We start from the raw sequence: 144179 nt of genomic DNA, 5'->3' as shown, positions 1-144179 counted from the left end.
AGAATCTATCTGTGAAACTTCTTTGTGATGTGTGGATTCAGCTCACAGAGATAAACCTTTCTTTTTATTCAGCAGGTTGGAAACACTTTGTTAGGCGGATAAGCAAAAGGGACATAGGGAACCCATTGAGTCCTATGGTGAAAAACTGAATATCTCCAGATAAAATCTGCCAAGAAACTATCTGTGAAACTGCATTGTGATATGTGGATTCAGCTCACACATTTAAACCTTTATTTTGATTCAGCAGGTTGGAAACAATCTTTTTGTAGAATCTGTGAAGGGACATTTGGGGGCCAATTAAGGCTTATGGGAAAAAACAGATTATCTGCAGATAAAAACTAGAAAGAAACTATCTGTGAAAATGCTTTGTGATGTGTGGATTCATCTCACATGGTTAAACCTTCCTTTTCATTAAGCATTTTAGAAACATTCTTTTTGAAGTATATGCGAAGGGATATTTGAGAGCCCATTGACGCCCATGCAATAAAATTGAATATCCCCAGATAAAAAATGGAAAGAAGCTATCGGTGAAACTGCTTTGTGATGGGTGGGTTCATTTCACAAAGTTAAACTTTCTTTTGATTCACAAGGTTGGAAGTACACCATTTGGAGTATCTGTGAAGGGAGATATGGGAGTCAATTTAGGCCTAATGGGAAAAGCCAAATATCCGCAAATAAAAACTAGAAAGAAGCTATTTGTGAGACTGTTTTGTGATGTGGGGACTCATCTTACAGAGATAAACCTTTCCTTCATTTAAGCAAATTTGAAACACTCTTTTTGTATAATCTGCTAAGGGAATTTTCGGGGCCCATTGGGTCCTATAAGAAAAAACCATATATCCCAGATAAAAACTACAAAAAAAGTTATCTATGAAACTGCTTTGTGATGTTTGTATTCACCTCACAAAGTTAAACTTTTCTTTTGATTCATCAGGCTGGAAACTGTCTTTTAGGAGAATCCGTGAGGGGAAAACTCCATGACGGACAGATCCGCGAAAGGACATTCGGGAACACATCAGGCCTATGGTGAAAAAGGAAATATCTTGAGATAAAAACTGGAAAGAAGTTTTCAGAGAAACTGCTTTGTGATGTGTGCATTCCACTCAGGGAGTTATACCTCTTTTCTCATAAGGCAGTGTTTGAACACTGTTCCTGTAAAACCGAGAAGGTGTTATTTTGAAGCACATTGAAGGCTATGACAAAAAGTGAAATATCTTCAAATAAAACCCAGAAAGAAGCATTCCAAGAAACTGCTCTCTGTTTTGTACATTCATTTTGTGGAGTTAAAGCTTACTCTACATGGTCCAGTTTGGAAACTCTGTCTTTGAGGAATCTGCGAAGGGATATTAAATGCCACCTGGAGGCCTGTGGTGAGCAAGGAAACGTGTTCTGATGAAAACTGGAGAGAAGCTTTCTGAGCAACTGCTTTGTGACATGTGTATTCATCTCATACAGTTAAACTGTTCTTTGAATTGAGCAGTTTGAAATCACTGTTTTTGTGGAATCTGAGTAAGGATATTTGGGAACGCTCTTTAGAATATGGAGAAAGAAATATCCTCAGATAGAAACCTTAAGGAAGCTTTCTGTGAAACTGCTATGTGTCGTGTGAATTCCTCTCGCTGAGTTAAGATTCTCTTTTCATTGAGCAGTTTTCTAACACTGTTTATGTTTAGCGTGCGAAGGGATATTCAGGAACGCTTTGAGGCTTACGGTGGAAAAGTAAGTATGTTCAGATAGAAACTGGAAGTGAAGCTTTCCAAGGAACTGCTTTGTGACGTGTGCATTCCACTGACAGTGTTATACCTCTTTTCTCAAACAGCATTGGTGAAACCCTTTTGGAGAAAACGGTACAAAGTGATATTCAGGAGGACATTGACACCAATGGTGAAAAGAGAAATAGCTTCAAACAAAAGCTGTAAAGAAGCTTTCTGTGAAACTGCTCTGTGATATGTGTATTCATCTCACATATATAAAGCTTTCTTTACATTACACAGCTTGGAAACTCTGTCATGGACGGATCCACAAAGGAAAATTCAGGAGCACATTCAAGACTAGGGTGAAAAACGAAATATCTTCAGATAAAAACTGGAAAGAAGCTCTCTGTGAATTTTCTTCTTGCTATGTTTATTCATCACACAATGATAAAGCTTTCTTTACATTACACAGCTTGCAAACTCCGTCATGGATGGATCAGCAAAAGGATATTGAGGATCACATCCAGGCCTATGGTTAAAAAGGAAATATTGCCAGATAAAAACTGGAGAGAAGCTTTCTGAGAAACTACTTTGTGATGTGTGCATTCCACTCAGGGAGTTGTACCTTATTTCTCATAAGGCAGTGTTTGAACACAGTTCCTGTAAAATCGAAAAAGGGATATTTCAGAGCACATTGAAGACTATGCCAAAAAGTGAAATATCCTCAAGTAAAACCCAGAAAGAAACATTTCAAGAAATTGCTCTCTGATATGTGAATTCATTTCACCGAGTTAAAGCTTACTTTACATTTCCCAGTTTGGAAACTCTGTCTTTGAGGAATCTGCGAAGGGACATGAAGTGGCAACCGGAGGCCTGTGGTGACTAAGGAAATGTCTTCCATTGAAAACTGGAGAGAAGCTTTCTGAGCAACTCCTTTGTGATGTGTGTATTAATCTCATAGAATTAAATCATTCTTTGGATTGAGCAGTTTGAAATCACTGTTTCTGTGGAACCTCAGAAAGGACACTTGGAAACGCTCCCTAAAATATCCTGAAAAAGAATTACCCTCAGACAGAAACCAGAAGGAAGCTTTCTGTGAAACTTCCCTGTGTCGCTTGAATTCCACTTGCACATTAAGCTTCTCTTTTCATTGAGCAGTATTATAACACTGTTTTTGTTTAGTCTGCGAAAGGATATTCGGGACTGCTTTGAGGTTTATGGTAAAAACGGAAATATCTTCAGATAGAAGTTGGAGAGTTGCTTTCTGAACAGCTGCTTTGTGACGTGTGCATTCCACTCACAGTGTTACACCTTTCATTTCATAGAGGATTGGGGAATTCCTTTTTGAGAAAAAGCTACCAAAGGACATTCGGGAGGATATGGACGGCTATGGTGAAAAAGGAAATATCCTCAGACAAAAACTGGAAAGAAGATTTCTGTGAAACTGCTTTGTGATAGATATGTTTATTCAACTCACATAGATAAAACTTCCTTTATATTATGCAATTTGGAAACTCCGTCACGGACGGATCTGTGAAGTGACATTTAGGAGCACTTTCAGACCTACGGTGAAAAAGGAGATATCTTCAGATAAAAACTGGACAGAAGTTTTCTGAGAAACTGCTTTGTGACGTGTGCATTCCACTTAGGGAGTTATACCTCTTTCTCATAAGGCAATGTTTGAAAACTTTTCATGTAAAACCGAGAAAGTGATATTTTGGAGTGCATTGAAGACTATGGCAAAAAACGAAACATCCTCAAATAAAACCAGAAAGAAGCGTTCCAAGAAACTGCTCACTGATATGTGTATTCATTTCACAGAGTTAAAGCTTACTCTACATTGCCTAGTTTGGAAACTCTGTCTTTGAGGAATCTGCGAAGGGATATTAAGTGGGGCCCGGAGGCCTGTGGTGAGCAGGGAAATGTCTTCCAATGAAAATTGGAGAGAAGCTTTCTGAGTAACTGCTTTGTGATGTGTGTATTCATCTCATAGAGTTAAATCATTCTTTGGGTTGAGCAGTTTGAAATCACTGTTTCTGTGGAATCAAAGGAAGGACTTTTGGGAACAGTCATTAGAATATGGAGAAATTCTCAGATAAAAACCAGAGGAATCTTTCCATGAAACTGCTATATGTTGAGTGAATTCAACTCGCAAAGTGAAGCTTCTCTTTGCATTGAACAGTATTCTAACACTCTTTGTTTGGTCTGTGAAAGGATATTTGGGAACGCTTTGGGGCTTTTGGTGAAAATGGAAATACCTTCAGATAGAAACTGGATAGAAGCTTTCCAAGGAGTTGCTTTGTGACGTGTGCATTCCATGCACAGAGTTATACCTTTTTTTTCATAGAGGATTGGGGAATCCCTCTTGGAGAAAAAGCTACCAACGGACATTCGGGAGTATATGGACGGCTATGGAGAAAAAGGAAATATCCTCAGACAATAACTGGAAAGAAAATTATTGTGATACTGCTTTGTAAAGATATGTTTATTCATCTCACATAGGTAAAACTTACTTTATATTACACAGTTGCAAAACTCCAATATGAACGGATTCATGAAGGGACATTCGGGAGCACCTTCAGGCCTACGGTGTAAAAGTAAATATGTTCAGATAAAAACTGGAGACAAGCTTTCTGAGAAACTGCTTTTTGATGTGTGCATTCCCCTCAGGGAGTTTTATCTCTTTTCTCATAAGGCAGTGTTTTAATACTGTTTCTGTAAAACTGAAAAAAGTGATATTTTGGATTTCATTGAAGACTGTGACGAAAAATCAAATATCTTCAGAAAAAACCCAGAAACAAGTGTTCCGAGAAACTGCTCTCTCATTTGTGCATTCTTTTCACAGAGTTAAAGGTTTCTCTATGTTGCCCGGTGTGGAAACTCTGTCTTTGAGGTATCTGCGAAGGGATATTAAGTGGCGCCCGGAGGCCTGTGGTGACCAAGGAAATCTCTTTCGTTGAAAACTGGAAGGAAGCTTTCTGAGCAACCTCTTTGGGATGTGTGTATTCATCTCACAGAGTTAAATTATTCCTTGTATAGAGCTGTTTGAAATCACTGTTTCTGTGGAACCTGAGAAAGGATATTTCAGGACGCTCTTAAAAATACATTGAAAAATAAATACCCTCAGACAAAAACCAGAAGGAAGCTTTCTGTGAAACTACTCTGTGTTGTGTGAATTTCACACACACAATTAAACTTCTTTTTTCTTTGAGCAGTATTCTAACACTGTGTTTAGTCTGTGAAGGGATATTCGGGAGCGCTTTGAGACTTACTGTGAAAAAGAAAATATGTTCAGATAGAAACTGGAGAGAAACTTTCCGAGGAACTTCTTTATGACATGTGCATTCCACTCACAGTGTTTTACATGTCTTCTCATACAGCATCGGGGAAACACTGTTAGAGAAAAAGGTACCCAGGGATATCTGGGAGCATATTGAAGCCTAAGGTGAAAGGGAAATAGCCTCAGACAAAAACTGAAAAGAAGCTTTCTGTGAAACTGCTCTGTGATATGTGTATTCATCTCACATAGATAAAGCTTTCTTTGCATTATGCAGCTTGGAAACTCTGTCATGGACGGATCCGCGAAGGGACATTCAGGAGCACATTCAGGACTATAGTGAAAAAGGAAACACTTTCTGATGAAAACTGGAGAGAAGCATTCTGTGAATCTGCTTTTTGCTACGTTTATTCATCTCACATAGATAAAGCTTTCTTTACGTTAGGCAGCTCAGAAACTCCGTCATGGATGGATCCGCAAAGGGACATTCGGGAGCATATTCAGGAATACGGCGAAAAAGGAATTATCTTCAGATAAAAACCTGAGAGAAGCTTTCTGAGAAATTGCTTTGTGATGTCTGCATTCCACTCAGGGAGTTATACCTCTTTTCTCATAAGACAGTGTTTGAACAATGTTCCTGTAAAACCGAAAAAGTGATATTTCAGAATGCACTGACGACTATGGCGAAAAGTGTAATATCCTCAAATAAAACCCAGATAAAAGTGTTCCAAGAAACTGTTCTCTGATATGTGAATTCATTTCAGAGAGTAAAAGTTTACTCTACATTGCCCAGTTTGGAAACTCTGTTTTTGACTAATCTGCGAAGGGATATTAAGAGGCGCCCGGAGGCCTGTGGTGAGCAAGGAAATGTCTTCCGATGAAAACTGGAGAGAAGCTTTCTATGCAACTGCTTTGTGATGTGTGTATTTATCTCATAGAGTTAAATCATTCCTTGGACTGAGCAGCTTGAAATCAGTGTTTCTGTGGAACCTGAGAAAGGACATTTGGGAACATTCTTGAGTATATACTGATAAAGGAATACCCTCAGATAAAAACCAGAAGGAAGCATTCTGTGAAACTGCTCTGTGTCATGTGAATTTCTCTCACTCAGTTAAGCTTCTCTTTTCATTGAGCAGTATTTTAACACTGTTTTTGTTTTGTCTGCCAAGGGATATTCGGGAGCACTTTGAGGCTTATGGTGAAAACGGAAATATCTTTAGATAGAAATGGTGGAGAAGCTTTCTGAGGAGCTGCTTTGTGATGTGTGCATTCCACTCACCGAGTTATACCTTTCTTCTCATAGAGAATCGGGGTAACCCATTTGGAGAAAAATCTAACAAGGGACATTCGGGAGCATATGGACGATTATGTTGAGAAAGGAAATATCCTCAGACAAAAACTGGAAAGAAGATTTCTGTGAAACTGCTCCGTGATATGTGTATTCATCTCACAGAGATAAAGCATTCTGTACATTACGCAGCTTGGAAAATCTGTCATGGACGGATCCGCAAAGGGACATTCAGGAGCATTTTCAGAACTATGGTGATTAAGGAAATATCTCAGATAAATCTGGAAAGAAACTTTCGGTGAATCTTTTTGCTATGTTTTTTCATCTCACATAGATAAGGCTTTCTTTACGTTACGTAGATTGAAAACTTCGTCATTGATGGATACACGGAAGGACTTTCGGGGGCACATTCAGGCCTATGGTGAAAAAGGAAATATCTTCAGATAAAAACTGGGGAGAAGCTTTTTGAGAAACTGCTTTGTGATGTGAACCTCCAACCAGTGAGTTATACCTCTTTCCTCATAAGGCAGTGTTTGAACACTGTTCCTGTAAAACCGAAGAAGTGATATTACAGAGCGCATTGAAGAATATGGCAAAAAGGGAAATATCCTCGAATAAAACCCAGAAAGAAGCGTTCCAAGAAACTGCTCTCTGATATATGCATTCATTTCACAGAGTTAAAGCTGATTCTACGTTGCCCAGTTTAGAAACTCTGTCTTTGAGGAATCTGCGAAGGGATATTAAGTGGCGCCCAGAGGCCTGTGGTGAGCAAGGAAATGTCTTCTGATGAAAATGGGAGAGAAGGTTTCTGAGCAACTGCTTTGTGATGTGTGTATTCACCCCATAGAGTTAAACCATTCTTTGGATTGAGCAATTTGAAATCACTGTTTCTGTGGAACCTAGGAAAGGACATTTGGGAATGCTCTTTAGAATATGCTGAAAAAGATATACACTCAGATAAAAACCAGAGGGAAGCTTTCTGTGAAACTGTTGTGTGTCATGTGAATTAAAATCGCACTGTTAAGCTTCCCTTTTCATTGAGCGTTTTCTAACACTGTTTATGTTTAACGTGCGAAGGGATACTCTGGAGCGCTTTGAAGCTTATGGTGAAAAAGAAAATAAGTTCAGATAGAAACTGGAAATGAAGCTTTCTGAGGAACTGCTTTGTTATGTGTGCATTTCACTCACAGAGTTATACCTTTCTTCTCACAGAGGATTGGGGAATCACTTTTGGAGAAAAAGCTACCAAGGGACATGCGGGAGTATATGGACATCTATGGTGAAAAAGGAAATATCCTCAGACAAAAACTGGAAAGAAGCTTTCTCTGAAACTGCTTTGTGATAGATATGTTTATTCATCTCACATAGATAAAACTTCCTTTATACTATGTAGTTTGGAAACTCTATCATGGACGGATCTGCAAATGGACATTTGGCAGCACATTCAGGACTATGGTGAAAAAGGAAATATCTTCAGATAAAAATTGGAAAGAAGCTTTCTGTGAGTCTGCTTTTTTCTATGTTTATTCATCTCACAAGGATAAAGCTTTCTTTACATTTCAGGTTGGAAACTCTGTCATAGATGGATCTGGGAAGGAATATTCGGGAGCAAATTCAGGACTATGGTGAAAAAAGAAATATCTTGAGATAAAAACTGGAGAGAAGCTTTCTGAGAAACTACTTTGTGATGTGTGCATTCCACTCAGGGAGCTATACCTCTTTTCTCATAAGGCAGTGTTGAACAATGTTCCTGTAAAATGAAAAAGTGATTTCGGAGTGCTTTGAAGACTATGGCGAAAAGTGAACTATTCTCAAATAAAACCAAGAAAGAAGCATTCCAACAAACTGCTCTCTGATATGTCCATTCATTCAAATAGTAAAAGCTTACTCTACATTGCGCAGTTTGGAAGCTCTGTCTTTGAGAAATCTGCGAAGGGATATTAAGTTGCGCCCAAAGGCCTATGGTGAGCAAGGAAATGTCTTCCGGTGGAAACTGGAGAGAAGATTTCTGAGCAACTGATTTGTGAAGTGTGTTTTCAACTCAGAGGTAAATCATTATTTGGATTGAGCAGTTTGATATCTCTGTTTCTGTGGAATCTGAGGAAGGATATTTGAGAACACTCTTTAGAATATGGAAAAAGAAATATCCTCAGATAAAAACCAGAAGGAAGTTTTCTGTGAAACAGTAATGTGTCGCGTGAATTCCTATTGCTCAGTTAAGCTTCTCTTTTCATTGAGCAGTTTTCTAACACTGTTTATGTTTAGTGTGCAAAGGAATATTGGGGAGTGCTTTGAGGCTTACATGAAAAAGGAAATATGTTCAGATAGAAACTGGACAGAACCTTTCTGAGGAACTGCCCTGTGATGTGTGCATTCCACTCAGTGTTATACCTCACTTCTCATACAGGAATGGGGAAACCCTTTTGGAGAAAAAGGTACCAAGGGATATCCAGTAGCATTTTGATGCCTATGGTGAAAAGTGAAATAGCCTCAGACAAACTTTGGAAAGAAGCTTTCTGTGAAACTGTTCTGTTCTATGTGTATTCATCTCACATTGATAAAGCTTTCTGTACATTATGCAGCTTGGAAACTCTGTCATGGATGGATCTGTGAAGGGACATTCAGGAGCACATTCTGGACTATGGTGAAAAAGGAAATATCTTCAGAAAAAAACTGGAAAAAAGCTTTCTGTGAAACTGCTCAGTGATGTGTATTCATTTCACATAGATAAAGCTTCCCTTACATTACTCAGCTTGGAAATTCTGTGATGGTTGGATCCGTGAAGGGACATTCGGGAGCACATTCAGTACTATGGTGAAAAAGGAAATATCTTCACATGAAAAGTGGAGAGAAGCTTTCCGAGAAACTGCTTTGGTATGTGTGCATTCCACTCAGAGAGTTATACCTCTTTTCTCATAAGGCAGTGTTTGAACAGTGTTCCTGTAAAATCGAAAAAGTGATAAAAGTGATAGTTGGGAGCGCTTTGAAGACTATGGCGAAAAGTGAACTATCCTCAAATAAAACCCAGAAAGAAGCATTGCAAAATACTTCTGTACGATATGTGCATTCACTTCACAGAGTTAAAGTTTATTCTACTTTGCCCAGTTTGGAAATTCTGTCTCAGAGGAATCTGTAAAGGGATATTAAGTGGAGACCGGAGGCCAGGGGTGAGCAAGGAAATGTCTTCCAATGAAAACTGGAGAAATCTTTATGAGCAACTGCATTGTGATGTGTGCATTCATCTCATAGAGTTCAATCATTTTTTGGATTGAGCAGTTTGAAATCACTGTTTCTGTGGAACCTGAAGAAGGACATTTGGGAACGCTCTTTAGAATATGGAGAATGAAATATCCTCAGATAAAAATCAGAAGGAAGCTTTCTGTGAAACTGCTGTGTGTCCTGTGAATTTCTCTTGCTCAGTTAAGCTTCTCTTTTCATTGAGCAGTTTTCTAACGCTGTTTATGCTTAGTATGCCAAGGGATATTCGGGAGCGCTTTGAGACTTACAGTGAAAAAGGTAATATGTTCAGATAGAACCTGGAGAGAAGCTTTCCAAGGAACTGCTTTGTGATGTGTGCATTCCACTCACAGTGTTATACCTCACTTCTCATACAGCATCAGGGAAACCCCTTTGGAGAAAAAGATACCAAGGGATATTCGGGAGCACATTCAGTACTATGATGAAAAGGGAAATAGCCTCAGACAAAAACTGGAAAGAACCTTTCTGTGAACCTGTTCTGTGATATGTGTTTTCATCTCATATAGGTAGAGCTTCCTTTGTATTACGCAGCTAGCAAACTCTGTCATGGATGGATTTGCGAAGGGACATTCGGGAGCACATTCAGAACTATGGTGAAAAAGGAAATATCTTCAGATAAAAAGTGGAAAGAAACTTTCTATGAATCTGCTTTTTGCTATGTTTATTCATTTCACATAGATAAAGTTTCTTTACATTACGCAGTTTGGAAACTCCATCATGGATAGATCCGCGATGCGATATTCGGGATGACATTCAGGCCTATGATGAAAAAGGAAATATCTTCAGATAAAAACTGTAGAGAAGCTTTCTGAGAAACTGCTTTGTGATGTGTGTATTACACTCAGGGAGTTATACCTCTTTTCTCCTAAGGCAGTGTTTGAACGCTGTTCCTGTAAAACCGACAAAGTGATATTTTGGAGCGCATTGATGACTATGGCGAAAAGTGAAATGTCTTCAAATAAAACTTAGAAAAAACCATTCCAAGAAACTACTCTCTGTTATGTGCATTCATTTCACAGAGCTAAAGCTTACTCTACATTTCCCGTTTTGGAAACTCTGTCTTTAAGGAATCTGCAAAGGGATATTAAGTGGCGCCCGCAGGCCTGTGGTGAGCAAGGAAATGTCTTCCATTGAAAACTGGAGAGAAGCTTTCTGAGCAACTGTTTTCTGATGTCTGTATTCATCTCATAGAGTTAAATCATTCTTTGGATTGAGCAGTTTGAAATCAATGTTTCTGTGGAATCTGAGAAAGGACATTTGGGAACGCTCTTTAGAGTATGCTAAAAAAGAAATACCTTCAAATAAAAACCAGTAGGAAGCTTTCAGTGAAACTGCTCTGTAGCGTGCTCCACTTACATAGTTCAGCTTCTCTTTTCATTGATCAGTATTCTAACACTGTTTGTATTTAGCGTGCGAAGGGATATTCTGGAGTGCTTTGAGGCTTACGGTGAAAATAGAAATATCCTCAGATAAATGCTGGAGATATGCTGTCCAAGGAACGGCTTTGTGACACGTGAATTCCACTCAAAGAGTTATACTTTTCTACTCATAGAGTACTGAGGAATCCCTTTTGGAGAAAAAGGTACCAAGGGACATTCGGGAGTATATGGACAGCTAAGGTGAAAAAGGAAATATCCTCAGAGAAAAATTGGAAAGAAGATTTCTGTGAAACTGCTTTATGATGCATATATTTATTCATCTCACGTATATAAAGATTTCTTTATATGACGCAGTTTGGAAACTGCATCATGGACGGATCCATGAAGGGACATTCGGGAGCACATTCAGGCCTATGGTGAAAAAGGAAATATCTTGAGGTAAAAACTGGAGATAAACTTTCTGAAAAACTGCTTTGTGATGTGTGCATTCCACTCAGGGAGTTGTACCTCTTTTCTCATAAGGCAGTGTTTGAACACTGTTCCTGTAAAACCCAAAAGGTGATATTTCAGAGCGCATTGGAGACTATGGTGAAAAGTGAAATATCCTCAAATATACCCCAGAAAGAAAGGTTCCAAGAAACTGCTCTACATATGTGCATTCATTTCACAGAGTTAAAGTTTTCTCTATGTTTTCTAGTGTTGAAACTTTGTCTTTGAGGAATCTGTGAAGGGATATTAAGTGGCGCCCGGAGGCCTGTGGTGAGCAAGGAAATGTCTTCCGATGAATAATGGAGAGAAACTTTCTGAGCAACTACTTTGTGATGTGTGTATTCACTTCAAAGAGTCAAACCACTTTTTGGATTGAGCAGTTTGAAATCACTGTTTCTGTGGAATCTGAGGAGGGACATTTGGGAATGCTCTTTGGAATATGGAGAAAGAAATATCCTCAGAGAAAAACCAGAAGGAAGCTTTCTGTGAAACTGCTATGTTTCATATGAATTCCTCTCGCTCACTTAAGCTTCTCTTTTCACTGAGTAGTTCTCTAACACTGTTTATGTTTAGCGTGAGAACACATATTCAAGAGTGCTTTGAGGCTTAGGGAGAAAAAGGAAATATGTTCAGATAGAAAGTGGAGAGGAGCCCCCGAGGAACTGCTTTGTGACGTGTTCATTCCACTCACAGTGTTATACCTCTCTTCTCATACACCATCTGGGAAACCCTTTTGCAGAAAAAGGGACCAAGGCATATCCAGGAGCATATTGACGCCTATGATGAAAAGACAAATAAACTCAGAGAAAAACTGGAAAGAAGCATTCTATGAAACTATTCTGTGATATGTGTTTTCATCTCACATAGATAAAGCTTTCTTTACATTGCACAGCTTGGAAACTTTGTCATGGACGGATCCGCGAAGGAAAATTCGGGAGCACATTCAGGACTATGGTGAAAAAGGAAATATCTTCTGATAAAAACTGGAAAGAAGCCTTCATTGAGTCTGCTTTTTGCTATGTGTATTATTCTCACATAGGTAAAGCTTTCTTTACATTATACAGCCTGGGAACTCCGTCATGGACGGATTCACAAAGGAACATTCGGGAGCACATTCAGGACTATGGTGAAAAGGGACATCTCCAGATAAAAACTGAAGAGAAGCTTTCTGAGAAACTGCTTTGTGATGTCTGCATTCCACTCAGAGAGTTTTACCTCTTTCCTCATAAGGCAGTGTTTGAACACTGTTCCTGTAAAACCAAAAAAGTGATATTTCATACCGCACTGAAGACTATGGAGAAAAGTGAAATATCCTCAAATAACACCCAGAAAGATGCGTTCCAAGAAACTGCTCTCTGATATGTGCATTCTTTTCACAGAGTTAAAGCTTACTCTACATTGCCCAGTGTGAAAACTTTGTCTTTGAGGAATCTGCATACAGATATTAAGTGGCACCTGGAGGCCTGTGGTGAGCAAGAAAATGTATTCTGTTGAAAATCTGAGAGAAGATTTCTGAGCAACTGCTTTGTGATGTGTGTATTCATCTCTTAGAGTTACATCATTCTTTGTATTGAGAAGTTTGAAAACACTGTTTCTTTGGAACCTGAGAAAGGATATTTGAGAATGCTCTTTAGAATATGCTGAAAGGAAATACCCTTAGATGAAAACCAGAAGAAAACATTCTGTAAAACTGCTCTGTGTCATGTGAATTCTGCTCACACAGCTCAGCTTCTCCTTTCTTTGAGCAGTATTCTAACACAATTTTTGTTTAGTCTGTGAAGGTATATTCGAGAGTGCTTTGAGGCTTATGGTGAAAATATCTTCAGATAGAAAATGGAGAGAAGCTTTCCGAGGAGCTGATTTGTAACACGTGCATTCCTCTCCCAGTGTTATACCTTTCTTCTCATGGAGGATTGTGGAATCACTTTTCGAGAAAAAGCTACCAAAGGACATTCATCATACGGAAGGATATGTTGAAAAAGGAAATATCCTCAGAAAAAATCTAGAAAGAAGCTTTCTGTGAAACTGTTCTGTGATAGATATGCTCATTCATCTCACATAGATAAAGCTTTCTTTATATTACGAAGCTTGGAAACTCTGTCGTGGAAAGATCCACGAAGGGACATTCGGGAGCACATTCAGGTCTATGGTGAAAAAGGAAACATCTTCAGATGTAAACTGGAAATAAGTTTTCTATGATTCTGCTTTTTGCTATGTTTATTCATCTCACGTAGATAAAGCTTTCTTTACATTACACAGGGTGGAAACTCCGTCATGGACCGATCCGTGAAGGGACATTCGGGAGCAAATTCAGGACTATGGGGAAAAAGGAAATATCTTCAGGTAAAAACCAGAGAGAAGCTTTCTGAGAAACTGCTTTGTGATATGTGCATCCCACTCAGGGAGTTATAACTCTTTTCTCATAAGACAGTGTTTGAACACTGTTCCTGTAAAACCAAAAAAGTGATACTTCCTAGCGCATTGAAGACTACGATGAAAAGCGAAATATCCTGAAATAAAACCCATAAAGAGGCGTTCCAAGAAACTGCTCTCTGATATGTACGTTCATTTCACAGAGTTAAAGCTTACTCTGCATTGCCCAGTTTGGAAACTCTGGCTTTGAGGAACCTGTGAGGGGACATTAAGTAGCGCCTGGTGGCCTGTGGTGAGCAAGGAAATAACACATTGAAAACTGGAGAGAAGCTTTCTGAGCAACTGCTTTGTGATGTGTACAATCCACTCAGGGGTTATACCTCTTTTCTCACAAGGCAGTGTTTGAACAGTGTTTGTGTAAAACTGAAAAAGCGATATTTCTGAGCGTGTTGAAGACTATGGCGAAAAGTGAAATATCCTCAAATAAAACACAGAAAGAAGAGTTCCAAGAAACTGCTTTCTGATATGTGCATTCAGTTCACAGAGGTAAAGTTACTCTACATTTGCTGTTTGGAAATCTGCAAAAGGGTATTAAGTGGCGCCCAGAGGCCTGTGGTGGGCGAGGAAACATCTTCCGATGAAAACTGGAGAGAAGCTTTATGAGCAACTGCTTTGTGACGTGTGTATTCATCTCATAGAGTTAAACCATCCTTTAGATTGAGCAGATTGAAATCACTGTCTGTGGAATCTGAGGAAGGACCTTTGGGAACGCTCTTTAGAATACTGAGAAAGAAATAACATCAGATAAAAACCAGAAGGAAGCTTTCTGTGAAACTGCTGAGTGTGAATTCCTCTCACTCAGTTAAGCTTCTCTTTTCATTGAGCAGTTTTCCAACACTGTTTATGCTTAACGTGCAAAGGGATGTTCAGGAGCACTTTGAGGTTTACAGTGAAAAAGGAAATATGTTCAGATAGAAACTGGAAGTGAAGCTTTCCTAGGAAATGCTTTGTGGCATGTGCATTCAATTGACATTGTTATACCTCTCTTCTCATACAGCATGGGTGAAGCCCTTTTGGAGAAAATGCTACCAAGGGATATTTTGGAGAATATTGACGCCAAAGGAGAAAATGAAATAGCCTCATACAAAAACTGGAAAAAAGCTTTGTGTGAAACTGTTTCGTGCTATATGTATTCATCTCACATATATAAAGCTTTCTTTTAATTACACAGCTTGGAAACTCCATCAAGGACAGATCCGTGAAAAGATATTCGGGATCACATTCAGTCATATGGTTAAAAAGGAAGTATTGTCAGATAAAAACTGGAAAGAAGCTTTCTGAGAAACTGCTTGATGATGTGTGCATTCCACTCAGGGAGTTATACCTCTTTTCTCATAAAGCAGTGTTTGAACACTGTTCCTGTAAAACCGAAAAAGTGATATTTAGGATCACATTGAAGACTATGGTGAAAGGGAAATATTCTCAAATAAAACTCATAAAGAAGCGTTCCAAGAAACTGCTTTCTGTTTTCTGCATTCGTTTCACAGAGTTAAAGCTTACTCCGCATGGCCCAGTTTGGAAACTCTGTCTTTAAGGAATCTGCATAGGGATATTAAGTGGCGCCCAGAGGCCTGTGGTGAGCCAGGAAATGTCTTATGATGAAAACTGGAGAGAAGTTTTCTGAGCAAGTGCTTTGTGATGTATGTATTCATCTCTTAGAGTTAAATCATTCTTTTGATTGAGCAGTTTGAAATCAATGTTTCTGTGGAACCTGAGAAAGGACATTTGGGAACGCTCTTTAGAATATGCTGAAAAAGAAATAGCCTCAGATAAAAACCAGAAGGAAGCTTTCTGTGAAACTGCTCTGTGTCGTGTGAATTCAACTTGAACAGTTAAGCTTCTCTTTTCTTTGAGCAGTATTCTAACACTGTTTTTGTTTAGTCTGCAAAGGAACATTCGGGAGCGCATTGAGGCTTATGGTGAAATCGAAAACACCTTCAGATAGAAACTGGAGAGAAGCTTTCTGAGGAGTTGCTTTGTGACGTGTGCATTCCACTCACAGAGTTATACCTTTTTTTCCATAGAGGATTGGGGAATCCCTTTTGGAAGAAAAGCTACCAGGGGACATTCGGGAGTATATGGACAGCTATGGTGAAAAGGAAATATCCTCAGAAAAAAATTGGAAAGTTCTCTGTGAAACTGCTCTGTGATATGTGTATTCAATCCGCATAGATAAAGCTTTCTTTACATTACACCACTTGCAAACTATCATGAAGGGATATAAGTGCGCCTGGAAGCCTGTGGTGAGCAAGTAAATGTCTTCTGATGAAAACTGGAGAAATGCTTTCTGAGCAACTGCTTTGCGATGTGTGTATTCATCTCATAGAGTTGAATCATTCTTTGGATTGAGCAGCTTGAAATCACTCTTTCTGTGAGTTCTGAGGAAGGACATTTGGGAACGATCTTTAGAATATGTAGAAAGAAATATCCTCAGATAAAAACCAGAAGGAACACTTTCTGTGAAACTGCTATGTGTCATGTCAATTCCTCTCACTCAGTTGAGCTTCTCTTTTCATTGAGAAGTTCTCTAACACTGTTTATGTTTAGCGTGAGAAGGGATATTCAAGAGTGCTTTGAGGCTTATGGTGAAAAAGGAAATATGTTTAGATAGAAACTGGAGAGAAGGTTTCCAAGGAACTGCTTTGTGACGTGTGCATTCCACTCACAGTGTTATACTTCTCCTCTCATACTGCATTGGGGGAACCCTTTAGGATTAAAAGGTACCAAGGGATATTCGGGGGCATATTGATGCCTATGGTGAAAAGGGAAATAGCCTCAAACAAAAACTGGAAAGAAGCTTTCTGTGAAACTGCTCTGTGATATGTGTATTCATCTCACATAGAAAAGGCTTTCTTTACATTACACAGCTTGGAAACTCTGTCATGGACGGATCCGTGAAGGGACATTTGGGAGCACATTCAGTACTATGGTGAAAAAAGAAATATCTTCAGATAAAAACTAGAAAGAAGAATCTGCTTTTTGCTATGTTTATTCATCTCACAAGGATATAGCTTTCTTTACATTTCAGGTTGGAAACTCTGTCATAGATGGATCCAGGAAGGGACTTTCGGGAGCAAATTCAGGACTATGGTGAGAAAGGAAATATCTTCAGATAAAAACTGGAGAGAAGGTTTCTGAGAAACTGCTTTATGATGTGTACATTCCACTCAGGGAGTTTTACCTCTTTCCTCAAAAGGCAGGGTTTGAACACAGTTCCTGTAAAACCGAAAAATTGATATTTCCGAGCGCTTTGAGGACTATGGTGAAAAGTGAACTATCCTCAAATAAAACCAAGAAAGAAGTGTTCCAGGAAACTGCTCTCTGATATGTGCATTCACTTCACAGAGTTAAAGCTTACTCTACATTGCCCAGTTTGGAAACTCTGTCTCTGAGGAATCTGCGAAGGGATATTATGTTGCACCTGAAGGCCTGTGGTGAGCAAGGAAATGTCTTCTGTTGAAAACCGGAGAGAAGGTTTCTGAGCAACTGCTTTGTGAAGTGTGTATTCATCTAATAGAGTTAAACCATTCTTTGGATTGAGCAGTTTGATATCACTGTTTCTGTGGAATCTGAGGAAGGATATTTGGGAATGCTCTTTAGAATATGGAGAAGAAATATCCTCAGCTAAAAACCAGAAGGAAGCTTTCTGTGAAACAGCTATGTGTCGTGTGAATTCCTCTCGCTCAGTCATGCTTCTCTTTTCATTGAGCAGTTTTCTAACACTGTTTATGTTTAGTGTGTGAAGGAATATTTAGGAACACTTTGAGGCTTACGGTGAAAAAGGAAATATGTTCAGATAGATACTGTAGAGAAGCTTTGCAAGGAACTGCTTTGTGACGTGTGCATTCCACTCACAGTGTTATACCTCTCTTCTCATACAGGATTGGGGAAACCCTTTTGGAGAAAAAGGTACAAAAGGATACTCGGGAGCATATTGACGCCTATGGTGAAAAGGGAAATAGCCTCAGACAAAACCTGGAAAGAAGCTTTCTGTGAAAGTGGTCTGTGCTATGTGTATTCATCTCACATAGATAAAGCTTTCTTTACATTACGCAGCTTTAAAACTCTGTCATGGAGGGATCCGTGAAGGGACATTCGGGAGCACACTCAGGACTATGGTGAAAAAGGAAATATCTTCAGACAAAAACTGCAAAGAAGCTTTCTGTGAAACTGCTCTGTGATATGTATATTCATATAACATAGATAAAGCTTACTTTACATTACACAGCCTGTAAACACTGTCATGTACGGTTCCGCAAAGGGATATTAGGGATCACATTTAGGCCTATGATGAAAAAGTAAATATCTTCAGATAAAACTTGAGGGAAGCTTTCTGAGACAGTGCTTTGTAATGTGTGCCTTCCACTCAGGGAGTTATGCCTCTTTTTTCGTAAGGCAGTGTTTGAACACTCTTCCTGTAAAACTGAAAAAGCGATATTTCAGAGCGCATTGAAGAGTATGGCAAAAAGTGAGATGTCCTCAAATAAATCCCAGAAAGAAGCATTCCAAGAAACTGCTCTCTGATATGTGCATTTATTTCATAGAGTGAACCTTACTCTACTTTGCCCAGTTTGGAAACTCTGTCTTTGAGGAATCTGTGAAGGAATATTTAGTGCCGCCCGGAGGCCTTTTGTGAGCAAGGAAATGACTTCCAATGAAAACTGGAGAGAAGCTTTCTAAGTAACTGCTTTGTGATGTGTGAATTCATATCATAGAGTTAAACCATTCCTTGGATTGAGCAGTTTGAAATCACTGTTTCTGTGGAATCTGAGGAAGGACATTTGGGAACGATCTTTAGAATATGGAGAAAGAAATATCCTCAGATAAAAACCAGAAGGAAGCTTTAAATGAAACTGCTATGTGTCATGTGAATTCCTGTCACTCAGGTAAGCTTCTCTTTTCATTGAGCAGTTTTCTAACACTGTTTACGTTAATCTGCGAAGTGATATTCAGGAGCACTTTGAGGCTTACAGTGAAAAAGGAAATATGTTCAGATAGAAACTGGAGAGATGCCTTCCGAGGAACTGCTTTATGCTGTGTGCATTCCACTCACAGTATTATACCTCTCTTCTCACAGAGCATCAGGGAAACTCTTTTGGAGAAAAAGGTACCAAGGAATATTTGGGAGCACATTGACGCCTATGATGAAAAGTGAAATAGCCTCAGACAACAACTGGAAAGAAGCTTTCTGTGAAACTGCTCTGTGATATGTGTATTCATCTCATATAGATAAAGCTTTCTTTACATTACACAGCTTGGAAACTATGTCAGGGACGGATCCATGATGGGACATTCAGGAGCACATTCAGGACTTTGGTGAAAAAGGAATTATCTTCAGATAAAAACTGGAAATTAGTTTTGTGTGAATCTGTTTTTGTTATGTTTATTCTTCTCACTTAGATGAAGCTTTCTTTATATTACGCAGCTTGGAAACTCTGTCATGGACGGATCCACGAAGGGCATTCGGGAGCACAAGCAGGACTATGGTGAAAAGGGAAATATCTTCAGATAAAAACTGGAAAGAAGTTTATGGGAATCGGCTTTTGCTATGTTTATTCATCTCACATTGATAAAGCTTTCTTTACATTACACAGCCTGGAAACTCTGTCATGGATGGATCCGCAAAGGGATATTCAGGATCACATTCAGGCCTATGGTAAAAAAGGAAATATCTTCAGATAAAAACTGGAGAGAAGCTTCCTGAGAAACTGGTTTGTGATGTGTGCATTTTACTCAGGGAGTTATGCCTCTTTTCTCATAAGGCAGTGTTTGAACACTGTTCCTGTAAAACTGGAAAATTGATATTTCGGAGCACATTGAAGACTATGGCAAAAAGTGAAATATTCTCAAATAAAACCCAGAAAGAAGCATTCCAAGAAGCTGCTCTCTGATATGTGCATATATGCATTCATTTCACAGAGTTAAAACATACTTTATGTTGCCCAGTTTGGAAACTCTGTCCCTGAGGAATCTGCGAATGGTTATTAAGTGGCACCCAGATACATGAGGTGAGCAAGGAAATGTCTTCCGATGAAAACTGGAGAGAAGCTTTCTGAGCAAATTCTTTGTGATGTATGTATTCATCTCATATAGGTAAACCATTCTTTGGATTGAGTAGTTTGAAATCACTGTCCTGTGGAATCTGAGGAAGCACATTTGGGAACGCTCTTTAGAATATGGAGAAAAAAATAACATCAGATAAAAACCAGAAGGAAGCTTTCTGTGAAACTGCTATGTGTCGTGTGAATTCCTCTCACTCAGTTAAACTTCTCTTTTCATTGAACTGTTTTCTAACACTGTTTCTGTTTAACGTGTGAAGGGATATTCAGGAACACTTTGAGGCTTATGGTGTAAAAGGAAATATGTTCAGATAGAAACTGGAGAGAAGCTTTCCGAGGAACTGATTTGTGATGTGTGCATTCCACTCACAGTGTTTCACCTCTCTTCGCATACAGCATCGGGGAAACCCTTTTGGATAAAAAGCTATCAAAGGACATCGGGGGCATATTAACACCTATGGTTAAAAGTGAAGTAGCCTCAGACAAAAAGTGGAAAGATGCTTTCTAAGAAACTGTTCTATGATATGTGTATTCATCTCACAGAGATAAAGCTTTTGTACATTACACAGCTTGGAAACTCTGTCATGGATGGATCCGTGAATGGACATTAGGGAGCACATTCAGGACTATGGTGAAAAAGGAAATATCTTCAGATAAAACCGGAAGGAAACTTTCTGTGAATCTGTTTTTTGCTATGTTTATTCATCTCACATAGATAAAGCTTTCTTTACATTACGTAGATTGGAAACTCTGTCATGGATGTATCCGTGAGGTGATATGCGGTATCACATTCAAGCCTATTTTGAAAAAGAAAATATCTTCAGATAAAAACTGAAGAGAAGCTTTCTGAGAAACTGCTTTGTGATGTGTGCATTGCACTCAGGGAGTTATACCTCTTTTCTGATAAGGCAGTGTTAGAACACTGTTCCTGTAAAACCAAAAAAGTGATATTTCGGAGCGCATTGAAAACTATGGCAAAAATTGAATTATCCTGAAAGAAATTCAGAAGGAAGCGTTCCAAGAAACTGCTTTCTGATATGTGCATTCACCTCACAGAGATAAAGATTACTCTACATTGCCCAATTTGGAAACTCTGTCTTTGAGGAATATGTGAAGGGATATTAAGCGGCGCCCGGAGGCCTGTGGTGAACAAAGAAATGTCTCGATGAAAACTGGAGAGTAGCATTCTGAGCAACCGCTTTGTGATTTGTGTGTTCATCTCATAGAGTCAAATCATTCTTTGGATTAAGCAGTTTGAAATCATTGTTTCTCTGTAATCTGAGAGAGGATATTTGGGAACGCTCTTTAGAATATGCTAAAAAAGAAATACCCTCTGATAAAAGCCAGAAGAAAGCTTTCTGTGAAACTGCTCTATGTCATGTGAATTCCACTCACACAGTTCAGCTTCTCTTTTCATTGAGAGTATTGCAACACTGTTTATATTTAGCGTGCAAAGGGATATTCGGGAGCGTTATGAGGCTTACAATGAAAATGGAAATATCAGACGAGATCGGGTTTGATCATGGGGGGCTGAGGTGGGAGGGATTGCATTGGGAGTTATACCTGATGTAAATGACGAGTTGATGGGTGCTGACGAGTTCATGGGTGCAGCACGCCAACGTGGCACAAGTTTACATATGTAACAAATCTGCACGTTATGCACACGTACCCTAGAACTTAAAGTATAATAATAATAATAATAATAAAAAGAAAATGGAAATATCTTCAGATAAAAACTGGAGATATGCTTTCCGAGGAACTACTTTGTGACGTGTGCATTCCACTCACAGTGTTATACATTTCTTTTCATAGAGTACTGGGGAATCCCTTTTGGAGGAAAAGCTACCAAGGGACATTCGGGAGTATATGGACGGCTATCATGAAAAAGAAAATATCCTCAGAGAAATATTTGAAAGAAGATTTCTGTGAAATGGCTTTGTGATAGATATATTTATTCATCTCACATAGATAAAACTTTCTTTATAGTACACAGTTTGTAACCTACGTCATGGACGGATCCGCGAAGGGACATTCGGGAGCACTTACAGGCCTATGGTGAAAAAGAAAATATCTTCAGATAGAAACTGGAGAGAAGCTTTCTCAGAAACTGCTTTGTGATGTGTGCATTCCACTCAGGGAGTTGTGCCTCTTTTCTCATAAGGCAGTGTTTGAACGTCGTTCCTGTAAAGCTGAAAATGTGAAATTTCAGAGTGCATTGAAAACGATGGTGAGAAGTGAAATATCCTCAAATATAACACAGAAAGAAGCGTTCCAAGAAACTGCTCTCTATATGTGCATTCATTTCACAGAGTTAAAGCTTTCTCTATGTTGTCCAGTGTGGAAACTCTGTCCTTGAGGAATCTGCGAAGGGATATTAAGTGGTGCCCAGAGGCCTGTGGTGAGCAAGGAAATGCCTTCCGATGTAAACTGGACAGAAACTTTTTGAGCAACTGCTTTGTGATGTCTGTATTCATCTCATAGAGTTAAAGCCCTTTATGGATTGAGCAGTTTGAAATCACTGTTTCTGTGGAATCTGAGGGGGGACATTTGGGAATGCTCTTTAGAATATACTAAAAAAGTGATACCCTCAGAAAAAAACCAGAAGGATGCTTTCTTTGAAACTGCTCTGTGTCATGTGAATTCCACTCACACAGTTCAGCCTCACCTTTCATTGAACAGCATTCTAACACTGTTTTTGTTTTGTCTGCGAAGGGGTATTCCGGAGCGCTTTGAGGATTATGGTGAAAACGGAAATATCTTCAGATAGAAACTGTAGAGAATCCTTCTGAGGAGAAGCTTTGTGACATGTGCATTCCACTCACAGAGTTTCACCTTTCTCCTCATGGAGGGCTGGGGAATCCTTTTTGGAGAAAAAGCTACCAAGGGACATTTGGGAATATATGGATGGCTATGGGGAAAAAAGAAATATCATCAGACAAAAATTGGAAAGAAGCTTTCTGTGAAACTGCTTTGTGATAGATATGATTATTCATCTCACATAAATAAAACTTTCTTTATATTACTTAATTTGGAAACTCTGTCATGGAAGGATCTGCAAAAGGACTTTTGGGAGCAAATTCAGGCCTATGGTGAAAAAGGGTGTATCTTCAGATGAAAACTGGAGAGAAGGTTTCTGAGAAACTGCTTTATGATGTGGGCATTCCACTCAGGGAGTTTTACCTCTTTTCTCATAAGGCAGTGTTTGAACACTGTTCCTGCAAAATCAAAAAGTGCTATTTCGGAGCACATTGAAGTCTCTGGCGAAAAGTCAAATATCCTCAAATAAAACGCAGAAAGAAGTGTTCCAAGAAACTGCTTTCTGATAGGTGCATTCATTTCACAGAGATAAAGCTTACTCTACATTGCCCAGTTTGGAAACTCTGTCTTTGAGGAATTTAGGAAGGGATATTAAGTGGCGCCCAGAGGCCTGTGGTGAGCAAAGAAATTTCTTTGGATGAAAACTGGAGAGAAGCTTTCTGAGCAACTGCTTTGTGATGTGTGTATTCATATCATAGAGTTAAACCATTCTTTGGAATGAGCAGTTTGAAATCACTGTTTCTGTGGAATCTGAGGAAGGACTTTTGGGAACACTCTTCAGAATATGGAATAAGAAATATCCTCAGATAAAAACCAAAATGAACCTTTCTGAGAAACTGCTATGTGTCACGTGAATTCCACTCATTCAGTTGAGCTTCTCTTTTCATTGAGCAGTTTTCTAACACTGTTTATGCTTACCATGGGAAGGGATATTTGGGAGCCCTTTGAGGTTTATGGTGAAAAAGGAAATATGTTCAGATAGAAACTGGATGTGAAGTTTTCCGAGGAACTGCTTTATGACATGTGCATTCCACTGACAGTGTTATACCTCTCTTCTCATACAGCATTGGTGAAACTCTTTCGGAGAAAACGCTACCAAGGGATATTCAGGAGAATATTGATGCCAATGGTGAAAAGGGAAACAGCCTCAGACAAAAACTGGAAAAAAACTGTGTGAAACTGCTCTGTGCTATATGTATTCATCTCACATATGTAAAGTTTTCTTTCAATTACACAGCTTGGAAATTCCTTTCAAGGACGGATCCACAAAGGGATATTCGGGATCACATGCAGTCATATGGTTAAAAAGGAAATATCGTCAGATGAAAACTGGAGAGAAGGTTTCTGAGAAACTGTTTGCTGATGTGTGCATTCCACTCAGGGAGTTATACCTCTTTTCTCATAAGGCAGTGTTTAAACACTGTTCCTGTAAAACTGAAAAAGTGATATTTAGGATTGCATTGAAGACCATGGCAAAAAGGGAAATATCCTCAAATAAAACCCAGAAAGAAGCGTTCCAAGAAACTGCTCTGTGTTTTGTGTATTCGTTTCACAGAGTTAAGTTTACTGTACATGGCCCAATTTGGAAACTCTTGTCTTTGAGGAATCTGCAAGGGGATATTAATTGCCGCCCAGAGGCCTGTGGTGAGGAAGGAAATGTCTTCCGATGAAAACCGGAGAGAAGTTTTCTGAGCAAGTGCTTTGTGATGTGTGTATTCATCTCACGGAGTTAAACTATTCTTTGGATTGAGCAGTTTGAAATGACTGCTTCTTTGGAATCTGAGGAAAGACATTTGGGAATGCTCTTTAGAATATGCAGAAAGAAATATCCTCAGATAAAAACCAGAAGAAAGTTTTTTGTCAAACTGCTATGTGTCCTGTGAATTCCTCTCACTCAGTTAAGCTTCTCTTTACATTGAGCAATTTTCTAACACTGTTTATGTTTAGCATGTGAAGGGATATTTGGGAGCGCTTTGAGGCTTACGGTGAAAAAGGAAATATGTTCAGATAGAAACTGGAGAGAAGCTTTCGGATTAACTGCTTTGTGACGTGTGCATTCCACTCACGGTGTCATACCTCTCTCCTTATACAGCGTTGGGGAAACCGTTTTGGAGAAAAAGGTTCCAAGGGATATTCGTGAGCATATTCAGGATTATTTTGGAAAGGGACATTTTGAAAAGGATTATTTTGAAAAGGATTATTTTGAAAAGGATTATTTTGGAAAGAGCCTCAGACAAAAACTGGAAAGAAGATTTCTGTGGAACTGCTCTGTGCTATGTCTACTCATTTCACATAGGTAAATCTTTCTTTACATTATGAAGCTTGGAAACTCTGTCATGGACGGATGCATGATAGGACATTTGGGAGCACATTCAGTACTATAGTGAAAAAGGAAATATCTTCAGATAAAAACTGGAAAGAAGTTTCTATGAATGTGCTTTTTGCTATGTTTATTCATCTGACCTAGATAAAGCTTTCTTTACATTACGCAGCTTGGAAACTATATCATTAGCGGATCCACTATGCAGCTTGGAAACTATGTCATGGATGGATCCACAAAGGGACATTCAGGACCACATTCAGGACTCTGGTGAAAAAGGAAATATCTTCAGATAAAAACTGGAGAGAATAGTGCTGCAATAAACATACGAGTGCATGTGTCTTTATAGCAGCATAATTTATAATCCTTTGGATATATACCCAGTAATGGGATGGCTGGGTCATATGGTACATCTAGTTCTAGATCCTTGAGGAATCGCCATACTGTTTTCCATAATGGTTGAACTAGTTTACAATCCCACCAACAGTGTAAAAGTGTTCCTATTTCTCCACATCCTCCAAAGACTTGGAATCAACCCAAATGTCCATCAGTGACAGATTGGATTAAGAAAATGTGGCACATATACACCATGGAATACTATGCAGCCATCAAAAAGGATGAGTTTGTGTCCTTTGTAGGGACATGGATGCAGCTGGAAACCATCATTCTTAGCAATCTATCACAAGAACAGAAAACCAAACACCGCATGTTCTCACTCATAGGTGGGAACTGAACAATGAGATCACTTGGACTCAGGAAGGGGAACATCACACACAGGGGCCTGTCATGGGGAGGGGGGAGGGATTGCATTGGGAGTTATACCTGATGTAAATGACAAGTTGATGGGTGCAGCACACTAACATGGCACAAGTATACATATGTAACAAACCTGCACGTTATGCACATGTACCCTACAACTTAAAGTATAATAATAATAAATAAATTAAAAAAAAAAACTGGAGAGAAGCTTTACGAGGAGCTGCTTTGCGACATACGCATTCCACTCACAGAGTTATACCTTTCTTCTCATAGAGGATTATGGAATCCCTTTTGGAGAAAAAGCTACCAAGGGACATTTGGGAGTATATGGACGGTTATGGTGAAAAAGGAAATATCCTCATACAAAAACTAGAAAGAAGCTTTTTGTGAAACTGCTTTGTGATAGATATGTTTACTCATCTCACATAGATAAAACTTTCTATATATTATGCAGTTTGGAAACTCTGTCAGGGACGGATTCCCTAAGGGACATTTGGGAGCACATTCAGGCCTATGGTGAAAAAGGAAATATATTCAGATAAATACCAGAGAGAAGCTTTCTGAGAAACTGCTTTATGATGTGGGCATTCCACTCAGGGGATTATACTTCTTTTCTCATTAGGCAGTGTTTGAACACTGTTCCTGTAAAACCGAAAATGTGATACTTTGGAGAGCATTTATGTCTATGGCGAAAAGTGAAATATCCTCAAATAAAACCCAGAAAGAAGTGTTCCAAGAAACTGCTCTCTGATATGTGCATTCTTTTCACAGAGTTAAAGCTTACTCTACATTGCCCAGTGTGAATACTCTGTCTTTGAGGAATCTGCATAGGGATATTAAGTGGCACCCAGAGGCCTTTACTGAACAAGGTTATGTCTTCCGTTGAAAACTGGAGAGGAAATTTCTGAGCAACTGCTTTGTGATGTGTGATGTGTGTAACTCTTAGAGTTACATCATTCTTTGGATTGAGCAGTTTGAAATCACTGTTTCTTTGGAACATTAGAAAGGATATTTGAGAATGCTCTTTAGAATATGCTGAAAAGAAATACCCTCAGATGAAAACCAGAAGGGAGCTTTTTGTAAAACTGCTCTGTGTCATGTGAATTCCACTCACACAGTTCAACTTTTCTTTTCTTTTTTCTTTTTTTTTTTTTTTGAGATGGAGTCTTGCTCATTGCCCAGGCTGGAGTGCAGTGGCACCATCTCGGCTCACTGCAAGCTCCACCTCCTGGGTTCACGCCATTCTCCTGTCTCAGCCTCCCGAGTAGCTGGGACTACAGGCGCCCACCACCACGCCTGGCTAATTTTTTGTATTTTTAGCAGAGACGGGGTTTCACCGTGTTAGCCAGGATGGTCTCGATCTCCTGACCTCGTGATCCGCCCGCCTCGGCCTCCCAAAGTGCTGGGATTACAGGCGTGAGCCACCGCGCCCGGCCTCAACTTTTCTTTTCTTTGAGCAGTATTCTAACACCGTTTTTGTTTACTCTGCGAAGGGATCTTTGAGAGTGTTTTGAGGCTTATGGTGAAAATGGAAATAACTTCAGATAGAAAATGGAGAGAAGCTTTCTGAGGATCTGATTTGTGACGGGTGAATTCCACTCACAGAGTTATACTTTTCTTCTCATGGAGGATTGTGGAATCCCTTTTCGAGAAAAAGCTACCAAAGGACATTCATCATATGGACGGCTATGTTGAAAAAGGAAATATTTTCAGAAAATATCTAGAATTACGCTTTCTGTGAAACTGCTTTGTGATAGATATGTTCATTCATCTCACATAGATAAAGCTTTCTTTACGTTACGAAGCTTGGAAACATTGTCATCCAGAGATCCGTGAAGGGACATTCGGGAGCACATTCAGGACTATGGTGAAAAAGGAAACATCTTCAGATGTAAACTGGAAAGAAGCATTCTGTGAATCTACTTTTTGCTATGTTTATTCATCTCACATAGATAAAGTTTTCTTTACATTACACAGGTTGGAAACTCCGTCATGGATGGATCCACGAAGGGACATTTGGGAGCACATTCAGGACTATGGTGAAAAAGGAAATATCTTCAGATAAAAACCAGAGAGAATCTTTCTGAGAAATTGTTTTGTGTTATGTGCTTTCCACTCAGGGAGTTTTAACTCTTTTCTCATAAGGCAGTGTTTGAACACTGTCCTGTAAAATCAAAAAAGTGATATTTCGGAGCTCATTGAAGACTATGGCAAAAAGCGAAATATCCTGAAATAAAACCCAGAAAGAAGCGTTCCAAGAAACTGCTATCTGATATGTGCATTCATTTCACAGAGTTAAAGCTTACTCTACATTGCCCAGTTTGGAAACTCTGTCTTTGAGGAATCTGAAAGGGGCTATTAAGTGGTGCCCGGAGGCCTGTGGTGAGCAAGCAAATAATGTGTTGAAAACTGGAGAGTAGCTTTCTGAGCAACTGCTTTCTGATGTGTGCATTTCATTCATAGGTTATATCTCTTAACTCACAAGGCATGGTTGGAAGATTGTTCCTGTAAAACCGAAAAAGCGACATTTCTGAGCACATTGAAGACTATGGCGAAAAGTGAAATATCCTCAAATATACCACAGAAAGAAGCATTCCAAGAAACTGCTCTCTGATATGTGCATTTAGTTCACAGAGGTAAAGCTAACTCTACATTGCCCTGTTTGGAAATCTGTGAAGGGATATTAAGTGGCTCCCAGAGGTCTGTGTGGAGCAAGGAAACGTCTTCCGATGAAAACTGGAGAGAAGCTTTCTGAGCAACTGCTTTGTGACATGTGTATTCATCTCATAGAGTTAAACCATCCTTTAGATTGAGCAGTTTGAAATCAATGTTTCTGTGGAATCTGAGGAAGGACCTTTGGGAACGCTCTTTAGAATATGGAGAATGAAATATCATCAGATAAAAACCAGAAGGAAGCTTTCTGTGAAACTGCTATGGGTTGTGTGAATTCCTCTCACTCAGTTAAGCTTTTCTTTTCATTGAGCAGTTTTCTAACACTGTTTATGCTTACCGTGCAAAGGGATATTCAGGAGCGCTTTGAGGTTTACGGTGAAAAAGGAAATATGTTCAGATAGAAACTGGAAGTGAAGCTTTCCTAGGAACTGCTTTGTGACTTGTGCATTCCACTGACAGTTTTATACCTCTCTTCTCATATACAATTGGTGAAACCCTTTCGGAGAAAACGCTACCAAGGGATATTCAGGAGAATATTGACGCCAGTGCTGAAAAGGGAAATAGCCTCAGACAAAAACTGGAAAAAATATTTCTGTGACACTGTTCTGTGCTATATATATTCATCTCACATCGATAAAGGTTTCTTTACCTTAGCCAGCTTGAAATCTTTGTCATGGATGGATCCATGAAGGGATATTCGAGATCCCATTCAGTCATATGGTTAAAAAGGAAATATCATCAGATAAAAACTGGAGAGAAGTTTTCCGAGAAAAAGCTTTGTGATTTGTGCATTCCACTCAGGTAGTTATACATCTTTTATCATAAGGCAGTCTTTGAACACTGTTCCTGTAAAACCGAAAAAGTGATATTTAGGATCGCATTGAAGACTATGGCGAAAAGGGAAATATCCTCAAATAAAACCCAGAAAGAAGTGTTCCAAGAAACTGTTTTCTGTTTTGTGCATTTGTTTCACAGAGCTAAAGCTTACACTGCATGGCCCAGTTTGGAAACTTTGTCTTTGAGGAATCTGCAAAGGGATATTAAGTGCCGCCTGGAGGTCTGTGGTGAGCAAGGAAATGTCTTCCAATGAAAACTGGAGAGAAGTTTTCTGAGCAAGTGCTTTGTGATGTGTGTATTCATCTCATACAGTTAAATCATTCTTTGTATTGAGCAGTTTGAAATCACTGTCTCTGTGGAATCTAAGAAAGGACATTTGAGAACGCTCTTTAGAATATGCTGAAAAAGAAATATCCTCAGATAAAAACCAGAAGGAAGTTTTCTGTGAAACTGCTATGTCGTGTGAATTCAACTCGCACAGTTAAGCTTCTCTTTTCATTGAGCAGTATTCTAACACTGTTTTTGTTTAGTGTGTGAAGGGATATTCGGGAGTGCTTTCCGAGGAGCTGCCTTGTGACGTGTGCATTGCACTCACAGAGTTATACCTTTTTTTCCTCCCTTTTAGAGAAAAAGCTCCCAAAAGACATTTGGGAGTATAGGGAAGGCTATGGGAAAAAGGAAATATCCTCGTACAAAAACTGGAAAGAAGCTTTGCCTGAAGCTGCTTTGTGAGAGATATATTTATTAATATCACATAGATAAAACTTTCTTTATATTACACAGTTTGGAAACTCCGTCATAGACGGATCCATGAAGGGAAATTCAGATAAAACCAGGAGATAAGCTTTCTCTGAAACTGCTTTGTGATAGGTATGATTATTAAACACACATAAGTAAAACTCTTTTAGTTACGCATTTTGTAAACTCCGTCATGGCTGATTCGTGAAGGGACATTCTGGAGCACCTTGAGGCCTATGGTGAAAAAGGAAATATCTTCAGATAAAAATTGGAGAGAAATTTTCTGAGAAACTGCTTTGTGATGTGTGCATTTCACTCAGGGAGTTATAACTCTTTTGTTATAAGGCAGTGTTTGAACACTGTTACTGCAAAATCGAAAAAGTGATATTTTAGAGTGCATTAAAGACAATGGTGAAAAGTGAAATATCCTCAAATAAAACCCAGAAAGAAGTATTCCAAGAAACTACTCTCTGTTATGTGCATTCATTTCACAGGGTTAAAGGTTACTCTACGTTTCGCAGTTTGGAAAATCTGTCTTTGAGGAATATCCGACGGAATATTATGTGGCGCTCAGAGGCCTGTGGTGAGCTGGGAAATGTCTTCCGTTGAAAACTTTAGAGAATCTTTCTGAGCAACTGCTTTGTATTCATTTCATAGAGTTAAATCATTCTTTGGATTGAGCAGTTTGAAATCACTGTTTCTGTGGAACCGGAGAAAGGACATTTGGGAACGCTCTTTAGAATATGCTGTAATGAAATCCTCAGACAAAAATTGGAAAGGAGCTTTCTGTGAGACTGCTGTGTGCTATGTGTACTCATCTCACATAGATAAAGCTTTCTTTACATTACGCAGCTTGGAAATCTGTCGTGGACGGATTCGCGGAGGGACATTCAGGAGCACATTCAGGACTACTGTGTAAAAGGAAATGTCTTCAAAATATAACTAGAAAGAAGTTTCTGTAAATCTGTTTTTTGCTATGTTTATTCATCTCACATATATAAAGCTTTCTTTACATTACACAGCTTGGAAACTCCGTCATGAATGGAACCACGAAGGGATATTCAGGATCACATTCAGGCCTATGGTGAAAAAGGAAATATCTTCAGATAAAAACTGGAGAGAAGCTTTCTGAGAAACTACTTTGTGATAGATACGTTTATTCATGTCACATAGATAAAACTTTTTTATATTACGCAGTTTGGAAACTCTGTCATGAACAGATCCGCGAAGAGACTTTCGGGAGCACATTTAGGCCTATGGTGAAAAAGGAATTATCTTCAGATAAAATTGGAGAGAAGCTTTCTGAGGAATTGCTTTGTGATGTGTGCATTCCACTCAGGGAGTCATACCTCTTTTCTCTTGAGGCAGTGTTTGAACACTGTTCCTGTAAAACTGAAAAAGTGATATTTCGGAGTGCATTGAAGACTATGGCGAAAAGTGAAATATCCTCAAATAAAACCCAGAAAGAAGCGTTCCAAGACACTGCTCTCTGATATGTGCATTCATTTCACAGAGTTAAAGCATACTCTATGTTGCCCATTTTGGAAACTCTGTCTTTGAGGAATCTGCGAGGGGATATTAAGTGGCACCCGGAGGCCTGTGGTGAGCAAGGAAGGAAATAACGCATTGAAAACTGGATAGAAGCTTTCTGAGCAACTGCTTTGTGATGTGTGCATTCCACTCAGGGGTTACATCTCTTTGCTCACAAGGCAGTATTTGAACACTGTTCTCATAAAACCGAAAATGTGATAATTCTGAGCGCATTGAATACTATGGCGAAAAGTGAAATATCCTCCAATAAAACCCAGAAAGAAGCGTTCCAAGAAACTGCTCACTGATATGTGCATTCATTTTACAGAGTTAAAGCTTACTCTACATTGCCCAGTTGGGAAACTCTGTCTTTGAGGAATCCGTGAAGGGATATTAAGTGATGCCCGGGCCTGTGGTGAGCAAGAAAATGTCTTCCATTGAAAACTGGAGGGAAGCTATCTGAGCAACTGCTTTGTGATGTGTGTATTCATCTCATGGAGTTTAAACATTCTTTGGATTGAGCAGTGTGAAACCACTGTTTCTGTGGAATCTGAGAAAGGATATTTAAAAACAATATTTATGCTAAAAAAGACATAACCTCTGATAAAAACCAGAAGGAAGCTTTCTGTGAAACTGCTATGATTCATCTCACTCAGTTAATCTTCTCCTTTCATTGAGCAGTTTTCTAACACTGTTTATGTTTAGCATGTGAAGGGATTATCAGAATTGCTTTGAGGTTTACCATGAAAAAGGAAATATGTTCAGTTAGAAACTGGAGAGAAGCTTTCCGAGGAGCTCTTTGTGATGTGTGCATTCCACTCACAGAGTTATACCTCTCTTCTCATACAGCATTGGGGAAACCCTTTTGTAGAAAAAGTCACCAAGGTATATTCTGGAGCATATTGACGCCTATGGTGAAAAGGGAAATAGCCTCAGACAAAAAATGAAAATAAGGTTTCTGTGAAACTGCTCTGTGATATGTGTATTCATCTCACATAGATAAAGCTTTCTTTACATTACGCAGCTTGGAAACTCCCTTGTGGACCCATCCGCAAAGGGACATTCGGGAGTACGTTCAGGACTATGATGAAAAATAAAATATCTTCAGATAAAAACTGGAAAGAAGCTTTCTGTGAGTCTGCGTTTTGCTAATTTTATTCATCTCATGTAAATAAAGGTTTTCTTACATTACGCAGCTTGGAAACTGTCATGGACGGATCCGTGAAGGGATATTCAGGAGCACATTCAGGATTATGGTGAAAATGGAAATATCTTCAGATAAAAACTGGAGAGAAGCTTTCTGATAAACTGCTCTGTGATGTGTGCATTCCACTCAGGGGGTTGTACTTCTTTTCTCAAAAGGCAGTGTTTGAACACTGTTACAGTAAAACCGAAAAAGTGGTATTTCGGAGTGCATTGGAGACTATGGCAAAAAGTGAACTATCCTCAAATAAAATCAGAAAGCAGCATTCAAAGAAACTGCTCTCTGATATGTGCATTCATTTCACACAGTTAAAGCATGCTCTGCATTGCCCAGTTTGGAAACTCTGTCTTTGAGGAATCTGCAAATTGATATGAAGTACCGCCAGGAAGCCTGTGGTGAGCAAGTAAATGTCTTCCGTTGAAAACTGGAGAGAACCTTTCTGACCAACTGCTTTGTTACTGTGTATTCTTCTCATAGAGTTAAATCATTCTTTGGTTTGAGGAGTTTGAAATCACTGTTTCTGTGGAATCTGAGGAAGGACATTTGGGGACGCTCTTTAGAATATGGAGAAAGAAACATCCTCAGATAAAAATCAAAAGAAAGTTTTCTGTGAAACTGCTATGTGTTGTGTGAATTCCTGTTGCTCAGTTAAGCTTCACTTTTCATTGAGCCGTTTTCTAACACTGTTTATGTTTAGCATGCGAAGGGAGATTCTGGAGTGCTTTGAGGCCTATGGTGAAAATGGAAATATATTTAGAAAAAAACTGGAGAGAAGCTTTCCGAGGAATTGCTTTGTGATGAGTGCATTCCACTCACAGTGTTATACCTCTCTTCTCATACAGCACTGGGGAAAGCCTTTTGGAGAAAAAGGTACCAAGGGATATACCGAGGCATATTGCCACCAATAGTGAAAAGGGAAATAGCCTTAGACAAAAACTGTAAAGAAGCTTTCTGTGAAACTGTTCTGTGATATGTGTATTCATCTTACAAAGAAAAACTTTCTTTACATTACGCAGCTTGGAAACTCTGTCATGGACGGATTCGCAAAGGGACATTTGGTAGCACATTCAGGACTATGGTGACAAAGGAAATTTCTTCAGATCAAAACTAGAAAGAAGCTTTCCATGAATCTGGTTTTTGCTATGTTTATTCATTTCACATAGAGAAAGCTTTCTTTACATTATGCAACTTGGAAACTCCGTCACGGACGGATCCGCAAAGGGATATTCTTGATGACTTTCAGGCCTATGGTGAAAAAGGAAACATCGTCAGATAAAAACTGGAGAGAAGCTTTCTGATAAACTGCTTTGTGATGTATGCATTCCACTCAGGGAGTTATACCTCTTTTCTCATAAAGCAGAGTTTCAACACTGTTCCTGTAAAACTGAACAAATGATATTTTAGAGCTCATTGAAGACTAAGGTGAAAAGTTAAATATCCTCAAATAAAACCCAGAAATGTGCGTTCCAAGAAACTGCTCTCTGACATGTGCATTCATTTCACAGAGTTAAAACTTACTCTACAATGTCCAGTTTGGAAACTCTGTCTTTGAGGAATCTGCGACGGGATATTAAGTAGTGCCCAGAGGCCTGTGGTGAGCAAGGAAATGTCTTCCTTTGAAAACTTGAGAGAAACTTTCTGAGCAACTGCTTTGTGATGTGTGTATTCATCTCATAGAGTTAAATCATTCTTTGGATTAAGCAGTTTGAAATCACTGTTTCTGTGGAACCTGTGAAAAGACACTTGGGAACGCTCTTTAGAATATGCAGTAAAAGATTTCCTCAGACAAACACTGAAAAGAAGTTTTCTGTGAATCTACTTTTACTACGTTTATTCATCTTATGTAGATAAAGCTTTCTTTACATTACGCAGCCTGGAAACTCCGTCATGGACGAATCCGTGAATGGATATTCGGTATCATAATCAGGCCTATGGTGAAAAAGGAAATATCCTTAGATAAAAACTGAAGAGAAGCTTTCTGAGGAACTGGTATGTGATGTGTGCATTCCACTAAGGGAGTTATGCCTCTTATCTCATAAGGCAGTGTTTGAACACTGTTCCTGTAAAACCAAAAATATGATTTTCGAAGTGCATTGAAGATTATCGCAAAAAGTGAAATATCCTCTAATAAAACCCAGAAAGAAGCATTCCAAGAAACTGCTCTCTGATATGTGCATTCGTTTCACAGAGTTAAAGCATGCTCTATGTTGCCCAGTTTGGAAACTCTGTCTTTGTGGAATCTGCGAAGGGATATTAAGTGGCACCCAGAGGTCTGTGGTGAGCAAGAAAATGTCTTCCATTGAAACCTGGAAAGAAGCTTTCTGAGCAACTGCTTTGTGATGTGTGTATACATCTTATGGAGTTAAATCATTCTTTGAATTGAGCAGTTTGAAATCAATATTTCTGTGGAACCTGAGAAAGGACAATTGGGAACGCTCTTTAGAATATGCTGAAAAATAAATACCCTCAGATAAAAACCAGAAATAAGCTTTCTGTGAAACTGCTCTGGATCTTGTGAATTTCACTCATACAGTTATGCCTCTCTTTTCATTGCGCAGTATTGTACACTGTTTATGTTTAGCGTGCAAAGGGATATTTGGGAGCGCTTTCAGGACTATGGTGAAAAAGGAAATATTTTCAGATGAACACTGGAAAGAAGCTTTCTGGGAAACTACTCTGTGCTATGTGTATTCATCTCACATAGATAAAGCTTTCTTTACATTACGCAGCTTGGAAACTCTGTCATGGACTGATCCACGAAGAGACCTTCGGGAGCACATTCAGGTCTATGGTGAAAAATAAAGTATCTTCAGATAAAAACCGGAGAGAAGCTTTCTGAGCATCTGCTTTGAGATGTGTCTATTCATCTCATACAGTTAAATCATTCTTTGGATTGAGTAGTTTAAAATCACTGCTTCTGTGAAATCTGAGAAAGGACATTGGGGAACGCTCTTCAGATTATGCTGAAAAAGAAATGCCCTCAGATAAAAACCAGAAGGTAGCTTTCTGTGAAACTGCTCTGTGTCATGTGAATTCCACTCACACAGTTCACCTTCTCTTTTCATTGAGCAGTATTCTAACAATCTTTTTGTTTAGTCTGCGAACGGATATTCAGGAGCACTTTGAGGCTTATGGTGAAAATGGAAATAGCTTCAGATAGAAACTGGAGAGCAGCTTTCTCAGGAACTGTTTTATGATGTGTGCATTCCACTCACAGAGTTATACCTTTCTTCTCATAGAGGATTGGGGAATCCCTTTTGGAGAAGAAGCTACCAAGGGACATTCGGGAGTATAGGGACAGCTATGGTGAAAAAGGAAATATCCCCAGAGAAAAACTGGAAAGAAGCATTCTGTGAAACTGCTCTGTAATATGTGTATTCATCTCACATAGATAAAGCTTTGTTTACATTACACGGCTTGGAAACTCTTTCACGGACGGATCAGCAAAGAGACATTCAGGAGCACATTGAGGACTATGGGGAAAAAGGAAATATCTTCACATAAAAATTGGAAAGAAGCTTTCTGTGAATCTGCTTCTTGCTACGTCTATTCATCTCACATAGATAAAGCTTTCTTTACATTTCGCAGCTTGGAAACTCAGTCATAGACAGATCCATGAAAGGACATTCAGGAGCATATTCAAGATTATGGTGAAAATGGAAATATCTTCATATAGAAACCAGGGAGAAGCTTTCTGAGAAACTGCTTTGTGATGTGTGCATTCCACTCAGGGAGTTACACTTCTTTTCTCATAAGGTAGTGTTTGAACACTGCTCCTGTAAAACCGAAGAAGTGATATTTCGGAGCCCATTGAAGACTATGGTGAAAAGTGAAATATCCTCAAATAAAACCCAGAAGCAAGCGTTCCAAGAAACTTCTCTCTGATATGTGCATTCATTTCACAGAGTTAAAGCTTACTCTACGTTGCCCAGTTTGGAAATTCTGTCTTTGAGGAATCTGTGAAGGGATATTAAGTGAAACCTGGAAGCCTGTGTTGAGCAAGGAAATGTCTTCCGTTGAAAACTGGAGAGAAGCTTACTGAACAATTGCTTTGTGCCTTATGTATTATTCTCATAGAGTTAAATCATTCTTTGGATTGAGTAGTTTGAAATCACTATTTCTTTGGAAACTGAGAAAGGACATTTGGGAATGCTCTTTAGAATATGCTGAAAAAGAAATACCCTCAGATAGAAACCTGAAGGAAGCTTTCTGTGAAACTGCTCTGTGTCACGTGAATTCCACTCGCAACGTTAAGCTTCTCTTTTCATTGAGCAGTCTTCTAACACTGTTTATATTTAGCGTGTGAAGGGATATTCGGGAGCGCTTTGTGGCTTATGGAGAAAACGGAAATATCTTCAGATAGAAACTGGAGGGAAGCTTTCCGAGTACCTGATTTGTGACATGTGCATTGCAATCACAGAGCTATACCTTTCTTCTCATAGAAAATTGGGGAATCTTTTTTAGAGAAAAAGTTACCAAGGAACAATCGGCAGTATATGGATGGCTATGGTGAAAAAGCAAATATCCTCAGACAAAACCTGGAAAGAAGCTTTCTATGAAACTGGTTTGTGATACATATGTTTATTCATCTCACATAGATAAAACTTTCTTTATATTACACAGTTTGTAAACTCCATCACGGACGGATCCACGAAGGGACATTCAGAAGCACATTCAGGCCTATGGTGAAAAAGGAAATATCTTCAGATAAAAACCGGAGAGAAGCTTTCCGAGAAACTGCTTTGTGATGTGTGCATTCCACTCAGGTAGTTATACCTCTTCTCTAGTAAGGCCGTGTTTGAACACTCTTCTTGTAAAACCCACAAAGTGATATTTCAGATCGCATTGAAAACTATGGCAAAAAGTGAAATATCATCAAATAAAACCCAGAAAGAAGCGTTCCAAGAAACTGCTCTCGATATGTGCATTCATTTCATAGAGTTAAAGCTTACTGTACATTGCCCAGTTTGGAAAACCTGTCTTGAGGAATCTGCAAAGGGATATTAAGTGGCACTCCGAGGCCTGTGGTGATCAAGGGAATGTCTTCCGATGAAAACTAGAGAGAAGGTTTCTGAGCAACTGCTTTGTGATGTGTGTATTCATCTCACAGAGTTAAACCATTCCTTGTATTGAGCAATTTGAAATCACTGTTTCTGTGGAATCTGAGGAAGGACATTTGGGAACACTCTTTAGAATATTTAGAAAGAAATATCCTCAGACAAAAAACAGAAGGAAACTTACTGTGAAACTGCTATGTGTCGTGTGAATTCCTCCCACTCAGTTAAGCTTGTCTTTTCATTGAGCAGTTTTCTAACACTGTTTATGTTTAGCGCGCGAAGGGATAACTAGGAACACTTTGAGGCTTATGGTGAAAAAGGAAATATGTTTACATAGAAAATGGAGAGAAGCGTTTCCAGGAACTCCTTTGTGAGGTGTGCATTCCACTCACAGTCTGATACCTATCTTCTCATACATCATCAGGGAAATCCTTTTGGAGAAAATGGTACCAAGGGATATTCAGGAACATATTGATGTCTATGTTGAAAAGGGAAATAGCCTCAGAGAAAAACTGGAAAGAGGCTTTCTGTGAAACTGTTTTGTGCTATGTGTATTCATCTCACATAGGTAAAGCTTTCTTTACATTACACAGCTTGGAAACTCTCTCATGGATGGATCAGCGAAGGGACATTCGGGAGTACATTCAGGACTATGTTGAAAAAGGAAACATCTTCAGATGAAAACTGGAAAGAAGCTTTCTGTGATTCTGCTTTTTGCTATGTTTATTCATCTCACATAGATAAAGCTTTCTTTACATTACGCAACTTAGAAACTCCATCATGGACGGATCCGCGACGGGACACTCTGGAACACATTCAGGATTATGGTGAAAAAGGAAATATCTTCAGATAAAAACCGGAGAGAAGCTTTCTGAGAAACTGCTTTGTGATGTGTGCATTCCACTCAGGAAGTTATACCTCTTTTCTCATAGGCTGTTTTGAAGACTGTTCCTGTAAAACCGAAAAATTGATATTTCAGACCACATTGAAGACTATAGCGAAAAGTGAAATATCCTCAAATAAAACCCAGAAAGAAGCGTTCCAAGAAACTGCTCTCTGATATGTGCATTCATTTCACAGAGATAAACCTTACTCTGCGTTGCCCAGTTTTGACACTCTATCTTTGAGAAATCTGCGAAGGGATATTAAGTGGCGCCAGAGGCCTGTGTTGAGCAAGGAAAAGTCCTTCTTTGAAAACTGGAGATAAGCTTTCTGAGCAACTGCTTTGTGATGTGTGTATTCATCTCATAGAGTTAAATCATTCTTTGGATTGAGCAGTTTGAAATCACTGTTTCTGTGGAAACTAAGAAAGGACATTTGGGAACGCTCTTTAGAATATGCTGAAAAATATATACCCTCAGATAAAAATCAGAAGGAAGCTTTCTGTGAAACTGCCCTGTGTTGTGTAAATTCCACTAGCACAGTTAAGCTTCTCTTTTCATTGAGCAGTATTCTAACACTACTTTTGTGTAGAGTACGAAGGTATATTTGGGAGCCCTTTAAGGCTTATGTTGAAAACGGAAATAACTTGAGATAGAAACTGGAGAGAAGCTTTCAGAGGAGCTGCTTTGTGACGTGTGCATTCCATTCACAGAGTTATACAATTCGTCTTATAGAGGATTGGGGAATTCCTTTTGGAGGAAAAGCTACCAAGGGCCATTTGGGTGTATACAGATGACTATGGTGAAAAAGGGAATATCCTCTGACAAAAACTGGAAAGAAGCTTTCTGTGAAAGTGCTTTGTGATAGATATGTTTTTTCATCTCACATAGGTAAAATTTTTTTTATATTACGGAGGTTGGAATCTCTGTCATGGAAAAATCCGTGAAGGGACATTCGGGAGTACATTCAGGCCTATGGTGAAAAAGGAAACATCTTCAGATAAAAACTGGAGAGAAGCTTTCTGAGAAACTTCTTTGTGATGCGTGCATTCCACTCAGGGAGTTATACCTGCTTTCTCATAAGGCAATCTTTGAACACTGTTACTGTAAAAGCGAAAGGGTGATATTTTGGAGGGCATTGAAGACTGTGGCAAAAAGTGGAATGTGCTCAAATAAAACCCAGAGAGAAGCATTCCAGGAAACTGCTCTCTGACATGTGCTCTCATTTCACAGAGATAAAGCTTACTCTGCATTGCTCAGTTTGGAAACTCTGTCTTTGTGGAATCTGTGAAGGGATATTAAGTGACACCTGGAGGCCTGTAGTGAGCAAGGAAACATCTTCGATGAAAACTGGAGAGAAACTTTCTGAGCAACTCCTTTGTGATGTGTGTATTCATCTCATAGAGTTAAAGCATTCTTTGGATTGAGCAGTTTGAAATCACTGTTTCTGTGGAATCTGAGGAATGACATTTGAGAACGCTCTTTAGAATATGGAGAAAGAAATATCTTCAGGTAAAAACCAGAAGGAAGCTTTCTGTGAAACTGGTCTGTGTCATCCTAATTTCTCTTGCTCAGTTAAGCTTCTCTTTTCATTGAGTAATTTTCTAACCCTGGTTATATTTAGCGTGTGAAGGGATATTCGGGAGTGCTTTGAGGCTCACAGTAAAAAAGCAAATATGCTCAGATAGAAAATGGAGAGAAGCATTCCGAGGAACTGCTTTATGACGTGTGCATTCCACTCACAGAGTTATACCTTTCTTCTCATAGAGGATGGGGGAATCCCTTTTGGAGAAAAAGTTACTAAGGGACATTTGGGAGTATATGGATGGCTATGATGAGAAAGGAAATGTCCTCAGCCAAAAACTGGAAAGAAGCTTTTGGTGAAACTGCTTTGTGATAGATATGTTTATTCATCTCACATACATAAAATTTTCTTTATATTACGCAGCTTGGAACTCTGTCATGGACGGATCTGCGAAGAGACATTCGGGAGCACACTCAGGCTTATGGTGAAAAAGGAAATAGCTTCAGATAAAAAATGGAGAGAAGCCTTCTGAGAAACTGCTTTGTGATGTGTGCATTCCACTCAGGGAGTTGTACCTCTTTTCTCATAAGGCAGTGTTTGAACACTGCCCCTGTAAAACCGAAAAAGTGATATTTCAGAGTGCATTGAAGACTGAGGCAAAAAGTGAAATATCCTCAAATAAAACCAAGAAAGAAGCGTTCCAAGAAACTGCTCTCTGATATGTGCATTCATTTCACAGAGTTAAAGCTTACATTATGTTACCCAGTTTGGAAACTCTGTCTTTCAGGAACCTGCGAAGGGATAGTAAGTGGCGCGCAGAGGCCTGTGAGCAAGGAAATGTCTTCCGTTGAAAACTGGAGAGAAGATTTCTGAGCAACTGTTTTGTGATGTGTGTATTCATCTCGTAGAGTTAAACCATTCCTTGGATTGAGCAGATTGAAATCGCTGCTTCTGTGGAATCTGAGGGAGGACATTTGGGAACACTCTTTAGAATATGGAGAAAGAAATATCCTCAGATAAAAACCAGAAAAAAGGTTTCTGTGAAACTGCTATGTGTCCTGTGAATTTCTCTTGCTCAGTTAAGCTTCTCTTTTCATTGAGCAGTGTTCTAACACTGTTTATGTTTAGCTTGCAAAGGAATATTCAGCAGCGCTTTGAGGCTTATAGTGAAAAAGGAACTATGTTCAGATAGAAACTGGAGAGAAGCTTTCCGAGGAACTGCTTTCTGACGTGTGCATTCCACTCACAGTGTTATACCTCTCTTCTCACATAGCTTCGGGAAAGCCATTTTGGAGAAAACGGTACCAAAGGATATTCGGGAACATATTGATGCCTATGGTGAAAAGGGAAATAGCCTCAGACAAAAACTGGAAAGAAGCTTTCTGTGAAACTACTCTGTGATATGTGTATTCATCTCACATAGATAAAGCTTTCTTTACATTACACAGCTTGGAATCTCTGTCATGGACGGATCTGCAAAGGGACATTCGGGAACAGATTCAGGATTATGGTGAAAGAGGAAATATCTTCAGATTAAAACCTGAAACAAGCTTTCTGTGAATGTGCTTTTTGCTATGTTTATTCAACTCACATAGATAAAGCTTTCTTTGCATTACGCAGCTTAGAAACTCCATCATGGACGGATCCACGAAGCGATATTCAGGATCAAATTCAGGCCTACGGTGAAAAAGGAAATATGTTCAGATAAAAACTGGAGAGAAGCTTTCTGAAAAACTGCTTTGTGATGTGTGCATTCCACTCAGGGATTATGCTTCTTTTCTCATTAGACAGTGTTTGAACACTCTTATTGTAAAACTGAAAAAATGATATTTCAGAGTGCATTGAAGACTATGGCAAAAGTGAAATATCCTCAAAAATAACTCAGAAAGAAGCATTCCAAGAAACTCCTCTCTGACATGTGCATCCATTTCACAGAGTAAAAGCATGCTCTACGTTGTCCAGTTGGGAAACTCTGTCTTTGAGGAATCTGCGAAGGGATATTAAGTGGCACCCAGAGACCTGTGGTGAGCAAGGAAATATCTTCTGATGAAAACTGGAGAGAAGCTTTTAAAGAACTGCTTTGTGAAGTGTGTATTCATCTCATGGAGTTAAATCCTTCTTTGAATTGAGCAGTTTGAAATCACTGTTTCTGTGGAACGTGACAAAGTATATTTGGGAATGCTCTTTAGAATATGCTGAAGAAGAAATATCCTCAAACAAAAACCAGAAGGAAGGTTTTGGTGAAACTGCCCTGTGTCCTGTGAGTTCCAGTCACACAGCTAAACTTCTCTTTTCATTGAACAGTAGTCTAACATTGTTTATGTTTAGCATATGAAGGGATATTCGGGTGCGCTTTGAGGCTTACGGTGAAAAAGATAATATGTTCAGATAGAAACTGCAGAGAAGCTTTCTGAGGAGCTGCTTTTTGATGTGTGCATTCCACTCACAGAGTTATACAGTTCTTATCATAGGGGATTGGGGAACCCCTTCTGGAGAAAAAGCTACCAAGGAACATTTGGGTGTATATGCACGGCTATGGAGAAAAAGGAAATATCCTTAGACCAAAAACTGGAAAGAAGCTTTTTGTGAAACTGCTCTGTGCTATGTGTATTCATCCCATATAGATAAAGTTTTCTTTACATTACTCAGCTTGGAAACTCTGTCATGGACGGATCTGCAACGGGATATTTGGGAGCACATTCGGGACTATGGTGGAAAAGGAAACATCTTCAGATAAAAACTGGGAAGAAGCTTTCTGTGAATCTGCTTTTTGCTATGTTTATTCATCTCAGATAGCTAAAGCTTTCTTTACATTACACACCTTGGAAGCTGTGTCGTGGACAGATCCATGAAGGAACATTCGAGAGCACATTCAGGACGATGGCGAAAATGAAAATATCTTCATATAAGAACTGGAGAGAAGCTCTCTGAGAAACTGCTTTGTGATGCGTGCATTCCACTCAGGGAGTTATACCTTTTTTCTCATAGAGGATTGGGGAATCCCTTTTGGAGAAAAAGCTACCAGTGGACATTCACCATATGGAGGGCTACGGTGAAAACGGAAATATCCTCAGGCAAAAACTGGAAAGAAGCTTTCTGTGAAAATGCTTTGTGATAGATATGTTTATTCATCTCAGATAGATAAAACTTTCTTTATATTATGCAGTTTGGAAACTGCGTCATGGACGGATCCGCGATAGGGATATTTGGGATCACATTGAGGCCTATGGTGAAAGGGAAATATCTTCATATAAAAACTGGAAAGAAGCTTTCTCTGAATCTGCTTTTTGCTATGTTTCTTCATCTCACATTGATAAAACTTTCTTTATATTACGCAGCTTGGAAACTCCGTCATGGACGGATCCACGAAGGGATATTCAGGATCATATTCTGGCCTATTGCGAAAAAGGAAATATCTTCAGATAAAAACTGGAGAGAGGCTTTCTGAGAAACAGCTTGGTGATGTTTACATTCCACTCAAGGAATTGTACCTCTTTTGTCATAAGGCAGTGTTTGAAAACTGTTCCTATAAAACCAAGAAAGTGATATTTCTGAGTGCATAGAAGACTATGGCAAAAAGTGAAATATGCTCGAACAAAGAAGGAAGCTTTCCAAGAAACTGTTCTCTGATATGTGCATTCATTTCACAGAGGTACAGCTTACTCTACATTGCCCGGTTTGTAAACTCTGTCTTTGAAGAATTTGCGAAGGGATATAAAGTGGCGCTCGGAGGCCTGTGGTGAGCAAAGAAATGTCTTCTGATGAAACCTGGAGAGAATATTTCTGAGCACCCGCTTTGGGATGTGTGTATTCATCTCATAGAGTTAAACCATTATTTGGATTGAGCAGTTTGAAATCACTCTTTCTGTGGAATCTGAAGAAGGACATTTGGGAATGCTCTTTAGAATATGGAGAAAGTAATATCCTCAGATAAAAAGAAAAGGAAATTTTCTGTGAACTGCTATGTGTCATGTGAACTCCTCTTGCTCAGTTGAGCTTCTCATTACATTTAGCAGTTTTCTAATACTGCTTATGTTTAGCGTGCACAGGGATATTCGGGAGTTCTCTGAGGATTACAGTGAAATAGGGAATAAGTTCAGATAGAAACTGGGGAGAAGCTTTCCGAGGAACTGCTTTGTGACGTGTGAATTCCACTCACTGTGGAATTATACCTTTCTTCTCATACGGCACTGGGGAAACCCTTTTGAAGAAAAAGGTACCAAGGGATATTCGGGGGCATATTGACACCTATGTTGTCCAGTGTGGAATCTCTGTCTTTGAGGAATCTGCGAAAGGATATTAAGTGGCGCACGGCGGTCTGTGGTGAGAAGGAAATGTCTTCTGATGAAAACTGGAGAGAAACCTTCTGAGTATCTGCTTTGTGATGTGTGTATTCATCTCATAGAGTTAAACCATTCTTTGGATTGAGCAGTTTGAAATCACTGTTTCTAGGGAATCAGAGGAAGGACATTTTGGAACGCCTTTTAGAATATGGAGAAAAAAATATCCTCAGATATAAACCAGATGGAAGTTTTCTGTGAAACTGCTATATGTCATGTGAATTCCTCTTGCTCTGTTAAGCTTCTGTTTTCATTGGGCAGTTTTCTAACACTGTTTATGTTTAGCATGTGAAGGAATATTCGGGCGCTTTGAGGTTTACTGTGAAAAAGGAAACTTGTTCCGATAGAAACTGGAGAGAAGCTTTCCGATTAACTGCTTTGTGACGTGTGCATTCCACTCACAGTGTTACACCTCTCTTCTCACACAGCATCTGGGAAACCTTTTTGGAGAAAATGATACCAAGGGATATTCGGGAGCATATTGATACATATGGTGAAAAGGCAAATTGCCTGAGACAAAAACTGGAAAGAAACTTTCTGTGAAACTGCTTTGAGATATGTGTTTTCATGTCAGATAGATAATTCTTTCTTTAAATTACGCAGCATGGAAACTCTGTCATAGACGGATCCACGAAGGGACATTCGGGAGCACAATCAGGCCTATGGTGAAAAAGGAAATATCTTCAGATAAAAACTGGAAAGTATCTTTCTGTGATTCTGCTTTTTGCTATGTTTATTCAACTCACGTAGATAAAGTTTTCTTTGCATTATGCAGCTTGGAAACTCCTTTAAGTATGGATATGGGAAGGAATATTCGTGAGCACATTCAAGACTATGGTGAAAAGGATATAGTTTCAGATAAAAACTGGAGAGAAGCTTTCTGAGAAACTGCTTTGTGATGTGTGCATTCCACTCATGGAGTTATACCTCTTTTCTCACAAGGCAGTGTTTGAGCACTGTTCCTGTAAAACCAAAAAAGTGATATTTTGGAGCACATTGAAGCCTATGGAGAAAAGTGAAATACCCTCAAATAAAACCCAGAAAGAAGCGTTCCAAGAAACTGCTTTCTGACATGTGCATTCATTTCACAGAGTTAAAGCTCACTCTACATTGCCCAGTTTGGAATCTCTGTCTTTGTGGAATCTGTGAATGTATATTAAGTGAGACCTGGAGGCCTGCGGTGAGCAAGGAAATGTCTTCCGATGAAAACTGGATAGAAGCTTTCTGAGCAATTGCTTTGTGATGTGTGTATTCATCTCATAGAGTTAAAGCATTCTTTGGATTGAGCAGTTTGAAATCACTGTTTCTGTGGAATCTGAGGAATGACATTTGGGAACGCTCTTTAGAATACAGAGAAAGAAATATCCTCAGGTGAAAACCAGAAGAAAGCTTTCTGTGAATCTGGTCTGTTTCATCTTAATTCCTCTTGCTCAGTTAAGCATCTCTTTTCATTGAGCAGTATTCTAACCATGGTTATGTTTAGCATGTGAAGGGATATTCGGGAGTGCTGTGAGGCTTATGGTAAAAGAGGAAATATGTTCAGATAGAAAATGGAGAGAAGTTTTCCAAGAAACTGCTTTGTCACGTGTTCATTCCACTCACAGAGTTTTACCTTTCTTCTCATAGAGGATGGGGTAATCCCTTTTGGAGAAAAAGTTACCAAGGGACATTCAGTAGTATATGGACGGCTATGATGGGAAAGGATATGCCCTGAACCAATAACTGGAAAGAAGCTTTTGGTGAAACTGCTTTGTGATAGATATGTTTATTCATCTCACATAGATAAAACTTTCTTTATATTCACAGCTTGGAAACTCTGTCTTGGACGGATCCGCAAAGGGACATTCGGGAGCACATTCAGGCCTATGGTGAAAAAAGAAATATCTTCAGATAAAAAATGGAGAGAAGCCTTCTGAGAAACCACTTTGTGATGTGTACATTCCACTCAGGGAGTTATTCCTCTCTTCTCATGAGGCAGTGTTTGATCACTATTCTTGTAAAACTAAAAAAGTGATATTTTGGAGCCCATTGAAGACTATGGTGAGAAGTGAAATATTCTCAAATAAAACCCGGTAAGAATCGTTCCAAGAAAGTTCTCTCTGATACGAGCATTCATTTCATAGAGTTAAATCTTACTCTATGTTGCCCATTTTGGAAACTCTGTCTTTCAGGAATCTGCGAAGGGATATTAAGTGGCACCCGGAGGCCTGTGATGAGCAAGGAAATAACTTCTAATGAAAATTGGAGAGAAGCCTTCTAAGCAACTGCTTTGTGATGTGTGTATTCATCTCATAGAGGTAAACCATTCCTTGGATTGAGCAGATTGAATTCGCTGTTTCTGTGGAATCTGAGGAAGGACATTTGGGAAAACACTTTAGAACATGGGGAAAGAAATATCCTCAGATAAAAACCAGAAAAAAACTTTCTGTGAAACTGCTATGTGTCGTGTGAATTTCTTTCACTCAGTTAAGCTTCTCTTTTCATTGAGCAGTGTTCTAACACTGTTTATATTTAGCTTGCGAAGCAATATTCGGAACGCTTTGAGGCTTACAGTGAAAAAGGAAATATGTTCAGATAGAAAGTGGAGAGAAGTTTTCTAAGCAACTGCTTTGTGATGTGTGTATTCATCTCATAGAGTTAAACCATTCCTTGGATTGAGCAGATTGAATATCCTGCTTCTGTGGAATCTGAGGAAGGATATTTGGGAAAGCACTTTAGAATATGGAGAAAGAAACATCCTCAGATAAAAAACAGAAGGAAGCTTTCTGTGAAACTCCTATGTGTCATGTTAATTTCTTTCACTCAGTTAAGCTTCTCTTTTCATTGAGCAGTTTTCTAACACTGTTTATGTTTAGCTTGCAAAGCAATATTCGGAACGCTTTGACGCTTACGGTGAAAAAGGAAATATGTTCAGATAGAAACTGGAGAGAAGCTTTCCGAGGAACTGCTTTGTGACGTGTACATTCCACTCACAGTGTTATATCTCTCTTCTCACGTAGCGTTGGGGAAACCCTTTTGGAGAAAATGGTACCAAGGGATTTTCGGGAGCATATTGATGCCTATGGTGAAAAGGGAAATAGCCTCCTACAAAAACTGGAAAGAAGCTTTCTGTAAAACTGCTCTGTGATATGTGTATTCATCTCACATTGATAAAGCTTTCTTTACATTACACAGCTTGGAAACTCTGTCATGGATGGATCCACGAAGGGACATTCAGGAGCACATTCAGGACTATGGTGAAAAAGGAAATGGCCTCAGACAAAAACTGGAAAGAAGCTTTCTGTGAATCTGCTTTTTGCTATGTTTATTCATCTCACATAGATAAAGCTTTCTTTACATTACAGCCTGGAAAATCTCTAACGGACGGATCTGCGAAGGGATATTCAGGATCACATTCAGGCCTATGGTGAAAAAGGAAATATCTTCAGATAAAAACTGGAGAAAAGCTTTCTGAGAAACTGCTTTGTGATGTGTGCATTCCACTCAGGGATTATGCTTCTTTTCTCATAAGGCAGTGTTTGGACACTGTTACTGTAAAACTGAAAAAAATGATATTTCGGAGCGCATTGAAGACTATGGCGAAAGTGAAATATCCTCAAATAAAACTCAGAAAGAAGCATTCCAAGAAACTGCTTTCTCATATTTGTATTCATTTCACAGAGTAAAAGCATACCCTACGTTGCCCAGTTTGGAAACTCTGTCTTTGAGGAATCTTCACAGGGATATTAAGTGCCGCCCAGAGGCCTGTGGTGAGCAAGGAAATGTCTTCTGATGAAAACTGGAGAGAAGATTTTGAGGAACTGCTTTGTGATGTGTGTATTCTTCACATGGATTTAAATCCTTCTTTGAATTGAGCAGTTTGAAATCACTGTTTCTGTGGAATGTGACAAAGTACATTTGGGAACGCTCTTTAGAATATGCTGAAGAAGAAATACCCTCATATAAAAACCAGATGGAAGCTTTCAGTGAAACTGCTCTGTGTCATGTGTTTTCCACTCGTCCAGTTCACCTTCTCTTTTCATTGAGCAGTTTTCTAACACTGTTTATGTTTAGCGTGTGAAGGGATATTCGGGAACGCTCTGAGGCTTATGGTGAAAATGAAAATATGTTGAGATAGAAACTGGTGGCAAGCTTTCCGAGGAACTGCTTTGGGACGTGTGCATTCCACTCAAAATGTTATACCTCCCTTCTCATACAGCATCAGGGAAACCATTTGGAGAAAAACGTACTAAGGTATATTCGGGGGCATATTGACGTCTATGGTGAATAGGGAAATGGCCTCAGACAAAAACTGGAAAGAAGCTTTCTGTGAAACTGCTGTGTGCTATGTGTATTCATCTCACATAGATAAATGTTTCTTTACATAATGCAGCTTGATAGCTCTGTCTGGATGGATCCAGGAAGGGACATTCTGGAACAAATTTAGTCCTATGGTGAAAAACAAAATATCTTCAGATAAAAACCGGAGAGAAGCTTTCTGAGAAACTGCTTTGTGATGTGTCCATTCCTCACAGAGAGTTATACCTCTTTTCTAATAAGGCAGTGTTTGAACACTGTTCCTGTAAAACCAAAAAAGTGATATTTCGGAGTGCATTGAAGACTATGGCGAATAGTGAAATATCCTCAAGTAAAACCCAGTAAGAAGGATTCAAAGAAATAGCTCTCTGATATGTGCATTCATTTCACAGAGTTAAAGCTTACTCTACATTGCCCAGTTTGGAATCTCTGTCTTTGAGGAATCTGTGAAGGGATATTAAGTGGCTCCTGGAGGCCTGTGTTGAACAGGGAAACGTCTTCCCTTGAAAGCTAGAGAGAAGTTTTCTGAGCAACTGCTTTCTGATGTGTGTATTCATCTCATAGAGTTAAATCATTCTTTCCATTGAGCCTGTTTCTATAGAAACTGAGAAAGGACATTTGGGAACACTCTTTAGAATATGCTGAAAAAGAAATACCCTCAGATAAAAACCAGAAGGAAGCTTTCTGTGAAACTGCTCTCTGTTGTGTGAATTCCACTCGCACAGTTCAGCTTCTCTTTTCATTGAACCGCTTTCTAACACTCTTTTTGTTTAGTCTGTGAAGGGATATTCGGGAGCACTTTGAGGCTTATGGTGAAAATGGAAATATCTTTAGATAGAAATTGAAGACAAGCTTTCCAAGGAGTTGCTTTGTGATGTGTGCATTCTGCTCAGAGAGTAAAAACTTTCTTCTCACACAGCATCGGGAAACCCTTTTGGACAAAAAGCTACCAAGAGACATTCGGGAGAATATGGATGGCTATATTGAAAGAGGAAATATCCTCAGACGAAACTGGAAAGAAGTTTTCTGTGAAACTGCTTTGTGATGGACTTGATTATTCATCTCATATAGATAAAACTTTCTGTATGTTACGCAGTTTGTAACTTCGTTATGGTCGGATCCATGAAGGGGCATTCAGGAGCACATTCAGGACTATGGTGAAAAAGGAAATATCTTCAGATAAAACTAGAGAGAAGCTTTCTGAGAAACTGCTTTGTGATGTATGTATTCCACTCAGTGAGTTATACCTCTTTTCTCGGAAGGCAGTGTTTGAACACTGTTCCTGTAAAACCGAAAAAGTGGTATTTCGGGGTGCATTGAAGACTATGGGGAAAAGCCAAATATCCACAAATAAAACCCAGAAAGAAGCATTCCAAGAAACTGCTCTCTGATACATGAATTCATTTCACAGAGTTAAAGCTTACTCTACATTGCCCAGTTTGGAAACTCTTTCTTTGAGGAATCTGTTAAGGGATATTAAGTGGTGCCTGGAGGACTGTGGTGAGCAAAGAAATGTCTTCCGATGAAAACTGGAGAGAAGCTTTCTGAGCAACTGCTTTGTGATGTTTGTATTCATCTCATAGAGGTTCTTTGGATTGAGTGATTTGAAATCATTGTTTCTGTGGATTCCGAGGAAGGACATTTGGGAACGCTCTTTAGAACATGGAGAAAGAAATATCCTCAGATATAATCCAGAAGGAAGCTTTCTGTGAAACTGTTATGTGTCGTCTGAATTCAACTCGCACAGTTAAGCTTCTCTTTTCATTAAGCAGTTTTCTAACACTGTTTACTTTTAGTGTACGAAGGGATATTTGGGAGTGCTTTGAGGCTTAGGGTGAAAAAGGAAATATGTTCAGATAGAAACTGGAGAGAAGATTTCTGAGGAAACTGCTTTGTGACGGGTGCATTTCATTCACAGTGTTATACCTTTCTTCTAATACAGTATCGGAGAAACCCTTTGGAAAAAACAGTACCAAGGGATATTTGGGAGAATATTGATGCCTATGGTGAAAAGGGATATAGCCTCTGACAAAAACTGGAAAGAAGCTTTCTGTGAAACTGCTCTGTGATATGTGTATTCATCTCACATGGCTAAAACTTTCTTTACATTATGCAGCTTCAGAATTCTGTCATGCAGAGATCCGCGAAGGGACATTCGGGAGCACATTCAGGACTATGGTGAAAAAGGAAATATCTTCAGATAAAAACTGGAAAGAAGCTTTCTGTGAATCTGCTTTTTGCTATGTTTATTCATCTCACATAGATAAAGTTTTCTTCATTTTACGCATCTTGGAAACTCCGTCATGGACGGATCGCGAATGGATATTCGGGATCACAATTAGTCCTATGGTTATAAAGGAAATATCATCAGATACAAATTGGAGAGAAGCTTTCTGAGAAACTGCTTTGTGATGTGTGCATTCCACTCAGGGAGTTATACCTCTTTTCTCATAAGGCAGTGTTTGATCACTCTTCCTGTAAACTTCCTGTAAAACTGAAAAAGTGATATTTCAGAGCACATTGAAGACTATGGCGAAAAGAGAAATATCCGCAAATAAAATCCAGAAAGGAGGGTTCCAAGAAACTGCACTCTGATATGTGCATTCATTTCACAGAGTTAAAGCTTCCTCTACGTTGCCAGTGTGGAAACTCTGTCTTTGAGCAATCTGCGAAGGGATAGTAAGTGGTGCCTGAAGGCCTGTGGTGAGCAAGGAAATGCCTTCCTTTGAAAACTGGAGAGAAGCTTTCTGAGCAACTGTTTTGTGATGTTTGTATCCATGTCATAGAGTTAAATTATTCCTTGCATAGAGCAGTGAAATCAGTTTTTCTGTTAAACCTGGGAAAGGACGTTTGGGAATGCTCTGTAGAATATGCTGAAGAAGAAATACCCTCAGATAAAAACCAGAAGGAAGCTTTCCGTGAAACTGCTGTGTGTCATGTGAATTCCACTCGCACAGTTATGCTTCACTTTTCACTAAGCAGTATTCTAACACTGTTTTTGTTTAGACTGTGAAGGGATATTCGTTAGCACTTTGAGGCTTATGAAGAAAACGGAAATATCTTCAGATAGAAACTGGAGAGAAGCTTTCCGAGTACCTGCTTTGTGACGTGTGCATTCCACTCACAGAGTCATACCTTTCTTCTCATAGAGGATTGGAAAATCCCTTCTCGAGGAAAAGCTACCAAGGGACATTCGGGAGTCTATGGATGGCTATGGTGAAAAAGGAAATATATTCAGACAAAAACTGGAAAGAAGCTTTCTGTTAAATTGCTTTGTGATAGATATGCTTATTCATCTCATGAAAAGTGGCATTACGGAGTGCATTGGAGACTATGGCGAAAAGTGAACTATCCTCAAATAAAACCCAGAAGGAAGTGTTCCAAGAAACTGTACTCTGATATGTCCATTCATTTCACAGAGTTAAAGCATACTCTATATTGCCCAGTGTGGAAACTGTCTTTGAGGTAACTGCGAAGGGATATAAAGTGGCATCCAGAGGCCCGTGGTTAGCGAGGAAATGTCTTCTGTTGAAAAATGGACAGAAGATTTCTGAGCAACTGCTTTGTGATGTGTGTATTAATGTCATAGAGTTAAACCACCCTTTGGATTGTGCAGTTTGAAATCACTGTTTCTGGGGAATCTGAGGAAGAACATTTGGGAATGCTCTTCAGAATATGTAGAAAGAAATGTTCTCAGATATAAACCAGAAGGAAGACTTCTGTGAAACTGCTATGTGTCGTGTGAATTCCTCTCGCTCAGTTAAGCATCTCTTTCCATTAAGCAGTTTTCTAACACTGTTTATGTTTAGTGTGCGAAGGGATATTCGGAAGCGCTTTGAGGCTTATGGTGAAAAAGGAAATATGTTCAGATAGAAACTGGAGAGAAACTTTCAGAGGAACTGCTTTGTGACGTGTGCATTCCTCTCACAGTGTTATACCTCTCTTCTCATACAGCACTGGGGAAACCCTTTTGGAGAAAACATACCAAGGGATATCCGGGAGCATATTGACACCTATGGTGAAAAGGGAAATAGCCTCAGACAAAAACTGGAAAGAGCTTTCTGTGAAACTGCTCTCTGATATGTGGATTCATCTCACATAGATAAAGCCTTCTTTACATTACGGAGCTTGGAAACTCTGACATGGACAGATCCACAAAGGGACATTCGAGAGCACATTCAGGACTATAGTGAAAAATAAAATATCTTCAGATGGAAGCCGGAGAGAAGCTTTGTGAGAAACTGCTTTGTGATGTGTGCATTCCACTCAGGGAGTTATTCCTCTTTTCTCACATGGCAGTGCTTGAACACTGTTCCTGTAAAAGCCAAAAGGTGATAATTTGGAGTGCATTGAAGACTATGGCGAAAAGTGAATTATTCTCAAATAAAACCCAGAAAGAAGCATTCCAAGAAACTGTTCTCTGATATGTGCATTCATTTAACAGAGTTAAAGCTTACTCTACGTTGCTCAGTTTGGAAACTCTGCCTTTGAGGAATCTGCGAAGGGATATTAAGTGGCCCCTGGAGGCCTGTGGTGAGCAAGGAAATGTCTTCCGATGAAAACTGGAAAGAAGCTTGCTGAGCAACTGCTTTGTGATATGTGTATTCATCTCCTAGACTTAAATCATCCTTTGGTTTGAGAAGTTTGAAATCAGTGTTTCTGTGGAACCTGAGAGAGGACATTTGGGAACGCTCTTTAGAATATGCTGAAAAAGAAATACCCTCAAATTAAAACCAGAAGGAAGCTTTCTGTGAAACTGCTCTGTGTCATGTGAATTCCACTTGCACAGTTCAGCTTCTCATTTCATTGAGCAGTATTCTAACACTGTTTTTGTTTAATCTGTGAAGGAATATTCGGGAGCACTTTGAGGCGTATGGTGAAAACAGAAATATCTTCAGATAGAAACTGGAGAGGAGTTTTCCGAGGAGTTGCTTTGTGATGTGTGCATTACACTCACAGAGTTATGCCTTTCTTCTCGTGGAGTACTGGGGAATCTCTTTTGAAGAAAATGCTACCAAGGAATATTCACCATATGGATGGCTATGGTGGAAAAAGAAATATCCTCAGACAAATGCTGGAAAGACGTTTTCTCTGAAACTGGTTTGTGATACATATGTTTATTCATCTCACATAGATAAAACTTTCTTTATATTATGCAGTTTGGAAACTCCTTCATGGACGGATCCACTAAGGGACATTCAGAAGCACATTCAGGATTATGGTGAAAATGGAAATATCTTCAGATAAATCCTGGAGAGAAACTTTCTGAGAAACTACTTTCTTATGTGTGCATTCCACTCAGGGAGTTATACCTTTTTTCTCATAAGACAGTGTTTGAACACTGTTACTGTAAAACCGAAAAAGAGATATTTCGTAGCGCTTTGAAGACTATGGTGAAAAGTAAACTATTCTCAAGTAAAACCCAGAAAGAAGCTTTCCAAGAAACTGCTGTCTGATATGTGCTTTCATTTCACATAGTTAAGCTTACTCTATGTTGCCCATTACTCTGTCTTTGAGTAATCTGTGAAATGATATTAAGTGGCGCCCGACTGTCTGTGGTTAACAAGGAAATGTCTTCTGATGAAAACTGCAGAGAAGCTTTCTGGGTAATTGCTTTGTAATGTGTGTATTCACCTCATAGAGTTAAACCATTCTTTGGATTGAGCAGTTTGAAATCACTGTTTCTGTGGAATCTGAGGAAGGACATTTGGGAACACTCTTTAGAATATGGAGAAATAAATATCCTCAGATAAAAACCAGAAGAAAGCTTTCTGTGAAACTGCTATGTGTCTTCTGAATTCCTCTTGCTCAGTTAAGCTTGTCTTTTCATTGAGCAGTTTTCTAACACTGTTTATGTTTAACATTCGAAGGGATATTCGGGAGCACTTTGAGGCTTACAGTGGGAAAGGAAATATGTTCAGATAGAAACTGGAGAGAAGGTTTCCGAGGAACTGCTTTGTGACGTGTGCATTCCACTCACAGTGTTATACCTCTCTTAGCATTGGGTAAACCCTTTTGGATAAAAAGGTACCAAGGGATATCAGGGAGCATATTGACGCCTATGGTGAAAAGTGAAATAACCTCAGACAAGAACTGGAAAGAAGCTTTCTGTGAAACTGTTATGCGCTATGTGTTTTCTTCTCACATAGATAAAGCTTTCCTTATATTACGCAGCTTGGAAACTCTGTCATGAATGGATCTGCGAAGGGATATTTGGGAGTACATTCAGGACTATGGTGGAAAAGGAAATATTTTCAGATAAAAACTGGAAAGAGGCTTTCTGTGAGTCTGCTTTTTGCTATGCTTATTCATCTCACATAGATAAAGCTTACTTTACATTATGCAGCTTGGAAACTCGGTCACGGATGAATCTACAAATGGACATTTGGGAGCACATTCACATGGAAATACCTTCAGATAAAAACTGGAGAGAAGCTTTCCAACAAACTGTTTTGTGATGTGTGCATTCCACTCATGGAGTTATACCTCTTTTCTCATAAGGCAGTGTTTGAACACTGTTACTGTAAAACTGAAAAAGGGATATTTCGGAGCACATTGAAGAATTAGGTGAAAAGTGAAATATCCTCAAATAAAACGCAGAAAGAAGTGTTCCAAGAAACTGCTCTCTGATATGTGCATTCATTTCAAAGAGTTAAAGCTTACTCCACATTGCCCAGTTTGGAAACTCTGTCTTTGTGGAATCTGCGAAGGGATATTAAGTGGCACCCGGAGGCCTCTGGTGAGCAAGGAAACGATTTCCGATGAAAACTGAACAGAAGATTTCGGAACAACTGCTTTGTTATGTGTGTATTCATCTCATAAATTTAAACCATTCTTCGGTTGAATGGTTTGAAATCACTGCTTCTGTGGAATCTGAGGAAGGACATTTGGGAACGTTCTTTAGAATATAGAAAAAGAAATATCCTCAGAAAAAAACCGGAAGGAAGCTATCTGTGAAACTACTCTGTGTCACGTAAATTCCACTCACACAGTTAAGCTTCTCTTTTCATTGAGAAGTATTCTAACACTGTTTTTGTTTAGTCTATGAGGGGATATTCGGGGGCACTTTGAGGCTGATGGTGAAAATGACAATATCTTCTGATAGAAACTGGAGAGAAGTTTTCCGAGGAGCTGCTTTGTTACTTGTTTATTCCACTCACAGAGTTATACCTTTCTTCTTATAGAGGATTGGGCAATCCCTCTTGGAGTAAAAGCTACCAAGGGAAATTCAGTAGTATATGGACGGCTATGGTGAAAAAGTAAATATCCTCAGACAAAAATTGGAAAGAAGCTTTCTGTGAAACTGCTTTGTGATATATTATTCATCTCACATAGATAAAACTTTCCTTATATAACGAATTTCCAGTGTTTATCTAAGGATATTTCCTTTGGCAACAAATATTTCAATGCGATCCAAAATATATCGTCACAAATGCATCGGAAAGAGTGGTAACAGACTGCTCCATGAAGCAAAATTTTAACTCTGTGAGATGAATTCGCTTATCATAATAAGTTTCCCAGAAAGCTTCTTTCTAGTTTTTATCTGAGGATATTTCCTTTTACACTATGGGCCTCAATGCATTCCCAAATATCACTTTACGGATTCCATGAAAATTGTGTTAGCAAACTGCTTCAAGAAAGTAGAAGTTTACTTCTGTGAGATGAATTCACACATCACAAAGAAGTTTCTCAGAAAGCTTATTTCTAGTTTTTATCTGAGTATATTTACTTATTCAACATAGTCCTCAATGTGCTCCAATATATCCATGAAGCAGTTTGGTAACACCGTTTTCGTGGAATCTGCCAAGTTGTATTTGGGAGCGTATTGAGGCCTACGGTGAAAAAGGAAATATCCTCTGATAGAAACTGGTAAGAGCTTTCTGAGAAACTACCTTGTGATGTGTGAATTCAACTCACCGAGTTAAATCTTTCTCTTCATGGAGCAGTTTGCTACCACAGTTTTCCTGGAATCTGTAAAGTGATATTTGGAAACACATTGAGGTCTATGGTGAAACACGAAATATCCTCAGATAAAAACTAGAAAGACGCTTCCTGAGAAACTGCTTTATGATGTTTGCATTCATCTCACAGAGTTAAAATGTCACTTCATGGGCCAGTCTGTTATCACTGTTTTTGGGAAATCTGAGAAGGGATGTTTTGGATGGCATTGAAGGCTACAATGACAAAGGAAATATCCTCAAATAAAAACGAGAAAGAAGCTTTCTGAGAAACTTCATTGTGAGATGTGAATTCATCTCACAGAGTAACACCTTTCTCTCAATGAAGCAGTTTGTTATCTCTATTGTTGTGGAATCTGCAAAGTAATATTTGGGAGCGCATTGAGGGCCATGGTGAAAAAGGAAACACCTTAGAAAAAAACTATAAAGAAGATTTCTGAGAAAATGCTTTATGATGTGTGAATGCATCTCACAGAGTTAAAATGTCACTTCATGGGGCAGTCTTCTACCACTGTTTTTGGGGAATCTGAGAAGGGATATTTTGGATTGCATTGAAGTGTACAATGACAAAGGAAATGTCCTCAAATAAAAACGAGAAAGAAGCTTTCTGAGAAACTTCTTTGTGACGTGTGAATTCATCTCACAGAGTTACATATTTCTCTTCATAAAGCAGTGTGCTAACACTGGTTTTGTGGAATCTGCAAAGTGATATTGGGAGGGCTTTGAGGCCTATGGTGAAAAAAGGAAATATCCTCAGCTAAAAACCAGAAAGAAGCTTTCTAAGAAACTGCTTTTTGATGTGCGAATTCTTCTCACAGATTTATGTTTTCGTTTTCTGGAGCAGTCTGTTAACACTGTTTCTGGGCAATTTGTGAGGCGATATTTTGGGTACATTGAAATCTCTGTTGACAAAGGAAATATCCTCAGATAAAAGCTAGAAAGAAGCTTTCTGAGAAACTTATTCGTGACGTGTGAATTCATCTCACAGAGTAACACCTTTCTCTCAATGAGGCAGTTTGCTAACAGTTTACGTGGAATCCATAAAGTGATATTTGGGAATGTATTGAGGCCTATGGTGAAAAAGGAAATATCCTTAGATAAAACTAGAAAGAAACTTTCTGAGAAACTTCTTTGTGACGTGTGAATTCATCTCACAGAGTTACACCTATGTCTCAATGAAGCAGTTTGCTAACATGTTTTTGTGGAATCTGCAAAGTGATATTTGGGAGCGCATTGAGGGCTATGATGAAAAGAAAATATCCTCAGATAAAAACTAGAAAGACGCTTTCTGAAAAACTGCTTTCTGACATCTGAATTCATTTCATGGAGTTACACTTTCGTTTCATGAAGCAGTCTCTTACCACCGTCTTTGAGGAATCTGAAAGTGATATTTGGGATCGCACTGAAGCCTACGCTGACTAAGGAAGTATCTTCAAATATAAACGAGAAAGAAGCATTTTGAGAAACTGCATTGTGATGTGTGACTGCAACTCAGAGCTACACCTTTCTTTTCATTGATCAGTTTGCTAACACTGTGTTTTTGAAATCTACAATGCAATATTTCTTAGCGCAATGAAGCTTATGGTGACAAAGGAAATCTCCTCAGAAAAAACGAGTAAGAACCTTTCTGAGAAACTGCTTTGTGATGTCACAATGCATCTCTTAGAGTTACACCTGTGTTTCGAGGAGCCGTTTGCTAGCACTGTTATTGTGGAATCTGAAAAGTGATAATTTGGATCGCTATGAAGACTCTATGGATTAAGGAAATATCCTCCGACAAAAACCAGAATGAAGCTTTCTGAGAAACTGGTTTGAGATGTGTGAATTCATTTCACAGTGACACCACTCTTTTATGGAGGAGTTTGCTAGCACTGATTTTATGGAATCTCAGAAGTGATATCTTGGATATCATTGAATCCAAGAGTGGAAAAGGAAATATCCTCAGACAAAAACTGCAGAGAAGCCTTCTGAGAAACTGCTTTGTTGTAGGTGAATTCAGCTCACAGATTTACAGTCCTGTTTTCATTGAGAAGCTTGCTAACAGTGTTTTCACAGAATCTGCAATGAGACACACGGGGGCGCATTGACACCAGAAATAAACTCAGATGAAAAAGAAAGAAGCTCTCTGAGAAACTGTTTTCTGATATGTGAATTCAACTCACAGAGATACACCTGTCTTTCGTGGAGCTGTTTGATAGCCCTGTTTTTGTGGAATCTGTGAACTGATATTTCGGATCGCTTTGAAGACTCTATGACCAAAGGAAATATCTTCAGACAAAAACCAGAAAGGAACTTTCTGAGAAATTGTTTTATGATGTGTGAATTCATCTCACAGAGTTACACCTCTCTTTCTTGGAGGAGTTTGATAGCACTTTTTCTGTGGAATCTCAGAGGTGATATTTTGGATAACATTGAGTCCCATGGTGAAAAATGAAATATCCTCAGATAAAACCTAGAGATAAGTCTTCTCAGAGACTTCTTTGTGGTGTGTGAATTCATCTCACAGAGATACACCTTTGTCTTCATGAAGCAGTCTGCTAACACGGTTTTTGTGGAATTCGCATAGTGATATTTAAGAGTGCATTGAGTTCTATGGTGAAAAGGGAAATATTCTCAGATAAAAACTGGAAAGAAGTGTTCTGAGAAACTGCATTGTGATGTATGAATGCAAGTCACAGAGTTACACATTTCTTTTCATTGATCAGCTTGCTAACACTATTTTCTTGAAATCTGCAATAGGATATTTCTCAGCGCCATGAAGCTTACGGTGACAAAGGAAATATCCTCAGATAAAAACGAGAAAGAAGCTTTCTGAGAAACTGCTTTGTGGTGTGCGTATTCAACTCGCAGAGTTACGCCATTCACTCCATGAAGCAGTTTGCTAACACCGCTTTTGTGGAATTAGCCAAGTTGTATTTGGTAGCACATTGAGTCCTATGGTGAAAAAGTAAATACCTCAGATAAAAACTAGAAAGAAGCTTTCTGAGAAACTACTTTGTGATGTGTGAATTCATCTCACTGAGTTACACCTTTCTCTCAATGAGGCAGTTTGCTAACACAGTTTTCCTGCTACCACTGTTTTTGGGGAATCTGAGAAGGCATATATTGGATCGCATTGAAGCCTATGATGACAAAGGAAATATCCTCAAATAAAAATGAGAAAGAAGCTTTCTGAGAAACTTCTTTGTGACGTGTGAATTCATCACATAGAGTTACACATTTCTCTTCATGAAGTAGTTTGCTAACACTGCTTTCCTGGAATTTGAAAAGTAATATTTGTGAGCGCATTGAGGGCTATGGTGAAAAAGGATATATCCTCATATGAAAACTTTAAAGAAGCGTTCTGAGAAACTGCATTGTGATGCGTGAATGCAACTCACAGATTTACACTACTCTTTTCATTGATCAGTTTGCCAACAGTGTTTTCTTAAAATCTGCAATGGGATATTTCTTAGCGCCATGAAGCTTACGGTGACAAAGGAAATATCATCCGATAAAAACGAGAAAGAAGATTTCTGAGAATCCGCTTTGTGATGTGTGAATTCATCTCGCAGAGTTACACATGTATTTTGTGGAACCGTTTCCTAGCACTCTTTTTGTGGAATCTGAGAAGTGATATTCTGAATCGCTATGATGACTCCTCGGATGAAGGAAATATCCTCAGATGAAAACTGGAAAGAAGCTTTCTGAGAAACTTCTTTGTGATGTGTGACTTCATCTCACAGAGTTACATCTTACTATTCAGGAAACAGTTTGTTAACACGGTTTTCGTGGAATCTGAAAAGTGATACTTGGGAGCGCTTTGAGGGCTATGGTGAAAAAGGATATATCCTCATATGAAAACGTTAAAGAAGCGTTCTGAGAAACTGCATTGTGATGTGTGAATGCAACTCACAGAGTTACAGTGTTCTATTCAATGGTCGTTTGCTGACACTGTTTTCTTGAAATCTACAATGGGATATTTCTTAGCGCCATGAAGCTTATGGGGACAAAGGAAATATCCTCCGATAAAAACTAGACAGAAGCTTTCTGAGAAACTTCTTTCTGATGTGTCAATTCATCTCAGAGAGTTATACCTTAGTCTTCATGGAACAGTTTACTAACACTGTTTTCGTGGAAACTGCAACGTGATATTTGGGAGCACATTGAGGTCTGTGGTGAAAAAGGAAATATCCTCAGATGAAAACTGGAAAGAAGCGTTCTGAGAAACTGCATTGTGATGTGTGAATGCAACTCACAGACTTACACTGTTCTTTTCATTGATCAGTTTGCCAACAGTGTTTTCTTGAAATCTGCAATGGGATATTTCTTAGCACCATGAAGCTTATGGTGAAAAAGGAAATGTCCTCCGATAAAAATGAGAAAGAAGCTTTCTGAGAATCTGCTTTGTGATGTGTGAATTCATTTCACAGAGTTACACATGTAATTTGTGAAACCGTTTGCTAGCACTCTTTCTGTGGCATCTGAGAAGTCATATTTTGGATCGGTATGATGACTCCTAGAATGAAGGAAATATCCTCAGATGAAAACAGGAAAGAAGCTTTCTGAGAAACTCTTTTATGATATGTGACTTGGTCTCACAGAGTTACACCTTTCTCTTCATGAAGCAGTTTGCTAACACTGTTTTCATGGAATCTGAAAAGTGATATTTGGGAGCGCATTGAGGGCTATGGTGAAAGAGGATATATCCTCTTATGAAAACTTTAAAGAAGTGTTCTGAGAAACTGCATTGTGGTGTGTGAATGCAACTCACAGAGTTACAGTGTTCTACTAACTGATCAGTTTGCTACCACTGTTTTATTGATATCTACAATGGGATATTTCTTAGTGCCATGAAGCTTATGGTTGCAGAGGAAATATACTTTTTTCCTAACTTTCATTTGAGGATGCTTCCTTTGTCTTCTTAGGCTTCAATGTGATAAAAAAAGAAATCCCTTTTCAGATTCCTCCAAAAAGAGTGATAACAGACTGCTCCAGGAAAAGAAAGTGTAACTCTGTGAGACGAATTCACACATTAGAGAACAGTTTCTCAGAAAACTTTTTTCTAGTTTTCATCTGAGTATATTTTCTTTTTCACCATACGCCTCAGTGCACGCCCAAATATCACTTTGAAGATTACAGGAACACAGTGTTTGCAAACTCCTTCATTAAGAGAAAGGTGTAATTCTGTGAGGTGAATTCACACATTACATAGAAGTTTCTCAGAAAGATTCTTTATAGTTTTTACTTGAGGATATTTCCTTTCTCCACGTAAGCTTCAATGTAATAAACAAAATAATTTCTCATGTTCCACAAAAGCAGTGGTAACAGACTGCTCCAGGAAAAGAAAGTGTAACTCTGTCAGACGAATTCACACATCACAGGACTGTTTCTCAGAAACCTTCCTTCTAGTTTTCATTTGAGGATATTTCCTTTTTCACCATATGCCTCAGTGCACTCCCAAATATCACTTTACAGATTACAGGAACATAGTGTTGGCAAACTCCTTCATGAAGAGAAAGGTGTAATTCTGTGAGGTAAATTCACACATAATAAAGATGATTCTCAGAAAGCTTCTTTCTCATTTTTACTTGAGGATATTTCCTTTGTCAGCATAGGCTTCAATGCAATTTGAAATATCATTTCTGTGATTCCCCTAAAACACTGGTAACAGACTGCTCCATGAAACGAATATTTAACTCTGTGAAATGAATTCACACATCAGAAATCAGTTTCTCAGAAAGCTTCTTTCAGGTTTTCATCTGTGGATATTTCCTTTTTTACCTTATGCTTCTATGCGCTCCCAAATATCCTTTTGCCTATTCCACGAAAACAGTGGTAGCAAACTGTTTCATGAAAAGGAAGGTGTATTTCATTAGGATGAATTCACACATCACAGAGAAGTTTCCCAGAAAGTTTTCTTCTAACTTTAATTTGAGGATACTTCCTTTCTCTTCTTAGGCTTCGATGCGATAAAAATGTCCCTTTTCAGATTCCCCAAAAAGAGTGGTAACGGACTGCTCCAGAAAAAGAATTTGTAACTCTTTGAGATGAATTCACACGAAAGAGAACAGTTTCACAGAAACCTTCTTTCCAGTTTTTATCCAAGGATATTTCCTTTTTCACCATAAGCCTCAGAGCACTCCTAAATATCACTTTGCCAAATACAGGAACACAGAGCTAGCAACCTACTTCAGGAAGACAAAGGTGTAATTCTGTGAGATGAATTCACACATCATAAAGAAGTTTTTCAGAGAGCTTCTTTCTAGTTTTTATTTGAGGATATGTCCTTTCCTTTATCCGCGTAGGCTTCAATGCAATAAAATTTTCACTTCTCAGGTTCCATAAAAACAGTGGTAACAGGCTGCTCCATGGAAAAGAAAGTGTAACTCTGTGAGACGAATTCACACATCAGTGAACAGTTTCTCAGAAAACCTCTGTCTAGTTTTCATCTGAAGATATTTCCTTTTTCACCATATAGCTCGGTGCACTCCCAAATATCACTTTGCTGATTACAGGAACACAGTGTTAGCAAACTCCTACATGAAGAAAAAGGTGTAATTTTGTGTGGTGAATTCACACATCACAAAGAGGTTTCTCAGAAAACTTCATTCTAGTTTTTATTTGAGGATATTTCTTTGTCTGAGTAGGCTTCAATGTGACAAAAATATCACTTCTCCGGTTACCCAAAAACAGTGGTAACAGACGGCTCCAGGAAAAGAAAGTGTAATTCTTTGAGATGAATTCACACAACAGAGAACAGTTTCTCAGAAACCTTCTTTCTAGTTTTCATCTGAGGAGATTTCCTTTTTTATCTTATGCCCATGTGCGCTCCCTAATATCCTTTTGCAGATTCCACGAAAACAATGCTAGCAAACTCTTTCAAGAAGAGGAAGGTGTATTTCATTGGGATGAATTCACACATCACAGAGAAGTTTACCAGAAAGTTTTTTTCTAATTTTCATTTGAGGATACTTCCTTTGTCTTCCTAGGCTTCAAAATGCCAAAAAAGGTATCCCTTTTCAGATTTCCCAAAAAGAGTGGTTTCAGACTGCTCCAGGAAAAGAATGTGTAACTCTGTGAGACGAATACACACGACAGAGAACAGTTTCATGGAAATATTCTTTATCGTTTTCATCCGAGGATATTTCCTTTTTCACCATAAGCCTCAGAGCACTCCCAAATATCACTTTGCCGAATACAGGAACACAATGTTAGTAAACTCCTTCATGAAGAGAAAGGTGTAATTCTGTGAGGTGAATTCACACATCACAAAGAAGTTTCTCAGAAAGCTTCTTTCTAGTTTTTACTTGAGGATATGTCATTTGTCCGTGTAGGTTTCAATGCGATAAAGATATCACTTCTCAGGTTTCCCAAAAAGAGTGATAACATACTGCTCCAGGAAAAGAAAGTGTAACACTGTGAGACGAATTCACACATCAGAGAACAGTTTCTCAGAAACCTTTCTACATTTCATCTGACGATATTTGCTTTTTCACCATATACCTCAGTGCACTATCAAATATCACTTTGTAGATTACATGAACACAGTCATAGCAATCTCCTTCATGAAGAGAAAGGTGTAATTCTGTGAGGTGAATTCACACATCACAAAGAAGTTTCTCAGAAACTTCTTTCTAGTTTTTATTTGAGGATATATCCTTTTCCGCGTAGGCTTCAATGCGATAAAATATCACTTCTCAGGTTCGCCAAAAACAGTGGTAACAGACAGCTACAGGAAAAGAAAGTGTAACTCTGTGAGACGTATTCACACATCAGAGAACAGTTTCTCAGAAAGCATCTTTCTGCTTTTCATCTGAAGATATTACCTTTTTCTCCATATGCCTCAGGGCACTCCCAAATATCACTTTGCAGATTACACGAAGACAGTGTTAGCAAACTCCTTCATGAAGAGAAAGGTGTAACTCTGTAAGATGAATTCACACATCACACAGAAGTTTCTCAGAAAGCTTCTTTCTAGTTTTTATTTGAGTATATATCCTTTGTCTGCGTAGGCTTCAATGTGATAAAAAATATCACTTCTCATGTTTCCCAAAAACAGTGGTAACAGACTGCTGCATGAAAAGAAAATGTAACTCGGTGAGACGAATTCACACATCAGTGAACAGTTTCTCAGAAACTTTCTTTCTAGTTTTCATCTGAGGATATTTGGTTTTCACCACATGCCTCAGTGCACTCCCAAATATCACTTTGCAGATTACAGGAACACAGTGTTAGCAAACTCTTTCATGAAAAGAAAGGTGTAATTTTGTGGTCTGAATTCACACATCACAAAGAAGTTTCTCAGAAAGCTTCTTTCTCATTTTTATTTGAGGATATTTCCGTGGTCCCCATTGGCTTCAATGCGATCAAAGTATCACTTCTCAGGTTCCCCAAAAACAGTGGTAACAGACTGCTCCAGGAAAAGAAAGTGTAACTGTGAAACGAATATACACATCACAGAACAGTTTCTCACAAAACTTCTTTCTACTTTATATCTGAGGATATTTCCTTTTTCACCATATGCCTCAGTGCACTATCAAATATCACTTTGCAGATTACACGAACACAGTGTTAGCAAACTCCGTCATGAAGAGAAAGGTTTAATTCGGTGAGGTGAATTCACACATCACAAAGAAGTTTCATAGTAAGCTTCTTTCTAGTTTTTATTTGAGGATATTTCCTTTGTTAAAGTAGGCTTCAAAGTGATAAAAATTATCATTTCTCAGGTTCCCCAAAAACAGTGGTAACAGACTGCTCCATGAAAAGAAAGTGCACTATGTGAGATGAACTCACACATCAGAGAACTGTTTCTCAGAAACCTTTGTCTACTTTTGATCTGAGGATATTTCCTTTTTCACTATATGCCTCAGTGCCTTCCCAAATATCACTATGCAGATTACACGAACAGAGTGTTAGCAAATTCGTTCATAAAGATAAAGGTGTAATTCTGTGAGGTGAATTCACACATCACAAAGAAGTTTCTCAGAAAGGTTCCATTTCGTTTTTATTGGAGAATATTTCCTTTGTCCCCATAGGGTTCAATGCGATATAAATATCACTTCTCAGATTCCCCAAAAACAGTGGTAACAGACTGCTCCAGGGAAAGAAAATGTAACTCTGTGAAGCGAAATCACACATCAGAGAAAAGTTTCTTGGAAACCTTCTTTCTACTTTTCATCTGAGGATATTTCCTTTTTCACCATACGCCTCAGTGCACTCCAAAATATCACTTTGCAGATTACACGAACACAGTGTTAGCAAACTCCTTCATGAAGAGAAAGCTGAAATTCTGTGAGGTGAATTCACACATCACAAAGAAGTTTCTCAAGAAGCTTATTTCTAGTTTTTATTTGAAGATATTTCCTTTTTTCAAGTAGCCTTCAATGTGATAAAAACTATCACTTCTCGGATTTCCCAATAACAGTGGTAACAGACTGCTCAATGAAAAGAAAGTGTAACTCTTTGAGACGAATTCAGACTTCAGAGACTAAGTTCTCCAAAACCATCTTTCTACTCTTCATCTGAGGATACTTCCTTTTTCACCTTATGAGTCAGTGCACTCCCAAATATCACTTTGTAGATTACAGGAACACAGTGTTAGGAAACTCCTTCATGAAGAGAAAGGTTTAATTCTGTGAGGTGAATTCACACATCAGAAAGAAGTTTCTCAGAAACCTTCTTTCTCATTGTTATTTGAGAATATGTCCTTTGTCCACGTAGGTTTCAAAGCGATAAAATTGTCACTTCTCAGATTCCCCAAAAACAGTGGTAACAAACTGCTCCAGGAAAAGAAAGTACAACTCTGTGAGACTAATTCACACATCAGAGAACAGTTTCTCAGAAACCTTCTTTATAGTTATCATCTGAGGATATTTTCCATTTCAACACATGCCTCAGCGCACTCCCAAATATCATTTTTCAGATTACAGGAACACAGTGTTAGCAAAATACTTCATGAAGACAAAGGTGTAATTCTGTGAGGTGAATTCACAATCACAAAGAGGTTTCTCAGAAAGTTTCTTTCTTGTTTTATTTGAGGATGTTTCCTTTGTTCCAGTAGGCTTCAATGTGATAAAAAATATCACTTCTCAGATTCCCTACAAACAGTGGTGACAGTCTCTTCCAGGAATAGAAAGAGTAACTCTGTGAGACGAATTCACACATCAGAGAACAGTTTCTCCGAAACCTTCTGTCTAGGTTTCATCTGAGGATATTTCCTTTTTCACCATATGCCTCAGAACACTCCCAAATATCACTTTACAGATTACAGGAACACAGTGTTAACAAACTCCTTCTTGAAGAGAAACGTGTAATTTTGTGAGGTGAATTCACACATCACAAAGAAGTTTCTCAGAAGTCTTCTTTCCAGTTTTATTTGAGGATATTTCCTTTGTCTGCGTCAGCTTCAATGTGATAAAAAATATCACTTCTCAGATTCCCCAAAAACAGTAGTAACAGACTGCTACATGAAAAGAAAGTGTAACTCTGTGAGACGAATTCACACATTAGAGAACAGTTTCTCACAAACATTCTTTCCAGTTTTCATTTGAGGATATTTCCTTTTTCACCATATGTCTCAGTGCACTCCAAAAGAAAACTTTGCAGATTACAGTAAGACAATATTAGCAAACTCCTTCATGAAGAGAAACGTGTAATTCTATGAGGTGAATTCACACATAATAAAGATGTTTCTCAGAAACCTTCTCTCTCATTTTTATTTTAGGATATTTCTTTTATCAGCATAGGCTTCAATGCAATCCAAAATATCATTTCTGAGATTCCGAAAAACACTGGTAAGAGACTGCTCCATGAAAGGAATATTTAATTCTGTGAGATGAATTCACACTTCAGAAATCAGTTTCTCAGAAAGTTTCTTTCTGTTTTTCATCTGAGGATATTTCCCTTTTTATCTTAAGCCTCTATGCGCTCCCAAATATCCTTTTGCAGATTCCACCAAAACAGTGGTAGCAAACTGTTTAAAAAAGAGGAAGTTGTATTTCACTGGGATGAATTAACATATAACAGAGAAGTTTCCCAGAAAGCTTTTTTCTAACTTTCATTTGAGGATACTTTCTTTGTCTTCTTAGGCTTCAATGCGATAAAAAATATCCCTTTTCACATTCTCTAAAAAGAGTGGTAATAGACTGCTCCAGGAAAAGAAAGTGTAACTCAACTGGATCCTTTCCTTACTCCTTATACGAAAATTAATTCAAGATGGATTAGAGACTTAAATGTTAGACCTAATACCATAAAAACCCTAGAGGAAAACCTAGGTAGTACCATTCAGGACATAGGCATGAGCAAAGACTTCATGTCTAAAACACCAAAAGCAATGGCAGCAAAAGCCAACATTGACAAATGGGATCTAATTAAACTAAAGAGCTTCTGCACAGCAAAAGAAACTACCATCAGAGTGAACAGGCAACCTACAGAATGGGAGAAAATTTTTGCAATCTACTCATCTGACAAAGGGCTAATATCCAGAACCTACAAAGAACTCAAACAAATGTACAAGAAAAAAACAAACAACCCCATCAAAAAGTGGGCAAAGGATATGAACAGACATTTCTCAAAAGAAGATATTCATACAGCCAACAGACACATGAAAAAATGCTCATCATCACTGGCCATCAGAGAAATACAAATCAAAACCACAATGAGATACCATCTCACACCAGTTAGAATGGCGATCATTCAAAAGTCAAGAAACAACAGGTGCTGGAGAGGATGTGGAGAAATAGGAACACTTTTACACTGTTGGTGGGATTGAAAACTAGTTCAACCATTATGGAAAACAGTATGGCGATTCCTCAAGGATCTAGAACTAGATGTACCATATGACCCAGCCATCCCATTACTGGGTATATAACCAAAGGATTATAAATTATGCTGCCATAAAGACACATGCACACGTATGTTTATTGCGGCACTATTCACAATAGCAAAGACTTGGAATCAACCCAAATGTCCATCAGTGACAGATTGGATTAAGAAAATGTGGCACATATACACCATGGAATACTATGCAGTCATAAAAAAGGATGAGTTCGTGTCCTTTGTAGGGACATGGATGCAGCTGGAAACCATCATTCTTAGCAAACTATCACAAGAACAGAAAACCAAACACCGCATGTTCTCACTCATAGGTGGGAACTGAACAACGAGATCACTTGGACTCGGGAAGGGGAACATCACACACCGGGGCCTATCATGGGGAGGGGGGAGGGGGGAGGGATTGCATTGGGAGTTATACCTGATGTAAATGACGAGTTGATGGGTGCAGCACACCAACATGGCACAAGTATACATATGTAACAAACCTGCACTTTATGCACATGTACCCTACAACTTAAAGTATAATAATAATAAATAAATTTTTAAAAAAAGAAAGTGTAACTCTGTCAGACGCATTCACACATCAGAGAATAGTTTCTCAGAAACCTTCTTTCTACTCTTCATTTGAGGATATTTCCTTTTTCATCATATGCCACAGTGCACTCCCAAATATCACATTGCAGATTACAGGAACACATTGTTAGCAAACTCCTTCATGAAGAGAAAGGTTTGATTCTGTGAGGTGAATTCACACATCACAAAGAAGTTTCTCAGAAAGCTTCTTTCTCGTTTTTATTTGAGGATATTTACTTTGTCCACGTAGGTTTCAAAGCGATAAAATTATCACTTCTCAGGTCCCCCAAAAACAGTGGTAACAGACTGCTCTTTGAAACGAATGTTGAATTTTGTGAGATGACTTCACACATCAGAAATCAGTTTCTCAGAAATCTTCTTTCTGGTTTTCATCTGAGGATATTTCCTTTTTTACCTTATGCAACTATGCGCTCCCAAATATTCTTTTGCAGATTCCACGAAAACAGTGGTAACAAACTGTTTCATGAAGGGGATGGTATATTCATTGGGATGAATTCACAGATCGCAGAGAAGCCTCTTAGAAAGCTTTTCTCTAACTTTCATTTGAGGATACTTCCTTTGTCTTCTTAGGCTTCAATGCGATAAAAATATCCCTTTTCAGATTTCCCAAAATAAGGGGTAACAGACTGCTCCAGGAAATGAAAGTGTAACTCTGTAAGACGAATTCACACATCAGGCAACACTTTCTCAGAAACGTTCTTTCTACTTTTCTTCTGAGGATATTTCCTTTTTCACCATATGCCTCAGTTCACTACAAAATATCACTTTGCAGGTTACAGGAACACAGTGTTAACCAACTGCTTCATAAAGAGAAAGGTGTATTCTGGGAGGTGAAATCACACATATCAAAGAAGTTTCTCTGAAAGCTTCTTTCTAGTTTTTCTTTGAGGATATTTCCTTTGTCTGCGGAGGCTTCAATGCGATAAAAATATCACTTCTCAGGTTCCCCACAAACAGTGGTAACAGACTGATCCAGGAAAAGAAAGTGTAAAAGTGTAACTATGTGAGACGAATTCAAACATCAGAGAACAGTTTCTCAGAAACCTTCTTTCCAGTTTTCGTTGGGATGAACACACACATCACAGAGATGTTTCCCAGAAAGCTTTTTTGTAACTTTCAATTGAGGATACTTTCTTTGTCTTCTTATGCTTCAATGTGATAAAAAAAAAAAAAATCCCTTTTCAGATTCCCCACAAAGAGTGGTGACAATCTGCTCCAAGAAAAGAAAGTGTAACTCCGTGAGACGAATTCACACATCAGAGAACAGCTTCTCAGAAACCTTCTTTCTAGTTTTCATCTGAAGATATTTCCTTTTTCACCATACAACTCAGTGCACTCCAAAATATTACTTTGCAGATTACAGAAACACAGTGTTAGCAAACTTCTTCATGAAGAGAAGGGTGTAATTCTGTGAGGTGAATTCACACATCACAAAGAAGTTTCTCAGAAACCTTCTTTCTAGTTTTTATTTGAGAATATGTCCCTTGTCCGCATTGGCTTCAATGTGATAAAAAAATATCACTTCTCAGGTTCCCCAAAAACAGTGGTAAAAGACTGCCCCAACGAAAGAAAGTGTAACTCTGTGAGTCGAATTTGCACATCAGAGAACAGTTTTTCAGAAACCTTCTTTCTAGTTTTCATTTGAGGATATTTCCTTTTTCACCATATGCCTCAGTGCACTCCCAAATATCACTTTGCAGATTACAGGATCACAGTGTTAGCAGACTTTTTCTTGAAGAGAAATGTGTTATCCTGTGAGTTGAATTCACACATCACAAAGAAGTTTGTCAGAGAGCTTCTTTTTCGTTTTTATTTGAGGATATTTCCTTTGTTCAAGTAGGCTTCAATGCGATAAAAAAATCACTCTTCAGATTCCATAAAAACAGTGGTAACAGACTGCCTCAGGTAAAGAAACTGTAACTCTGCGAGACGAATTCACACATCAGAGAACAGTTTCTCAGAAACCTTCTTTCCAGTTTTCATTTCAAGATATTTCCTTTTTCAACATATGCCTCAGTGCACTGCAAAATATCACTTTACCGATTAGAGGATCACAGCGTTAGCAAACTCCTTCATGAAGAGAAAGGTGTAATTCTGTGAGGTGAATTCACACATAATAAAGATATTTCTCAGAAAGCTTCTTTCTCGTTTTTATTTGAGAATATTTACTTTGTCCACGTAGGTTTCAAAGCGATAAAATTATCACTTCTCAGGTCCCCCAAAAACAGTGGTAACAGACTGCTCTTTGAAACGAATGTTTACTTTGTGAGACGACTTCGCACATCAGAAATCAGTCTCTCAGAAAGCTTCTTTCTGGTTTTCATCTGAGGATATTTCCTTTTTTACCTTATGCAACTATGCGCTCCCAAATATTCTTTTGCAGATTCCATGAAAACAGTGGTAAGAAACTGTTTCATGAAGAGGATGGTATATATCATTGGGATGAATTCACAGATCGCAGAGAAGCCTCTTAGAAAGCTTTTCTCTAACTTTCATTTGAGGATACTTCCTTTGTCTTCTTAGGCTTCAATGCGATAAAAATATCCCTTTTCAGATTTCCCAAAATAAGGGGTAACAGACTGCTCCAGGAAATGGAAGTGTAACTCTGTAAGACGAATTCACACATCAGGCAACACTTTCTCAGAAACGTTCTTTCTACTTTTCTTCTGAGGATATTTCCTTTTTCACCATATGCCTCAGTTCACTACAAAATATCACTTTGCAGGTTACAGGAACACAGTGTTAACCAACTGCTTCATAAAGAGAAAAGCGTATTCTGGGAGGTGAAATCACACATATCAAAGAAGTTTCTCTGAAAGCTTCTTTCTAGTTTTTCTTTGAGGATATTTCCTTTGTCTGCGGAGGCTTCAATGCGATAAAAATATCACTTCTCAGGTTCCCCACAAACAGTGGTAACAGACTGATCCAGGAAAAGAAAGTGTAAAAGTGTAACTATGTGAGACGAATTCAAACATCAGAGAACAGTTTCTCAGAAACCTTCTTTCCAGTTTTCGTTGGGATGAACACACACATCACAGAGATGTTTCCCAGAAAGCTATTTTGTAACTTTCAATTGAGGATACTTCCTTTGTCTTCTTATGCTTCAATGTGATTAAAAAAAAAAATCCCTTTTCAGATTCCCCACAAAGAGTGGTGACAATCTGCTCCAAGAAAAGAAAGTGTAACTCCGTGAGATGAATTCACACATCAGAGAACAGCTTCTCAGAAACCTTCTTTCCAGTTTTCATCTGAGGATATTTCTTTTTTCACTATACAACTCAGTGCACTCCAAAATATCACTTTGCAGATTACAGAAACACAGTTTTAGCAAACTCCTTCATGAAGAGAAGGGTGTAATTTTGTGAGGTGAATTCACACATCACAAAGAAGTTTCTCAGAAACCTTCTTTCTAGTTTTTATTTGAGAATATGTCCCTTGTCCGCGTTGGCTTCAATGTGATAAAAAAAAATCACTTCTCAGGTTCCCCAAAAACAGTGGTAAAAGACTGCCCCAATGAAAGAAAGTGTAACTCTGTGAGTCGAATTTGCACATCAGAGAACAGTTTTTCAGAAACTTTCTTTCTAGTTTTCATCTGAGGGTATTTCCTTTTTCACCATATGCCTCAGTGCACTCCCAAATATCACTTTGCAGATTACAGGATCACAATGTTAGCAGACTTTCTCTTGAAGAGAAATGTGTAATTCTGTGAGTTGAATTCACACATCACAAAGAAGTTTCTCAGAAAGCTTCTTTTTCGTTTTTATTTGAGGGTATTTCCTTTGTTCAAGTAGGCTTCAAAGCGATAAAAAAATCACTCTTCAGATTCCATAAAAACAGTGGTAACAGACTGCCTCAGATAAAGAAACTGTAACTCTGTGAGACAAATTCACACATCAGAGAACAGTTTCTCAGAAACCTTCTGTCTAGTTTTCATTTTAGGATATCTCCTTTTTCACCATATGCCACAGTGCACTCCCAAATATCACTTTGCAAATTGCAGGAACACAGTGTTAGCAAACTCTTTCATGAAGAGAAAGGTGTAATTCTGTGAGGTGAATTCACACATCACAAAGAAGTTTCTCAGAAAGCTTCTTTCTCATTTTAATTTGAGGATATTTCCTTTCTCCATGTAGGCTTCAATGCGATAAAAATATCACTTCTCAGATTCCCCAAAAACAGTGGTAAAAGACTGCTCCAGGAAAAGAAAGTGTAACACTGCGAGATGAATTAACACATCAGAGAACAGTTTCTCAGAAACCTTCTTTCTAGTTTTCTTCTTAGGATATTTCCTTTTTCACCATATGCCTCAGTGCGTTCACAAATATCACTTTGCAGGTCACACGAGCACAGTATTACCAAACACCTTCATGAAGAGAATGGTGTAACTCTGTGAGGTGAATTCACACATGACAAAGAATTTTCGCAGAAAGCTTCTTTCTAGTTTTCATTACAGTATATTTTCTTTGTTCAAGAACGCTTCAATGCGATGAAAATATCACTTATCAGGTTCCCCAAAAACAGTGGTAACAGGCTGCTCCATGAAAAGAAATTGCAGCTATGTGAGAGGAATTCACAGATCTGAGAACAGTTTGTCAGAAACCTTCTTTCTAGTTTTCATCTGAGGATATTTCCCTTTTCACCATATGCCTCAGTGCACTCCCAAATGTCACTTTGCAGATTCCAGGAACACAGTGTTAGTAAACTCTTTCATGAAGAGAAATGTGTAATTCTGTGAGATGAATTGACATACCACAAAGAAGTTTCTCAGAAACAGTGATAACAGACTGTTCCATGAAAGGAAAGTGGAAGTCTGTGAGAAGAATTCACACGTCAGAGAACAGTTTCTCAGAAACTGTCTTTCTAGTTTTCATCTGAGGGTATTTCCTTTTTCACTACATGCCTCAGTGTACTCCAAAATATCACTTTGCAGATTACAGGAAGACAGTTTTATCAAACTCCTTCTGAAGAGAAAGGTGTAATTCTGTGAGGTGAATTCACACATCACAAAGAAGTTTCTCAGAAAGCTTCTTTCTAGTTTTCATTTGAGGATATTTTCTTTGTCCCCTAGGTTTCAATGTGATAAAAATGTCACTTCTCATGTTCCCAAAAAACAGTGGTAACAGACTGCTGCAGGAAAAGAAAGAGTAACTCTGTGAGAAGAATTCACACATCAGAGAACAGTTTCTCAGAAACCTTTCTACTTTTCATCTGAGGATATTTGCTTTTCCACAGTATGCCTCAGCGCACTATCAATTATCACTTTGCAGATTACATGCACAAAGTGTTAGGAATCTTCTTCATGAAGAGAATGGTGTAATTCTGTGAGGTGAGTTCACACATCACAAAGAAGTTTCTCAGAAAGCTTCTTTCTCGTTTTTATTTGAGGATACGTCCTTTCTCCGCATAGGCTTCAATGTGATAAAATATTACTTCTTAGGTTTGCCAAAACAGTGGTAACAGACTGCTCCAGGAAAAGAAAGTGTAACTGTGTGAGACGAATTCATACATCACAGAACAGTTTCTCAGAAACCATCTTTCTGCTTTTCATCTGAGGATATTACCTTTTTCGCCATATGCTGCAGTGCATTCCCAGATATCACTTTGCAGATTACACGAAGATAGTGTTAGCAAACTCCTTCATGAAGAGAAAGGTGTATTCTGTGTGGAGAATTCAAATATCACAAAGAAGTTTCTCAGAAAGCTTCTTTCTCGTTTTTATTTGAAGATATTTCCTTTGTCAGCATGGCTTCAATGCGATCCAAAACATCACATCTGAGATTCCCCAAAAACTCTGGTAACAGATTTCTTCATGAAACTAATGTTTAACTCTGTGAGATGAATTCACACACCAGAGAACAGTTTCACAGAAACCTTCTTTCTAGTTTTCATCTGAGGATATTTTCTTTTTTACCTTATGCCTCTATGCGCTCCAAAATAACTTTTGCAGATTCCACCACAATATGGTAGCAAACTGCTTCATGAAGAGGAAGGTGTATTTCATTGGGATCAATTCTCAAATCACAGAGAAGTTTCCCAAAAAGATTTTTTCTCACTTTCATTTGAGGATACTTCCTTTGTCTTCTTAGGCTTCAATGCGATAAAACTTATCACTTTTCAGATTCCCCAAAAAGAGTGGTAACACACTGCTCCATGAAAATAAAGTGTAACTCTGTGAGAAGAATTCACACATCAGAGAACAGTTTCTCAGAAACCTTCTTTCTAGTTTTCATCTGATGATATTTCCTTGTTCACCATAAGCCTTAGTGCACTCCCAAATATCACTTTGAAGATTACAGAAACACAGAGTTAGCAAACTCCTTCATGATGACAAAGGTGTAATTCTGTGAGGTGACTTTGCACATTACAAAGAAGTTTCCCAGAAAGCTTCTTTCTAGTTTTAATTTGAGGATATTTCCTTTGTCTGCGTAGGCTTCAATGCGATAAAAATATCACTTCTCAGGTTCCCCAAAAACAGTGGTAACAGGCTGCTCCAGGAAAAGAAAGTGTAACTCTGTGAGACGGATTCACACAACAGAGAAGAGTTTCTAAGAAAACTTCTTTCTAGTTTTCACCTGAGGATATTTCCTTTTTTACTTTATGCCTCTATGCGCTCCTAAATGTAATTTTGCAGATTCCATGAAAACAATGCTAGCAAACTGTTCCCAGAAAAGGAAGGTGTATTTCATTGGGATGAGTTCAAAAATCCCAGAGCAGTTTCCCGGAAAGCTTTTTTCTAACTTTCATTTGAGGATACTTCCTTTGTCTTCTTAGACTTCAATGCAATAAAAAATATCTCATCAGGTATAACTCCCATTGTTCAGTTCCCACCTATGAGTGAGAACATGCGGTGTTTGGTTTTCTGTTCTTGTGATAGTTTGCTAAGAATGATGGTTTCCAGCTGCATCCATGTCCCTACAAAGGACACAAACTCATCCTTTTTTTATGGCTGCATAGTATTCCATGGTGTATATGTGCCACATTTTCTTAATCCAATCTGTCACTGATGGACATTTGGGTTGATTCCAAGTCTTTGCTATTGTGAATAGTGCTGCAATACACATACGTGTGCATGTGTCTTTATGGCAGCATAATTTATAATCCTTTGGTTATATACCCAGTAATGGGATGGCTGGGTCATATGGTACATCTAGTTCTAGATCCTTGAGGAATCGCCATACTGTTTTCCATAATGGTTGAACTAGTTTACAATCCCACCAACAGTGTAAAAGTGTTCCTATTTCTCCACATCCTCTCCAGCACCTGTTGTTTCTTGACTTTTTAATGATCGCCATTCTAACTGGTGTGAGATGGTATCGCATTGTGGTTTTGATTTGCATTTCTCTGATGGCCAGTGATGATGAGCATTTTTTCATGTGTCTGTTGGCTGTATGAATGTCTTCTTTTGAGAAATGTCTGTTCATACCCTTTGCCCACTCTTTGATGGGGTTGTTTGTTTTTTTCTTGTAAATTTGTTTGAGTTCTTTGTAGGTTCTGGATATTAGCCCTTTGTCAGATGTGTAGATTGCAAAAATTTTCTCCCATTCTGTAGGTTGCCTGTTCACTCTGATGGTAGTTTCTTTTGCTGTACAGAAGCTCTTTAGTTTAATTAGATCCCATTTGTCAATTTTGGCTTTTGCTGCTGTTGCTTTTGGTGTTTTAGACATGAAGTCTTTGCCCATGCCTATGTCCTGAATGGTACTACCTAGGTTTTCCTCTAGGATTTTTATGGTATTAGGTCTAACATTTAAGTCTCTAATCCATCTTGAATTAATTTTCGTATAAGGAGTAAGGAAAGGATTCAGTTTCAGCTTTCTACTTATGGCTAGCCAATTTTCCCAGCACCATTTATTAAATAGGGAATCCTTTCCCCATTTCTTGTTTCTCTCAGGTTTGTCAAAGATCAGATGGTTGTAGATGTGTGGTATTATTTCTGAGGACTCTGTTCTGTTCCATTGGTCTATATCTCTGTTTTGGTACCAGTACCATGCTGTTTTGGTTACTGTAGCCTTGTAGTATAGTTTGAAGTCAGGTAGCGTGATGCCTCCAGCTTTGTTCTTTTGACTTAGGATTGTCTTGGAGATGCGGGCTCTTTTTTGGTTCCATATGAACTTTAAAGCAGTTCTTTCCAATTCTGTGAAGAAACTCATTGGTAGCTTGATGGGGATGGCATTGAATCTATAAATTACCTTGGGCAGTATGGCCATTTTCACGATATTGATTCTTCCTATCCATGAGCATGGTATGTTCTTCCATTTGTTTGTGTCCTCTTTTATTTCACTGAGCGGTGGTTTGTAGTTCTCCTTGAAGAGGTCCTTTACATCCCTTGTAAGTTGGATTCCTAGGTATTTTATTCTCTTTGAAGCAATTGTGAATGGAAGTTCATTCATGATTTGGCTCTCTGTTTGTCTGTTACTGGTGTATAAGAATGCTTGTGATTTTTGCACATTAATTTTGTATCCTGAGACTTTGCTGAAGTTGCTTATCAGCTTAAGGAGATTTTGGGCTGAGACAATGGGGTTTTCTAAATATACAATCATGTCATCTGCAAACAGGGACAATTTGACTTCTTCTTTTCCTAACTGAATACCCTTGATTTCTTTCTCTTGCCTGATTGCCCTAGCCAGAACTTCCAACACTATGTTGAATAGGAGTGGTGAGAGAGGGCATCCCTGTCTTGTGCCAGTTTTCAAAGGGAATTTTTCCAGTTTTTGCCCATTCAGTATGATATTGGCTGTGGGTTTGTCATAAATAGCTCTTATTATTTTGAGGTACGTTCCATCAATATCGAATTTATTGAGAGTTTTTTAGCATGAAGGGCTGTTGAATTTTGTCAAAAGCCTTTTCTGCATCTATTGAGATAATCATGTGGTTCTTGTCTTTGGTTCTGTTTATATGCTGGATTATGTTTATTGATTTGCGTATGTTGAACGAGCCTTGCATCCCAGGGATGAAGCCCACTTGATCATGGTGGATAAGCTTTTTGATGTGTTGCTGAATCCGGTTTGCCAGTATTTTATTGAGGATTTTTGCATCGATGTTCATCATGGATATTGGTCTAAAATTCTCTTTTTTTGTTGTGTCTCTGCCAGGCTTTGGTATCAGGATGATGTTGGCCTCATGAAATGAGTTAGGGAGGATTCCCTCTTTTTCTATTGATTGGAATAGTTTCAGAAGGAATGGTACCAACTCCTCCTTGTACCTCTGGTAGAATTCAGCTGTGAATCCATCTGGTCCTGGACTTTTTTTGGTTGGTAGGCTATTAATTATTACCTGATGTAAATGACGAATTGATGGGTGCAGCACACCAACATGGCACAAGTATACATATGTAACAAACCTGCACGTTATGCACATGTACCCTACAACTTAAAGTATAATAATAATAAATAAATTAAAAAAAAAATCTCATTTCAGATTTCCCAAAAAGAGTGGTAACAAACTGCTCCAGGAAAAGAAAGTGTAACTCAATGAGACGAATTCACACATCAGAGGACGGTTTTTCTGAAACCTTCTTTCTAGTTTTCATCTGAGGATATTTCCTTATTCACGATATGCCTCAGTGCACACACAAATATCACTTTGCCGATTACAGGAACACAGTGTTAGCAAACTCCTTCATGAAGAGAAAGGTGTATATATGTGAGGTGAATTCACACATCACAAAGACGATTCTCAAAAAGCTTCTTTTTAGTTTTTATTTGAGAATATTTCCTTTGTTGAAGTAGACTTCAAAGCGACAAAAAAAATCCCTTTTCAGATTCCCCAAAAATAATGGTAACAGAGTACTCCAGGAAAAGAAAGTGTAACTCTGTGAGACGAATTTGCACGACAGAGAACAGTTTCACAGAAACCTTCTCTCTAGTTTTCATCTGAGGGTATTTCCTTTTTCACCATAAGCCTCAAAGCACTCACAAATATCACTTTGCCGATTACAGGAACACAGTGTTAGCAAACTCCTTCATGAAAAGAAAGGTGTAATTCTGTGAGGTGAATTCAAAATCACAAAGAAGATTCTCAGAAAGCTTCCTTCTAGTTTTTACTTGAGGATAGTTACTTTGTCCGCATAGGCTTCAATGCAATAAAAACATCACTTCTCAGGTTCCCCAAAAACAGTGGTAACAGACTGTTCCAGGAAAAGAAAGTGTAACTCTGTGAGGCGAATTCACACAACAGAGAACAGTTTCTCAGAAGTCTTCTTTCTAGTTTTCATCTGAGGATATTTCCTTTTTTACTTTATGCCTCAGTGCACTCCCAATATCACTTTGCAGATTACACAAACACAGTGTTAGCAAACTCCTTCATGAAAAGAAGTGTGTAATTCTGTGTCATGAATTCACATATAATAATGATGTTGCTCAGAAAGCTTCTTTCTCCTTTTTATTTGAGGCTATTTCGTTTGTCAGCATAGGCTTCAATGCGATCCAAAATATCATTTCTTAGATTCCACAAAAACACTGGTAACAGACTGCTCTTTGAAACGAACGTTCAACTCTGCAACATGTACTTACACATCAAAAATCAGTTTTTCAGAAAGCTTCTTTATGGTTTTCATCTGAGGATACTTCCTTTATTACATTATGCCTCTATGCGCTCAAAAATATCCTTTTGCAGATTACAGGAACACAGTGTTAGCAAACTCCTTCATGAAGAGAAAGCTGTAATTCTCTGAGGTGAATTCACACATCACAGAGAAGATAGTCAGAAAGCTTCTTTCTACTTTTTATTTGAGGATATTTCCTTTGTCTGCTTAGGCATCAATGTGATAAAAATAGCACTTCTCAGATTCCCCAAAAACAGTGGTAACAGACTGTTCCATGAAAAGAAAGTGTAATTCTGTGACACGAATTCACATATCAGATAACAGTTTCTCAGAAAACTTCTTTCTGGTTTTCATCACAGGATATTTCCTCCTTCAACTTATGCCTCAAGGCACTCCTAAATATCTCTTTACAGATTACAGGAACACAGTCTTAGCTAACTCTTTCATGAAGAGAAAGGTGTAATTCTGTGACGTGAGTTCACACATCACAAAGAAGTTTCTCAGAACGCTTCTTTCTGGTTTTTATTTGAGGATATGTCCTTTGTCCAGGTAGTCTTCAATGCGATAAAACATATCACTTATCAGATTCCACAAAAACAGTGGTAACTGACTGCTCCATGAAAAGAAAATGTAACTCTGTGAGACGAATTCATACAACAGAGAACAGTTTCTCAGAAACCTACTTTCTAGTTTTCATTTGAGGATATTTCCTTTTTCACCATGTGCCTCAGTACACTACCAAATATCACTTTGAGATTACAGGAACACAATGTTAGCAAATTCCTTTCCTTCATGAAGGGAAAGGTGTAATTCTGTAAGATGAATTCACATATCAAAAGTCAGTTTCTCAGTAGGCTTCTTTCTGGTTTTCATATGAGGATATTTCCTTTTCTACCTTATGCCACTATGCGCTCCCGAATATTCTTTTGCAGATTGCACGAGTGGTAACAAACTGTTTAATGAAGAGGAAGGTGTATTTCATTCTGATGAATTCACACATCACAGAAAAGTTTCCCAGAAAGCATTTTTCTAACTTTCATTTCAGGATATTTCCTTTGTCTTCTTAGGCTTCAATGCAATAAAAAATATCCCTTTTCAGATTCCCCAAAAAGAGTGGTAACAGACTGCTTCAGGAAAAGAAAGTGTAACTCTGTGAGACGAATTCACACATCAGCGAACAGATTCGCAGAAACCTTCTCTATAGTTTTCATCTGAGGATATTTCCTTTTCCACCATATGCCTCAATGCACTTCCAAATATCACTTTGCAGATTACACGAACACTTTGTTAGCAAACTCATTCATGAAGAGAAAGGTGTAACTCTGTGAGGTGAATTCACATATCACAAAGAAGTTTCTCAGAAACCTTCTTTCTAGTTTTTATTTGAGGATATGTCCCTTGTCCGTGTTGGCTTCAATGTGATTAAAAATATAACTTCTCAGGTTCCCCAAAAACAGTGGTGAAAGACTACCCCAATGAAAGAAAGTGTAACTCTGTGAGTTGAATTTGCGCATCAGAGAACAGTTTCTCAGAAACCTTCTTTCTAGTTTTCATTTGAGGATATTTCCTTTTTCACCATATGCCTCAGTGCACTCCCAAATATCACTTTGAAGATTAAACGAACACAGTGTTAGCAAACTCCTTCATGAAGCGAAAAGTGTAATTCTTGGGTTGAATTCAAACATCACAAAGAAGTTTCCCAGAAAGCTTCTTTCTAGTTTTTATTTGAAGATATTTCCTTTGTTCAAGTAGGCTTCAATGTGATCCAAAATATCACTTCTCAGATTTCCCAAAAACAGTGTTAACAGACTGTTCCATGAAGAAACTGTAACTCTCTGAGACGAATTCACACATCAGAGAACAGTTTTTCAGAAACCTTCTTTCTAGTTTTCATCTGAGGATATTTCCTTTTTCACCATATGCCTCAGTGCACTCCCAAATATCACTTTGCAGATTACAGGAACACAGTGTTAGCAAAATCTTTCATGAAGAGAAAGGTGTAATTCTGTGAAGTGATTTCACACATAATAAAGATGTTTCTCAGAAAGCTTCTTTCTCGTTTTTATTTGAGGATATTTCCTTTGTCAGCATAGGCTTCAATGCGACCCAAAATATCATTTCTGAGATTCCCCAGAAACACTGGTAACACTCTGCTCCATGAAACGAATGTTTAACTCTGCGAGATGAATTCACACATCAGAAATCAGATTCTCAGAAAGCTTCGTTCTGGTTTTTATCTGAGGATATTTCCTTTTTTACCTTATGCCCTAGGGCTCCCAAATATGCTTTTCCAGATTCCACCAAAACAGTGTTAGCAAACTGTTTCATGAAGAGAAAAGTGTATTTCATTGGGATTAATTCACACATCATAGAGAAGTTTCCCACAGAGCTTTTTTCTATCTTTCATTTGAGGAAACTTCTTTTGTCTTCTTAGGCATGAATGCGATAAAAAATGTCCCGTCTCAGATTCCCCAAAAAGAGTAGTAACAGACTGCTCCAGAAAAAAAAAAACTGTAACTCTATGAGACGAATTCACACATCAGAGGACTGTTTCTCTGGAACTTTCTTTCTAGTTTTCATCTGAGGATATTTTCTTTTTCACCCTATGCCTCAGAGCACTATCAAATATCACTTTGCAGATTACACGATCACAGTGTTAGCGAACTCCTGCATGAAGAGAAAGGTGTAATTCTGTGAGTTAAATTCACACATCACAAAGAAGTTCCTCAGAAAGATTCTTTCTAGTTTTTATTTGAGGTTATTTCCTGTGTTCAAGTAGGCTTGAATGCGATAAAAATGATCATTTCTTAGGTTTCCCGAAAACAGTGGTAACAGACGGCTCCCTGAAAGGAAAGTGTAACTCTATGAGTCGAATTCACTGATCACAGAACAGTTTCTCAGAAACCTTTTTTCTACTTTTATCTGAGGATATTTCAGTTTTCACCAAAGGACTTAGTGCACTCCCATATATCACTTTGCAGATTACATGAACACAATGTTAGCAAACTCCTTCAGGAAGAGAAAGGTGTAATTCTTGGAGGTGAATTCACACATCACAAAAAAGTTTCTCAGAAAGCTTCTTTCCAGTTTTTATTTGAGGATATTTCCTGTGTCCACGTAGGCTTCAAGGTGATAAAAATTATCACTTCTCAGGTTCCCCAGAAACAGTGGTAACAGACTGCCCCAGGAAAAGAAAGTGTAACTCTGTGAGACGAATTCACACATCAGGGAACTGTTTCTCAGAAACCTTCTTTCTAGTTTTCATCAGAGGATATTTCCTTTTTCACTGTGTGCCTCAGTGCGTATCCAAGTATCACTTTGCAGATTGCAGGAACACAGTGTTAGCAAACTCTTTCATGAAGAGAAAGGTGTAATTCTGTGAGGTGTATTCACACATCACAAAGAAGTTTCTCAGAAGGCATCTTTCTATTTTTTATTTGAGGGTATGTCCTTTGTCCACATGGGCTTCAATACCATAAAAAATATCACTGCTCAGATTTCCCAAAAACAGTGCCAACAGACTGCTCCTGGAAAAGAAAGTGTAACTCTGTGAAACGAATTCACACATCAGAGAACAGTTTCTCAGAAAACTTCTTTCTAGTTTTCATTTGAGAATATTTCCTTTTTCACCATATGCCTCAGTGCACTCCAAATATCACTTTGAAGATTAAACGAGCACAGTGTTAGCAAACAGTGGAAACAGACTGCTCCATGAAAAGAAAGTGTAACTCTGTGAGAATAATTCACACATCAGAGAACAGTTTCTAAGAAACCTTCTTTCTACTTTACATCTGATGATATTTCCTTCTTCACCGTATGCCTCAGTGCACTCCCAAATATCATTTTTCAGATTACAGGAACACAGTGTTAGCAAACTCCTTCATGAAGAGAAAGGTGAAATACTGTGAGGTGAATTCACACATCACAAAGAAGTTTCTCAGAAAGATTCTTTCTATTTTTTACTTCAGGATGATTCCTTTGTCCTCATAGGCTACAATGCGATAAAAATATCACTTCTCAGGTTCCCCAAAAACACTGGTAACAGACTGCTCCATGAAATAAATGTTTAACTCTGTGAGATGAATTCACACATCAGAAATCAGTTTCTCAGAAAGCTTCTTTCTGGTTTTCATCAGAGGCTATTTCCTTTTTTACCTTATGCCTCTATGCGCTCCCAAGTATCCTTTTGCAGATTCAACGACAACAGTGGTAGCAAACTCTTTCATGCAGACGAAGGTGTATTTCATTGGGATGAAATCACACATCACAGAGAAGTTTCCCAGAAAGCTTTTTTCTAACTTTCATTTGAGGATACTTCCTTTGTCCTCTTTGTCTTCAATGTGATAAAAAAAATATCCCTTTTCAGATTCCCAAAAAAGAGTGGTAACAGACTGCTCCAGGAAAAAAAAGTGTAACTCTGTAAGACGAATAAACACATCAGAGAACAGTTTCTCAGAAACCTTCTTTCTAGTTTTCACCTGAGGATACTTTTTTCACCGTATACCTCAGTGCACTCCCAAATATGACTTTGCAGATTACAGGAACACAGTGTTAGTAAACTCCTTCATGAAGAGAAAGGTATAATTCTGGATGGTGAATTCAAACATCACAAAGAAGTTTCTCAGAAAGCTTCATCCTAGTTTTTACTTGAGGATAGTTACTTTGTCCGCATAGGCTTCAATGCAATAAAAATATCACTTCTCAGCGTCCCAAAAAAACAGTGTAACAGAATGCTCCAGGAAAAGAAAGTGTAACTCTGTGAGATGAATTCACACATCAGAGAACATTTTTTCAGAAACCTTCTTTCTAGTTTTCATTTGAGAATATTTCATTTTTCACCATATGTCTCAGTGCACTCCAAAATATCATCATGCAGATTACAGGAACACAGTGTTAGCAAACTCTTTTATGAAGAGAAAGGTGTAATTCTGTGAGGTGAATTCACACAAAATAAAGATGTTTCTCAGAAAGCTTCTTTCTCGTCTTTATTTGAAGATATTTCCTTTGTCCCCATAGGCTTCAAAGCAAAGAAAAAATCACTTCTCAGATTCCCCAAAAGAGTGGTAACAGTCTGCTCCATGAAAAGAGAGTGTAACTCTGTGAGTCGAATTCACACATCAGAGAACAGTTTCTCAGAACACTTTTTTTAGTTTTCATTTGAGGATATTTCCTTTTTCACCATATGCCTCAGTGCATTCCCAAATATCACTTTGCAGATTACAGGAACACAGTGTTAGCAAACTCCTTCATGAAGAGAAAGGTGTAATTCTGTGAGGTGAATCCGCATATAATAAAGATGTTTCTCAGAAATCTTCTTTCTCGTCTTTATTTGAGAATATTTCCTTTGTCAGCATAGAATTCAATGCTATGCAAAATATCATTTCTGAGATTCCCAAAAACACTGGTAGCAGACTGCTGCATGGAAGGAATGTTTAGCTCTGTGAGATGAATTCACACATCAGAAATCAGTTTCTCAGAAAATTTTTTCTAGTTTTCATCTGAGGATATTTCCTTTTTTACCTTATGCCTCTATGCGCAGCCAAATATCCTTTTGTAGATTCCACGAAAATAGTGGTAGCAAACTGATCCATGAAGAGGAAGGTGTATTTCACTGGGATGAATTCACACACCACAGAGAAGTTTCCCTGAAAGTTTTCTTCTAACTTTCATTTGAGGATATTTCCTTTGTCTTCTTAGGCATCAATGCGATAAAAAATATCCCTTTTCAGATTCCGCTAAAAGAGTGGTAACTGACTGCTGCAGGAAAATAAAATGTAACTCTGTGATACAAAATCACACATCAGAGAACAGATTATCAGAAACCTTCTTTTTTGTTTTCATCTGATGATATTTCCTTTTTCACCATATGCCTCAAGGTACTCCCAAATATCACTTTGCAGATTATAGGAACACGGTGTTAGCAAACTCTTTCATGAAGAGAAAGGTGTAGTTATGTGCGGTAAATTCACACATCACAAAGAAGTTTCTGAGAAAGCTTCTTTCCAGTTTTTATTTCAGGATAAGTCCTTCATCCGCGTACGCTTCTATGTGATAAAAAATATCACTTCTCAGATTCCCCAAAAAGACTGGTAACAGACTGCTCCAGGAAAAGAAAGTGTAACTCTGTGAGATGAATTCACACATCAGAGAACACATTCTCAGAAAACTTCTTTCTAGTTTTCATCTGAGGATATTTCCTTTTTCACCATATACCTCAGTGCACTCCCAAATATCACTTTGCAGATTACACAAACACAGTGTTAGCAAACTCCTTCATGAAAAGAAAGGTGTAATTCTGTGAGGTGAATTCACACATCACAAAGCAGTTTCTCAGAAAGCTTCATTCTAGTTTTTATTTGAGGATATTTCCTTTGTCCGCTAATGCTTGAATGCGATAAAAATATCACTTCTCAGATTCCCCAAAAACAGTGATAACAGACCTCTTCAGGAAAAGAAATTATAACTGTGTGAGATGAATTCACGCATCATTGAACGGTTTCTCAGAAATCTACTTTCTACTTTTCATCTGAGGATATTTCCTTTTCCACCATATGCGTCAGGGCACTCCCAAATATCACTTTGCAGATTACAGAACCACAGTGTTAACAAACTTCTTCATGAAGAGAAAGGTGTAATTTTGTGAGGTGAATTCACACATCACAAAGAAGTTTCTCAGAAAGCTTCTTTCTAGTTTTTATTTGAGAATACTTCCTTTGTCTGCATAGGATTCAAAGCGAAAAAATATCTCTTCTCAGGTTCCTCAAAAACAGTGGTAGCAGACTGCTCCATGAAAGTAAAGTGCAACTCTGTGAGACGAATTCACACATCAGAGAACAGTTTCTCAGAGACCTTCTTTCTAGTTTTCATCTGAAGATATTTCCTTTTTTACCTTATGCGTCTATGTGCTCCCAAATATCCTTTTGCAGATTCCACGAAATCAGTGGTAGCAAACTGTTTCATGAAGAGGAAGATGTATTTCATTGGGATGGATTCACACAGCACAGAGAAGTTTCCCAGAAAGCTTTTTTCTAACTTTCATTTAAGCATATTTCCTTTGTCTTCTTAGGCTTCAATGTGATAAAAAAAAATCCTTTTTCAGATTTCTCAAAAAGAATGGTAACAGACTGCTGCAGGAAAAGAAAGTGTAACTCTGTGAGACGAATTCACACATCAGAGAACAGTTTCTCAGAAACCTTCTATCTAGTTTTCATCTTAGGGTATTTCCTTTTTCACTATATGCAGCAGTGCGTTCCCAAATATCACTTTGAGGATTACATCAACACAGTGTTAGAAAACTCCTACATGAAGCGGAAGGTGTAATTCTGGAAGGTGAATTCACATAACACCGAGAAGTTTCTCAGATAGCTTCTTTCTAGTTTTTATTTGAGGATATTTCCTTTGTTCAAACATCCTCAATTAAAAACGTGAAAGAAGCTTTCTGCGAAACTGCTCTGTGATGTATGAATTCATTTCACAGAGTTGCTCCACTCTTTGATGAAGGAGTTTGCTAGCGCTGTTTTTGTGGAATCTCAAAAATGATATTTTGAATGTCGTTGAATCCCATGGTGAAAAATGATATATCCTCAGACAAAAATTGCAGAGAGGTCTTCTCAGAAACTACTTTGTTGTGGGTGAATTCAGCTCACAGAGTGACATCATTGTTTTCAGTGAGAAGCTTGCTAACAGTGTTTTCGCAGAATGTGCAATGAGACACACGGGGGCGCTTTGAGACCACAAAGAGCCTCAGCTGAAAAAAGAAAGCTTTCTGAGAACAGTTTGCTAGCACTCTTTTTGTGGCATCTGAGAAGTGATATTTTGGATCGCTATGATGACTCCTCAGACAGAGGAAATATCCTCAGATGAAAACCCGAAAGAAGCTTTCTGAGAAACTGCTTTGTGATGTGTGACTTCACCTCACAGAGTTAAACTTTTCTTTTCATGAAGCAGTTGGCTAACACTGTTTTCGTGGAATTTGCAAAGTGATATTTGGGAGCGCATTGAGGGCTATGGTGAAAAAGGATATAACCGCAGGTGAAAACCTTAAAGAAGCGTTCTGAGAAACTGCCTTGTGATGTGTGAATGCAATTCATGGATTTACATTGTTCTATTCATTGATCAGTTTGCTAACACTGTTTTCTTGAAATCTACAATGGGCTAGTTTTTAGCGCCATGAAGCTTATGGGGATAAAGGAAATATCCTCTGATAAAAACTAGACAGAAGCTTTCTGAGAAACTTCTTTGTGATGTGTTAATTCATCTCACACAAATACACGTTTCTTTCCAGGAAGCAGTTTCCTAACACCGTTTTCGTGGAATCTGCAAAGTGATATTTGGGAGCACATTGAGGCCTATGGTGAAACAGGAAATATCCTTAGATGAAAACTAGAAGGAAGCTTTCTGAGAAAGCGTTTTATGATGTGTGAGTTCATTTTAGAGAGTTATACTTTCACATCATGGAGCAGTCTATTACGACTGTCTTTGGGGAATGTGAGAAGGGATATATTGGATCGCATTGAGGCCTCTGCTGAGAAAGGAAATATCCTCAATTAAATACGTGAAAGAAGCTTTATGAGAAACTTCTGTGTGATGTGTCAATTCATCTGAGAGAGTTACACCTTAGTCTTCATGGAACAGTTTGCTAACACTCTCGTGGAAACTGCAATGTGATATTTGGGAGCACATTGAGGCCTGTGGTGAAAAAGGAAATATCCTCAGATGAAAACTGGAAAGAAGTGTTCTGAGAAACTGCATTGTGATGTGTAAATGCTACTCACAGACTTACACTGTTCTTTTCATTCATCAGTTTTCCAACAGTGTTTTCTTGAAATCTGCAATGGAATGTTTCTTAGTGCCATGAAGCTTACGGTGACAAAGGAAATATCCTCCAATAAAAACGAGAAAGAAGCTTTCTAAAAATCTGCTTTGTGATGTGTGAATTCATCTCACAGAGTTACACATGTATTTCGTGGAGCCGTATGCTAGCACTCTTTTTGTGGCATCTGAGAAGTGATATTTTGGATCGCTATGATGACTCCTCAGACGACAGAAATGTCCTCAGATGAAAACTGGAAAGAAACTTTCTGAGAAACTTCTTTGTGGTGTGTGAATTCACCTCACAGAGTTACACCTTTCTTTTCATGAAGCAGTTTGCTAACACTGTTTTCGTGGAATCTGCAAAGTGTTATTTCGGAGCACATTGAGGGCTATGGTGAAAAAGGATATATCCTCATATGAAAACTTTAAAGAAGTGTTCTGAGTAACTGCATTGTGATGTGTGAATGCAACTCACAGAGTTACATGTTCTATTCATTGATCAGTTTGCTACGACTGTTTTCTTGACATCTACAATGGGATATTTCTTAGCGCCATGAAGCTGACAGTGACAAACCAAATATCTTCCCAAAAAAACTAGACAGAAATTTTCTGAAAACTTTTGTAATGTGTGAATTCATTTCACAGGTTTACGCATTTTTTCCATGAAGCAGTTTCTTAACACCGTTTTCGTGGAATGTGCAAAGTGATATTTGGGTGCGCATTGAGGCCTGTGATGAAAAAAGAAGTATCCTCAGATGAAAACTGGAAAGAAGCGTTCTGAGAAACTGCCTTGTGATGTGTGAATGCGACTCACAGAGTTACACTTTTCTTTTCATTGATCAGTTTGCCAACAATGTTTACTTGAAATCTGCAATGGGATATTTCTTAGCGCCATGAAGCTTACGGTGACAAAGCAAATATCCTCCAATAAAAACGAGAAAGAAGCTTTCTGGGAAACTGCTTTGTGATGTGTGAATTCATCTCACAGAGTTACACATGTATGTCGGGCAACCATTTGCTAGCACTCTTTTTAGGCAAGTGAGATACGATATTGTGGTTCACCATGAAGACTCCTCGGATGAAGGAAATGTCCTCACATAAAAACGAGAAAGAAGCTTTCTGAGACACTTATTTGTGATGTGTGACTTCATCTCACAGAGTTACACCTTTCTCTTCATGAAGCAATTTGATAACATAGTTTTCGTGGAAACAACAAGGTGATATTTGGGAGCACATTGAGGCCTGTGGTGAAAAAGGAAATATCCTCAGATGAAAACTAGAAAGAAGGTTTCTGAGAAATTGCTATCTGATGTGTGAATTCATCTCACAGGGATACACTTTACTTTCATAGAGCATTCTGTTACCACTCTTTTTGTTGAGTCTGGGAAGGGAGATTTAAGTTGTCAATGAAGATTACATGGACCAAGAAAATATCCTCAATTAAAAACGTGAAGGAAACTTTCTGCGAAACTGCTCTGTGATGTGTGAATTCATCTCACAGAGTTACACATGTACATTGTTAAGCCATTTGCTAGCTCTGTTTTTGTGGGGTCTCAGAAGTGATATTTTGGATCGCTATGATGACTCCACAGACAGAGGAAATATCCTCAGATGAAAACCCAAAAGAAGCTTTCTGAGAAACTGCTTTGTGATGTGTGAATTTATCTCACAAATTAATACTTTCTCTTCATGAAGCAGTTTGCTAACACTGTTTTTGTGGAATCTGCAAAGTGATATTTGGGAGCACATTGAGGGCTACGGTTAAAAAGGATATATCCCCAGATGAAAACTTTAAAGAAGCGTTCTGAGAAACTGCATTGTGATGTGTGAACGCAACTCACAGACTTACAGTGTTCTATTCATTGATCAGTTAGCTACCACTGTTTTCTTGAAATCTACAATGGGATATTTCTTAGCACCATGAAGATTGTGGTGACTAAGGAAATATCCTCCGATAAAAACTAGACAGAAGCTTTCTGAGAAACTTCTTTGTGATGTGTTAATTCATCTCACAGGTTTACAAGTTTCTCTCCATGAAACATTTTCCTAACACTGTTTTCGTGGAATCTGCAAAGTGATATTTGGGAGTGCATTGAGGGCTATGGTGAAAAAGGATATATCCTCAGATGAAAACTTTAAAGAAGTGTTCTGAGAAACTGCATTGTGATGTGTGAATGCAACTCACATGGTTACATTGTTCTTTTCATTGATCAGTTTGCTAACACTGTTTTCTTGAAATCTGCAGTGGTGTATTTCTTAGCGCCATGAAACCTAAGATGACAAAGCAAATATCCTCCTAGAAAAACGAGACAGAAGCTTTTTGAGAAACTGCTTTGTGATGTCTGAATTCATCTCACAGATATACACTTTCCTTTCATGGAGCATTCTGATATTCTTTTTGTTGAGTCTGGGAGGGATATTTAGGTTCGCTATGAAGACTATACAGACAAAGGAAATATCCTCAATTAAACACTTCAAACAAGTTTTCTGCAAAACTGCTCTGTGTAGTGTGAATTCATTTCACAGTGACAACATTCTTTCATGGAGGATTTTGCTAGCACTGATTTTGTGGAATCTCAGTAGTGATATCTTGAATATTGTTGAATTACAGGGTGGAAAAAGAAATACCCTCAGATGAAAACTGCAGAGAAGCCTTCTGAGAAACTGCTCTGTTGTAGGTGAATTCAGCTCACAGAGTTACAGCCCTGTTTTAATTGAGAGGCTTGCTAACCGTGATTTCCAAGAATCTGCAGTGAGACACACGTGGGCACTTTGAGACCAGAAATAAACTCAGATGAAAAAGGAAAGAAACTTTCAGAGAAAGTGCTTTGTGATGTGTGAATTGAAGTCACAGATATACACCTGTCTTTCGTTGAGTTGTTTGATAGCCCTGTTTTTGTGGAATCTGAGAACGGATATTTCAGATCTCTTTGAATACTCTACGGACAAAGGAAATATCCTCAGACAAAAACAAGAAAGATGCTTTGTGAGAAACTGCTTTATGATGTGTGAATTCATCTCACAGAGTTACACCATTCTTTCATGGAGGAGTTTGTTAGCACTTTTTCTGTGGAATCTAAGAGGTGATATTTTGGATCATTGAATCCCAAGGTGAGAAATGAACTATCCTCAGATAAAAGGTGGATAGAAGCCTTCTCAGAGACTGTTTTGTGGTGTGTGAATTCATCTCACAGAGCTACACGTTTGTCTTCATGAAGCAGTTTGCTAACACTGTTTTGTGGAATCCGCATACTGATATTTGGGAGTGCACTGTGATGTTTGGTGAAAAACGAAATATTCTCAGATAAAAACTGGAAAGAAGCATTCTGAGAAACAACATCATGACATGTGAATGCAAGTCATAGAGTTACAGATTTCTTTTCATTGATCAGCTTGCTAACACTGTTTTCTTGAAATCTGCAATGGGATATTTTTCAGCGCCATGAAGTTTATGGTGACAAGGGAAATATCCTCAGATAAAAACTCGAAAGAAGCTTTCTGAGAAACTGCTTTGTGGTGTGCGTATTCGTCTCACAGAATTACACCATTCCAGCCGGGCGTGGTGGTTCAAGCCTGTAATCCCAGCACTTTGGGAGGCCGAGATGGGTGGATCATGAGGTCAGGAGATCGAGACCATCCTGGCTGACATGGTGAAACCCCATCTCTACTAAAAAATACAAAAACTTAGCCAGGCGAGGTGGTGGGCACCTGTAGTCCCAGCTACTCAGGAGGCTGAGGCAGGAGAATGGCGTAAACCCGGGAGGCGGAGCTTGCAGTGAGCTGAGATCCGGCCACTGCACTCCAGCCTGGGCGACAGAGCGAGACTCCATCTCAAAAAAAAAAAAAGAATTACACCATTCCCTCCATGAAGCAGTTTGCTAACACCATTTTCGTGGAATCGGCCAAGTTGTATTTGGGGGCACATTGAGTCCTACGGTGAAAAAGGAAATACCTCAGATAAAAACTAGAAAGAAGCTTTCTGAGAAACTACTTTGTGATGTGTGAATTCATCTCACAGAGTTACACCTTTCTCTTCATGAAACAGTTTGCTAACACTGTTTTCGTGGAATCTGCGAAGCAATATTTGGGAGGGCTTTGAGGCCTGTGGTGAAAAAGGAAATATCCTCAGATAAAAACCAGAAAGAAACTTTCTGAGAAACTGCTTTTTGATGTGCGAATTCTTCTCGCAGAGTTATGCTTTTGTTTCATGGAGCAGTCTGTTACCACTGTTTCTGGAGAATTTGTGAAGTGATATTTTGGATTGCATTGAAACCTATGTTGACAAAGGGAATACCCTCAGATAAAAACTAGAAAGAAGCTTTCTGAGAAACTTCTTTGTGACGTGAGAATTCGTCTCACACAGTTACAGCTTTCCCTCAATGAGTCAGTTTGCTAACACGGTTTACATGAATCCGTAAAGTGATATTTGGGAATGCATTGAGGCCTGTGGTGAAAAATGAAATATACTCAGATAAACCTAGAAATAAGATTTCTGAGAGACTTCTTTATGACGTGTGTATTCATCTAACAGAGTTACACCTTTCTCTCAATGAAGCAGTTTGCTATCGTGTTTTCATGGAATCTGTAAAGTCATATTTGGGAGCGCTTTGAGGGCTATGGTGAAAAAGGAAATAGCCTCAGGTAAAAACAAGAAAGACACTTTCTGAGAAACTGCTTTCTGATATCTGAATTCATCACTCATAGTTACACTTTCATTTCTTTGAGCAGTCTCTTACCATTGTTTTTGGGGAACTTGAAAGGGATATTTTGGATCGCATTGCAGCCTACGCTGACTAAGGAAGTATCTTCAGATAAAAACGAGAAAGAAGCATTCTGAGAAACGGATTTATGATGTGTGACTGCAACTCAGAGAGTTACACCTTTCTTTTCATTGATCAGTTTGCTAACACTGTGTTCTTGAAATCTGCAATGGGATATTTCTTAGTGCATTGAAGCTTACGGTGACAAAGGAAATCTCCTCAGATAAAAACGAGAAAGAAGTTTTCTGAGAAACTGCTTTGTGATGTGACAATGTATCTCCTAGAGTTACACCTGTGTTTTGAGGAGCCGTTTGCTAGCACTGTTTTTGTGGAATCTGAGAAGTGATAATTTGGATTGCTATGAAGACTCTAGGGAGAAAGGAAATATTCTCAGACAAAAACCAGAATGAAGCTTTCTGAGAAACTGGTTTGTGATGTGTGAATTTATTTCACAGTGACACCACTCTTTCATGGAGGAGTTTGCTAGCACTTTTTCTGTGGAATCTCAGAGGTGATATTTTGGATATCATTGAATCGCATGGTGAACAATGAGATATCCTCAGAAAAAAGCTGGAGAGAAGCCTTATTAGAGACTGCTTTGTGCTGTGTGAATTCATCTCACAGAGCTACATCTTTGTCTTCATGAAACAGTGTGCTACCACTGTTTTTTTGGAATCCGCATAGTGATATTTGGGAGCGAGTTGAGGTCCACGGTGAAAAAGGAAATATTCTCAGATAAAAAGTGGAGAGAAGCCTTCTGAGAAACTGCATTGTGATGTGTGAATGCAAGTCACATAGTTACACATTTCTTTTCATTGATCAACTTACTAACACTGTTTTCTTGAAATCTGCAATGGGATATTTCTCAGCGCCATGAAGCTTATGGTGGCAAACTAAATATTCTCAGATAAAAACTAGAAAGAAACTTTCTGAGAAACTGCTTTGTGGTGTATGTATTCATCTTGCAGAGTTACACCTTTCCCTCAATGAAGCAGTTTGCTAACACCGTTTTCATGGAATCGGCCAAGTTGTATTTGGGAGCGCATTGAGTCCTATGGTGAAAAAGGAAATACCTCAGATAAAAACTAGATAGAAGCTTTCTGAGAAACTACTTTGTGATGTGTGAATTCATCTCACAGAGCTAAACGTTTCTCTTCATGAAGCAGTTTGCTAACACAGTTTTCCTGGAATCCATAAAGTGATATTTGGGAACACATTGAGGCCTATGGTTAAAAAGGAAATATCCTCAGATAAAAACTAGAAAGACGTTTTCTAAGAAACTGCTCTCTGATATCTGAATTCATCTCACAGAGTTACACTTTCGTTTCATGGAGCAGTCTCTTACCATTTTTGGGGGGAATCTGAAAAGGATATTTTGGATCGCATTGAAGCCTACAATGACAAAGGAAATATCCTCAAATAGAAACGAGAAAGAAGCTTTCATAGAAACTTCTTTGTGAGGTGTGAATTCATCTAACAGAGTTACACATTTCTCTTCCTGAAGCAGTTTGCTAAGACTGACTTCGTGGAATCTGGAAAGTGATATTTGGGAGGGCTTTGAGGCCTATGTTGAAAGAGGAAATATCCTCAGATAAAAACCAGAAAGAAGCTTTCTGAGAAACTGCTTTTTGATGTGTGAATTCTTCTCACGGGATTACACTTTCATTTCATGGAGCTGTCTGCTATCACTATTTCTGAGCAATTTGTGAAGCAATATTTTGGATCGCTTTGAAACCTATGTTGACAAAGGAAATCTCCTCAGATAAAAACTAGAAATAAGCTTTCTGAGAAACTTCTTTGCAAGGTGTGAATTCATCTCACACAGTTACACCTTTCTCTCAATGAGGCAGTTTGCTAACACAGTTTTCATGGAATGCGTAAAGTGATATTTGGGAACGCATTGAGGCCTCTGGTGAAAAAGGAAATATCCTCAGATAAAACTAGAAAGAAGCTTTCTGAGAAGCTTCTTTGTGATGTGTGAATTCATCTCACAGGGTTACACCTTTCTCTCAATGAAGCTGTTTGCTAACATGTTTTCTTGGAATCTGGAAAGTGATATTTCGGAGTGCATTGACGGCTATAGTGAAAAAGGAAATATCCTCAGATAAAAACTAGAAAGACGCTTTCTGAGAAACTGCTTTCTAATAACTGAATTCATCTCACAGAGTTACACTTTCGTTTCATGGAGCAGTCTCTTACCATTGTCTATGGGGAATCTGAAAGGGATTTTGTGGGTCGCATTATAGCCTACGCTGACTAAGGAAGTATCTTCAAATAAAAACAAGAAAGAAGTGTTCTGAGAAACTGCATTGTGATGTGTGACTGCAACTCAGAGAGCTACACCTTTCTTTTCATTGATCAGTTTGCTAACACTGTGTTCTTGAAATCTGCAATGGGATATTTCATAGCGCAATGAAGCTTACGGTGACAAAGGAAATCTCCTCGGATAAAAACGAGAAAGAAGCTTTCTCAGAAACTGCTTTGTGATATGACAATGCATGTTTAGAGGAGCCCTTTGCTTGCACTGTTTTTGTGGAATCTGAGAAGTGACAATTTGGATCACTATGAAGACTCTATGGACAAAGGAAATATCCTCCGATAAAAACCAGAATGAATCTTTCTGAGAAACTGGTTTGAGATATGTGAATTCATTTCACTGTGAAACCACTCTTTCATGGAGGAGTTTGCTAGCACTGATTTTATGGAATCTCAGAAGTGATATCTTGGATATTGTTGAATCCCAGGGTGGAAAAGGAAATATCCTCAGATAAAAACTGCAGAGAAGCCTTCTGAGAAACTGCTTTGCTGTAGGTGAATTCAGCACACAGTTACAGCCCTGTTTTCATTGAGAAGCTTGCTAACAGTGTTTTCACAGTATCTGCAATAAGACACACAGGGGCGCTTGGAGACCAGAAATAAACTCAGACTTAAAAGGAAAGAAGCTTTCTGAGAAACTGCTTTGTGTTGTGTGAATTCAACTCACAGAGTCACAGTTGTCTTTTGTGGAGCTGTTTGATAGCCCTGTTTTTGTGGAGTCTGAGAACTGATATTTCGGATCGCTTTGAAGACTCCACAAAAACAGTGCTAGCAAACGGCTCCTAGAAACACAGGTGTAACTCCAAGAGATGCATTGTCACATCACAATGTGGTTTCTCAAGAAGTTTCTTTCTCATTTTTATTGGAGGAGATTTCCTTTGTCACCGTAAGCTTCATTGCACTACGAAATATCCCATTGCAGATTTCAAGAACACAGTGTTAGCAAACTGATCAATGAAATGAAAGGTGTAACTCTCTGAGTTGCAGTCACACATCACAATGCAGTTTCTCAGAATGCTTCTTTCTCGTTTTTATTTGAAGATACTTCCTTAGTCAGCATAGACTTCAGTGCAATCGAAAATGTCCCTTTCAGATTTCTTGAAGACAATGGTAGGAGACTGCTCCATGAAACGACAGTGTAACTCTGTGAGATTAATTCAGATATCAGAAAGCAGTTTCTCAGAAAGTGTCTTTCTAGTTTTTATCTGAGTTTATTTCCTTTTTCACCATGGCCCTCAATGCGCTCCCAAATGTCACTTTCCGGATTCCACGAAAACATGTGAGCAAACTGCTTCATTGAGAGAAAAGTGTAACTCTGTGAAATGAATTCACACGTCACAAAGAAGTTTCTCAGAAAACTTCTTTCTACGTTTATCTGAGGATACTGCCTTTTTCACCATGGGCCTCAATGCGTTCCCAAATATCACTTTACGGATTCCATGAAAACTCTGTTAGCAAACTGCCTCATTGAGAGAATGGTGTAATTCTGTGAGATGAATTCACACGTCACAAAAAAATTTCTCAGAAAGCTTATTTCTAGTTTTTATCTGAGGGTATTCCCTTTGTCAACATATGTCTCAATGCAATGCAAATTATGGCTTCATAAATTCCCCAGAAACAGTGGTAACAGACTGCTCCATGAAACCAAAACTCTGTGAGAAGAATTTGCACATCAAAAAGCAGTTTCTCAGAAAGCTTCTATCTGGTTTTTATCTGAGGATATTTCCTTTTTCAACATAGGCCTCAAGCCCTCCCAAATATTGCTTTGCAGATTCAATGAAATCAGTCTTAGCACACTGCTTCCTGAAGAGAAATGTGTAACTCTGTTGGATGAATTCACACGTCACAAAAAAGTTTCTCATAAAGATTCTTTCTAGTTTTTATTTGAGGATATTTCCTTTGTCAGCGTAGGCTGCAATGCGATCCAATGTATCCCTTCTCAGATTCCCCAAAAACGGTGGTAGCAGACTGCCCCATGGAGTGAAATTTTAACTCTGTGAGATAAATTCATTCTTCATAAAGCAATTTCTCAGAAAGCATCTTTCTAGTTTTCATCTGAGGATATTCTCTTTTTCATCATAGGCCTCAATGCATTCCCGAATATCACTTTACAGATTCCACGAAAACTGTGTTAGCAAACTGCTTCATGAAGAGAAAGGTTTATCTCTGTGAGATAAATTCACACATCAAAAAGCAGTTTCTCAGAAAGCTTCTTTCTCGTTTTTATCAGATGATATTTCCTTTGTCACCATAACCTTCATGGCGCTGAGAAATATCCCATGGCAGATTTCAAGAAAATAGTGTTAGCAAGCTGACCAATGAAAAGAAATTTGTAATTCTGTGACTTGTATTCACACATCACAATGCAGTTTCTCAGAACGCTTCTTTCCAGTTTTTATCTGAGGATATTTCCTTTTTCACCGTAGACCTCAATGCACTCCCAAATATCTCTTTGCAGATTCCACAAAAACAGTGTTAGCAAACTGTTTCAATGAGAGAAAGGTGTAACTCTGTGAGACGCATTCACACAACACAAAGAAGTTTCTCAGAAAGATTCTTTCGAGTTTTTATATGCGGAAATTCCTTTGTCAACAAATGTTTCAATGCGATCCAAAATATTGCATCACAAATTCCCCAAAACTGGGGTAACAGACTGCTCCATGAAGTGAAATTTTAACTCTCTGAGATGAATTCACACATCATAAAGCAGTTTCTCAAAAAGCTTCTTTCAAATTTTCATCTGAGGATATTTCCTTTTTCACCATAGCTCTCAATGTTCTCCGAAATATCACTTACCAGTTTCCACGAAAAAAGTGTTAGCAAACTGTTTCATTGAGAGAAAGGTGTAACTCTGTGAGATGAATTCACACATTACAAAGCAGTATCTCAGGAAGCTTCCTTCTAGTTATCTGCTGAGGATATTTTCTTTTTCACCATAGGCCTCAAAGTGCTCCCAAATATCACTTTGCAGATTGCACGAAAACAGTGTTAGCAAATTGCTTCGTGAAGCGAAATGTGTAACTCTGTAGGATGAATTCACACGTCACAAAGATGTTTCTCAGAAAGCTTCTTTCTCATTTTTATTTGAAGATATTTCCTTTGTCAGCATAGGCTTCAATGCGATCCAAAATATCCCTTCTCAGATTTCCCAAAAAGAGTCGTAACAGACTGCTCCATGAAGTGAAATTTTACCTCTGTGAGATGAATTCACACATCATAAAGCAGTTTCTCAGAAAGCTTCTTTCTAGTTTTTATCTGAGGATATTTCCTTTTTCACCATACACCTCAGTGCATTCCCAAATATTACTTTACGGGTTCCACAAAAACTGTGTTAGAAAACTGTTTCATTGAGAAACACGTGTAACTCTGTGAGATGGATTCACACATCACAAAGAAGTTTCTCAGGAAGTTCTTTCTAGCTTTTAGCTGAGGATATTTCCTTTGTCACCATAAGTTTCATTGCACTAAGAAATATCCCATTGCAGATTTCAAGAAAACAATGTTAGCAAAGTGATCAATGAATAGAAAAGTGTAACTCTCTGAGTTGCATTCACACATCACAATGCAGTTTCTCAGAATGCCTCTTTCTCGATTTTGAGGCTATTTCCTTTGTCAGCATAGGCTTCAGCGATCCAAAATATCCCTTTTCAGAATCCCCAAAAACAATGGTATGAGACTGCTCCATGAAACGAAAATGTATCTCTGTGAGATGAATTGAGATATCAGAAAGCAGTTTCTCAGAAATATTCTTTCTAGTTTTTATCTGAGGATATTTAATTTTTCACCATAGCTCTTAAAGCGCTCCCGAATATCACATTGCAGATTCCACAAAAACAATGTTAGCAAACCGCATCATGGAGAGAAAGGTTAAACTCTGTGCGATGAATTCACACATCACTAAACAGTTTCTCAGAACGTTTCTTTCAAGTTATCTTCTCAGGATACTTCCTTTTTCACCATACACCTCAAAGTGCTCCCACATATCACTTTGCAGATTGCACGAAAACAGTGTTAGCAAACTGCTTCATGAAGAGAAAGGTGTAACTCTGTAAGATGAATTCACATATCACAAAGAAGTTTGTCAGGAAGCCTCTTTCTCGTGTTTATTTGAGGATATTTCCTTTGTCAGTGTAGGCTTCAATGCTATCCAAAGTACCCCTTTTCAGATTTCCCACATACTGTGATAAGAGATGGTTCCATGAAATGAAAATGTAACTCACTGAGATGAATTCCGATATCAGAAAGCAGTGTCGCAGGAAGCTTCTTTCTAGCTTTTATCTGAGGATATTTCCCTTTTCACAATAGATATCCATATACTCCCGAATGTCTCTTGGTAGGTTTTTCTCCAAAAGTGATTCCCCAATCCAGTATGAGAAAAAAGGTATAACTCTGTGAGTGGAATGCACACATCACAAAACAACTCCTCAGAAAGCTTCTCTCCAGTTTCTATCTGAATATATTTCCTTTTTCACCATAAGCCTTAAAGCGCTTCTGAATATCCTTTCACACACTAAACATAAACAGTGTTAGAAAACTGCTCAATGAAAAGGGAAGCTTACATGAGCATGAGGAATTCAGACTACACACAGCAGTTTCACAGAAAGCTTCCTTATGGTTTTTATCTGAGGATATTTCTTTCTTCATATTCTAAAGAGCATTCCCAATGTCCTTCCTCAGATTTCACAGAAGCAGTGATTTCAAACTTCTTAATCCAAAGAGTGATTTAACTCAATGAGATGAATACACACATCATGAAACAGTTGCTTAGAAAGCTTTCCTCCAGTTTTCATCAGAAGACATTTCCTCGTTCACCACAGGTCTCCGGGCACCACTTAATATCCCTTCGCAGATTCCTCAAAGACAGAGTTTCCAAACTGGGTGATGTAGAGAAAGCCTTAATTCTGTGAAATAAATGCACATATCAGAGAGTAGTTTCTTGGAACGCTTCTTTCTGGGTTTTATTTGAGGATATTTCACTTTTCGCCATAGTCTTTAATTCATTCCAAAATAGCACTTTTTTTTGGTTTTACAGGAACAGTGTTCAAACACTGCCTTATGAGAAAAGAGGTATAACTCCCTGACTGGAGTGCACACATCAGAAAGGAGTTTCTCAGAAAGCTTCTCTCCAGTTTTTATCTGAAGATATTTCCTTTTTCACCATAGTCCTGAATGTGCTCCCGAATGTCCCTTTGCGGATCCGTCCAAGATGGAGTTTCCAAACAGTGTAATATAAAGAAAGCTTTATCTATGTGAGATGAATAAATATATCTATCACAAAGCAGTTCCACAGAAAGCTTTTTTCAAGTTTTTATCTGAGGATATTTCCTTTTTCACCACAGTCATCCATATACTCCCGAATGTAACTTGGCAGCTTTTTCTACAAAAGAGATTCCCCAATCCTCAATGAGAAGAGAGGTATAACACTGTGAATGTAATGCACATGTCAAAAACCGGTTCCTGGGAAAGCTTCTCTCCAGTTTCTATCTGAACATATTTCCTTTTTCACCGTAAGCCTCAAAGTGCTACCGAATATCCCTTCACATGCTAAACATGAATAGTGTTAGAAAACTGCTCAATGAAATGAGAAGCTTAACTGAGCAAGAGGAATTCACACGATACATCACAGTTTCACAGAAAGCTTCCTTCTGTTTTTTTTCTGAGGATATTTCTTTCTCCATATTCTAAAGAGTGTTGCCAAATGTCCTTCCTCAGATTCCACAGAAAGAGTGCTTTCAAACTGCTCAATACAAAGAACGATTTAACTCTATGAGATGAATTCACACATCACAAAGCAGTTGCTCCGAAAGCTTCTCTTCAGTTTTCATCAGAAAACAATTCCTTGCTCACCACAGGCCTCCGGGGGCCACTTAATATCCTTTTACAGATTTCCAAACTGGGCAATCTAGATTAGCTTTATCTTTGTGAAATGAATGCACATATCAGAGAGCAGTTTCTTGGAACTCTTCTTTATGGGTTTTATTTGAGGATAGTTCATTTTTTGCCATAGTCTTCAATGCGCTCTGAAATATCACTTTTTCGGTTTTACAGGAAAAGTGTTCAAACACTGCCTTATGAGAAAAGAGGTATAACTCACTGCATGGAATGCACACATTATAAAGCAGTTTCTCAGAAAGCTTCTCTGCAGTTTTTATCTGAAGAGATTTCCTTTTCCAATATAGGCCTGAATGTGATGCCAAATGTCTCTTTGCAGATCCGTCCTTGATGGAATTTCCAGGCTGTGTAATGAAAAGAATGCTTTACCTAGGTGAGATGAATAAACATAGCAAAAAGCAGATCCACAGAAACCTTATCTCCAGTTTCTATCTGAAGATATTTCCGTTTTCACCATAAGCCTCAAAGCGCTCGCAAATATGCCTTCGTAGACTAAACAAAAACAGTGTTGGAATACTGCCCACTGAAAAGAGAAGCTTAATTGTGCGAATGGAATTCACATGATACAGAGCAGTTTCACAGTAAGCTTTCTTCTGGTTTTTATCTGAGGGTAATTCTTTTTCAGCATATTCTAAAGAGCATTTGCAAATGTCCTTTCTCATGTTCCACAGAAACAGTGATTTCAAATTGCTCAATCCAAAGAACGGTTTAGCTCTATGAGATGAATACACACATCACAAAGCAGTTGCTCAGAAAGCTTCTCTCCAGTTTTCATCGGAAGACATTTCCTTGCTCACCACAGGTATCCCGGCACCATTTAATATCCATTTGAAGATTCCTCAAAGACAGAGTTCCCAAACTGGGCAACGTAGAGAAAGCTTTATCTCTGTGAAATGAATGCACATATCATAGAGCAGTTTCTTGGAACACTTCTTTCTGGGTTTATTTGAGGATATTTCACTTTTTGCCACAGTCTTCAGTGTACTCTGGAAGATCACTTTTTCGGTTTTCCTGGAATGGTGTCAAACATTGCCTTATGAGAAAAGAGGTATAACTCCCTGAGTGGCATGCACACATCACAAAGCAGTTTCTCAGAAAGCTTCTCTCCAGTTTTTTTCTGAAGATATTTCCTTTTTCACCATAGGCATGAATGTGCTCCCAAATGTCCCTTCGCAGATTTCTCCATGACGGAGTTTCTAAACTGCATAATATAAAGAAAGTTGTATCTATGTGAGATGAATAAACATATCTATCACAAAGCAGTTTCATAGAAAGTTTCTTTCCAGTTTTGGTCTGAGGATATTTCCATTTTCACCATAGCCGTCCAAATGGTGAATGTCCTTTGGTAACATTCTCTCGAAAAGGGATTCCCCAATCCTCTATGAGCAGAAAGGTATAACTCTGTGAGTGGAATGCACACGCCACAAAGCAACTCCTCGTAAAGCTTCTCTCCAGTTTCTATCTGAACATGTTTCCTTTTTCACTGTAAACCTCAGAGTGTTCCCGAATATCCCTTCACATGCTAAACACAAACCCTGGTAGAAAACTGATCAATGAAAAGAGAAGCTTAACTGTGAGAGTGGAATTCACATGACACACAGCTGTTTTACAGAAAGCTTCCTTCTGGTTTTTATCCAAAGGTATTTCTTTTTCAGCATAATCTAAAGAGCGTTCCCAAATGTCCTTTCTCAGGTTCCACAAAAAAGTGATTTCAAACTGCTCAATCCAAACAATGATGCAACTCTATCAGATGAATAAACACATCACAAGACACTTGCCCAGACATCTTCTCTCAAGTTTTCAACGGAAGACATTTCCTTGATCACCGCAGGCCTCCAGGCGCCTCTTAATATCCCTTGGCAGATTCCTCAAAGACAGCGTGTCCAAACTGGGCAATGTAGAGTAAGCTTTAACTCTGTGAAATGAATGCACATATCAGAGAGCAGTTTCCTGGAACGCTTCTTTCTGGGTTTTATTTGAGGATAGTTCACTTTTTGCCATAGTCTTCAATGTGCTCCAAAATATCACTTTTTGTGTTTTACAGGAACAGTGTTCAAACACTGCCTTCTGAGAAAAGAGGCATAACCCCCTGAGTGGAATGCACACATCACAAAGCAGTTTCTCAGAAAGCTTCTCTACAGTTTTTATCTGAAGATATTTCCTTTTTCACCATAGCCCTCAAAGTGATCCCGAATCTCCCTTCGTGGATCCATCCACGATGGAGTTTCCAAGCTGTGTAATGTAAAGGAAGCTTTATCCATGTGAGACGAATAAGCATAGAAAAAAGCGGATTCACAGAAAGCTACTTTCCATTTTTTATCTGAAAATATTTCCTTTTTCACCATTGCCCTGAATGTGCTCCTGAATGTCCCTTTGCAGAACCATCCATGACAGAGTTTCCAAGCTGTGTAATGTAAAAAACACTTTATCTATGTGACATGAATACACATATCACAGAGCAGTTTCACAGAAAGCTTCTTTCCAGTTTCTGTCTGTGGCTATTTTCCTTTTCACCGTAGGCGTCAATATGCTCTCGAATATACCTTGGTACCATTTTCTCCAAAAGGATTTCCCGGATGCTGTATGAGATGAGAGGTATAAAACTGTGAGTAGAATGCACACGTCACAAAGCAGTTCCTCAGAAAATTCTCTCCAGTTTCTATGTGAACATATTTCCTTTTTCACAGTAAGCCTCAAAGCACTCCCAAATATCCCTATGTACACTAAACATAAACAGTGTTAGAAAACTGCTCAATGAGAAGAGAAGCTTAATTGAGTGAGAAGAATTCACACAACATATAGCAGTTTCACAAAAATATTCATTGTGATTTATATCTGAGGATATTTCTTTCTCCATATTCTATAGAGCGTTCCCAAATGTCCTTCCTGAGATACTACAGAAGCAGTGATTTCAAACTGTTCAATCCAAAGAACGCTTTACCTCCATGAGATGAATACTCACATCGCAAAGCAATTGCTCAGAAAGCTTCTCCCCAGTTTTTATTGGAAGACATTTCCTTGCTCAAAGCAGGCCTCCGGGCACCACTTAATATCCCTTTGCAGATTCCCCAAAGACAGAGTTTGCAAACTGGGCAATGTAGACTACGCTTTAACTCTGTGAAATGAATGCACATATCACAGATTAGCTTCTTTGAACGCTTCTTTCTGGGTTTATTTGAGAATATTTCACTTTTCACCATAGTCATCAATGTGCTCCGAAACATAAGTTTTTTGGCTTTACAGGAACAGTGTTCAAACACTGCCTCATGAGAAAAGAGGTATTAATTCCAGAGTAGAATGCACACATCACAAGACAGTTTCTCAGAAAGCTTCTCTCCAGTTTTTATCTGAAGATATTTCATTTTTCAACAGACGCCTGAATGTCACCACGAATATCCCATGCGGATCTGTCCTTGACGGGGTACCCAAGTTGTGTAATGTAAAGAATACTTTATCTATGTGAGACGAATAAACAAAGCAAAAAGCAGATTCACAGAAATCTTCTTTCCAGTTTTTATCTGAAGATATTTCTTTTTTTACTATAGTCCTGAATGCACTCCCGAATGTCCCTTTTCGGATACGTCAAAGACAGAGTTTCCAAGCTGTGTAATGTAAAGAAAGCTTTATCTATGTGAGATGAATACACATATCACAGAGCAGTTTCACAGAAAGCTTCTTTCCAGTTTTGTCTGAGGCTATTTCGCTTTTCACCATAGGCATCAATATGTTCAAGAAAATATCCTTTGGTATTTTTTCTCCAAAAGGGTTTCCCCAATGCTGTATGAGAAGCGATGTATAACACTGTGAGTGGAATGCACAAGTCACAAAGCAGTTCCTCAGAAAGCTTCTCTCCAGTTTCTCTCTGAACATATTTCCTTTTTCACCATAAACCTCAAGGCGTTCCCGAATATCCCTTCCCATGCTAAACATAAACAGTGTTAGAAAACTGCTCAAGGAAAAGAGAAGCTTAACTGAGCAATAGGAATTCACATGACACATAGCAGTTTCACAGAAATCTTCCTTCTCCTATTCATCTGAGGCTATTTCTTTCTAAATATTCTAAAGAGCATTCCTAAATGTCCTTCCTCAGTTTCCACAGAAACAGTGATTTCAAACTGTTCAATCCAAAGAATGCTTTAACTCTATGAGATGAATACACATATCACAAAGCAGTTGCTCAGAAAGCTTCTTTCCAGTTTTCATTGGAATACATTTCCTTGCTCACCACAGGCCTCTGGGCGTCACCTAATATCCCTTCACAGATTCCTCAAAGACAGAGTTTCTAAACTGGGCAAGGTAGAGTAAGCTTTAACTCTGTGAAATGAATGCACATATCAGAGAGCAATTTCTTGAAACGCTTCTTTCTGCATTTTATTTTAGGATTTTTCGCTTTTCACTATAGTCTTCAATGCGCTCTGAAATATCACTTTTTCAGTTTTACGGGAACCGTGTTCAAACACTGTCTTAGAGAAAAGAGGTAAAACTCCCTGAGTGGAATGCACACATCATAAACCAGTTTCTCAGAAAGCTTCTCCCTTATTTTTTTCTCAAGATATTTCCTTTTTCACCATAGGCCTGAATGTGGTCCGGAGTGTCCCTTCACAGATCCGTTCATGACGGGGTTTCCAAACTGTGTAACATAAAGAAAGTTTTATCTATGTGAGATAAATAATCATACAAATCACAAAGCAGTTTCAGAGCAAGCTTCTTTTCAGTATTTGTCTGAAGATATTTCCTTTTCCACCATAGCCGTCCATATGGTGAATATTCCTTGGTAACTTTTTCTCCAAAAGGGATTCCCCAGTACTCTATGAAAAGAATGGTATAACTCTGTGAGTGGAAAGCACACGTCACAAAGCAGCTCCTCGGAAAGCATATCCCCATTTTTTATCTGAAAATACTTTCGTTTTCACCGTAAGCCTCAATGTGCTCCCGAATATCCCTTCGTATACTAAACAAAAACAGTGTTAGAATATTGCTCAATGAAAAAAGAAGCTGAACTGCGTGTGTGGAATTCAAGTGACACAGAACAGATTCACAGAAAGCTTCTTTCTGGTTTTTATCAGAGGGTATTTCTTTTTTAGCATATTCTAAAGAGCATTCCCAAGTGTCCTTTCTCAGGTTCCACAGAAACAGTGATTTCAAACTGCTCAATACAAAGAATGATGTAACTCCATGAGATGAATACACACATCACAAACCACTTGCTCAGAAGACTTCTCTCCAGTTTTCAATGGAAGGCATTTCCTTGGTCACCACAGGCCTCCAATAGCCACCTAATATGCCTTCACAGATTCCTCAAAGACAGAGTTTCCAAACTGGGCAATGTAGAGTAAGCTTAAGTCTGTGAAATGAAAGCACATATCAGAGAGCAATTTCTTGGAACGCTTCTTTCTGGGTTTTATTTGAGAATATTTCAATTTTTGCCATAGTCTTCAATGCACTTCGAAATATCACTGTTTCGATTTTACAGGAACACTGTTCAAACACTGCCTATGAGAAAAGAGGTGTAATTTGCTGAGTGAAATGCACACATCACAAAGCAGTTTCTCAGAAAGCTTCTCTTCAGTTTTTTTCGGAAGCTATTTCCTTTTTCACCGTAGGCTTGAATGTGCTCCCGAATGTCCCCTCATAGATCCATCCATGATGGAGTTTCCAAACTGTGTAACATAAAGAAAGTTTTATCTATGTGAGATGAATAAACGTATCTATCACAAATAAGTTTCCCAGAAAGCTTCTTTCCAGTTTTTGTCTGAGGATATTTCCTTTTTCTCCATAGCCGTCCATATACTCCCGAATGTCTCTTGGTAGCATTTTCTATAAAAGGGTTCCCCAATTCTCTATGAGAAAAATGGTATAACGCTGTGAGTGGAAAGCACATGTCACAAGGCAGCTCCTCGGAAAGGTTCTCTCCAGTTTCTATATGAAGATATTTCCGCTTTCACCATGAACCTGAAATCAATCCCGAAAATCCCTTCACAGACTACACAAAAACAGTTTTAGAATATTTTTCAATGAAAACAGAAGCTTAACTGTGCGAGTGGAATTCACACGACACAGAGCAGTTTCACAGAAAGCTTCCTTCTGGTTTTTACTGAGGGTATTTCTTTTTCAGCATATTCTAAAGAGCTTTCCCAAATGTCCTTTCTCAGGTTCTGCAGAAACAGTGATATCAAACTGCTCAATCCAAAGAATGATTAAACTCTATGAGATGAATACACACATCACAGGCAGTTGCTCGGAAAGCTTCTCTCCAGTTTTCAATGGAATACATTTCTTTTCTCACCACAGGCCTCCGGGCAACACTTAATATCCTTTCACAGATTCCTCAAAGACAGAGTTTCCAAACTGGGCAATGTAGAGTAAGCTTTAGCTCTGTTAAATGAATGCATATGTTAGAGAACAGTTACTTGCAATGCTTCTTTCTGGGTTTTATTTGAGGATAGTTCACTTTTTGCCATAGTCTTCAATGCGCTCCGAAATATCACTTTTTCCGTTTTACAGGAACAGTGTTCAAACACTGCCTTATGTGTAAAGATGTATAACTCCCTGAGTGGAATGCACAAATCACAAAGCAGTTTCTCAGAAAGCTTCTCTTCAGTTTTAATCTTAAGATATATCCATTTTCACCATAGAACTGAATCTGCTCCTGAATGTCCCTTCACAGATCCGTCCATGACAGAGTTTCCAAGCTGCACAATGTAAAGAAAGCTTCATTTATGTTGGATGAATACACATATGACAGAGCAGTTTCACAGAAAGCTTTCCAGTTTTTGTCTGAGGCTATTTTCCTTTTCAACATAGGCATCAATATGCTCCCGAATATCCCTTGGTACCTTATTCTCCAAAAAGGTTTCCCCAACGCTGTATGAGAAGAGAGGTATAACACTGTGAGTGGAATGCACACGTCACAAAGCAGTTCCTCGGAAAGCTACCCTCCTGTTTTTATCTGAAGATATTTACTTTTTCACCACAATCCTTAATGTGCTCCCTAATGTGCCATTGCGGATCCATCCATGACAGAGTTTCCAAGCTGTATAATGTAAAGAAAACTTTATCTATGTGAGATGAATACACACAGCACAGAGCAGTTTCACAGAGAGCTTCCTTCCAGTTTTTGTCTGAGGCCATTTCCCTTTTCACCGTAGGTGTCAATATGCTGCCGAGTATCCCTTGGTACCTTTTTCTCCAAAAGTGTTTCTGAGATGTCGAATGAGAAAAGGGATATAACACTGTGAGTGGAATGCACACATCACAAAGCAGTTTCTCGGAAAGCTTCTCTCCAGTTTCTATCAGAAGATACTTCCGTTTTCACCATAAGCCTCAAAGCACTCCCAAATAGCCCTTCGCAGACTAAACACAGCATTAGAATACCGCTCAATGAAGAGAGAAGCTTAACTGTGTGAGTGGAATTCACACGACAGAGAGCAGTTTCACAGAAAGCTTCCTTCTGGTTTTTATCTAAGAGTATTTCTTTTTTCAGCATATTCTAAAGAGCATTCCCAAATGTCCTTTCTCAGGTTCCACAGAAACAGTGATTTCAAACTGCTCAATCCAAAGAATGATTTAACTCTATGAGATAAATACACACATCACAAAGCAGTTGCTCAGAAACATTCTCTCCAGTTTTAAACGGAAGACATTTACTTGTTCACCACAGGCCACCAGGCACCACTTAATATTCCTTTGAAAATTCCTCAAAGAGAGAGTTTCCAAACCTGGCAATGTAGATTAACTCCATGAAATGATTGCACATATCAGAGAGCAGTTTCTTGGAACACTTCTTTCTGGGTTTTATTTGAGGATATTTCACTTTTCACCATAGTCCTTAACGTGCTCCGAAATATCACTTTTTCGGTTTTACAGGAACAGTGTTCAAACACTGCCGTATGGAAAAGTGGTATAACTTCCTGAGTGGAATGCACACACCACAAAGCAGTTTCTCAGAAAGCTTCTCTCCAGTTTTTATCTGAAGATATTTCATTTTTCACCATAGTCCTGAATGTCCACTGAATGTCCCTTCACGGATCATTCCATGGCAGTTTCCAAGCTGCGTAATGCTTAGAAAGGTTTTTATGTGAGATGAAAAAACTAGCGAAAAGCAGATTCACAGAAAGCTTCTTTCAAGTTTTTATCTGATGATATTTCCTTTTTCACCATAGTCCTGAATGTGCTCCCGAATGTCCCTTCACGGATCTGTGCATGACGGAGTTTCCAAACTGTGTAATATAAAGAAAGTTTTTTCTAGGTGAGATGAAAAAACATATCTATCACAAAGCAGTTTCCCAGAAAGGTTCTTTTCAGTGTTTGTCTGAGGATATTTCCTTTTTTACCATAACCGTTCACATACTCCCAAATGTCCCTTGGTAGCTCTTTCTCCAAAAGGGATTCCCTGATCCTCGATGGGAAGAAAGGTAACACTCTGTGAGTGGAGTGCACACGTCATAAAGCAGCTCCATGGAAAGCTTCTCCTCAGTTTCTAACTGAAGGTATTTCCGTTTTCACCATAAGCCTCAAAGTGCTCCCGAATATCCCTTCGCAGACTAAATAAAAACAGAGTTAGAACACTGCTCAATGAAAAGAGGAACTTAACAGTGCGAGTGGATTTCACACGACACAAAGCATTTTCCCAGAAAGCTTCTCTCCAGTTCTTATCTGAAGATATTTCCTTTTTCACCACTGGCCTGAATGTTTTCCCGAATGTCCCTTCGCAGATCCGTCCATGACAGAGTTTCCAAGCTGCGTAATGTAAAGCAAGCTTTATGTACATAAGATGAATAAACACAGCAAAAAGCAGATTCAACGAAAGCATCTTTCCAGTTTTTATCTGAAGATATTTCCTTTTTCATCATAGTCCTGAATGTGGTCCCGAATATCCTTTCGTGGATCTGTCCATGACAGAGTTTCCAAGCTACGTAATGTGAAGCAAGCTTTATGTACATGAGATGAATAAGCACAGAAAAAAGCAGATTCACCGAAATAATCTTTCCAGTTTTTATCTGAAGGTATTTTCTTTTTCACCATAGTCCTGAATGTGCTCCCGAATATCCCTTCGCGGATCCGTCCATGACAGTTTCCAAGCTGTGTAATATAGAGAAAACTTTATCTATGTGAGATGATTACACATATCACAGAGCAGTTTCACAGAAAACTTCTTTCCAGTTTTTTTCTGAGCCTTTTTCCCTTTTTGCCACAGAAGTCAATATGCTCCCGAATATCTCTTGGTACCGTTTTCTCCAAAAGGGTTTCCCCGATGCTGTATGAGAAGAGAGGTATAAAACTGTGAGTGCAATGCACACGTCACAATGCAGTTCTTCAGAAAGCTTCTCTATAGTTTCTATCTTAACATATTTCTTTTTTCACCATAAGCGTCAAAGTACTCCCAAATATTCCTTCACACGCTAAGCACAAAAAGTGATAGAAAACTGCTCAATGAAACGAGAAGCTTAACTGAGTGAGAGGAATTCACATGATACATAGCACTTTCACAGAAAGCTTCCTTCTGGTTTTTATATGAAGATATTTCTTTCTCCATATTGTAAAGGGTGTCCCCAAATGTCCTTCCTCAGATTCCACAGAAGCAGTGATTTCAACCTGCTCAATCCAAAGAATGGGTTAACTCTAGGAGGTGAATACACACATCACAAAGCAGTTGTTCAGAAATCTTCCTCCAGTTTTCATCGGAAGACATTTCCTTGCTCACCACAGGCCTCCCGGTGCCACTTAATATCCCTTCGCAGATAACTCAAAGACAGAGTTTCCATACTGGGCAACGTAAAGAAAGCCTTAACTCTGTGAAATGAATGCACATATCAGAGAGCAGTTTCTTGGAACGCTTCTTTCTGGGTTTTATTTGAGGATATTTCACTTTTTGCCATAGTCATCAATGCACTCCAAAATATCACTTTTTCGGTTTTACAGTAACAGTGTTCAAACACTGCCTTATGAGAAAAGAGGTATTACTCCCTGAGTGGAATACACACATCACAAAACAGTTTCTCAGAAAGCTTCTTTCCAGTTTTTATCTGAAGATATTTCCTTTTTCACCGTAGGCCTGAAAGTCATCAATAGTATCCCTTCGCAGATCCATCCATGACGGAGTTTCCAAGCTGCATAATGTGAAGAAAGCATTATCTATGTGAGATGAATAAACATAGCAAAAATCAGATTCAGAGAAAGCTTCTTTCTAGTTTTATCTGAAGATATTTCCTTTTTCACCATAGTCCTGACTGTGCTCCCGAATGTCCCTTTGTGGATCCGTGCATGACAGAGTTTCCAAACTGCATAATATAAAGAAAGCTTTATCTATGTTAGATGAATACACATAGCCAAAGCACTTTCACAGAAAGATTCTTTCCAGTTTTTTTCTGAGGCTCTTTCCCATTTAACCATAGATGTCAATATGCTCCTGAATATCCCTTGGTATCTTTTTCTCCAAAAGGGTTTCCACGATGCTGTATGAGAAGAGAGGTATAACACTGTGAGTGTAATGCACACATCACAAAGCAGTTCCTCGGAAAGCTTCTCTCCAGTCTCTATCTGAACATATTTCCTTTTTCAACTTAAACCTCAAATTGATCCCAAATATCCCTTCGCACGTCTAGCATAAATAGTGTTAGAAAACTGCTCAATGAAAAGAGAAGCCTAACTGAGCAAGAGGAATTCACATGACACATAGCAGTTTCACTGAAAGCTTCCTTCTGGTTTTTATCTGAGGATATTTCTTTCTCTATATTCTAAAGAGCACTCCCAAACGTCCTTCCTGAGATTACACAGAAAAAATGATTTCAAACTGCTCAATCCAAAGAATGATTTAACTCGAAGAGATGAATACACACGTCACAAAGAAGTTGCTCAGAAAACTTCTCTCCAGTTTTCATCGGAAGACATTTCCTTGCTCACCACTAGCCTCCGGGCACCATTTAGCATCCCTTCACAGATTCCTCAACGACAGAGTTTCCAAACTGGGCACTGTAGAGTAAGCTTTAATTCTGTGAAATGAATGCACATATCAGAGAGCAGTTTCTTGGAATGATTATTTCCGGGTTTTATTTGAGGATATTTCACTTTTTGCCATAGTCTTCTATGCGCTACGAAATATCGCTTTTTTGGTTTTACAGGAACGATGTTCAACACTGCCTTATGAGCAAAGGGGTATAACACCCTGTGTAGAATGCACATATCATGCAGCCGTATCTCAGAAAGATTATCTCCAGTTTTTATTTGAAGTTATTTCCTCTTTTACCGTAGGCCAGAATGTGCTGCCGAATGTCCCTTCGCAGATCCATCCATGACGGAGTTTCCAAACTGCATAATATAAAGAATGTTTTATCTATGTGAGATGAATAAACATATCTATCACAAAGCAGTTTCACAGAAAGTTTCTTTCCAGTTTTTGTTTGAGGATATTTCCTGTTTCACTTTATCGTCCGTATACTCCCTAATGTCCCTTGGTAGCTTTTTGTCCAAAAGGAATTCCCTAATCCTCTATGAGAAAAAAGGTATAACTCTGTGAGTGGAATGCACACGTCACAAAGCAACTCTTTGTGAAGCTTCTCTCCAGTTTCTATATGAACATATTTCCTTTTTCACCGTAGGCCTCAAAGCGCTTGGGAATATCACTTCACACGCTAAACATAAATAATGTTAGAAAACTGCTCACTGAAAAGAGAAGCTTAACTGTGTGAGTGGAATTCACATGACACAGAGGAGTTCCACAGAAAGTTTTCTACTGGTTTTTATCTGAGGGTATTTCTTTTTCAGCATATTTTAAAGAGCATTCCCAAATGTCCTTTCTTAAGTTCCACAGAAACAGTGATTTCAAACTGCTCAATACAAAGAATGATTTAACTGTATGAGATGAATACACACATCACAAAACACTTGCTCAGAAAACTTCTCACCAGTTTTCATTGGAAGACATTTCCTTGCTCACGAGAGGCCTCCGGGCGGCACTTAATATCCCTTCGCAGATTCCTCAAAGACAGGGTTTCCAAAATGGGCCATGTAGAGTAAGTTTTAACTCTGTGAAATGAATGCACATATCAGAGAGCAGTTTCTTGGAACGTTTCTTTCTGGGTTTAATTTGAGGATATTTCACTTTTCAACCTAGTCTTCGATGAGCTTTGAAATATCACTTTTTTGGTTTTACAGAAACAGTGGTTCAAACATTGCCTTCTGAGAAAAAAGATATAACTCCCTGAGTGGAATGCACACATAACAAAGTTGTTTCTCAGAAAGCTTCTCTCCAGTTTTTATATGAAGATATTTCCTTTTTCAACATTGTCCTGAATGTGCACCCAAATGTCCCTTCGCGTATACTTCCATGACAGAGTTTCCAAGTGGCGTAATGTTAAGAAATCTTTATCTATGTGAGATGAATAAAGTAGGAAAAAGCAGATTCACAGAAAACTTATTTCCAGTTTTTATCTGAAGATATTCATTTTTCACCATAGTTCTGATACGCTGCTGAATGTCCCTTCATGGATCCATCCATGACAGAGTTTCCAAGCTGCGTAATGTAAAGTAGGCTTTATCTATGTGAGATGAATACACATATGACCGAGCAGATTCACAGAAAGCTTCTTTCCAGTTTTTGTCTGAGGATATTTCCTTTCTCACCCCAGCCATCCATATACTCCAGAATGTCCCTTGGTAGCCTTTTCTCCAAAATGGATTACACGATCCTCTATGCGAAAAAAGGTATAACTCAGTGAGTGGAATGCACACGTCACAAAGCAGCTCCTCGGAAAGCTTCTCTCCAGTTTCCATCTGAACATATTTCCATTTTCACCATAAGCTTCAAAGTGCTCCTGAATAACCCTTTGCAGACTAAACATAAACAGTGTTAGACTACTGCTCAATGAAAAGAGAAGCTTAATTGTATTACTGGAATTCACACGACACAGGACAGTTTCACAGAATGCTTGCTTCTGGTTTTTATCTGAGGGTATTTGTTTTTCAGCATAATATAAAGAGCGTTGCCAAATGTCCTTTCTCAGGTTCCACAGAAACAGTGATTTCAAACTGCTCAATCCAAAGAATGATTTAACTCTATGAGATGAATACATATATCACAAAGCAGTTGTTCAGAAAGCTTCTCTCCAGTTTTTATCTGAAGATATTTCCTTTCTCACTATAGTCTTGAATGTGCTCCCCAATGTCGCTTTACGGATCCGTCCATGACAGAGTTTCCAAGCTGCATATTGTAAAGAAAGTTTTATCTATGTGAGATGAATACACATAGCACAGAACAGTTTTACAGAAAGCTTCTTTCCACTTTTTGTCTGAGGCTGTTTCCCTTTTCACCATAGGTATCAATGAGTTCCTGGATATCCCTTGGTGCCTTTTCCTCCAAAAGGGTTTCCCCAATGCTGTATGAGAAGAGAGGTATAACACTGTGAGTGGAATGCACACGTCACAAAGTAGTTCCTCAGAAAGCTTCTCTCCAGTTTCTATCTGAACATATTTCCGTTTTCACCGTAAGCCTCAGAGAGCTCCCGAGTATCCCTTCACAGAGTAAACAAAAACAGTGTTAGAAAACTGCTCAATGAAAAACAAAGCTTAACTGAGTGAGTGGAATTCACACGACACATAGCAGTTTCACAGAAAACTTCCTTCTGATTTTTATCTGAGGGTATTTCTTTCTCCGTATTCTAAAGAGCATTCCCAAAGGTCTTTCCTCAGATTCCACAAAGCAGTGATTTTAAACTGCTCAGTCCAAAGAATGGTTTAACTCTATGAGGTGAATACACACATCACAAAGCATTTGCTCAGAAAGCTTCTCTCCAGTTTTTAATGGAAGACATTTCCTTGCTCAACACAGGCCTCCAGGTGCCACTTATTACCCCTTTGCAAATTCCTAAAAGACAGAGTTCCCAAACTTGGCAATGTACAGTAAGCTTTAACTCTTTGAAATGAATTCGCATATCAGAGAGCTGTTTCTTGGAACGCTTCTTTCTGAGTTTTATTTGAGGATATTTCACTTTTGGCCATAGTCTTCAATACGCTCCAAAATATCTCTTTTTCTGTTTTACAGGCGCAGTGTTCAAACACTGCCTTATGAGAAAACAAGTATTACTCCCTGAGTGAAATGCACACATCACAAAGAAGTTTCTCAGAAAGCTTCTCTCCAGTTTTTATCTGAAGATATTTCCTTTCTTACCATAGACCTGAATGTGATCCCAAATATCCTTACATGGATCCATCCATGACGGAGTTTCCAGGCTGCATAATGTAAAGAAAAGTTTATCTATGTGAGATGAATAAACATAGCAAAAAGCAGATTCACAGAAAGTTTCTTTCCAGTATTTATCTGAAGATACTTTTTTCATCATTGTACTGAATGTGCTCCAAGTGTCCCTTTGCGAATGCGTCCATCACAGAGTTTTCAAGCTGCATAACGTAAAGAAAGCTTTATCCACATGAGACGAACAAACATAGCAAAAAGGAGATTCACAGAAAGCTTCTCTCCAGTTTTTGTCTGAAGATATTTATTTTTTCACAATGGGTCTGAAGGTGCTCCCGAATGTCCCTTCACGGATCCATCCATGACAGAGGAACCTAGCTGCGTAATGTAAAGAAAGCTTTTTCTATGTGAGATAATTACAGATATCACAGAGCTGTTTCACAGAAAGTTTCTCTCCACTTTGTTTTCTGAGTCTAATTCCCTTTTCTTCATAGGCATCAATATGCTCCCGAATATCCCCTGGTACCTTTTTCTCCAAAAGGGTTTCCCCAGTGCTGTATGAGAAGAGAGGTATAACACTGTGAGTGGAATGCACACGTCACAAAGCAGTTCCTCCCACAGCTTCTCTCCAGTTTCTATCTAAACATATTTCCTTTTTCACCTTAAATACCCAAAGCAATCCCGAATATCCCATTGCACACTAAACATAAACAGTGTTAGAAAACTATTCAATGAAAAGAGAAGCTTAACTGAGTGAGAGGAATTCACATGAGACATAACAGTTTCACAGAAAGCTTCCTTCTGATTTTTATCTGAGGATATTTCTTTCTCCATATTCTAAAAAACGTTCCCAAATGACCTTCCTCAGATTTCACAAAAACAGTGATTTCAAACTGCTCAATCCAAGGAATGATTTAACTCTATGAGATGAATACACACATCACAAAGCAGTTGCTCCGAAAGCTTCTCTTCAGTTTTCATCAGAAAACAATTCCTTGCTCACCACAGGCCTCCACGCACCAATTAATATCCCTTCGCAGATTCCTCAATGACAGAGTTTCCAAACTGGGCAAGGGAGACTAAGCTTTAACTCTGTGAAATGAATGCACATATCAGAGAGCAGTTTCTTGGAAGCCTTTTTCTGGGTTTTATTTCAGGATGTTTCACTTTTCGCCATAGACTACAATGCGCTCAAAAATATCACTTTTTTGGATTTACAGGAACAGTGTTCAAACACTGCATTATGAGAAAAGAGGTACAACTCCCTGAGTGGAATACACACATCACAAAACTGTTTCTCAGAAAGCTTCTGTCCAGGTTTTATCTGAAGATATTACCTTTTTCACCATAGGCCTGAAAGTGCTCCCGAACGTCCCTTCATGAATCCGTCCACGACGGAGTTTGAAAACTGTGTAATATAAAGAAAGTTTTATCTATGTGAGATGAATAAACATATCTATGATAAAGCAGTTTCACAAAAAGCTTCTTTCCAGTTTTTGTCTGAGGATATTTCATTTTTCACCATAGCCGTCTATATAGCCTATGTCCCTTGGTGGCTTTTTCTCGAAAAGGGATTCCCCAATCCTTTAAGAGAAGAAAGTATAACTTTGTGAGTGGAATGCAGACCTCAAAAACAGCTCCTCAGAAAGCTTCTCTCCAGTTTCTATCTAAAAATATTTCCGTTTTCACCGTAAGCCTCAAAGCGCTCCCAAATAACCCTTCGCACACTAAACAAAAATGGGGTCAGAATACTGCTCAATGAAAAGAGAAGCTGAACTGTGTGAATGGAATTCACAAGACACAGAGCAGTTTCACAGAAAGCTTCCTTCTGGTTTTTATCTGAGGGTACTTCTTTTTTAGCATATTCTAAACAGCATTTCCAATCATCCTTTCTCAGGTTCCGCAGAAACAGTGTTTTCAAACTACTCAATCCAAAGAATGATTTAGCTCTATGAGATGAATACACACATCCCAAACTAGTTGCTCAGGAAGCTTCTCTCCAGTTCTCAATGGAAGAAATTTCATTGTTGACCACTGGTCTAATGGCACCACTCAATATCCCTTCACGGATTCCTCAAAGACAGAGTTTCCAAACTCGGCAATGTAGAGTAAGGTTTAACCCTGTGAAATGAATGCACATATCAGAGAGCAGTTCATTGGAACGCTTCTTTCCGGTTTTATTAGAGGATATTTCACTTTTTCCCATAATCTTCAATGAGTTCCGAAATATCACTTTTTTGGTTTTACAGGAACAATGTTCAAACACTGCCTTAAGAGAAAAGAGTGGAATGCACACATCACAAAGCAGTTTCTCAGAAAGCATCTCTTCAGTTTTTATCTGAAGATATTTCCTTTTTCACCATAGTCCTGAATGTGCTCCCAAATGTCCCTTCGTGGATCTACCCATGACAGAGTTTCCAAGCTGCGTAATGTAAAGAAAGCTTTATCTATGTGGGATGAATAAACATAGCAAAAAGCAGATTCACAGAAAGCTTCTTTCCAGTTATTATCTGAAGAGATTTCCTTTTTCTCCACAGTCCTGAATGTGCTCCCAAATATCCCTTCGCGGGTCTGTCCATGACAGAATTTCCAAGCTGTGCAATGTAAAGAAAGTATTATCTATGTGAGATAAATAAACATTTCTCAGAGTAGTTTCACAGAAAGCTTCTTTCCAGTTTTTGTCTGTAGCTACTTCCCTTTTCACTGTAGGTGTCAGTGTGCTTCCGAATATCCCTTGGTACCATGTTCTCCAAAAGGGCTTCCCCGATGCTGTGTGAGAAGAGAGGTGTAACACTGTGAGTGGAATGCACACATCACAAAGCAGTTTCTCGGAAAGCTTCTCTCCAGTTTCTATCTGAACATATTTCCTTTTTCACCATAAGCCTCAAAGCACCCCCGAATATCCCTTCACACACTAAACATAAACAGTGTTAGGAAACTACTCAATGGAAAAAAAAAGCTTAACTGAGTGAGAGGAATTCACATGACACATAGCAGTTTCACAGAAAGCTTCCTTCTGGTTTTTATCTGAGGATATTTTTTTTTTCCAGATTCTAAAGCGTGTTCCAAAATGTCCTTCCTCAGATTCCACAGAAACAGTGATTTCAAACTGCTCAATCCAAATGGTTTATCTCTATGAGATTAATACACACATCACAAAGCAGTTGCTTAGAAAGCTTCTCTCCAGTTTTCATCAGAAGACAATTCCTTGCTCACCACAGGCCTCCGGGGGCCACTTAATAGTCCCTCGCAGATTCCTCAAAAACAGAGTTAACAAACTGGGCAACATAGAGTAAGGTTTAACTCTGTGAAATGAATGCACATATCACAGAGCGGTTTGTTGGAATGTTTCTTTCTGGGTTTTATTTGAGGATATTTCACTTTTCGTCATAGTCTTCAATGCGCTCTGAAATATCACTTTTTCGGTTTCACAGGAACAGTGTTCAAAAACTGCCTTATGAGAAAAGAGGCATAACTCTCTGAGTGGAATGCACACATCCCAAAGCAGGTTCTCAGAATGGTTCTCTCCAGTTTTTATCTGAAGATATTTTCTTTTTCAACATTGGCCTGAAAGTGATCCCTAATATCCCTTCGCATATCCGTTTATGTCAAAGTTTCCAGGCTGTGTAATGTAAGGAACTTTTATCTATGTGAGATGAATAAACATAGCAAAGAGCAGATTCATAGAAAGCTTTTTTCCAGTTTTTATCTGAAAATATTTCCTTTTCCAACATAGTCCTGAAAGTGCTCCGGAATATACATTTGCGAATAGTCCATGGCAGAGTTTCCAAACTGCATAATATATAGAACGTTTTATCTATCTTTTTCACCGTATCCATCCATATACCCCTGAATGTCCCTTGGTAGGTTTTTCTCCAAATGGGATTCCCCAATCCTCTATAAGAAGAAAGGTATAACTCTGTGAGGGGAATGCTCACATCACAAAGCATATCTACGGAAAGCTTGTCTGCAGTTTCTATCTGAACATGTTTTATCTATGTGAGATGAATAAACATATCTAACACAAAGCAGTTTCACAGAAAGCTTCTTTCCAGTTTTTGTCTGAGGCTGTTTCCCTTTTCACCATAGGCGTCAATATGCTCCCGAATATGCCTAGGTACCATGTTCTCCAAAAGGGCTTCCCCAATGCTGTATGAGAAGAGAGGTAAAACACTGTGAGTGGAATGCACACATCACAATCAGTTCCTCGGAAAGCTTCTCTCCAGTTTCTATCTGAACATATTTCCTTTTTCACCGTAAGCCTCAAAGCGCTCCATAATATCTCTTCGCACGCTAAACATAAACAATGTTAGAAAGCTCTCAATGAAAACAGAAGCTTAAGTGAGCGAGAGTAATTTGTATGAGACATAGCAGTTTCAGAGAAAGCTTCCTTCTAGTTTTTAATCTGAAAATATTTCTTTCTCCATATTCTAAATAGCATTTACAAATGTTCTTCCTCAGATTCCATGGAAACAGTGATTTCAAACTGCTCAATCCAAAGAAAGATTTAACTCCATGGGATGAATACATACGTCACAAAGCAGTTGCTCAGAAAGCTTCTCTCCAGTTTTCAACGAAAGACATTTCCTTGCTCAGCACAAGCCTCTGGGCATCACATAATATCCCTTCACAGATTTCCAAACTGGGCAACATAGAGTAAGATTTAACTCTATGAAATGAATGCACATATCAGAGAGAAGTTTCTTGGATCGATTCTTACTGGGTTTTATTTGAGAATATTTCACTTCTCACCATAGTATTCAATGTACTCTGAAACAGCACTTTTTCGGTTTTACAGGAACTGTGTTCAAACACTGCCTTATGAGAAAAGAGGTATAACTCACTGTGTGGAATGCACACATCACAAAGCAGTTTCTCAGAAAGCTTCTCTCTGGTTTTTATCTGAAGATATTTCCTTTTACACTATAGGCCTGAATGTGATCCCGAATGTCCCTTCACAGATCCATCCATGATGGAATTTCCTGGCTGTGTAATGTAAAGAAAGCTTTACCTATGTAAGACGAATAAACATAGCCAAAAGCAGATTCACAGAAAGCTTCTTTCCATTTTTTTTCTGTAAATATTTCTTTTTTCACCATAGTAGTTACTGTGCTCCCAAATATCCCTTCACGGATCTGTCCATGACATTGTTTCCAAGCTGCGTAATGCAAAGAATGCTTTATCTATGTGAGATGAAGACACTTATCATAGAACAGTTTCACAGAAACCTTCTTTCCAGTTTTTGTCTGAGGCTATTTCCCTTTTCACCATAGGCGTCAATATGCTCCCGAATATCCCTTGGTACCTTTTTATCAAAAAGGTTTTCCCCAATGCTGTATGAGAATAGAGGTATAACCCTGTGAGTGGAATGCACACATCACAAAGAAGTTCCTTGGGAAGCTTCTCTCCAGTTTCTATCTGAACATATTTCCTTTTTCATCATAATTCTCAAAGCTCTCCTGAATATCCCTTCACATGCTAAACGTAAACAGTGTTAGAAAACTGCTCAATGAAAAGAGAAGCTTAACTGAGCGAGAGGAATTCACACGACAGAAAGCAGTTTCACAGAAAGATTCCTTTTGGTTTTTATCTGAGGATATTTCCTTCTCCATATTCTAAAGCACGTTTCCAAATGTCCTTCCTCAGATTCCACAGAAACAGTAATTTCAACCTGCTCAATCCAAAGAGTGGTTTAACTCCATGAAATGAATACACATATTGTAAAGTAGTTGCTCAGAAAGCTTAGTCATAGTCATCCATATACACCCAAAAGGCCCTTGGAAGCTTTTTCTCCAAAAGGGGTTCCCCAATCCTCTATGAGAAGAAAGGAATATCTCTGTGAGTGGAATGCACACTTCACAAAGCAGCTCCTCGGAGAGTTTCTCTCCAGTTTCTATCTGAAGATATTTCCCTTTTCACCATAATCCTGAATGTGCTCCCGAATGCCCTTTGCAGATCCGTCCATGACAGAATTTCCAACATGTGTAACGTAAAGAAAGTTTTATCTGTGTGAGATGAATAAACATAGCAAAAACAGATTCACAGAAAGCTACTTTCCAGTTTTTATCTGAAGATATTTCCTTTTTCACCATAGTCCTGAATGTGCTCCTTAATATCCCTTCACAGATCCGTCCATCACAGAGTTTCCAAGCTGCGTAATGTAGAGGAAGTTTTATCTATGTGTGATGAATAGCCATATCACAGAATAGTTTTACAGAAAGGGTTTCTCCGATGCTGTATGAGAAGAGAGGTATAACACTGTGAGTGGAATGCATACGTCACAAAGCAGTTCCTCGGAAAGCTTCTCTCCAGTTTCCATCTGAAAATATTTCCTTTTTCACTATAAGCCTCAAAGTGCTCATGAATATCCCTTCACACACTAAGCAAAAACAGTGTTACAAAACTGCTCAATGAAAGAACACATTAACTGAGCTAGAGGAATTCACACGACACATAATAGTTTCACAGAAAGCTTCCTTACTATTCATTTGCAGATTCCTCAAGGACAGAGTTTCCAAACTGGGCAATGTAGAGTAAGCTTTATCTCTGTGAAATGAATGCCCATATCAGAGAGCAGTTTCTTGGAATGCTTCTTTCTAAGTTTTCTCTGAGGATATTTCACTTTTCGCCATAGTCTTCAATGCGCTATGAAATATCACCTTTTCAATTTTACAGGAACAGTGTACAAACACTGCCTTATGAGAAAAGAGGTATAACTCCCTGAGTGGAATGCACCCATCACAAAACAGATTCTCAGAAAGCTTCTCTCCAGGTTTTATCTGAAGATATTTCCTTTTTCACCATAAGCCTGAATGTGATCCCGAATATCCCTTTGTGGATCCGTCCATGATGGAATTTCCAATCTGTATAATGTAAAGAAAACTTTATCTATGTGCGATGAATAAATATAACAGAAAGCAGATTCACAGAAAGCTTCTTTCCAGTTTTTATCTCAAGATATTTCTTTTTTTCACCATAGTCCTGAATGTGCTCCTGAATGTCCCTTCGCGGATCTGTCCATGACAGAGTTTTTAAGCTGTGTAATGTAAAGAAAGCTTTATATATGTGAGATAAGTACACATAGCACAGAGCAGTTTCACGGAAAGCTTCTTTTCAGTTTTTGCCAGAGGCTATTTCCCTTTTCACCATAGGCATCAGTGTGCTTGGATATTCCTTGTTACCTTTTCCTCCAAAAAGGTTTCCCCGATGCTATAGGAGAAGACAGGTATAACACTGTGAGTGGAATGCACAGGTCACAAAGTAGTTCCTCAGAAAGCTATTCTTCTGTTTCTATCTGAACATATTTCCCTTTTCACCATGAGCCTCAAAGCACTACTGAATATTCCTTCGTATGCTAAACATAAACAGTGATAGAAAACTGCTCAATGAAAAAAGAAGCTTAACTGTGTGACTTGAATTCACACGACACAGAGCAGTTTCACAGAAAGCTTCCTTCTGGTTTTTATCTGAGGGTATCTCTTTTTCAGCATATTCTAAAGAGCATTCCCAAATGTCCTTTAGCAGGTTCGACAGAAACAGTGATTTCAAACTGCTCAATCAAAAGAATGATTTAACTCTATGAAATGAATACACACATCACAAAGCACTTGCTAGAAAACTTCTCTCCAGTTTTTAATGGAAGACATTTCCTTGCTCACCACAGGCCTCCGGGCACCACTTAGTGTCCCTTCGCAGATTCCTCAAAGACAGAGTTTCCAAACTGGGCAATATAGAGTAAGCTTTAACTCTGTCATATGAAAGCACATATCAGGGAGCAGTTTCTTGGAACGATGCTTTCTGGGTTTCATTTGAGAATATTTCACATTTTGCCATAGTCTTCAATGTGCTCTGAAGTATCACATTTTTTGGTTTTACAGGAACAGTGTTCAAACACTGCCTTATGAGAAAAGAGGTATAATTCCCTGAGTGGAATGCACACATCACAAAGCAGTTTCTCAGAAGGCTTCTCTCTAGTTTTTATGTGAAGATATTTCCTTTTTCACCATAGTTCTGAAGGTGTTCCCGAATGTCCCTTCGTGGATCCGTCCATGACGGAATTTCCAAACTGTGTAATATAAAGAAAGCTTTATCTATGTCAGATGAATAAACATATCTATCACAAACCAGTTTCACAGAAAGCTTCTTTCCAGTTTTTGTCTGAGGACATTTCCTGTTTTACCATAGCCGTCCTTATACACCTAAATGTCTCTTGGTAGCTTTTTCTTCAAAAGGGATTCCCCAATCCTCTATGAGAAGAAAGGTACAACTCTGTGAGTGGAATGCACACGTCACAAAGCAGCTCCTTGGAAAGCTTCTCTCCAATTTCTCTCAGAAGATATGGCATTTTCACCATCTGCCTCAAAGCTTTCCCAAATATCCCTTCACAGACGAAACAAAAACAGTGTCAGAATACTTCTCAATGAAAACAGAAGCTTAACTGTGCGAGTGGAATTCACGTGACACAGAGAAGTTTCACAAAAAGCTTCCTGCTGGTTTTTATCTGAGGGTATTTCTTTTTCAGCATATTCTAAAGAGCGTTCCCAAATGTCCTTTCTCAGATTCCACAGAACCAGTGACTTCAAACTGCTCAATTGAAAGAATGATTTAACTTTATGAGATGAAAACACTGATCACAAAGCAGTTGCTCAGAAAGTTCTCTCCAGTTTTCAATGGAATACATTTCCTTGCTCTCCACAGGCCTCCAGGAGCCACTTAATATCCCTTCGCAGATTCCTCAAAGACAGAATTTCCAAACTGAGCAATGTAGACAAAGCTTTAACTCTGTGAAATGAATGCACATATGAGAGAGAAGTTTCTTGGAAAGCTTCTTTCTCGGTTTTATTTGAGAATAATTCACTTTTCCCCATAGTCTTCAATGCGTTCCAAAATATCACTTTTTCAGTTTTACAGGAACAGTGTTCAAACACTGTCTTATGAGAAAAATGTAATAACTCCCTGAGTGGAATGCCCACATCACAAAGCAGCTCCTCAGAAAGCTTCTATCCAGTTTTTATCTGAAGATATTTTCTTTTTCGCCATAGGCCTGAAGGTGCTCCCAAATGTCCCTTCACGGATCCATTCATGACGGAGTGTCCAAGTTGTGTACTGTAAAGAAAGCTTTATCTATGTGGGATGAATAAACATAGAAAGAGCACATTCACAGAAAGCCTCCTTCCAGTGTTTATCTGAAGGTATTTCCTTTTTCACCGTAGTCCTGAATGTGCACCTGAAAGTCCCTTCACAGATGCATCCATGACAGAGTTTCCAAGCTACGTAATGTAAAGAAAGCTTTATCTACATGAGATGAATTCACATATCACAAAGTAGTTTCTCAGAAGGCTTCTTTCTAGTTTTTATCTGAGGATATTTCCTTTTTCACCATAGACCTCAATGCACTCCCAAATACAACACAGCAAGTTCCATGAACACTGTGTTAGCAAACTGTTTCATGGAGAGAAAGGTGTAACTCTGTGAGATGACTTCACACATCACAAAGCAGTTTCTCAGAAAGCTTCTTTCTAATTTTTATCTGATGATATTTCCTTTATCACCATAAGCTTTATGGCACTGAAAAATATCCCATTGCAGATTTCAGGAAAACAGTGTTAGCAAGCTGATCATTGAAGAGAAATATATAACTCTGAGACTTGCATTCACATATCACAATGCAGTTTCCCAGAATACTTCTTTGTAGTTTTTATCTGAGAATATTTCCTTTTTCACCATAGACCTCAATGTGCTCCCAAATATTACTAAGCAGATTCCACAAAAAAAGTGTTAGCAAACTGCTTAATGAAGACAAAGGTGGAGCTCTGTGAGATGAACTCACACATCACAAAGTAGTTTCTGAGAAGGCTTCTCTCCAGGTTTTACCTGAGGATATTTCATTTTTCACCATGAGATTCAATGATACCCAAAATATCACTTCTATATATTCCACAAAAACAGTGCTAGCAAACGGCTCCATGAAATTCAGGTGTAACTCTGACTGTTGAATTCACACATCAGAGAGCAGTTTCTCCCAAAGGTTCATTCTGGTTTTTATCTGAGGATACTTCATTTGGCAGTAGAGTCTTAAAAGGGATCCGAAATATCAGTTCTCAGATTCCACAAAAACAGGGCTATCAAACAACTCTACGAAAGACTGGTGTACCTCTATGAGTTGAATTCACACATCACAAAGCAGTTTCTCAGAAAGCTTCTTTTTTTTTTCATCTGAGTTTATTTCTGGTCTCAAAGCACCCCTGTGTGTCTCATGGCAGATTCTGGGAAAACACTGTTAGCAAGCTTCTCAATGAAAAAAATGCTGTAACTCTGTGAGCTGAATTCACCTAGAACAAAGCAGGTTATTAGAAGGCATCTCTGCAGTTTTTATCTGAGGATATTTCCTTTTCCACCCTTGGATTCAATGATATCCAAGATATCACTTCTGAGATTCCACAAAATTAGTGCTAGCAAACTCCTCCATGAAAGAGTGGTGTCACTGTGAAATGCCTTCACACATCACAAACCAGTCTCTCAGAAAGCTTCACTCTCATCTGAGGAGATTTCCTTTGTCTATAGCGTCTTCATAGTGATCCAAATTATCACTTCTCAGATTCCACAAAAACAGTGCTAGCAAACAACTCCTTGAAACACAGATGTAACTCTAAGAGATGCATTGTCACATCCCAAAGCCGTTTCTCAGAAAGCTTCTTTCTCGTTTTTATCGGAGGAGATTTCCTTTGTCACCTTAAGATTCATTGTGCTAAGAAATATCACATTGCAGATTTCAAGAACACAGTGCTAGCAAACTGATCATTGTAAAAAAAAGGTGTAACTGTCTGAATTGTGGTCACACATCACAATGCAGTTTCTCAGAATGCTTCTTTCTCGTTTTTATTTGAAGATACTTCCATTGTCAGCGTAGGCTTCAATGCGTTGCAAAATATCCCTTTCAGATTCACCAAAAAAATGGTAAGAGACTGCTCCAAGAAACCAAAGTGTAACTCTGTGAGATGAATTCAGAGATCAGAAAGTAGTTTCTCAGAAAGCGTCTTTCTAGTTTTTATCTGAGGATATTTCCTTTGTCACTGTAAACTTCATTGCACTTAGAAATATCACATTGCAGGGGGGGCAGAGCAAGATGGTCGAATAGGAACAGCTCCAGTCTCCAACTCCCAGTGCGAGTGACACAGAAGACCGGTGATATCTGCATTTTCAACTGAGGTACTGGGTTCATCTCACTAGGAAGTGCCGGACAATTGGTGCGGGTCAGCTGCTGCAGCCCGACCAGCGAGAGCTGAAGTAGGGTGAAGCATCGCCTCACCTGGGAAGTGCAAGGGGAAAGGGAATCCCTTTTCCTAGCCAGGGGAACTGAGACACACAACACCTGGAAAATCAGGTAACCCCCACCCCAATACTGCACTTTAAGCAAACAGGCACACCAGGAGATTATATCCCACACCTGGCCGGGAGGGTCCCATGCCCACGGAGCCTCCCTCATTGCTAGCACAGCAGTCTGTGATCTTGCAGCAAGGCAGCAGCGAGGCTGGCAGAAGGGCGCCCACCATTGCTGAGGCTTAAGTATGTAAACAAAGCCACTGGGAAGCTCGAACTGGGTGGAGCTCACAGCAGCTCAAGGAAACCTGTCTGTCTCTGTAGACTCCACCTCTGGGGACAGGGCACAGTAAACATTAACAAAAGCAGCAGAAACCTCTGCAGACGCAAATGACTCTGTCTGACAACTTTGAAGAGAGCAGTGGATCTCTCAACACGGAGGTTGAGATCTAAGAAGGGACAGACTGCCTGCTCAAGTGGGTCCCTGACCCCTGAGTAGCCTAACTGGGAGACATCCCCCACTAGGGGCAGTCTGACACCCCACATCTCACAGGGTGGAGTACACCCCTGAGAGGAAGCCTCCAAAGCAAGAATCAGACACGTACACTCGTTCAGCAATATTCTATCTTCTGCAGCCTCTGCTGCTGACACCCAGGAAAACAGGGTCTGGAGTGGACCTCAAGCAATCTCCAACAGACCTACAGCTGAGGGTCCTGACTGTTAGAAGGAAAACTATCAAACAGGAGGAACACCTACACCTAAACCCCATCAGTACGTCACCATCATCATCAAAGACCAGAGGCAGATAAAACCACAAAGATGGGGAAAAAGCAGGGCAGAAAAGCTGGAAATTCAAAAAATAAGAGTGCATCTCCCCTGGCACAGGAGTGCAGCTCATCGCCAGCAACGGATCAAAGCTGGACAGAGAATGACTTTGACGAGATGAGAGAAGAAGGCTTCAGTCCATCAAACTTCTCAGAGCTAAAGGAGGAATTACGTACCCAGTGCAAAGAAACTAAAAATCTTGAAAAAAAAGTGGAAGAATTGATGGCTAGAGTAATTAATGCAGAGAAGGTCATAAACGAAATGAAAGAGATGAAAACCATGACACGAGAAATACGTGACAAATGTACAAGCTTCAGTAACCGACTCGATCAACTGGAAGAAAGAGTATCAGCGATTGAGGATCAAATGAAAGGAATGAAGTGAGAAGAGAAACCAAAAGAAAAAAGAAGAAAAATAAATGAACAAAGCCTGCAAGAAGTATGGGATTATGTAAAAAGACCAAATCTACGTCTGATTGGGGTGCCTGAAAGTGAGGGGGAAAATGGAACCAAGTTGGAAAACACTCTTCAGGATATCATCCAGGAGAACTTCCCCAACCTAGTAGGGCAGGCCAACATTCAAATCCAGGAAATACAGAGAACGCCACAAAGATACTCCTCGAGAAGAGCAACTCCAAGACACATAATTGCCAGATTCACCAAAGTTGAAATGAAGGAAAAAATCTTAAGGGAAGCCAGAGAGAAAGTTCGGATTACCCACAAAGGGAAGCCCATCAGACTAACAGCAGGTCTCTCAGCAGAAACTCTCCAAGCCAGAAGAGAGTGGGGGCCAATATTCAACATTCTTAAAGAAAAGAATTTTCAACCCAGAATTTCATATCCAGCCAAACTAAGTTTCATAAGTGAAGGAGAAATAAAATCCTTTACAGATAAGCAAATGCTTAGAGATTTTGTCACCACTAGGCCTGCCTTACAAGAGACCCTGAAGGAAGCACTAAACATGGAAAGAAACAACCGGTACCAGCCATTGCAAAAACATGCCAACATGTAAAGACCATTTAGGCTAGGAAGAAACTGCATCAACTAATGAGCAAAATAACCAGTTAATATCATAATGGCAGGATCAAGTTCACACATAACAATATTAACCTTAAATGTAAATGGACTAAATGCACCAATTAAATGACACAGACTGGCAAACTGGATAAAGAGTCAAGACCCATCAGTCTGCTGTATTCAGGAGACCCATCTCACATGCAGAGACATACATAGGCTCAAAATAAAGGGATGGAGGAAGATTTACCAAGCAAATGGAGAACAAAAGAAAGCAGGGGTTGCAATACTAGTCTCTGATAAAACAGACTTTAAACGATCAAAGATCAAAAGAGACAAAGAAGGCCATTACATAATGGTAAAAGGATCAATTCAACAGGAAGAGCTAACTATCCTAAATATATATGCACCCAATACAGGAGCATGCAGATTCATAAAGCAAGTCCTTAGAGACTTACAAAGAGACTTAGACTCCCATACAATAATAATGGGAGACTTCAACACTCCACTGTCAACATTAGACAGATCAACAAGACAGAAAGTTAATGAGGATATCCAGCAATTGAACTCATCTCTGCAGCAAGCAGACCTAATAGACATCTATAGAACTCTCCACCCCAAATCAACAGAATATACATTCTTCTCAGCACCACATCGCACTTATTCAAAAATTGACCACATAATTGGAAGTGAAGCACTCCTCAGCAAATGTACAAGAACAGAAATTATAATAAACTGTCTCTCAGAACACAGTGCAATCAAACTAGAACTCAGGACTAAGAAACTCAATCAAAACTGCTCAACTACATGGAAAATGAACAACCTGCTCCTGAATGACTACTGGGTACATAACAATATGAAGGCAGAAATAAAGATGTTCTTGGAAACCTATGAGAACAAAGATACAACGTACCAGAATCTCTGGGACACATTTAAAGCAGTGTGTAGAGGGAAATTTATAGCACTAAATGCCCACAAGAGAAAGCAGGAAAGATCTAAAATTGACACTCTAACATCACAATTAAAGGAACTAGAGAAGCAAGAGCAAAGGCATTCAAAACCTAGCAGACAGCAAGAAATACTAAGATCAGAGCAGAACTGAAGGAAACAGAGACACAAAAAACCCTCCAAAAAATCAATGAATCCAGGAGTTGGATTTTTGAAAAGATCAACAAAATTGATAGTCAGCTAGCAAGACTAATAGAGAAGAAAAGAGAGAAGAGTCAAATAGATGCAATAAAAAATGAAAAAGGGGATATCACCACTGACGCCACAGAAATACAAACTGCCATCAGAGGATACTATAAACACCTCTACGCAAATAAACTGGAAAATCTAGAAGAAATGGATAATTTCCTGGAGACTTAAACTCTTCCAAGACTAAACAAGGAAGAAGTTGAATCACTGAATAGACCAATAACAGGCTCTGAAATTGAGGCAATAATTAATAGTCTACCAACCAAAAAAAGTCCAGGACCAGATGGATTCACAGCTGAATTCTACCAGAGGTACAAGGAGGAGCTGGTACCATTCCTTCTGAAACTATTCCAATCAATAGAAAAAGAGGGAATCCTCCCTAACTCATTTCATGAGGCCAACATTATCCTGATACCAAAGCCTGGCAGAGACACAACAAAAAAAGAGAATTTTAGACCAAAATCCCTGATGAACATCGATGCAAAAATCCTCAATAAAATACTGGCAAACCGGATTCGGCAGCACATCAAAAATATTATCCACCATGATCAAGTGGGCTTCATACCTGTGATGCAAGGCTCGTCCAACATTCACAAATCAATAAACATAATCCAGTATATAAACAGAACCAAAGACAAGAACCACATGATTATCTCAATAGATGCAGAAAAGGCTTTTGACAAAATTCAACAGCCCTTCATGCTAAAAACGCTCAATAAATTCGGTATTGATGGAACGTACCTCAAAATAATAAGAGCTATTTATGACAAACCCACAGCCAATATCATACTGAATGGGCAAAAACTGGAAAAATTCCCTTTGAAAACTGGCACAAGACAGGGATGCCCTCTCTCACCACTCCTATTCAACATAGTGTTGGAGTTCTGGCTAGGGCAATCAGGCAAGAGAAAGAAATCAAGGGTATTCAGTTAGGAAAAGAAGAAGTCAAATTGTCTCTGTTTGCAGATGACATGATTGTATATTTAGAAAACCCCATTGTCTCAGCCCAAAATCTCCTTAAGCTGATAAGCAACTTCAGCAAAGTCTCAGGACACAAAATTAATGTGCAAAAATCACAAGCATTCTTATACACCAGTAACAGACAAACAGAGAGCCAAATCAGGAATGAAATTCCATTCACAATTGCTTCAAAGAGAATAAAATACCTAGGAATCCAACTTGCAAGGGATGTAAAGGACCTCTTCAAGGAGAACTACAAACCACCGCTCAGTGAAATAAAAGAGGACACAAACAAATGGAAGAACATACCATGCTCATGGATAGGAAGAATCAATATCATGAAAATGGCCATACTGCCCAAGGTTATTTATAGGTTCAATGCCATCCCCATCAAGCTACCAATGAGTTTCTTCACAGAAATGGAAAAAACTGCTTTAAAGTTCATATGGAACCAAAAAAGAGCCCGCATCTCCAAGATAATCCTAAGTCAAAAGAACAAAGCTGGAGGCATCACGCTACCTGACTTCAAACTATACTACAAAGCTACAGTAACCAAAACAGCATGGTACTGGTACTAAAACAGAGATATAGACCAATGGAACAGAACAGAGTCCTCAGAAATAATACCACACATCTACAACCATCTGATCTTTGACAAACCTGAGAGAAACAAGAAATGGGGAAAGGATTCCCTATTTAATAAATGGTGATAGGAAAATTGGCTAGCCATAAGTAGAAAGCTGAAACTGGATCCTTTCCTTACTCCTTATATGAAAATTAATTCAAGATGGATTAGAGACTTAAATGTTAGACCTAATACCATAAAAACCCTAGAGGAAAACTTAGGTAGTACCATTCAGGACATAGGCATGGGCAAAGACTTCATGTCAAAAACACCAAAAGCAACAGCAGCAAAAGCCAAAATTGACAAATGGGATCTCATTAAACTAAAGAGCTTCTGCACAGCAAAAGAAACTACCATCAGAGTGAACAGGCAAACTACAGAATGGAAGAAAATTTTTGCAATCTACTCGTCTGACAAAGGGCTAATATCCAGAACCTACAAAGAACTCAAACAAATTTACAAGAAAAAAACAAACAACCCCATCAAAGAGTGGGCAAAGGATATGAACAGACATTTCTCAAAAGAAGACATTCATACAGCCAACAGACACATGAAAAAATGCTCATTATCACTGGCCATCAGAGAAATGCAAATCAAAACCACAATGAGATACCATCTCACACCAGTTAGAACGGCGATCATTAAAAAGTCAGGAAACAACAGGTGCTGGAGAGGATGTGGAGAAATAGGAACACTTTTACACTGTTGGTGGGATTGTAAACTAGTTCAACCACTATGGAAAACAGTATGGCGATTCCTCAAGGATCTAGAACTAGATGTACCATATGACCCAGCCATCCCATTACTGGGTATATACCCAAAGGATTATAAATCATGCTGCTATAAAGACACATGCACACGTATGTTTATTGCGGCACTATTCACAATAGCAAAGACTTGGAATCAACCCAAATGTCCATCAGTGACAGACTGGATTAAGAAAAGCACTCCTCAGCAAATGTACAAGAACAGAAATTATAACAAACTGTCTCTCAGACCAGAGTGCAATCAAACTAGAACTCAGGACTAAGAAACTAAATCAAAACCACTCAACTACTTGGAAACTGAACAACCTGCTCCTGAATGACTACTGGGTACATAACGAAATGAAGGCAGAAATAAAGATGTTCTTTGAAACCAATGAGAACAAAGATACAACATACCAGAATCTCTGGGACACATTTAAAGAAGTGTGTAGAGGGAAATTTATAGCACTAAATGCCCACAAGAGAAAGCAGGAAAGATCTAAAATTGACACTCTAACATCGTAATTAAAAACTAGAGAAGCAAGAGCAAACACATTCGAAAGCTAGCAGAAGGCAAGAAATAACTAAGATCCAGAGCAGAACTAAAGGAGATAGAGACACAAAAAACCCTCCAAAAAATCAATGAATCCAGGAGTTGGTTTTTTGAAAAGATCAACAAAATTGACAGACCACTAGCCAGACTAATAAAGAAGAAAAGAGAGAAGAATCAAATCGACGCAATTAAAAATGATAAAGGGGATATCACCACCGACCCCACAGAAATGCAAACTACCATCAGAGAATACTATAAACACCTCTACGCAAATAAACGGGAAAATCTAGAAGAAATGGATAATTTCCTGGACACTTACACTCTTCCAAGACTAAACCAGGAAGAAGTTGAATCCCTGAATAGACCAATAGCAGGCTCTGAAATTGAGGCAACAATTAATAGCCTACCAACCAAAAAAAGTGCAGGACCAGATGGATTCACAGCTGAATTCTACCAGAGGTACAAGGAGGAGTTGGTACCATTCCTTCTGAAACTATTCCAATCAATAGAAAAAGAGGGAATCCTCCCTAACTCATTTTATGAGGCCAACATCATCCTGATACCAAAGCCTGGGAGAGACACAACAAAAAAAGAGAATTTTAGACCAATATCCCTGATGAACATCGATGCAAAAATCCTCAATAAAATACTGGCAAACCGGATTCAGCAACACATCAAAAAGCTTATCCACCATGATCAAGTGGGCTTCATCCCTGGGATGCAAGGCTCGTTCAACATACGGAAATCAATAAACATAATCCAGTATATAAACAGAACCAAAGAAAAAACTACATGATTATCTCAATTGATGCAGAAAAGGCTTTTGACAAAATTCAACAGCCCTTCATGCTAAAAACGCTCAATAAATTCGGTATTGATGGAACGTACCTCAAAATAATAAGAGCTATTTATGAGAAACCCATAGCGAATATCATACTGAATGGGCAAAAACTGGAAAAATTCCCTTTGAAAACTGGCACAAGACAGGGATGCCCTCTCTCACCACTCCTATTCAACATAGTGTTGGAAGTTCTGGCTAGGGCAATCAGGCAAGAGAAAGAAATCAAGGGTATTCAGTTAGGAAAAGAAGAAGTCAAATTGTCCCTGTTTGCAGATGACATGATTGTATATTTAGAAAACCCCATTGTCTCAGCCCAAAATCTCCTTAAGCTGATAAGGAACTTCAGCAAAGTCTCAGGATACAAAATTAATGTGCGAAAATCACAAGCATTCTTATACACCAGTAACAGACAAACAGAGAGCCAAATCAGGAATGAAATTCCATTCACAATTGCTTCAAAGAGAATAAAATACCTAGGAATCCAACTTACAAGGGATGTAAAGGACCTCTTTAAGGAGAACTACAAACCACTGCTCAGTGAAATAAAAGAGGACACAAACAAATGGAAGAACATACCATGCTCATGGATAGGAAGAATCAATATCGTGAAAATGGCCATACTGCCCAAGGTAATTTATAGATTCAATGCCATCCCCATCAAGCTACCAATGAGTTTCTTCACAGAATTGGAAAAAACTGCTTTAAAGTTCATATGGAACCAAAAAAGAGCCCGCATCTCCAAGACAATCCTAAGTCAAAAGAACAAAGCTGGAGGCATCACGCTACCTGACTTCAAACTATGCTACAAGGCTACAGTAACCAAAACATCATGGTACTCGTACCAAAACAGAGATATAGACCAATGGAACAGAACAGAGTCCTCAGAAATAATACCACACATCTACAGCCATCTGATCTTTGACAAACCTGAGAGAAACAAGAAATGGGGAAAGGATTCCCTATTTAATAAATGGTGCTGGGAAAATTGGCTAGCCATAAGTAGAAAGCTGAAACTGGATCCTTTCCTTACTCCTTATACGAAAATTAATTCAAGATGGATTAGCGACTTAAATGTTAGACCTAATACCATAAAAATCCTAGAGGAAAACCTAGGTAGTACCATTCAGGACATAGGCATGGGCAAAGACTTCATGTCTAAAACACCAAAAGCAATGGCAGCAAAAGCCAAAATTGACAAATGGGATCTCATTAAACTGAAGAGCTTCTGCACAGCAAAAGAAACTACCATCAGAGTGAACAGGCAACCTACAGAATGGGAAAAAATTTTTGTAATCTACTCATCTGACAAAGGGCTAATATCCAGAACCTACAAAGAACTCAAACAAATTTACAAGAAAAAAACAAACAACCCCATCAAAAAGTGGGCAAAGGATATGAACAGACATTTCTCAAAAGAAGACATTCATACAGCCAACAGACACATGAAAAAATGCTCATCATCCCTGGCCATCAGAGAAATGCAAATCAAAACCACAATGAGATACCATCTCACACCAGTTAGAATGGCATTCATTAAAAAGTCAGGAAACAACAGGTGCTGGAGAGGATGTGGAGAAATAGGAACACTTTTACACTGTTGGTGGGATTGTAAACTAGTTCAATCATTATGGAAAACAGTATGGCGATTCCTCAAGGATCTAGAACTAGATGTACCATATGACCCAGCCATCCCATTACTGGGTATATACCCAAAGGATTATAAATTATGCTGCTATAAAGACACATGCACACATGTGTTTATTGCAGCACTATTCACAATAGCAAAGACTTGGAATCAACCCAAATGTCCGTCAGTGACAGATTGGATTAAGAAAATGTGGCACATATACACCATGGAATACTATGCAGCCATAAAAAAGGATGAGTTTGAGTCCTTTGTAGGGACTTGGATGCAGCTGGAATCCATCATTCTTAGCAAACTATCACAAGAACAGAAAACCAAACACCGCATGTTCTCACTCATAGGTGGGAACTGAACAATGAGATCACTTGGACTCGGGAAGGGGAACATCACACACCGGGGCCTATCATGGGGAGGGGGGAGGGATTGCATTGGGAGTTATACCTGATGTAAATGACGAGTTGATGGGTGCAGCACAGCAACATGGCACAAGTATACGTATGTAACAAACCTGCACGTTATGCACATGTACCCTACAACTTAAAGTATAATAATAATAAATAAATTAAAAAAAAAAAAAGAAAATGTGGCACATATCCACCATGGAATACTATGCAGCCATAAAAAAGGATGAGTTTGTGTCCTTTGTGGGGACATAGATGCAGCTGGAAACTATCATTCTCCGCAAACTATCACAAGAACAGAAAACCAAACACCGCTTGTTCTCACTCATAGGTGGGAACTGAACAATGAGATCACTTGGACTCGGGAAGGGGAACATCACACACCGGGGCCTATCATGGGGAGGGGGGAGGGGGGAGGGATTGCATTGGGAGTTATACCTGATGTAAATGACGAGTTGATGGGTGCTGACGAGTTGATGGGTGCAGCACAGCAACATGGCAGAAGTATACATATGTAACAAACCTGCACGTTATGCACATATACCCTAGAACTTAAAGTATAATAATAATAAAAAATAAATTAAAAAAAAAGAAATATCACATTGCTGATTTCAAGAAAAGAGTGTTAGAATACTCATCAATGAAAATAAAGGTGTAACTCTATGAGTTGCAGTGATACATCACAATGCAGTTTCTCAGAATGCTTCTTTCTCATTTTTATTTGAAGATACTCCCTTTGTCAGCGTAGGCTTCAATGTGATCCGAAATATCCCTTTCAGATTCCCCAAAAACAATGGTAACAGACTGCTCCATGAAACGAAAGTTTAACTCTGTGAGACGAATTCAGTAATCAGAAAGTGTTTTCTCAGAAAGTGTCTTTAAATTTTTTATCTGAGAATATTTCCTTTTATGCCATAGCCCTCAATGGGTTCCCAAATATCACTTTGCAGATTCCACGGAAACGTGTTAGCAAACTGCTTCATTGAGAGAAAGGTGTAACTGTGTGAGATGAATTTACACATCACAGAGAAGTTTCTCAGCAAACTTCTTTCTAGTTTTTATCTGAGGAGATTTCCTATGTCAACATAGATTTCAAAGTGATCCAAAAATCGCCTCATAAATTCCCTAAAAACAGTGGTAACAGACAGCTCCATGAAGTGAAATTTTAACTCAGTGAGATGAATTCACGCATCATAAAGCAGTTTCTCAGAAAGCTTCTTTCTAGTTTTTATCTAAGGATATGTCCTTTTTCACCATAGGCCTCAAAGCATTCCCAAATATCACTTTGCAGATTCCACGAAAACTCTGTTAGCAAACTACTTCCTTGAGAGAAACCTGTAACTCTGTGAGATGAATTCACACGCCATGAAGAAGTTTCTCAGAAAGCTTCTTTCTAGTTTTTATCTGAGGATATTTCATTTGTCAAAGTAGGTTTCAATGCAATACACAATATGACTTCACAAATTCCCCTGAAGCAGTGGCAACAGACTGCTCCATGAAACGAAAGTGTAACTCTTTGAGAAGAATTCGCACGTCATAAAGCAGTTTCTCAGAAAGTTTCTTTCTGGTTTTTATCTGAGGATATTTCGTTTCAAACCATAGGCCTCAAAGCGCTCCCAAATATCACTTTGCAGATTCCACGGAAACTGTGTTAGCAAACTGCTTCATGAAGAGAAAATTGTAACTCTCTGAGATGAATTCACACGTCACAAAGAAGCTTCTCACATAGCTTCTTTTTCATTTTTATTTGAGGATATTTCCTTTGTCAGCATAGGCTTCAATTCGATCCAAAATATCCCTTCTCAGATTCCCCAAAAATGGTGGTAGCACACTGCCCCATGAAGTGAAATTCTACCTCTGTGAGATGAATTCACACATCACAAAGCAGTTTCTCAGAAAACTTCTTTCTAGTTTTTATCTGAGGATATTTCCTTTTTCACCATAGGACTCAATGTGCTCCCAAATACAACTTGGCCGATTCCACAAAAACAGTGTTAGCAAACTGCTTCATGGAGGGAAAGGTGTAACTCTGTGAGATGAATACACACACCACAAAGCAGTTTCTCAGAAAGCTTCTTTCTAGTTTTTATTTGAGGATATTTCGTTTGCCACCATAAGCTTCATGGCACTGAGAAATATCCCATTGCAGATTTCAAGAAAACAGTGTCAGCAAGCTGATAAATGAAAAGAAATGTGTAACTCTGTGACTTGCATTCACACAGCACAATGCAGTTTCTCAGAATGCTTCTTTGCAGTTTTTATCTGAGAATATTTTCTCTTTCACCATAGACCTCAATGCGCTCCCAAATATCACTATGCAGATTCCACAAAAACAGTGTCAGCAAACTGTTTCATGAAGTCAAATGTGTAGATGTGAGATAAATTCACACACCACAAAGCAGTTTCTGAGAAGGATTCTCTCCAGGTTTTATCTGAGGATATTTCATTTTTCACCATAGGATTCAATGATATCCACAATATCACCTCTGAGATTCCACAGAAAAAGTGCTAGCAAACTCCTCCACGAAAGAGTGGTTAAGTCTGTGAGATGAATTCACACATCATAAAGCAGTTTCTCAGAAAGCTTCTTTCTGGTTTTTGCCTGAGGATATTTCCTTGGTCTGTAGAGTCTTCTTAGCAATCCAAAATATCACTTCTCAGATTCCACAAAAACAGTGCTAGCGAACGGCTCCATGAAATATAGGTGTAACTCTGTTAGATGAATTCACATATCACAAATCAGTTTCTCAGAAATCTTCTTTCTGGTTATTATCTGAGGATATTTCCTTTTCACCAAAGGCCTCAAAGCTCTCCCAAATATCACTTTGCAGATTCCACGAAAACAGTGTTAGGAAACTGCTTCATGAAGAGAAATGTGTAAGTCTGTAAGATGAATTCACACAACACAATGAAGTTTCTCAGAAAGCTTATTTCTCAGTTTTATTTGAGGATATTTCCTTTGTCAGTGTAGGCTTTGATGTGATCCAAAATATTCCTTCTCAGATTCCCCAAAATCAGTGGTAATAGACTACTCAATGAAGTGAAATTTTAACTCTGTGAGATGAATTCACACATCACAAAGCAGTTTCTCAGAAAGTTTCTTTCCCATTTTTATCGAGGACATTTCCTTTTTCTTCTTAGGCCTCAATGCATTCCCAAATACCACTTTATGGATTCCACGAAAACTGTGTTAGCAAACTACTGCATGAAGAGAAAGGTTTAACTCGGTGAGATGAATTCACACATCACAAATTACTTTTTCAGAAAGCTTCCTTTTAGTCTCTATCTGAGGATATTTCCTTTTTCACTGTAGGCCTAAATGCACTCCCAAATACAACTTAGCAGATTCCACGAAAATGGTGTTACCAAACTGCTTCAAGGATATATCCCACAGAGTTAAAATTTCACTTCATGGAGCAGTCTGTTACCTCTGTTTCTGATGGATTTGTGACGATATATTTTGGATCACATTTAAACCATTGTTGACAAAGGAAATATCCTCAGATAAAAGCTAGAAATTCGTTATATAAGGAAACTTTTATCTATGTGAGACGAATAATATATCACAAAGCAGTTTCACAGAAAGCTTCTTTCCAGTTTTTGTCTGAGGATATTTCCTTTTTCACCATAGCCGTCCATATAATTCCGAATGTCGCTTGGTAGCTTTTTCTCCAAAAGGGATTCCCCAATCCTGTATGAGAAGAAAGGCATAACTCTGTGAGTGGAATGCACACGTCATAAAGCAGCTCCTCAGAAAGCTTCTCTCCAGTTTCTATCTGAAGTTATTTCCCTATTCACCATATTCCTCAAAGCGCTCCCAAATATCCCTTCACAGACTAAACAAAAAGTGTTAGAAAACTGCTCAATGAAAAGAGAGGCTGAACTGTGAGAGTGGAATTCACATGACAGAGCAGTTTAAAAGAAAGCTTCCTTCTGGTTTTTATCTGAAGGTATTTTTTTCCAGCATATTCTAAAGGGTGTACCCAAATGTCCTTTCTCAGGTTACACTGAAACAGCGATTTCAAAGTACTCAATCCAAAGAATGATTTAGCTCTATGAGATGAATGCACACATCACAAAGCAGTTGCTCAGAAAACTTCTCTCCAGTTTTCAACGGAAGACTTTTCCTTGCTCACCACTGGTCTCCGGACGCTACTTATCCCTTCCCAGATTTCTCAAAGACAGAGTTTCCAAACTGAGCAACGTAGAGAAAGCTTTACCACTTTGAGATGAATGCACATATCACAGAGCAGTTTCACTTTTTGCCATAGTCTTCAATGTGCTCCGAAATATCACTTTTTCGGTTTTACACAACCAGTGTTCAAACACTGCCTTATGAGAAAAGAGGTATAACTCCCTGAGTGGAATGCACACATCACAAAGCAGTTTCTCAGAAAGCTTCTCTCCAGTTTTTATCTGAAGATATTTCCTTTTTCACCATAGGCCTGTATGTGCTCCCGAATATCCCTACGTGGATCCGTCCATGACAGAGTTTCCAAACTGCGTAATATAAAGAAAGTTGCATCTATGTGAGATGAATAAGCATATTTATCACAAAGCAGTTTCACAGAAAGCTTCTTTCCAGTTTTTGTCTGAGGATATTTCCTTTTTCAATATAGCCATCCATATACTCCCAAATATCCCTTGGTAGCTTTTCCTCCAAAAGTGATTCCCCAGTCGTCTATGAGAAGAAAGGTATAACTCTGTGAGTGGAATGCACGTGTCACAAAGCAGTTCCTTGGAAAGTGCTCCCGAATGTCCCTTTGTGGATCCATCCATGACGGAGTTTCCAAACTGCATAATGGAAAGAAAGTTTTATCTCAAACTTGTGTGTATTCATCTCATAGAGTTAAATCATTCTTTGTTTTGAGAATTTTGAAATCAGTGTTTCTGTGAAATCTGAAAAGGATATTTGTGAATGCTCTTTAGAATAAATAAATGCTCTTTAGAATGCACACATCACAAAGCAGTTTCTCGGAAAGCTTCTCTCCAGTTTTTATCTGAAGATATTTGCTTTTTCACCATAGGCCTGAATGTGCTCCAGAATGTCCCTTGGCGGATCCGTCCATGACAAAGTTTCCAAACTGCATAATATAAAGAAAGTTTTATCTTTGTGAGATGAATACACATATCACAGAACAATTTGACAGAAAGCTTATTTCCAGTTTTTATCTGAAAATATTTCCTTTTTCACCATTGTCTTGAATGTGCTCCCAAATATTCCTTCGTGGATCCATACATGACGGAGTTTGCAAGCTGTGTAATGTAAAGAAAGCTTTATCTATGTGAGATAAATAAACATAGCAAAAAGCAGATTCAGAGAAAGATACTTTGCAGTTTTTATCTCAAGATATTTCCTATTTCACCATAGGCCTGAATGTGCTCCAGAATGTCCCTTCACGGATCCATCCTAGACAGAGTTTCCATGTTGCATAATGTAAAGAAAGCATTATCTATCTGACATGAAAACACATATCACAAAGCAGTTTCACAAAAAGCTTCTTTCCAGCGTTTGTCTGAGGGTATTGGCCTTTTCACCATATGCGTCAATATGCTCCCGAATATCCCTTGTTACCATTTTCTCCAAAAATGTTTCCATGATGCTGTATGATAAGAGAGGTGTAACACTGTGAGTGGAATGCACATTTCACAAAGCAATTCCTCAGAAAGCTTCTCTCCAGTTTCTATCTGAACATATTTCCTTTTTCACCTTCAGCCTCAAAGCACTCCCGAATATCACATCAAAAGCTAAAAATAAACAGTGTTAGAAAACTGCTCAATGAAAACAGAAGCCTAACTGAGTGAGAGGAATTCACACGACACCGCAGTTTCACAGAAAACTTCCTTCTGGTTTTTATCTGAGGATATTTCTTTCTCCATATTCTAAAAAGCACTCCTTAATGTCCTTCCTCTGATTCCACAGAAACAGTGATTTCAAACTGCTCAATTCAAAGAATGCTTTAAGTCTATGAGATGAATACACACATCAGATAGCAGTTGCTCAGAAAGCTTCTCTCCAGTTTTCATTAGAAGATGTTTCCTTGCTCACTATAGGCCTCCGGGCGCCACTTAATATCCTTTCGCAGATTCCTCAAAGACAGCATTTCCAAACTGGGCAATGTAAAGTAAGCTTTAACTCTGTCAAATGAGTGCACATGTCAGAGAGCAGTTTCTTGCAAAGCTTCTCTCTGAGTTTTATTTGAGGATATTCCACTTTTTGCCATAGTCTTCAATGTCCTCCAAAATATCACTTTTTCGGTTTTAAAGTAACAGTGCTCAAACACTGCCTTACGAGAAAAGAGGTATAACTCCCTGAGTGGAATGCACACATCACAAAACAGGTTCTCAGAAAGCTTCTTTCCAGTTTTTATCTGAAGATATTTCCTTTTTCACTGTAGGCCTGAATCTGCTCCTGAATGTCCCTTCACAGATCTTTCCGTGACGAGGTTTCCAACCTCTGAAATATAAAGAAAATTTTATCTATGTGAGATGAATAAACATATCTATCACAAAGCACTTTCACAGACACTTCTTTCCAGTTTTTGTCTGAGGATATTCCCTTTTTCACCATAGTTGTCCATATACACATGAATGGCCCTTGGTAGCGTTTTCTCCAAAAGGGATTCCCCAATCCTCTATGAGAAGAAAGGTATAACTCTGTGAGTGGAATGCACACATCACAAAGGAGCTCCTCGGAAAGCTTCTCTCCTGTTTCTATCTGAAGCTATTTCTGTTTTCAACATAAGTCTCAAAGGGCTCCCAAATATCCCTTCTCACACTACACGAAAACAGTGTTAGAATACTGCTCAATGAAAAGAGAAGCTAACTGTGCTAGTGGAATTCACACGACACAGAGCAGTTTCACGAAATCTTCCTTTTGATTTTTATCTGAGGGTATATCTTTTTCAGCATATTCTGAAGAGCGTTCCAAAATGTCCTTTCTCAGATTCCACAGAAACAGTCATTTCAAACTGCTCAATACAAAGAATGATTTACCTCTATGAGATGAATACACACATCACAAAGCAGTTGCTCAGAAAGCTTCTCTCCAGTTTTCAACGGAAGACATTTCCTTGCTCACCACAGGCCTTGGGTGCCACTTAATATCCCTTTGCAGATTTCTCAAAGATAGAGTTTCCAAACTGGACAATGCAGAGTAAGATTTATCTCTGTGAAATGAATGCACATATCAGAGAGCAGTTTCTTGGAACACTTCTTTCTGGGTTTTATTGGAGGATATTTCACTTTTCGCCATAGTCTTCAATGTGGTCTGAAATATCACGTTTTTGGTTTTACACGAATGGTGTTCAAAACAGCTTTATGAGAAAAGAGGTATAACTTCCTGAGTGGAATGTACACATCACAAAGCAGTTTCTCAGAAAGCCTCTCTCCAGTTTTAATTGGAAGATATTTCCTTTTCCCACCATAGTCCAGAATGTGTTCCAGAATGTCCTGTCACGGATCCATCCATGAAGCAGTTTCTAAGCTGCGTAATGTAAAGAAAGTTTTATCTATGTGAGATGAATAAACATAGCAAAAAGCAGATTCACAGAAAGCTTCTTTCCAGTTTTCATCTGAAGATGTTTCCTTTTTCAACATTGTCTTGAATGTGATCCCTTTGCGGATCCGTCCATGACAGAGTTTCCAAGCTGCGTGATGTAAAGAAAGCTTTATTTCTATGATATGAATACACATAGCACAGAACAGTTTCACAGAAAGCTTCTTTCCAGTTTTTCTCTGAGGCTATTTCCCTTTTCACCATAGGCGTCAATATGCTCCTGGATATCCCTTGGTTCCTTTTTCTGCAAAACGATTTCCCCAATGCTGTATGAGAAGAGAGCTGTAACACTGAATGGAATGTACCCTTCACAAAGCAGTTCCTTGGAAAGCTTCTCTCGTTTCTATCTTAGCATATTAAATTTTTTCTGTAAGCCTCAAAGCACTCCCAAATATCCCTTCTGACACTAAACATAAACAGTGTTAGAAAACTGCTCAACGAAAAGAGAAGCTTAACTGAGTGAGAGGAATTCACATGACTCATAGCAGTTTCACAGAAAGATCCTTCTGGATTTTATCTGAGGGTATTTCTTTCAGCATATTCTAAAGAGTGTTCCCAAATGTCCTTCCCCAGATTAAACAGAAACAGTGATTTCAAACTGCTTAATCCAAAGAATGATTTAACTCTATGAGATGAATGCACACATCACAAAGCAGTTGCTCAGAAAATTTCTCTTCAGTTTTCATCGGAAGACGTTTCCTTGCTCACTACAGGCCTCTGGGCACCAATTAATATCCCTTCGCAGATTCCTCAAAGACAGAGT

The sequence above is a fragment of the Macaca mulatta genome, chromosome 1 (genome assembly GCF_049350105.2).
Source record: "Macaca mulatta isolate MMU2019108-1 chromosome 1, T2T-MMU8v2.0, whole genome shotgun sequence".
In the NCBI taxonomy this organism is placed as follows: domain Eukaryota; kingdom Metazoa; phylum Chordata; class Mammalia; order Primates; family Cercopithecidae; genus Macaca; species Macaca mulatta.
The sequence above is the reverse complement of the archived record's forward strand: the minus strand, read 5'-3'. Positions refer to the sequence as shown.